Source organism: Stigmatopora argus, chromosome 14 (genome assembly GCF_051989625.1).
Source record: "Stigmatopora argus isolate UIUO_Sarg chromosome 14, RoL_Sarg_1.0, whole genome shotgun sequence".
NCBI classification, from domain to species: domain Eukaryota; kingdom Metazoa; phylum Chordata; class Actinopteri; order Syngnathiformes; family Syngnathidae; genus Stigmatopora; species Stigmatopora argus.
The window spans coordinates 5,882,630-6,004,525 of record NC_135400.1 but is presented as its reverse complement, the minus strand read 5'-3'; the positions used below and the strand labels follow the sequence as shown (position 1 = coordinate 6,004,525).

General features: G+C 39.5%; 12 protein-coding genes across 22 annotated transcripts in view; 7 read left to right on the top strand and 5 right to left on the bottom strand.

The window, feature by feature from the left end:
• Positions 1-3,871: 3,871 nt before the first annotated feature.
• LOC144088174 (complement C1q tumor necrosis factor-related protein 1-like) lies at positions 3,872-18,918 on the bottom strand. Of its 8 annotated transcripts, XM_077618455.1 has the most exons (11): positions 18,736-18,918; positions 17,807-17,899; positions 17,516-17,651; positions 17,391-17,451; positions 17,207-17,300; positions 15,509-15,654; positions 14,610-14,790; positions 14,387-14,465; positions 14,214-14,283; positions 5,821-5,968; positions 3,872-4,982 (listed from the first exon to the last, which is right to left on the bottom strand). In XM_077618455.1, the coding sequence occupies exons 2-11, from the start codon at positions 17,874-17,876 to the stop codon at positions 4,435-4,437; spliced, it is 1,533 nt and encodes a 510-aa protein (XP_077474581.1). In that variant the 5' UTR covers positions 17,877-17,899; positions 18,736-18,918; the 3' UTR covers positions 3,872-4,434. The 8 variants fall into 8 exon arrangements, with proteins under 8 accessions (XP_077474581.1, XP_077474584.1, XP_077474583.1 ...); XM_077618453.1 differs by lacking the exons at positions 3,872-4,982; positions 5,821-5,968 and adding an exon at positions 10,848-12,052; XM_077618454.1 differs by lacking the exons at positions 3,872-4,982; positions 5,821-5,968 and adding an exon at positions 10,848-12,052 and having other exon boundaries at positions 14,387-14,462.
• A 1,451-nt stretch (positions 18,919-20,369) lies between these two features.
• LOC144088580 (SUMO-conjugating enzyme UBC9-like) lies at positions 20,370-23,627 on the bottom strand. Of its 2 annotated transcripts, none has more exons than XM_077619082.1 (7): positions 23,347-23,627; positions 22,952-23,037; positions 22,797-22,880; positions 21,829-21,901; positions 21,638-21,747; positions 21,326-21,405; positions 20,370-20,866 (listed from the first exon to the last, which is right to left on the bottom strand). In XM_077619082.1, exons 2-7 carry the CDS (start codon positions 23,015-23,017, stop codon positions 20,803-20,805), a joined length of 477 nt encoding a protein of 158 aa, XP_077475208.1. In that variant the 5' UTR covers positions 23,018-23,037; positions 23,347-23,627; the 3' UTR covers positions 20,370-20,802. The 2 variants fall into 2 exon arrangements, with proteins under 2 accessions (XP_077475208.1, XP_077475207.1); XM_077619081.1 differs by having other exon boundaries at positions 23,220-23,626.
• Positions 23,628-24,215: 588 nt separating this feature from the next.
• LOC144088579 (thiosulfate sulfurtransferase-like) lies at positions 24,216-27,583 on the bottom strand. The gene is made up of 2 exons (XM_077619080.1): positions 26,834-27,583; positions 24,216-25,373 (listed from the first exon to the last, which is right to left on the bottom strand). The coding sequence occupies exons 1-2, from the start codon at positions 27,420-27,422 to the stop codon at positions 25,075-25,077; spliced, it is 888 nt and encodes a 295-aa protein (XP_077475206.1). The 5' UTR covers positions 27,423-27,583; the 3' UTR covers positions 24,216-25,074.
• Positions 27,584-28,747: 1,164 nt separating this feature from the next.
• LOC144089085 (3-mercaptopyruvate sulfurtransferase-like) lies at positions 28,748-31,314 on the bottom strand. Its single transcript, XM_077619952.1, has 2 exons — positions 30,682-31,314; positions 28,748-29,924 (listed from the first exon to the last, which is right to left on the bottom strand). The coding sequence occupies exons 1-2, from the start codon at positions 31,268-31,270 to the stop codon at positions 29,626-29,628; spliced, it is 888 nt and encodes a 295-aa protein (XP_077476078.1). The 5' UTR covers positions 31,271-31,314; the 3' UTR covers positions 28,748-29,625.
• A 671-nt stretch (positions 31,315-31,985) lies between these two features.
• Positions 31,986-40,563, top strand: LOC144089108 (uncharacterized). The gene is made up of 4 exons (XM_077619983.1): positions 31,986-32,094; positions 34,252-34,714; positions 34,791-35,186; positions 36,028-40,563. Exons 2-4 carry the CDS (start codon positions 34,271-34,273, stop codon positions 39,925-39,927), a joined length of 4,740 nt encoding a protein of 1,579 aa, XP_077476109.1. The 5' UTR covers positions 31,986-32,094; positions 34,252-34,270; the 3' UTR covers positions 39,928-40,563.
• A 1,236-nt stretch (positions 40,564-41,799) lies between these two features.
• LOC144088785 (mitochondrial ribosome and complex I assembly factor AltMIEF1-like) lies at positions 41,800-43,757 on the top strand. Of its 2 annotated transcripts, none has more exons than XM_077619444.1 (2): positions 41,800-41,951; positions 43,516-43,757. In XM_077619444.1, the coding sequence occupies exon 2, from the start codon at positions 43,545-43,547 to the stop codon at positions 43,755-43,757; it is 213 nt and encodes a 70-aa protein (XP_077475570.1). In that variant the 5' UTR covers positions 41,800-41,951; positions 43,516-43,544. The 2 variants fall into 2 exon arrangements, with proteins under 2 accessions (XP_077475570.1, XP_077475571.1); XM_077619445.1 differs by having other exon boundaries at positions 41,934-42,082.
• Positions 43,758-44,772: 1,015 nt separating this feature from the next.
• On the top strand, positions 44,773-47,180 carry mief1 (mitochondrial elongation factor 1). Its single transcript, XM_077619443.1, has 4 exons — positions 44,773-44,919; positions 45,009-45,189; positions 45,510-45,781; positions 45,865-47,180. Exons 1-4 carry the CDS (start codon positions 44,773-44,775, stop codon positions 46,702-46,704), a joined length of 1,440 nt encoding a protein of 479 aa, XP_077475569.1. The 3' UTR covers positions 46,705-47,180.
• A 6,609-nt stretch (positions 47,181-53,789) lies between these two features.
• LOC144089137 (uncharacterized) lies at positions 53,790-61,141 on the top strand. The gene is made up of 8 exons (XM_077620037.1): positions 53,790-53,810; positions 54,732-54,846; positions 54,917-54,991; positions 56,514-56,639; positions 56,725-56,805; positions 57,441-57,480; positions 58,387-58,441; positions 58,966-61,141. The coding sequence occupies exons 2-8, from the start codon at positions 54,844-54,846 to the stop codon at positions 59,696-59,698; spliced, it is 1,113 nt and encodes a 370-aa protein (XP_077476163.1). The 5' UTR covers positions 53,790-53,810; positions 54,732-54,843; the 3' UTR covers positions 59,699-61,141.
• A 182-nt stretch (positions 61,142-61,323) lies between these two features.
• Positions 61,324-64,374, top strand: atf4b (activating transcription factor 4b). The gene is made up of 3 exons (XM_077618238.1): positions 61,324-61,519; positions 62,610-63,065; positions 63,154-64,374. Exons 2-3 carry the CDS (start codon positions 62,711-62,713, stop codon positions 64,110-64,112), a joined length of 1,314 nt encoding a protein of 437 aa, XP_077474364.1. The 5' UTR covers positions 61,324-61,519; positions 62,610-62,710; the 3' UTR covers positions 64,113-64,374.
• A 526-nt stretch (positions 64,375-64,900) lies between these two features.
• On the bottom strand, positions 64,901-79,571 carry LOC144088044 (GTPase IMAP family member 8). Of its 2 annotated transcripts, XM_077618236.1 has the most exons (8): positions 79,491-79,571; positions 79,343-79,405; positions 78,740-79,245; positions 76,685-77,249; positions 74,667-74,764; positions 73,473-73,604; positions 71,553-72,143; positions 64,901-70,146 (listed from the first exon to the last, which is right to left on the bottom strand). In XM_077618236.1, exons 3-8 carry the CDS (start codon positions 78,768-78,770, stop codon positions 70,073-70,075), a joined length of 1,491 nt encoding a protein of 496 aa, XP_077474362.1. In that variant the 5' UTR covers positions 78,771-79,245; positions 79,343-79,405; positions 79,491-79,571; the 3' UTR covers positions 64,901-70,072. The 2 variants fall into 2 exon arrangements, with proteins under 2 accessions (XP_077474362.1, XP_077474361.1); XM_077618235.1 differs by having other exon boundaries at positions 78,740-79,265; positions 79,343-79,539.
• A 390-nt stretch (positions 79,572-79,961) lies between these two features.
• adsl (adenylosuccinate lyase) lies at positions 79,962-88,489 on the top strand. Its single transcript, XM_077618237.1, has 12 exons — positions 79,962-80,241; positions 82,883-83,086; positions 83,202-83,246; positions 83,398-83,477; positions 83,546-83,717; positions 83,801-83,847; positions 84,742-84,832; positions 86,133-86,202; positions 86,277-86,424; positions 86,643-86,823; positions 86,908-87,084; positions 87,194-88,489. The coding sequence occupies exons 1-12, from the start codon at positions 80,098-80,100 to the stop codon at positions 87,278-87,280; spliced, it is 1,446 nt and encodes a 481-aa protein (XP_077474363.1). The 5' UTR covers positions 79,962-80,097; the 3' UTR covers positions 87,281-88,489.
• Positions 88,490-116,839: 28,350 nt separating this feature from the next.
• Positions 116,840-121,896, top strand: part of pdgfbb (platelet-derived growth factor beta polypeptide b) — an 18,669-nt gene continuing 13,612 nt past the window's right edge. The window contains exon 1 of the mRNA XM_077619143.1: positions 116,840-117,513. Within this exon, the coding sequence (XP_077475269.1) occupies positions 117,448-117,513 (66 nt within the window). The 5' untranslated portion in view covers positions 116,840-117,447. The remainder of the gene's footprint in view (positions 117,514-121,896) is intronic.

Genomic DNA, 121,896 nt, shown 5'->3' with positions numbered 1-121,896 from the left:
CTCACTTTATAGTCTCATTAACAGACATTCCTTCGGTTGCAATCTGAATTAGTATAATATTTAGAAAGTGCACAAATCTGACAAACTGAAGCATATGTAAAAGAGCAAGTTATTGGGAAAATTTGCAAAGCACAAATTCAGAACAGCACACAAGTGGATGTGTGGTAGTGAAGCTTATCAGAAGATATCTTTTGTCATTTTGCACCTCAAGTGAACTCCCACATTAAATGTGGTACACTCAACTCTTGCGTCGGATTGGCCACTCGCATTTAACATGTGACTTACCCATGCAGGCTTTGTAGCAGGAATGAGCTAGTCAGACATTTTTAATGCTGCTGCACTACAGTGGTAGTTCTACACGTATTTATTTCATATTGTGCAATGTATTTTCTGCAATGCATGAACGGCTTTAAGTTGGTAATTGAACAATCAATCAATCTGAACTCATTGGCTGCCATTGACGGTAATGTACGTCCAATTGTGTGGCTTTTTTTTCATCCTTGAAATTAGTTTCTTAATTGCAGATGTCCAATCTCTTTAAAGTGGTTGGCATTGAGGTGAACATTCGCTGCCAGCCCTTTTCCCCACTTCAAATGGATTGGACATCTAGTGCTATCAATTACAACCAATGAGTTAAAGTAGGGCAAACTTAGAGACCTTATTTAAGAGTAGCATAGTGCGATATAGTGCTGTACGATATGAATATATAGATCGGCAAAACGTTATAAAACTTTAGATCGACATGTTACTTGTCTATTGTCATCACCAAAAATATAGTAGATCAATTCCTACTATTCACTTCTTTGCTACCAGGTGGTGGCTATTTTTTTTTTACTGACTTTCTCCAACAACCCCCGCAACCCTTTCAACAAGGGTGTCAAACTCGGGTTGATTTCATGTGGGCCAGATATAATGTTTATATATTTTTAAAACAAATCAGATAAAAAGAAATGGAACAAAATCCCTAGATATTACGTTTTTTATAGACCTAAAACAATGTTTATTTGAGCTTTTTTCTTAGTAAGGCAAAACATCTTTTAATCATTTGTTTTTCATTTCAAAAGAAACATTTTTTTTAAATTATGTCCAATGTTAAAGTGGAAAACAGAAAATACTTTATATATTTATTTTTAGATTTTACAAAATGCTTTTTGAACTAAAAACACAAAAAGAAAAAAATGGATTAAAAAAATTGCACCTAAAAAAGGTGAAAATCCGGAAATATAATTTACATCTATAATCTTCATTTGAATTTGATCCTAAAACAGAAATTCGGCACTCATGATTTACTTTTTCGGGCCGCACAAAATGATGCAGCGGGCCAGACTTGGCCCCCGGCCCGCCACTTTGACACCTGTGCTTTACACAGATGCGCGATACGGAAGGTGATAATGATGATACCGATTCAGCAATATAAAATTGCCCATATCGTGATAGGTGACATTTTTCCATATCGCACAGCACTAGTGCCATCAAATAATTTCCGGAATTTAGCAGCTTGTTTAGTTTGTTATGAACTGCATTGTAGCATTTTGTCAAAAAAAAAAACTGCCTAGATGACTTGTAAAATCTGTCATTGATTATTTTAGGGGCTTAGACTGGAATTTCAATATTCTTTCAAAATTATTGGATGCAACAGCAGGTAGCACATTAAGACTATTTTTTCCAAAGGGAACATTTTATGTTGATAGCGATCACCTCTGCCCTGTTTTTGCCATATTTGTGTATTTACAATTGGTTCTAAAAGCTTGAACATGAATAGGTATCAGCCCAAATGATACGAGTGGGAAAAAAGAGTGCCTTTGGTTGCAAATGTTTACACAGCAAAATAAACTATTTTTATAGTGGGAATTCTTACCTTGAACAGCATACAGTTGCAGCTTTGTGATGTCACATGTCTATTTGATATGCTGAGCCTTGTCTTTCTTTTGGTGGCCTCAATCTAAATGAGAAGAATCCTTCATCTGTGATGTCTAACTGTCTTGAACCTTATTTGAAAATTCCTTCTGCTCCTTCAAAGTGGATGGTCATTGTAACAAATTATCTGTATGCAGTGTAACTGTGTATTTTGTGCTGTGATCACTGTTTTCCTCTTGATCATCAGAAATATTGAACATTCCTCACCTACCAACTTTTGTTTCTTTTTAAAAAAAATGCATTGATTGCTATGGACGGCAATCTATTTGAACTTTGAGGGTGGCAGCTAACGAATGTTCGTTCACAGGCCTCCAACTTCAAATGTATTGGACGTCTAAAAGTGATAAACTCAATGACCGTTCATTCCCAGTCACCCTCCCAGTTCAAATGAATTGGATCTCTACTTGTGATAAAGCCATTTAATGAATGAAAAGAGCAACATGATTGGACGATTGGTCACTCACCATCAATGGCAGCCAACGAGGCAATTTCATGGTATGTTGCATCACTCTTCTGTCTTTAACAGTGCACAATTTCTTGTTATCCCAAATGCATTATTGAAAATGACATAAAAATAAAATGAAGGCAGTATCTTGTCATGTGCCTTTAAAATGTCGGTTTATCCATTATTTTACAACACTTATTAACCCGCAGAGAACCAACTCTTAGTTTGCAATATAGACCGGCTGATTATCATCACGGCTATTTGGCACTTTTATCTATATCACGTGTCGAAGTGGCGGCCCGGGGGCCAAATCTGGCCCGCCGCATCATTTTGTGTGGCCTGGGAAAGTAAATCATGAGTGCCGACTTTCTGTTTTAGGATCAAATTAAAATGAAGAGTATAGACGTATATTAAATTTTCTGATTTTCCCCGTTTTAAATCAATAATTGTAATTTTTTAATCATTTTTTTCTGTTTTTAGTTCAAAAATCATTTTATAAAATCTAAAAATATATTTAAAAAAAGCTAAAATAAACATTGTTTTAGATCTATAAAAACTGAATGTTCAGGGCTTTTAATCCAGTTCTTTTAATCCATTTATAAAAAATAAATCTAAATATTATATCTAAAATGGTCCGGCCCGCGTGAAATTAAGTTGACGTTAAAGCGGCCCGCGAACCAACTCGAGTCTGACACCCTTGATCTATATCATTGCAGACTTTTTTTAACCGACCGGCCAGATAAAGTCAAATTAAAACTCAAAATTAAAACTAAAACTCAAATCAATTTGCTGCTTTCTCGTACTCAATTCACAGCCACGCCTATCATAAACGACCTGTCACAGTTGCTGGCTAACGGATCTTTTATTTTGAACATATCAAAAGACTTACGCCAAGGGTGTCAGACTCAGGTTGGTTCGCGGGCCGCTTTAACGTCAACTTGATTTCACGTGGGCCGGACCATTTTAAATATAATATTTAGATTTTTTTAAATAAAAATGGATTAAAAGAACTGGATTAAAAGCCCTGAATATTTATTTTTTATAGATCTAAAACAATGTTTATTTTAGCTTTTTTTAAATATATTTTTAGATTTTACAAAATGATTTTTGAACTAAAGTTAAAAAAAAAATATTAAAAAATTACAATTATTGATTTAAAAGGGGGAAAATCAGGAAATTTAATATACATCTATACTCTTCATTTTAATTTGATCCTAAAACAAAGTCGGCACTCATGATTTACTTTCCCGGGCCACACAAAATGATGCGGCGGGCCAGATTTGGCCCCCGGGCCGCCACTTTGACACTTGTGATTTACGCCAACTATGGTTCAATCCGGTGCCCTTGTGTCTCAGCTGCCCTCCCTCCGTTAACGCACAATCATGCATATATAAATGCAACGCTATATAAATAAAGTTGAATCGTACATGGGTGGTTATCCAACATACTACATCAACATAAGTTGCAAGAATCCTTAATATATTTCTTAATAAATGAGTAGAATAGATCTTTTGACTTTTCATTTCTTTAATATATCAACACATGTTTTTCTGTGATTTAATAAAGTTGAGTGCTTGCATTTTTCAATTGTTTTAATTTTTACCACAGAATATCAGCTCCTAACTACTATTAATCGATATCGGCCCTGAAAAAAACATATCGGTCGATCTCTAGTTTACAACAACTAGTGATCTGAAATGAATTTTCAGTACATTCTTCTTCAATGCATCTAAACAAACCAAGCTGAAAGCGCATGGTACTACAATGGCTGTCAAATTCCCATCCCGAAAGAGGTTTTGCACGGCTAGGATATTTTAACAGAAGCTTTTGCATCTGAGAAAACAATGACATCACACATTTGTCCCTACATTAAGAAATCATTGCCCTCTAGTGACGATATTGACCAAATACATGAAATCTGTGCCTCAATAGTGTTGCATTAATACATTTAATTATAGTACACACTTTTTATAGGAAGCCCAGTGAACATATTGCCAGCATAAACTGCAGATGGTTAAGGTAAAAAGCAATTATATCTGGATACAATGTTGTTTGTTGCTCATACCATGTGTTTACTCTGTGCTTGCTCTGATGAGGTATCCATTAAAAGTGATATAAATATCCACATCGTCGCTATAAATTGCATTCTCCCGTTCCCGCTTGTACAGACGGACCCACACCTCATCATTGAGGACCAAGTCCAGCATAAGACTCTGGCTCTGCATGATGGAGCGGTCGCTGGGTTGGGCGTACACGATCGCCTGCTCAGCTTCGTTGCGCATGATGTGCAGGTAGGTCTCCTTGAAATTCCATGTGTGAATGTTGAGGTTGAAGAAATAGATCCCAGGTGTGTGGCAGATGAATTTCCCACCGAACATGTTGAAGTCGTCATCGAGGTTTACGAAAACGGTGTCGAATATCAGTGGCTGGTAGGCCTCCAGGCTGTGCAGGGATTTGCGACGACCGACGGAAAAAGCGGCATACTGCACTTTACAAGGGTCTCCTGGGAGACCCGCTTGGCCCTTTGAGCCTTTTGGGCCCATGGGCCCGATTGATCCCGGGGGGCCTTCCTGTCCAGATTTACCTGGCGTCCCTCTTTCACCGCGGTCTCCTTTGTCACCTGAGTGAAAGCAAAGCAAACAAATTGATGTAGAAAGTAATAATAAGATAGCATACAGGATGTAGGACGAGTTGAAGTGACGACGGGTGATTGTAGTACCGTATTTTCACGACTATACAGCGCATCGTATTTTTAGCCACAGTGTCAGTAACGAGTGCTATTTCTGTATTTTACACACACAAAGGACGCACTGTTTTTATAGACGCAGCCAGGCACGGCAAAACATAGCCAACATAACCAGCTTAAACATACACGGTACACCCACACGCTAAAAACACGTTTTTAAAAAGGCAACGGAAGCAAAACTGAGTTCGGTTGTACTTTATTTAGCCATTTTACAATGTACTCACGTCATCATCACCCACAAATCCATCAAAGTCCTCATTTTCTGTGTCCGAATTGAACAAATGTCCAAATGAGTCATTGAAAACGCTGAGTTTTATACGTTCGTCCAGGCGGCCACAATCCATTCGCAAATAGTAGCTAGCTAGTACCTAGCGTAACTATTTCAGCGCTGCCTTCCACGCTTCGTAAAGCTGTGTTGATGTCGATGTCCAGGCCACAAACCATTGGGTTTATTGACAAAGAACTATATATCCCAGCAGTCACTGCGCAGTACTTTTTCTATGGGGAAAATAGTAGAGTCGGGGGCTGCTTGCCGAAGTTGTGAGAGCTGTAGAGCACGGTGTACCCTATCGAATGATTTATTTTATTTTATCGTGATAACAACTTTAGTATTGGTCCATATATAAAGCGCACTGGATTATAAAGCGCCCTGTCTATTTTGGAGAAAATTTAAGACTTTTATGTGTGCCTTATAGTCGTGAAAATACGGTACCTTTAAGAATGGTCATGTTGATGTAGGTACGGACTTCTGGGACCTGATTGTATACTCCGGTCAAGGGCTCGGCACCGCTCCCCTCTGATAGTTGCATGTCATCACAGCAGTGTCTGCAGGGGGCAGGTGGGGTCTTGGGAGGGGCTGCCTGTGTCACCAGGTAAACAAAAGATAGGCTAAAGAAAATACCAAACATCGTGCGTGCTGTACCTAGGAGCAGACAAACAGGGAGAATTACACTCCAAGAAGAATCATATTAATGAATGAACGTGAACAGTAGGGTTAATGCATCTTTCTCACAATTCTGAGTTTAGGACTTTCAAGGTGACCTCAGGTCTTCCTGTGTAGAGTGCTAAATAAAACAATCTATTGTTATGAAAATGTATAAGTTGTTATATACTCGTATTGTCATCTAATGCAGTATATACAACTGATAACAATGTCGTCCACGCTATCAACGAAATCGTCCAATCAGGGTTTTGTGTATAACTGAGGTAAGTACTTGTGAAAACGGTATTTTGCGCTCACCTTTGGCTGCGGAGACCTCAACTTTTTGTGATTTGAAACCCGCTGGCCCATTTGTGGCATGTTTTGGACCAAAGCTCACAAAGTTGTTGTGTCAAATGTCATGTACATAAAGTTCATGTCATAAAGATTATATACTGAATGCTCATTTTATGCATTCATTTTCTGTACGGCTTATCCATAAAATAGTCGCGGGGGTGCTGTAGCCTATCCCAGCCCAACTCTAAGTTGGTGGCTAGCCAACCGCAGGGCACAAGGAGTCAGACAACCACAGACTCAAACCTAAGAAAAATTTAGTGTTCAAACAGCTTACATGCATGTTTTTCTGCACCCAGAGAAAACCCACGCAAGCCCGGGGAGAGCATGCAAACTCCATGCAGGGAGGTACAAGCCTAAGATTTAACCCTCAATCTCACAACTGTGAGGTCGACGCACTAATCACTCGGCCTTTAGGCTGCCTAAAAAAATGTATTAAAAAAATTGGCTCGGATGTGGGTAAAACATTTAGAATCCACTATGAATGATCAGATATCTAATCCGAAAAAAACAATGGGTGTTATCATTGTGTCATTGGGCCAAATAATCTTTCACATTTTCCCCTTGTACTTAGTTACTTCATTTATTTTGCCTACCAGATGCCTACTTTACGTTTTTTCAGAATGTTCCCACGATTCCCAAATAGATTTTGCAAACAAATCCAGTAAAAGATGGGAATTCCCCAAGAATAGGCAGTTACAGAATTCTGACACAGTGGTGGACTAACATGAGAAATCCTTGCAGCATATTTGTCGGTCAGCTGTCCATGTAATCACTGTGGAATTTTTACTGCTTTGTTAAAAAAAAAGTGCACAAAGGAGAAAGATGTCCTTGCAGCTGTGCGGGGTCACGTGGTTCAGGGACACACACACACACTCTTTAAATTTGTTCTCAAACAAATCACCGGAGGAATGATAAAAAACAAAAAATCCCACCATAGGATAATTAAAAGCCTGTTCTCTGCTAGCAGACTGTAATAGACATCACTTGTTAGTTTGGTTAATTAACTAAAGTATTTATTTTATCCAGAGCAGGAGGCCAAACATGAAAAAAAGTTGTAGTGCTAAGCTTGCTTGTGAGTGATGAGCCAAGACTCTGTTTTTCATTATATCGAGCTTTAATTAAAAGCAAATGTGGCAGCAAGGAAACAACAGGCGTTATATATAAAATCAAGTAAATGCTCGTAATTTGGATTGTTATTTGCAAAGTGTAAAAACAATAATAATGTTTTATTTGATGTGTGTCATGATGCAAAAGTTCTCACCTTGATCAAATTGTAGCTGCGTTAGTCCTCTATAGAGAAAAAATTGTCAAGCCAATCCTTCCTTCTTTGTGTACATATATATATACGTATGTTTCCTTTTTGCTTATCCCTGCAGCCTACTTCCCCAGACTCTATCTGTTTATTTAGAAGGGAAAGTTAAGGCCTGCCCCCCTTCTCATCAAAGTATATGATGCACAACATGTACTGAAGAGTCTAGTGGGGACAAAGAAAATTGCAAGCTAAGGTTTGCTGACCAACAAAAAAATATAGCTTGCTTCATAAATTAATATAAACTGAATGTTGCAAGGTTTCCAATTACAGTGTTACTTCTACTTACGAAATTAATTGGTTCCAGAGGTGACTTGGTAGCTTGGACTTTTCCTTTGAAGCATGGTAATTAATTGCAATGCTTCCAAGGTGCCCAACCCTACCCCAAAAATGATAACAGTATACCAATTTGTATGAAATATGTGTAAAACTAAAAAAACAGAAAAAACATGAGAAAATTATTTATTTAGCCATTAAAATTAAGAAAGCATGCAAAGACATTTTCCATTGGGGTGATGGGGCGCAACCGTTTGGTAGCTGAGTAAAGATACATACACACATGTAAATACACAACTTAACAATTAAAATGATGTTACATTTGGTGAAATATCAATCCAATAAAGGTTGTCCTTGCAAACTGGGCAATAGCAAGATTTGTTGACACTTTGATGACAGCACACTTTCTTGGATTTGGAGTGAAAAGCAAAGAATAAAGCTACATCGAGGAAAAAGTCTTGAAACAACTCTATGAGAATCAGGAACTTACCGCTGGCCAGAGCAACTCCACCATGTTACCGGAAAAAGTACCCGGAAAGTGATCTTTTGGTCAAACGGTCGTGCTCATACTCCAACGGTAATCGTGACCGGACGTTTGGTCGCCCGGACCCAAACGTCCGGCGAACAAACGTCCGGCGCCCAAACGTCCGAGTACCAAACAAGGTAAAACAACACGGTCTATGCATCAATCAAAGCCAACAATGTCCCTGAGCAGTTTCACTGAGCGGACGTGTGTGTATAAGAGTGTGTGTGTACATGAGTTGTCCCCTTAGGAAGGGACGTCAGGTTCTCCAACAAAACACAATAAAAGTACGGTAAATTTGGAGCTTTTCTTTAGCCTAATAATTGATAGGGCATTAAGTATGACAAAATAATAATTCACAGTTTGTATTTAGGGAATTTGAGCAATAATTTTAAATGGTAATTATCAATAACCTTCTGGGCGACCAAACGTCCGAGTACCACCGGTAATAATCGATCACCATAGCGATTACTTTATGATTGACTTTAATTTTTTTTTTTACCAAAAATGGGTCAGAAAATCAATCTACAATATTATATGATACAACTATCAAAGAGAAAAACAAGGTATTTCTAAATTGGGCAAAAAATATAACAATGTTTATTTTTCTAATGTTTGTGAACAATCCATTAAAAACTATGTATGGAATTTCGGTTCAACAGTTCAGTAAATAAATACAGCGAGACTAAATGATTGCGACATTCTCGTAAAAAAATAGTCTTTCCAGAATTGTTAAGTCATTGGCTGCCATTGACAGTCAATTCATTTAAACTGGGAATACTGGCTTTGAAAGCTTCCAATTCCTCGCCAGCCATAGCAATTTCAATGCCAGTTAAAGAGTCAAATGATTATATTTTGATGGAAATATTTGGTAGCAACCCAACATATTGATAAATCGATTCTTGGATAACACTGCAATACAAAGTACCTATATTGATATAGTATTCCCATTTTGATATATTGTCACACCCTTATTCCCACCCATTTTCATTTTAGGCTAGGATCTGATGAGATTGTTAAACCCATCGGGACATCGCTAGCGTAAACCAATGCATCTGTGCTCCTCTTTGCTTTCTTAAGGGGTTCCACAGGGCTCGATTCTAGAGCCAATGTTTATCTTCTCATGTGCTCTCCATGGGTTATTGCTGAAGAATGATTGTACTTTTATATGCTGAAAACAGATTTAAATTTAAAAAGAAAAATACATATTTAAAGGTGCCACTGTCTACCTCTCAAAGTTTGTTTTATTCAACAAAAATGTAAATTGATACAGACTTGTTCACATAATGTTCCATTCATGTCATCAATCTGGTTTCACTGTGGTTTTCTCACTCACCCTAATAGTAGTTGTATGTTTTGTGTGAGCTTGCCCAATGTCTGCTAAAAGTGAACACAGCCAAATGTCAAACCACTCACAAATACACACTCTCACACCGCTGGGACCACCTGACAGGACATGCGAACGTACAACACAAATGCTCACGTGAACTCATGTATTGTTCAGCGCCTTTCTCAGGCCACACAGGAAGTTTCAGGGTGACCCATTTTTGTGTGTGTTTGGTCACAGCACACTGAGAACACAGGAAATTTAGTACTTCATTTTCTCAGACAAGAATTATAAATGACCTCATTGATGCTCACACGCAAACAAAGATAACAAAATGAAAAGCGTATTATTGCTGGTGATGTCGTCAATGAATGACACCAGTAACTGGTTACATTAGAAAATCAAAAGTACATAATTTACAGTTTTTTACATTCACAACAGTTTCTTAATCTCCCTTGCCTTAAACACTGGTTAACATTAGATAAATGATTGACTTCACTCAATGCAGAGTTCCAATATTGTAACCATTGAAATTCACAAATCAACAGCTAGATGGTTGAACTATCATTCAATTATTATCAATTACATTTTGCATATTTATTTTATATGTACACATGCACACACACATGCACACACACACACGCACACACACACACACGCACACACACAGATACACACACACATTTTTATATAGTAAACCGGTAGCCTGGTGGCTGAGTGGTTAGCGCATTGGCCTCAGTTCTGGGGTCCTGGGTTCAAATCCAGGTTGGATTTTGTGGAGTTTGCATCTTCTACCTGTGTGGGTTTCCTCCGGGTATTCCGATTTGCTCCCAGATTCCAAAGACATGGATAGTAGGTTGGTTGGACACTCTAAATTGGCCCTAGGTATGAGTGTGAATGGTTGTCTGTCTCCTTGTGCCCTGCGATTGGCTGGCCAATTCCGGGTTTCCCCCGCCTCGTGCCCAAAATTCAGCTGGGATAGGCTCCAGCACTCCCCGCAACCCTTGTGAGGATAAAACGGTTCAGAAAATGAACGAATGAATATACTATAGTAAACTATGGGCACCTAGCGGACACCCTGAATTGGTGGCTAGTCAATCACAGGGCACAAGAAGACAGACCACCATTCATGCTCACACTCATACTTAGGGGCAATTTAGAGTGTTCAACCAGCCTACCAAGCATGTTTTTGGGATGTGAGAGGAAACCGAAGCACCCGGAGAAAACCCACCCCAGAACTTAGAGGCCGAGGTGCTTACCACTCGTCCACCAGGCTCCTCCTCAACATCCAATCAATAAAAGTTTAATCAAAAACAGGATGACAATAAAAGTCAAAATATTCAGAGATTTTCTATATATTACGCTCAATCTTACACTGATACCCTGCCAGTATTGATGCAAGACTAAGCATCATTTTCAGCAGCAATGAATGAAAGAAATTGTGTTTGCAAAGCAGAGATTCACCTCAGATTGATGCATTCCTGGAAGTAGTTTTTATCTCCTGCAGGATGAAATAACCTGTTTTTTCGGACTCTTCTGGCATAGAAGAAGGCCTATCCATTGTACAAGCAAGGGGCCAGCCTGTGGCACTTACATTGGCTGTTACTGTAGAAGCATGCATCTTAATGCTATCCGATGGTATATGTGTCAGGCAAAGCGGAGTTGAGGGGCTACAGATCTGCGTAGGAAGATGGAGGGGTAGGCTTAGATGTGAGGAGCTACGGTGACCTGAAATCTGGTCTTCTTCCCTATTTACACCTAAAATATCTTCTTTGACCTCCTCATCTTCATCTTCCTTTTCATTACAAATGCCCGAATCGGGGCTTTGCACCCCTCTCTTCAAGCTCTCGCAGCTGGGAGAGTTGGCCAAAACAGGGCAAAGATGGAAAGGAAGGCAGAGATTAGCATCACGTGCCTTGTGAAGAACGTGGAATTCATTTTTATATGCAAAGTAGACATGATTGCTCTTATTTTGAACAGAGCTTCCAGAGGACCCGTTCACAAAGTAGCCCAAGTTCGAGAAACAAGACGAAGATGAGGAATTGTCTACGAGCCCGCTCGCATCAGAACCCGACGATGCTTCCAGGTAGTTAGGAGGGACATGATTGGCGCTGGGGGAGGGGTATCTGGAAGTAACCTCTTCACAGCTTTCACATACCTCCACTGGGGAGATGTGGTCAGGAGGTTGAGCGGTGTGCAAGGATACTCCAGCACAATTTGGACTCAGCAATGTCTGTACAAAAAGAAACAGAATCATTACAGAAGCCTATATGAGAAGTTTTTGGCTGATCTGAAGGGCCATTTATTTTTTTTAAGTAGAATCGGAATCATCTTCACTAGCCAAGGAACACACGTGGAATTCATCTTGATCTGTTAGGACACTTCCCAGAAACCTAATCAAGTAACTGGCTGCTTAGATAAAAAAAAGGGAAAACAAAAGGAATGACTCCCAAATGTTCTCCTATGGTTATGGAGTAGTGTGAGATTAGGGAACAAAACACCTCAGCTGCAGATAATAAGACAGTACAACAAAACTCAAAGATTTCCACATGTAGGAAGGAAAGGAATTGGGGAATGCATAATATCAAGTCGCAAAAAAAAGGAATGCACCAATTTACAGCTCATAACAATTTGCTTCACACCTTTCCAACTTCAAATGTTGCAAAGATTCACATAACAAAGGCTCTCCTTGGATTTCGATGTTGACAAATATGAGCCAACTTCCCATGGGATTTTTAACACAAAAGATGTTTCCCTGTTAAATGGCAACATGACAAACATAAAGATCCATTTATCTTCCATACCGTGCATCCTCGAAAGGGTTACGTGGTTGCTGGAGCCGAACGCAGCTGACTTCAGGCGAAAGGCAGACTACACTCTAGACTGGTCGCCAGTCAGCCATGAGGCACACAGAGACAAACAACTATCCGCAATCACAATCATACCGCTACCAGCGGGAATCGAGCCCACATCTGCCCACACTGAAGCCAGGTGAGGGAACATCTACACCAGGGGTGTCAGACTCGGGTTGGTTCGCGGGCCGCTTTAACGTCAACTTGATTTCACGTGGGCCGGACCATTTTATATATAATATTTAGATTTTTTTTTATTATAAATGGATTAAAAGAACTGGATTAAAAGCCCTGAATATTCAGTTTTTATAGATCTAAAACAATGTTTATTTTAGCTTTTTTATATTTTTAGATTTTACAAAATGATTTTTTAACTAAAAACACTGAAAAAATGGATTAAAAAATTACTATTATTGATTTAAAAGGTGGAAAATCATGGAATTTAATATACATCTATACTCTTCATTTTAATTTGATCCTAAAACAGAAAGTTGGCACTCATGATTTACTTTCCCGGGCCACACAAAATGATGCGGCAGGCCAGATTTGGCCCCCGGGCCGCCACTTTGACACTTGTGCTCTACACCATGAGATGGAAAAATAACAATACATCTCCCTTATTTTTTCAGTTCACATAATTCACACTCACTAAATCAAGGTGCAAGTTATGAGCCCATTTTTGGCAAAAATTCCGCCAAAATTGGACAAACATTCCCAATACATTTTTAATGAACATATTTGTTTCCAATGGTACAATGAACTCCCTAAAAAATGCTTCTATTCACTTTGATCGATTTTCAACTCATACGCAAAAAATCTCAAATCTCAATGGTCGTCATCTCATCTCATCTCATTTTCTGAACCACATTATCCTCATTAGGGTCGCAGGGGGGGGGGGGGGGGGTGCTGGTGCCAATCCCAGCTGACTTCGGGCCAGAGCCGGGGGACACCCTGAATCCGTGGCCAGCCAATAGCAGGGCACAAGGAGACAAACAACCATGCACACTCACACCCATACCTAGGGGCAATTTAGAGTGTCCAATTAGCCTATCATGCATGTTTTGGGGATGTGGGAGGAAACCGGAGTACCCGGAGGAAACCCACGCAGGCCCGGGGAGAACATGCATACCGACTTGGACTTGAATCCAGGACCCCGGAGCTGTGAGGCCCGACATGCTAACCACTCCACCACCGGGCCACCCATGGTCATCATTACTATTATTATTATTTTCTAAATGACCTGACATCAACAGGAGGTGACTCATAATCAACAAGTGCCTGAAAATTAACAAGGAAATGAAGTGACCCACAATTAAATCATTGCCTGCCATTAACTACAATGGATATTTAATTTATTTAACCTAAAAGAACTGTTTCATGTTTCATTGCCATTGACTGCCCTTAGATGTAAACCTATTTTGACCGTAAGGTAGGTATGAGCAATGAGTTAAGAAAGAAGTGACCGGAAAATGCCCGAAAAAAATTAATCAGAATTAACCAAAAATTTACAGGATTCTGCAGAAATTTCATTTTCTTATTCACCTTTGGATTTCCTCCCTGGGGAGTTTTGAAGTATTTTGATGGATTTGGAACTGGCTTCACTTGAAAGAATCTGAAATCGTAAAAAAGATATATATTGTAATTTAATGTTACTGTTTTTCCAATAGTATCACAATAATGTGCTCAAAAGTTTTATTTTAGTCCACTTTTTTTACCTCTTTCTGATCCCACTTTTGTAAAAGATAACCATCGTGACAATCGAGAAGAACAAAGCAGCATATACTATGAAGGCTTCTGAAATAAAAATTCAAAATGTCAGAAATACTTGATAAAGGCTGTGTGCATTGCTAAAACAAATTAAAAGCGTTTCATTCAAATTTGCACCGAACAAACAATGTACCCGTTAAAACCTCAGCCATCGCTCTCTCTCATCCTTACCACGTTTTGATGATTTTGGCTTGGCGCTTGGTGCCACCCAGGATACAGATGGACTCCAGTCACTCCACTGGCTGTTTTCTCTGTCTGCCGGCTTGACTTTCACACGAATATAGTGCTCACCTTCCAGCCCCAAAGCAGTGGTATTCAATTGTGGTGTGTCGGTGGGAAATGTATGAACCTCCTGGTGGCCAACGTTAACATATTTATAATATCAATATATAAAGGTGTTTTATCTAGTATAGGTTTTATACATTAGAGCAGGGGTGGGAAAACTATTCCACAAAGGGCGGCAATGGATGGTGGTTTTCATTCCAATCCATAAAGAAGACACCTTTTCACCAATCTGGTGTCCGACAAGTGCAATCAGTGGATTGCAGTCAGGTGCTTCTTGTTTTCTGCAGAAATCTTATTGGTCAAAGTGTCTGTGCTGGATCGGTTGGAACAAAAACCTGCACCCACAGCGGCCCTCGAGGACCGATTTGCCCACCCCTGCAATAGAGTCAACCCTGGCCAATTGAGAGTCAGTACATGAATTGGACAAGAAGATGCCATTTCAAAGCCACCGAGACCAGCATATGGAAAAAAATCCTATATAAATTTAGGCCAAATTATATCGTGATATTGATATGCGACAATAACAAAAAAAATACAATAATCAACAATTCTCACAGTGCAGCAGTAAGCTGAATTGCCACAAATGTTACATGCAACAAGTAGTAGTAGTATAGTTATATATATATATATATATATATATATATATATATATATATATATATATATATATATATATATATATATATATATATATATATATATATATATATATATATAAAAACATACATAGTAGGGTAGAAAATGAAAAAAAAACATGCCCTAAGGCAGAAATGACAGATACTTGCCTTTATCATCGGGTCACGCTTTTGGATCTGAACTTTGTATTCAAACACTGTAAGGAATACAGAGCGAGGGCTACCTGGACCCCAATATATCATGGGGTCATTGTCAGTGTGGTTGACAAATGGGCGATCTGGGGGGTGTATTTTAACTGCAAATAGACACAGACATCAGAGTCTTCTGTTAACTTTTTAAGTATCAGTGACAATAACACCCATGTGGTGTCCAATCATCCTTCTGCTGTAAATTTACAAACTATGAACTAACCCTTATATCAAATAAATCTGACGTCTTCTTGTGATAAACTAAATGAACTTTTGATCATTAGCTGTCAGCCCAGACTTTTTATTGTTAAAAGGCCAGTAAATATGCCAATGCCATAATAAATTCTACACTTGAATTAAAACCTGGATGCATATATATCAGCATACATCATGCATATAACAGTCTTGTTATGACAGAAACCATTCCATTCTGATCAGTGGCAGAACAAGTGAACCGGGCCCAGGTATGCAATGTCATTCCGCCCCTTGAATGCTGCGGGGGTTTCAGGGGTGAGTTATCACTCTGTTTGAGCAGGCAGGGGTGGGTGAATTATCACTCGGTGGGATGCTGTCAGACATATTTTAACACTGAAACACTATTATAACGCTCTGCACATTGTCGTACGTTTGTTTTATAGTACTCTTCTCACCCAGCCACGCCCCCTAACACCTTAAAACTCCTAAGGAAGGGGTGTCAGACTCGGGTTGGGTCGGGGGCCGCGTTAACGTCAACTCGATTTCATGTGGGCCGGACCATTTTAGATAAACTTAGATAAACTTTTTATGGTACTCGGACGTTTGGTCGCCGGACGTTTGGTCGCCCGGACGTTTGGTCACCGGACGTTTGGTCGCCGGACGTTTGACAACATGACAGAGAGTTTACTGTTGAAACCAGCTCTCAAAATTATATTCATATGAGAGAGAGTTTAATATCTAAATATCTACTGTTGAAACCAGCTCTCAAAATTATATTTACCCGGGCGACCAAATGTCCGGCGACCAAACGTCCGGGGACCAAACGTCTGGCGACCAAACGTCCCATCACGCTTTTTATAAATGGATTAAAAGAACTGGATTAAAAGCCCTGAATATTCAGTTTTTTTATCGATCTAAAACAATGTTTATTTTAGCTTTTTTAAATATATTTTTAGATTTTACAAAATGATTTTTGAACTAAAAACACAGAAAAAAATGATTAAAAAATTACAATTATTCATTTAAAAGGAGGAAAATCAGGAAATTTAATACACATCTATACTCTTCATTTTAATTTGATTCTAAAACAGAAAGTTGGCATTCATGATTTACTTTCCCGGGCCACACAAAATGATGAGGCGGGCCAGATTTGGCCCCCGGGCCGCCACTTTGACACGTGTCCTAAGGGCTGGGGCCAAGGAGCGGGTGCGCGCCTGATTGCGACTATATTTTTTTTAGGCGGTAATAGTCAGATTTTGTGATAAATTTTAGATGGCTGTGTAAGTTCAGGACTGACAAAAAATTTGCACCAATATTTCTGGCTGTTAATGACATTACGCTAATCTTTGACCTGTCCTTATTTTGGGTCAAAAAAGATCATCTCTGTCCTCCCTCCATTTAGCTGCAGAAAATTCCAGTCCATGAGTTAGTAACACAAAAAAAGAGGATAATTTCATCACGTACTGTGACTTGCGACATTGTAGTCTTTAAGCTTTTCCACCAGTACATTGTTACATTCCATGCTGATGTTTGGCATTGTCTCAAAAAGGGAGAATTTCTGGATAAAGCAAAAGAGATGTAAAAGAGAGAGGGTGAAAATTATAAGCCCCATGCAGTGTCATCATATTTTTTGGGGGGTAACACTCACTTTTTCAAATACAAAACTGCATCCTGGAAGTGCGTTACAGCATTGTTTCACCTTGCAGCTCCTAAATTGATAGCATAAAGATTATTACATAGTACATTCATATTGTAACAATCTGTATGTCTTACTGTATTGAAATATCGCGTATCCGCTTTTTCCAGATTTTCTTGTAGCCAAAAATCATGCAGTTCTGGCCAGACTCTTTTGGAAAACTGTTTAGTGTACATGTCACATTGTTGATGAAGTCATTCACACAGGTCAGTCCTGAAATGCAAACTCTGATGAAATAATGGTTTGCACACATGGAGCAAACTCATATTTAATCATAATTTTAGTTTGCTCTGTGCAATGGTAGCAATTGCACATGTGATAACGGATGTCATGAAAATGCTCAGGAAAAATTACACAATGGACCATACCTTGCAAGTTTGACTCACAGAAAAGGGAAAATAGAACCGCTGAAATGAAATAGATCTGGATGAGCCCCATCGTTACATAATCAGGGAGTTAATCTATAAAATAAGAAGAAGAAAAAAAGAGTTTCATCACAAGTGGAGTTGAAATCTACTACACAGTGTTGCTATAGTTTTTTTTTATCATGGTATTATATTTACAGACCCTAATTTACTGGGTGTCTGCTTAAAAAACTAAAAAGACCCAAGCTTGTGAGGTTTTTATTTATTAATAAGTCATGGGAACTATACCTGCAGGTAAATGAGTTCACACAGAGAAAACAAAACTAGCCAAAAGCAGTGAAATGACTCACATTCTATTAAAAATAAATTATATGTATTTATATATATATATATATATATATATATATATATATATATATATATATATATATATATATATATATATACGTCTTCCACCGTGCATTAACAGCCAGTCCCCCCAGCATAAATGGACTTTTATCTCCATCAATAGCATGCGAAGTGTTGAAAAAACGTTTTAAAAATTGCTTAAAAAATGTACTTGAGTCTGTAACTTTGTGCATTTCTTTTTTTTTTACACATTTCAATGTAATCAATTTTGCTTTATTCTTAACATTGAATTGAAATTTACAATAATGATCATTAATAAAAAAAAATGTAATAGTAATTGATAATATTTCTTTTTGTTAAATCATGTAAAATAGTCACTTGTCCTATAAATAGTTAAGTCTTAAATATAAAAAAAATATAAAAAATAAATATATATATATATATATTCTATTTTAGTTGGATAAAATTTCAAGCATGAACACATGGATTTAGGCACTTTTCACTGCCCAGTACCCATAAAAAAATAAAAAAATAAATCTTATGAATAGAAAAAACTCCTTGTCATTAAAAGGCTGATACCATACCTGACTTTCTTGGTTTTGTAAAGGCAGCAGTGTGTGACATCGTCATCCCTTCTGCTACACTAAAGATTTCAGATGAAGCTTTCCTTTTTGGGGGGGGGTCTTACTGTCCTCCTTGCATTCTGCTTGCTCTCCTTTTCTCCTTTCTCTCTTTTTGTCACTCTACCTTTGGCCCCCTTATTGCCACTGTTCTTTTTGGGCTGGCCACTGACATTTTCAGTCACCAACCACAGCTTCTGCCTGGGCCTTTACAGGAAGCTTTGTGACGCATTGAGTGGAACTGAAAGAGTGACGGGCCAGGGTGGGGGGGTTAGGTGAGTGCAAACACGCAACACCTCCCTTGGCCCTACCGCCACCTGTCACAAACCCAATCACAACTAACTATAGTGCCGTTAAAGTACAAAATGCACTGGAAAGACGGCGAACACCACATCCTGTTACAATCGCTATGTCAAGAGAGATGTTCACCAAGTCCTCTGAAGTGGTTCAAGTCAAAGAAATTCGGTTAAAAAATGTTCCAGGCTTTAAATTCTTGACTATGTTCCAAATTTAGAAGCACGGTATACTATACATAAAATTCACATGGCCCAGTGGACGAGTGGTTAGCCCGTTGGCCTCAAAGTTCTGAGATCGAGGATTCAATCCCAGGTTCAGACCTTGCGGTGGGGAGTTTCCATTTTCTCCCCAGGCTTGCGTGGGTTTTCTCCGGTGCTCCGCTTTCCTCTCACGTTCCAAAAACATGCATGGTAGGTTAGTTGAACACTCTAAATTGCCCCTCGGTATGAGTGTGAGTGGTTGTCCATCTCCTTGTGCCCCGCGATTGGCTGGCCACCAATTCAGGATGTCCCACGCCTGGTGCCCATAGTTGGCTGGGATCGGCTTCAGCACCCCCGCAATGCTTGTTAGGATAAGCGGTGTGGGAAATGGATGAATATGTATTATAAAAGACAATACGCTACAGCAGGGGTCAGGAACCTTTTTGATGAAGAGAGCCATAAACAATTCATATTTTGTAATGTTATTCCTTGAGAGCCATACTCCGAATTTAAAAGACCTGGATTTGAACCCCGGACCCCCACTGTGAGGCCAGCGCGCTAACCACTCATCCACCAAGCTCATTGTGAAGCAGAAATACATACCAATATGAAATGTGCATTTGATACACTGCAATATCATGCACCGTTTTAACTGTGCTAAAATTTAAGAAAATAAACTGCTCAATTTAATAATGGAAATTAAACATTTTGGAAAGAGAAATGCAAATGCGTTCCAAAAAGGTGACAATTTATAGCTGAAACATGAGTGGTGGCAATGCGGGTTTTTCAACTGGCCTCGTCGTGTACATAACAGGAAAAACACATTCTATAACCACGACCCACTTACACTTTTTTTGTTTTCTTACCATTTTTTCTTTAATTTTTAGCCCAGTAAGCTCATACTAAACCACACAAGAAGTGAGGTGAAGAAAAAGGTGTTAATTTTCCTACAAATGTCACACACTTGACACCTGAGAACATTGCAACAGGTTTCACCTTTGGACCAAAATAAGAAAAATAATAATAATAATTTTCATAAAGATCATCACAGATGGATTTATGGATAAATACTTATGTACTAAGAAGAAAATACCATAGGCACTCTTTTAATCAAATTTATTTCACAATAATACAGAATTGATTGTTTTATTTTTTGTCATTACCACGCACAAATGTCAACTGGCTAAAACAATATAAAACATAACTTTCACAATTTTGTATTTATAATATGTACATGCGCTCATTTATCTCTTGGCAAAACTCTCCAGCCTTTTGCTTCATCCCCCAAAAATGTGTCGCGAGTATTTACAGAAAAAACAAAAGCGTTTGAATAAAGTAAAGCGGTGACCTCATTGCGGCTGGACCTGGCTTGCGTCCTTCTTACGAGCAACTCTTGCGTTTATACAAGTGCTGGGATTAGTTTTTACAAGCCACCTACAAAATGGCAAAACTGTACAGAAAAGTTGATCCATGCCGAAGTGGTCCTTCACCTTCTGCCCTGTAACTTCTGCTAAATCAGACGACTCTACCGGATTTATGTGGGTGCGAACTTCTTGGCCTGGGCCCTGACCCGTTTCTCGTAGTCCATTCGGTTCTGACTGGAATGCAAAAACAGTGGCTTTTAGTGCACGATATCACAATAAAGCACATTACTATTTGGTGAAAATGTATATAAAAAATTATCAAACTCACTTAAAAAAAAAATTGGCAATAAACTGACCTGTTACAAATTTTAAATCTATAGTAACATTGAGCATTTAAATAGTGCTGCAACCTAAAACCATACAGCACATGTGTCAAACCGATTCTGCAGTGGGTCCTGGTCTTTGTTCCAACCGATCCAGTGCCGACATTTTAACCAATCGGGTGTCTTCTAAAATAAGTAGCACCTGACTTTAATTAACTGATTACACTTGCAAAAGGTATCCTCTTGTTGAGTTGGAATGAAAACCTGCACCCACTGCGGCCCTTTGAGGACCGTTGACACCCCTGCCATACAGTGTAAATAATTTCAATTTCATTACAAAAAAATTGAGTAATACATTGTTTCAGCATACCAGTAAATTGTGTAAGCCTCTGCTTGCGCTGGGTCTTGAATGTTGGGTTCATTCAGCAGTTCCTGGATCCCCAAAAGAATCTGAAATCACAGTGTTTCAAAGTATACTTAAAGACTGGACATTTGAAATCCTTTTGCATCATTATCAATGCCTTCCATACTGCGCAGAGGGAAAAAAAACGAATTTCTGTCCTTGAAAAACCCGAAGTGAATAAAGCTTCTCATTTATTAGGATTTCCCCGAATCTAGAGAGTACCCACAAAATGTGACAAAACAGAAAATCTTAACTGAGGCGTATAATGAACAAGATAACCTGTTTGATAGTGATGGCGGGCCTCCAATCTTTGTCCTCCTCCAAGATAGACAGACAAACAGTGCCAGATGGGTAGACGTTTGGATGGAATATTGGTGGCTCAAACTTGCCTGATGGGTAATGGTTTAAAAAAACAGGGTTTAAGTCTGATTATTATGAACCCTTTTCCAATTTAGTTTCAAAGGACTCACATTTGGGTGGCGAGGATGGATAGTCGTCCTTGAAGAGCATCCTGAGTTTATACAGTCCTCCCTCCCAGAGGGTCTAACAATCAAAACGGTAAGAATTATTTTACATTGAAAACAGACAAAACACACCCCATAAAATGGCACAGACACGTTTTTACTTTAACTAACCCATCCTCTTAATGTTGGGGCAGATTAGCAATTGCCAATAGTGCTGAAATATTAATCGATTTCACATAGAAATCATGAATTTAGACGTCGCAATTTTGAAATGGCCAAGGCTACGATTTATTTCACCTGTGCCCACTTGACCCAAGATCTGGTATACTAAGAAATTTGTCAATTTTTCCTTGTTAAAATATCTTCTTTAAAAACAACCTGAAGGAAAGTAACATTTAACAGGTAGAAGTAACAGTCAAATAACAAACATTAAAGTTGTTAACTTCCAAAAGAGCGATGTCTGTTTTCTTAAGCAGGCCAAATCACTGATGCGTGAAGGGGTAGCCATGAAAAAGGAGGCAGGACACCCCTTTCTTTCTCAGAGGAATGCACAATCGGGGAGACCAGGCCCCCTACACCCCAGGGACGAGGGACGCGAGATGATGGACGGCTGACAGGACGGAAGAGGATGGGCCTTTCCTTTGTCCTCAAGTTGTATAACTGCACTTTCAGGAGACTTCAGCATTCTATCAAATCTCTGCTAGGACTAAGATTGGATACAATTGCTCCAAAGACAGAGGAATATTTGACTCCTCTGTCTTTGACAATAAATTATTTAGATTAGATTGTGTTGTATTTGGAGTCCTTTTTGAAAACGAATATGCATAGACTAAGAATTGCAGGGTCAAAAGGTGAATAAAAAAACAAAGTTCCTTTAAACCACAATAAATATAAATACATATAAGCAATTTCTTTTTTCCAATGCTATTTAGAGCACATAGATTAGGGTTGTGCGTGCAAACAGGCAAACTTACGCCCTTCTTTCCAGGAATGGCACATTCCCAGTTCATCAGATTCATGGTTCCATCTGGATTTTTGGTAGGCACAGCAACAAAACCCTGCAAGGAGTGAAAGCATTTGAAGGATTGTGGCAGATTGGAAATAACATGCAGTGGAAGCAACGACATACAAACGGGTGATCCTTTCTCCAGGCTTTTCGCTCCTGGGACAATCTGCTAAGCGCGATGCCAGACATTGCTGCTCATGAACCCCTCCCTGTGGTGGCGAAAAAAAAATAACTCATTCAATACTCAAATTAATCCCAAATGGATTGACATACTATTGAAATATGAATCATGATCAATGTAACTGCTACATCCAAAGCATAATTAGAATTAACTGGTCCACGACAATAGATGAATCCTGAATCGGATATTATTCCACACAAACCTCCTTACCAGTTCAAATTAAAATGAAGACTATCTTGAAACGAACCTCACAAATGATGTTCGTGTTAAACAAAAAAGGGAAGTTAACTGATTTGATGACCGTTCGGCTATGTTAGCGCGTCCGAAGAAAACCCACCCTTCGTCGTTGGAAAACACAAATAATGGCCAGCTAGGAGCGTTAGTGACCAAACTAAAAGAACGGCACGTTGCTGAACATTGCTTTAACAATCTAAAATCCAAGATATTGATATTATTTTATAAGCGCTTTTCGAATGCGCAAAGGAATGCCTTGTAACCCCGTCTCGCCAACTAGCATTCAGCTAAAAAGGACCCCAATTTGTTTATTTCAGGAGGACCTTCAGGCAATTCTATGGACAGCCAAGGGACCCCTGTCAGATCCGACGGCCATCTTTGTTGTGGCGCCGAATGCAACCGCGTATGTGAACACACTTCTTTTTTTATGCACGTTTGTCCATTCGTTTGTTATAATGTCACAGTCCCAATAGATTTTAGTCATATCGACTTAAATGTTCCAAACTCGTTTGCAGAAAAAAACAGGACACGAACAATAGTAATCAATCCCTTTATTAAAGTCATCAGGCTGATGCATCAATCAATTCTTTTTCAATAGTATGAATAATATGGGGAAGGGCCTGACGGATGAGTGGTTAGCGCGTCAGCCTCACAGCTCTGGGATCCTGGGTTCAAATCCAGGTCGGTCCAACTGTGTGGATTTTGCATGTTCTCCTCGGGCCTTTGGGGGTTTCCTCACGGTACTCTGGTTTCCTCCCACATTCCTAAAATATGCTTGGTAGGCTGACTGGACACTCTAAATTGACCGTAGGTATGGGTGTCAGTGTGCGTGGCTGCCCACCTCCTCGTGCCCTGGGATCGGCTAGCCACTGATTCAAGGTGTCCCCCACCTCTGGCCCGGAGTCAGCTGGGATAGGCTCCAGCACCACCCGCGACCCTAATGAGGATAAAGCGGTTTAGAAAATGAATGAATATGGGGAAGTGGGGGATTTTTTATTTTTATTTTTTGAAGACCAGCATGGTTCCAAGTCTGTTGTTACATTATTATACGCTAGAATAGACAGTAGTTATGTGGGAACATTGCGTTGTGCTGTCTGCTGCCTCTGTAAGTGTTGATAACACGTGTTGTGATGTTCCAGAGAGGGCATCAGATAAAGACAGCATTGAATGCTCAGTGGGAACATATTTTTAAAACACTATGGGGGTAGGGTACATTTCCTTTTGAACCAAGGTGTGGACAACTTGTTTGTCATATAGCTAGTAATAGGACGTTTGAAAAGGTTAAATAGGCTATTAAATCTAGGCTATGTAACACCAAAATCAGCAAACGGTCTTACTGTACTCTTTAGTAGAAATAGAGACCTGTAAAACTGAAAAAACAAAACAAAAAAACACTATGGTAACAGGACAGTGGTGATTCAACACAAATGTAAAGCCTCTAATCTACAATGCACTTAAAATCATGAAAATAAAATGCCAATGTACTCATTAAATATTTGTTGGAGTAGAAAACAGCAGAATTAGATATCAACATGTTTTTGTATGTTTGTTTTTATTCTATAACAAATGGCAGTTGTGCAATCAGGTTCATTCCAGCTATCTTAATAGAAAAAAGGAATGTTTACTTTGCTTGACTGATTAAAGAATAATAATGACAAATACCTTAAATTGTTTTTTAAAAATTCCTCTCAATATATTTTAAACATTTACCGTATGTTTGCGATCAATTATTTGCAAAAAGAGGCACTGTTGACCATCACACTGTTGAAAAAATAGATTCAACTAGCAAATGTTTAACTTGCTTGTAACATATTGCTTTCCATGTCAACTTTCACATCGTCTTTCTGTCTCCCTCTGAGATAATGTTCTCAGAAGATGCTCTATTAAACCACTCAGACCAGGAGCCGTCATAAAGGCACACATCCGGATGCCCAAGAAGGTGGGCAACCAGAATAGCAAAGCACGCTGTTACGCCACAAGAGCAGGTGGCCCACAGCGGCTGATCCAACTTGAATCCAGCTTCTCTGAACCGTCTGGACAGGTCCTCTTTTGCTAGCAACTTTCCAGAGGCTTGCAGGAAAGAAGTAAACGGCAAGTTGACTGCACCGGGGAAGTGGCCTGGCAGTGTGCCTATCACAAAAAAAAAATCATAAAATAAAGATTTCAGCATGTAAGGCAAAGTAAATGTATTTGCAATGTCTGATTAAGGAGATTTTCTTCAGGTGAAAATGAACAATGCAGATGAGGGTAACCAATTTTGGCTAATCGTCATCCATTTTCAACGCAACTTATTCTTGACAGGGTTGCAGGATTATAACTATAACTATAACAGCCGACTAGAGGCGTAAAATGGACTACACCCTAAACTGGTCGCCAATTAGTCATATACAAAATAGGCACAAAATAGTACCACTGCTCTATCAGGGATTTACTACTAGTACAGGGTTGGGCAAACTTTTCGGCCCGGGGGCCACATTGGTTTTAAAAAATTGACAGGCGGGCCGGGTCAGCACAAAATACGATACATATAAAAAACTGCATCCGTTAACAGTACATATGAAACATAAATAGAAAAAAGGACTAAAGTATGAACATACTCTTCACTCATCTGGGATTTATGGGGTGCTTTCTTGGTTTTCATCAGACTAAAGGTCTGTTCACACATATGTAGAGCCAAATAACACCAGAATCCTCTGTGCCATCATCTTCTGGATGTTTGGAAATTTGGCTGCACTTAATGAAGCCTAAAACTCAGAGACTTTCAGGGAGTTGAACTTGTCACATTGGAGATCAATCCGTTGCAACTGCAACTCCTGTGGAACCGTTTCCGGGTCTTGTGAGAAAGGACATGACACCAGCTGTCAATTTTTCCTAAATCACAAAACCGACGGCAGAATTGCTCATGCAGGTATCCAATGATTTCCTGTATTTTGACCGCATAAAATATATATATATAATAATTTGGACAACGTCGGCGGGCCGTATATGGCCCGCGGGCCGTAGTTTGCCCATGTCGGTACTAGTACTTCGTTTTTTGTAGGTTTCATTCATCCATTCATCTCCCGTACCATGCATCCTTGTAAGGGTTGCCAGAGCCTATCCCAGCTGACTATGGGCGAAAGGCAGACGAGAACCTAGACTGGTCGCCAGTCAGCATTATGGCACACCGAGAGACAAACGAACATTCGCACTCACAATCATATTGGCACCAATGGGAATTGAACCCGCACCTGCTATCAAGCGGTTCAGAAACTGAATGAATGAAAAAAAAAATGAAAAAAAAGGCCAGAACACTGCATACACTTTTTGGTTACTTTGTATATCATTGTAAATTAAATAAAATACAAAAAATAACTTAAGAAATTAAATAAAAGATTGTAACAACTTAAAAAAATGATGAATAAAGAGATGCATTTACAAAAAAATGTGTGGCCTGAGTACTTTGCAGTTTTTTTTTTACAAAAAATTATTGTGACCTTCCATCGCTTAAGCTCATACTATTTTTTGAATAAATGTCCATAATAGTAGTGACCACTGTCACCGAAAGAGTCATAATAAGAGTGGAACAAATTTATTGAGAAGCCTGCTACCTTCTATTGGCTCCGGTTCGATCCCTCTGTACCGTCCCGCAGGTCTGGTATCCACCACCTGGCACCTCTTGGTACCGATGTTCTCCAGAACCTCCTCATAAGTCTTGACCCACGCAGGGTTCGGGATCGCTTGAAAGTCTCTCCGCTCCGGCTTCACATGTTCCGATGTCACCGGGTGGCCTTGTTCCAACCAATTTTTCAAACCACCGTCCAGGACCGACACCGAGGTGTGACCAAACTGCCGGAACATCCACCAGACTCGGGGCGCGGTATACAAGCCAAACTCGTGCACGTCGTACACCACCACATGCGTGTCGTTGCCGATGCCCAGGTCGCCCACGAAGCGTGAAAAGTGGCTGCTTGTGGGAAGTGTGAAGCAGTAAGGAGAGCTCTTATCACTGCACTCATCGAGGTCGAAGAACAATGAGCCCGGAATGTGTTTCTCTGCAAATTCTTTTCCCGCGTCCCGTTTCGTTAGCGGGAGATGCCACGATGCGTCCAGGACTCGTATCTTGGAACCGATAAGTCCGTTTTTGATTGCGTCCGCTAGCCACTGGGCTGAGACCACGGCTTGAAGTTGCGCTTCCATGATTTGGGGTCAACACTCGAAGGGATTTTTCGTTGGAATGTTGCGTGAGGCGGGGCTACCAGCTGATAAAATTTCAGAGGCAGCATGATCATGCTCTAAAAATGAATGAATTGAATGCTTTTGTTGCCATTATACAAGTAGTATAATGATCTTTAAAGCTTCACCACAATGTGCACAAATAACGACAAACAGACAAATAAATTATCAGTAAGTAATGAATAAATAAGCAGTCAACAACATAAATAAGTTGGGAAGTTCACAATTAACAACAATAAACAAACAAACAGATAAATCATCAATAAATAAATAATATAATAAATAAAGTAATACAAGGGCGGCCCGGCGGATGAGTGGTTAGCGCGTCGGCCTCACAGTGGGGGTCCTGGGTTCAAATCTGGGTCGGTCCACCTCTGTGGTGTTTGTATGTTCTCCCCGGGCCTGTGTGGGTTTTCTCTGGGTACTCAGGTTTCTTCCCACATTCCATACAATACAGCAAGGGTGTCAGACTCGGGTTGGTTCGCGGGCCGCTTTAACGTCAACTTGATTTCACGTGGGCCGGACCATTTTAGATATAATATTTAGATTTTTTTAAAATAAATGGATTAAAAGAACTGGATTAAAATCCCTGAATATTCATTTTTTTATAGATCTAAAAAAAAATTTATTTTAGCTTTTTTAAATATATTTTTAGATTTTACAAAATGACTTTTGAACTAAAAACACAGAAAAAAAATGATTAAAAAATTACAATTATTGATTTAAAAGGGGGAAAATCAGGAAATTTAATATACATCTATACTCTTCATTTTAATTTGATCCTAAAACAGAAAGTCGGCACTCATGATTTACTTTCCCGGCCACACAAAATGATGCAATGGGCCAGATTTGGCCCCCGGGCCACCACTTTGACACATGTGCAATACAGGGTGCCCCCAGCCTCTGGCCTGACGTCCGCTGGGATAGGCTCCAGCACCCCTGCGACCCTAGTGAGGAAAAAGCGGTTCAGAAAATGAGATGAGATGCATTGTATTTTTCAATTGAATTTTTTTCCCCCATTGCTTTTTACTGTAGTTGTTAGCTCGGTTACTGTCAGCCCAGGTACTATAAGTATATAGTATTAAGTATATGTATTGTGGTTCTTTTTTGTAAACAGATACATTAAAAGCATTCACTAACGGATCCACGGCCAAATTTTAGTTGTATATTTCAGTTTAAATATATCTTCGCCATTGCTTTTGTAAATTTTTTTTAGCTCGGTTACTGTCAGTCCAGATATACTATGTATATTAGTATTCACTACTAAAAAAGACGAGAGAAAAAACTCCTTGTTTTGCACAACAGAAAAATCAAATTTAATCAATTACAATAATTTGCACTTTAGGCTCCAGTAAAGAAAACCGTAATATTTTATATTCTAATGTAACAATAAGAAAGACCCATGGGCGTGACAAAGTTTAAATGATTAATTTAAATTATTAAATAAGCAAAATGTTTGGGAAAGGACCACTCATGATCAAAAAGTGCATGTTTTGGAAACTCCAATGAAGTTCGTATAAAAAAATTATCACTTAAACATGACTTTATATGGTGTGTCATTGCATATATCTGTAGGCTATTGCAACGTTCAATCATTAACTACTGGAGCAAACACTGAAATGGTTGAACACTGCTACAAAGCTCTATAGCAATTTAAAATGTGCAAATTAGTTACCTGCAGACTAGTATTGCACCGATACTTAACCTGGTATCGGTATTGATACGGTAAGAAAATTGACATCATAAGTAGGGGGGAGGAATAATAATTAATTTGTGATTCTGTCTGTAAAATATGTACTTATGGAGATCTAGTTTCCAATAGCTGATGATTACGTTAGAAGTCATTTGCGTGGCGATTACCACTACTATACGTCTAATCTATTTGAAATGGGAGAGTGGCAACGATCAGTAACTGCCAACCTCCCCACTTCAAATGGATTGGACGCCTAGAGCCGTCACTGGCAGACAATGAAGTAAGTCATCATATCAATTACATTTCTGTCAGGTCACTATACAGTTCTTAGTAGCGAAAGAAAAATGGTTTATATTTTTTCCCAAAAAACATCAGTATCGGACGATAACACTGGTTGAGTCAAGAAATGGTGTTGGTGCAACACTGCAATTCAGCTGAGATAAACATTGATTTCAGAGCTATTACTGGCTTCTTTCAAACCTTCTTTCCCACTCCCTCTGAGATGACATTCTCAGGAGATGCTCTTTTAAACCACTCAGCCCACGAGCCGTCATAAACGCACACCCCGGGGTGCTGGAGCAAGTGAGCAGCCAAAACGACAAGACACGCCGTGACGCCAGAACCGCACGTAACCCACAGCGGCTGGTCCAATTTCACCCCAGCTTCCTTGAACAGGCTGGACAAGTCCTCATTGCACCGATACTTTCCGGATGCTTCCAGGAAGGAAGTGAATGGCATGTTGATCGCACCAGGAAAATGGCCTGGTAACGTGTCTGTTAAAAAACATCAAATGTAGGGTAAAGATTAAACAGTGTTAGCAGTGAGTGTTTTTGTAGGAATGTCAAAGTTATCAAAAAGTATTAATACTGAAATGAGGAATCCTGATATGATCATCTATTTAATTGCAAATTATTGGATTGGATAACTTTATTCATCCCGTATTCGGGAAATTTCGTTGTCACAGTAGCAAGAGGGTGAGGATGCAGGAATAGGAAAGGCATTTTAGACATAAATAGATAGGTAATAAGTAAGTTAATAAATAAATACATGAATAAATATATAAATAAATAAGTGTGTTGCTTAGCACATATATACATACATACACATAAATATACATGCATGCATACGGTATTGAGACCCATATTGTTCTAATTAAGGATTTGCTTAATTTGTTAATTTTTTTTTCCAGCTGGGATCGGCTCCAGCACCCCCCGCGACCCTAATGAGGATAAAGCGGTTCAGAAAATTAGATTAGATGAGAATAATTACATTTATATATTAGGAGTGTATATACTGTGGCTCTTTGCCTCATTTCATGTTTGTCTTATTTTTATTCTTACTTAAAACACTCAAATTCATCAAGGCACATTAAAAAAATAATAAATTATATTTCAAAAATAACTTGGCTGATCAGATTTTTTTCTAATGCAGCTTCTGTCATAAGGTTTGGTTGGCTCTTTGACTCTCACAGTTTAAAATTTTGGTCTCTTTGTGTCTAAATTGTTCGCCACCTCGGGTGTAGTGCCTCACCCTCTCTGGGCTCCGGTTCGATCCCCCTGTACCTCCCCGCAGACCTGGCGTCCACCACCTGAATCTTCTTGGTGCTGATGTTGTCCAACACGTCTTCATAAGTCTTCACCCACGCAAGGTTTGGACTTGCCTGGTAGTCTCTTCGCTCCGGTTTTACTTGTTCTGACGTCGTCGGGCGTCCTTCGGCCAACCAGTTCTTCATGCCCCCGTCCAAAACCGACACCGAATTGTGTCCGAACAGTCGGAACATCCACCAGACGCGGGGGGCGCTGTACGAGCCGAAGCCGTTCGTGTCGTACACGACCACGTGCGTGTCATTGCCGATGCCTAGGTCACCCACGTACCGTGAAAAGTGACTGCTTTGGGGCAACATGTGGCCGTAAGGTGAACTCTGGTCGCTGCACTCGTCTATGTCGAAGAACAAGGACCCCGGGATATGCTTCTCCGAAAACTCCGCTTTGGGGTCCCGCTTAGTTATCGGGAGGTACCATGAAGAGTCCAGAACCCGAATCTTGGAGCCAACGAGGCCGTTTCTTATTGCGTCCGCTAGCCACTGAGCTGAGACCACAGTGCGAGTCAATGCCGCCATGATGGTACTGACAGTAGTGTTTCTTAGATCCGACAGTAGAGGGCGCTGGAGAAAACCTAATGAAATTATCAACACTTAACAATGTAAGGTTTCATCAGCACACACTTGAGAGATCTCATCTCATTTTCTGAACCGCTTTATCCCCACTGGGGCCGCGGGGGGTGCTTTAGCCTATTCCAGCTGACTTCGGGCCAGAGGCGGGGGACACCCTGAATTGGTTGCCAGCCAATCGCAGGGCACAAGGAGACAAACAACCATTAAGCTCACACTCATAACCAGGGCAATTTAGAGTGTCCAATCAGCCTACCATGCATATTTTTGGGGGGAATGTGGGCGGAAACCGGAGTACCCGGAGGAAACCCACACAGGCCCGGGGAGAACATGCAAACTCCACACAGGTGGACCAACCTGGATTTGAACCCAGGACCCCAGAGCTGTGAGGTCGACTCGCTAACAACTCATCCACTGGGCCGCATTAAAAAAAATGAAGTAATATACTCCTATTTATAATTTTTGCCTCATAGAAAAAAGCAAATTCAGCAGAAATTCTAGGTGAAACACATGTTGTGTAATTAAGGACATTTTTTACAGTATATCGGGCTTTTGATTTACGAAATATGGAAAGAGGAAGCTTAAAGAAGAAGAAGAAAAGTGAGGCAGTAAGATGGTGATGAGAGGGGGGGGGGGGTTGTCGTGGGGGAAAAGAATTTAAATTGCTTAATAGGAGTCACTGCATTCCCATTAGAGACAAACCCAGATTTCCTCCATTGACTGTTCTTCTATCATTCTGACTGGCCCGATCTGGGAGAAATTTCGACATTGAGGTGAGCAGCTCTTCATGTTTGCTAAATTATTCATTTATCTTGATGAGTTATGTGTTTGTAATTGTTTCTCATCTTTACTTAAATTGTCATGAGAAGAAAATATTTATGCGCTAAACATTTTGTTTTCACCTCAAACAATAACATTTTAGTCCTTGGGCAATTTTTGTGATTAATACAATTTTTTTTTAATATTTTTAACATCACGATTAATCATGATCCTTTTCAATCATTTATCACAATTAAATTGTGTACTGTTTTACTTAGTTTTTTTTGTGACGCACATTTTCCAATGACATTAGTGTAAATATATCTCCTAAAAGTTAATAAATTGTTAGTATTAACTATATATAGTTATTATTAAATAAAGTGTAGAAACGTATATCTCCAGGATTTTTTTAAACAGCTAGTATATTTATGACTGGGATATTCTCTGTCCTAAAGCTGGGACTCAAATAATTTTGGAAAATAATAATATTTTGAAATTGAAGAAATTTCTGATATCAAACAATTGAAGCAACAATCTGATATAATAAAATAAATAACGCTCTTTCATTCGCTGCTCGCGCTCCCAATTCAAATGGTTTGGACGTCTTGTGCTGTCGATGGCAGATAATGATTTAAGAGTCGTCTGACCAAGTCATGATAACAATGACTTTACATTCAAGTGATTATTCAGTAATTTGTAATCTATATATGTATATACATATAAAAATATATAATATATACATTATATCAGCTGACACCACACAGCCAGGTGTCAGATTTGGTATTTGGGGCAAAAAAAAAAGGTACGAGACTGAGTAAAGACTTTGGTGTCTTGAAAGGGGATTTTTGGCAAATCCTTGTTCACATGCTTCCTCGATGTTGTCGCAATTTCTGAGTTGAGAAGTTTGTGAGTGGAAAAGAGGTAGTGAAAATGAAAGTTTTCTTAGAGTTTAACCTCCAAGAAGAAGTTGGGGTACACCATAGTCTAGACACCTTGGGTACAGGGAGCCACAAATTGTTAAAAAACTGGTAACACCAATGGGCAAACAGCAAATCTTCAGAAGCAATAATTTTTTTTTATTACCACAGTTTCTTCTACTGATCTAGTTATTGATGTATTGAAGTCACAAGTATCATCATTCTCAGAATGTTCTGAGAAAAGCATATCGCCTGCATTGTCTGAATGATCAGAACTCGTGGTTTAATCAGAAGAAATCCAATTAATAAACACCACCAACAATGTAAAGTTCAACTATTTGCATGGAAGTCGGTGAGCTTTATAACCAATTTTTTTTACTCTAAGAATTACATAAATTGGATAAGGTACAGACTGACTAAGATTTTCAATTAGGCTGTCTTGTGATAGTAACGTGAGGACAGATTAGAAACAGCAAGACCAAGGTCATATAGAATATCACCACACATAGATTGAAGGCAAATAGAAGCCCCTTAAAAATGTTTTTGAATAAACAGAATCACATTGTAGGACAAAAATAATTAGAATATGAGATAAAGGTTTCTTCATGTTTCTTCAAAATGACATTCAGACTTTGATTTTTTTTATTGTTCAATTCAAAAGATACACAGTTCCACATTCTGGGACATAAAAATAATTGGAATATGAGATAAATGTTTCTTCATGTTTCTTCAAAATCACATTCAGACTTTGATTTTTTTTATTGGTTTTGAAAAGTCATCGGGAATATGGTAACAAATTATGACAAAATTGTATTTGTTGTTATTATTCACAATTTTCTTTGGTGGTGTTGGATAAGCATTTTCTAAAGTAAAAGGATGGATCCAAGATGGCGGCGCGCACGGACGCAGTGGCTCTATGCTCTCCAGTTTGGTGTCGTTCGTTAGGATCTTTGTTGTTCTGTCTAATCACCCTCTGCTACTGTCACAATGAAATTTCCCGAATACGGGATGAATAAAGTTATCCAATCCAATCCAATCCAATCCAATTACTCTCGGAAGGAGATGCGATATATCCGAATTCACTACCAATTTCGTCATACGCAGTTTCTGGGTATGATGACAATTAGGCTTTTTCTCGAGTCAATGATGATGACAAAGCCTAACACAGGGGTCTAATTAGCATTATTCATTGTCACATAATTATTTCGTTTACATTTTTTGTCCTAAATCAACGTGTGCACACTTTCTCCCCAGCTTCCTAAACGTCAAAAGAATGTCTCTTCTCGACTACCCTGTTCCAGAGTTGGATGTGACCTTGCAGGAGGTTTGTCGTGTTTTACAGCTCACTTTGAGTCCTGATCAGTATGCCGACTTCAAAAGCACACTGGAGAAGCAGAAGCCCCTTCTTGAAGTGACCCACCAAAAGTTAGCATCTAATGCTGTAGGCCAAGAGAACTGGGTAACTGAGCAGTTCAAGCAAAGTCTGCTATCTTGTGCGGACCCCCTGTCAACCGCCACAGCCCTCCCAGTTGTTCTTCTACCATCCAAATCAGAGGGATGCACCCAATTAACGAGAGCAGCTTCTTTGCTTTGGGCAGCAGCAACGTTGTACAGCGAGCCAAAGATGCTGGAAGGGGATGTGCCAATGGAACAAACTCAACAATCAGAAGTCTTTGCGGCCACGCGAATTCCTGGCAAGAGTCGAGATGAAATTAAGGTACAGAAAAATCTGAATATGTCCAAAGTGTGGAGTTTTTTAATCCTTAGTCAAACTATAATTTTCCCTTCCCAAGGTCTACCCGGAAAGTATTCACGCTATTATCACTTGTGTTGGCGGAGTCTTCCCGGTTGACATACTACAGCGTTCTAGCACTGGTGGGCCATTATTTGCTCGATCCTTTACTGATATCCGCAAGCAGCTGGCAAAAGTGGTGAATCAGGCCAGCACAGAAGAGCAGAATAGCGCTTTGGGTATTTGTAGCCTCTCTGCTTTGGAGCGCAAGGCCTGGGCTGACATCAGGGAAGAGATCATGGAGAAAGGAGGAGTTTCTGCAGCATCGCTGGAAATTATGGAGAGTGCTGTCCTGGCATTAAGTCTGGAGGACTGCAGCGCACCTTCTGAATTGGCTGACATCCTCAATGTAGTGAGGTTGGGAGAAGATGGTCCCGGTTTAAGATATTATGACAAGGTAGGACTGGTTACAGAATTCACTTAGAAATGTTATATAGAAATTCTATAATTAATGTATTCTTAATTTTAATGATATAAGGCAAGGGTTTCAGACTCGGGTTGGTTCGCGGGCCGCTTTAACGTCAACTTGATTTCACGTGGGCCAGACCATTTTAGATATAATATTTAGATTTTTTTTAAATAAATGGATTAAAAGAACTGGATTAAAAGCCCTGAATATTCAGTTTTTTTATAGATCTTAAACAATGTTTATTTTAGCTTTTTATATATTTTTTTAGATTTTACAAAATGATTTTTGAACTAAAAACACGGAAACAAAATGATTAAAAAATTACAATTATTGATTTAAAAGGGGGAAAATCAGGGAATTTAATATACATGTATACTCTTCATTTTAATTTGATCCTAAAACAAAGTCGGCACTGATGATTTACTTTCCCGGGCCACACAAAATGATGCGGCGGGCCAGATTTGGGCCCCGGGCCGCCACTTTGACACATGTGGTATAACACTATAGTACATCCAGTTTTGAAAAAAAATTATGGTGAACCATTTCCTTTTAAATATTACAAATAGCCTTAAAGCGTAAATATTGAATGAAACAATTGGTTCTATTTAACTGTGAAGAAAAAAAATAAGATTGAAAATTTAACATTTACTAATCTCAGGGTACATTAGGACAGGAACAGCAAACATGCTTTTAACTTTAAAAGCCAAGTTGCCAAATTGCGAGGTGTCATTACCATCATGTTAAAGTGGTGCAAATTGTTATCAGAAATGTCCTGCAAATTCATTCGCATAGCAAGTACACTGACAAGGTTTCTCTTTCTTTTCGGCAGGTGGTGAATATGGTGGTGTTCAAAGACGCCACTGCCGGGATTGTCTTTGAGCACTGTGCTGTGGATGGGATGGTAGCTGGCCTTGTAACTGAGCATGTTTACCAATTGGCAGAGAAAGCTAATTTAAGCCTTGTGCACGGCAATGAAGTCAATGGGGCTGCCAATGTGGACAACATCAATCCTACAGACCCAACAGCCTTGATATTTACGTTTCACGGCAAGCATAACACCAAAACATGCCCAGGTTTAAAATCCAAAAATCCACTTCTCACTTTTGATGTTTCTTCCTATCCTGATGTATTCTCAACTTTGAGAAGCCAAAGAGGTCTTTATGATGCTTGGATAAACTTCTCTTTACAACTTTCCCTGATGCAGACTCTTGGGGAATGTGCCGCTACTCACGTGCTCGTCACGCCTACGCATATGCGCCACTTTAAACATGGCCGCTGCGATCCCACCTACTCGGTCAGCACGAAGTCTCGGAACTTAATAGGTGTTTTGGCATCAAGTATTCAGCCAGATGAAACAATCCAATACACAGATGCCCTTTTAAATTTATTCCATCTTGCATATTTAGAACATAAGACACTCATAAAAAACACCAAAAGTGGACATGGTGTAGGTCCCCATTTAGCTGTTCTTCGCCGAGCTTTACCAAAAGGCAATCCATTGAAAAGGTTCCTGGATCCCTTTGGATGTCCTTCTGTGTACCTCACCGGTACTGACCTGATGGAAGGAGTGGAGTGTGGTGTTGGAAATGCTTATGCCCAAGACCAGCTTGCTGTAACCTACCTTGGGAAAAATGGGAAACTTCGAGTTGTGCTTAATGCAAAAGGCAGCTTTGCTCTGATGTTAGACAAGCTTCAGGAAAGCCTGAAGATCAATTTGAAGTTAGTGATGCTATTGGCACTCAGATATGCAATTGTACATCAAATGGGAGCTCTGGAGTGTCTCCTCAAACAAACTCAAACAAATGACATGAATGGCGACTTAATTCACTTCCCGATGGGCAGTGAGAGTAGCATAACGACAAATGATTCAACCACAGATGAGAGTGCCGACTATACTTTGGTGATACATGGTGGTGCTGGAGAGGGAATGATGCTGAACACACAAGTGATGAATGTAATTGAGTTTGCAATGAAAACAGCGTTAACCCTGGGAGCGCAAGTGCTTAGAGGTGGCGGCAAAAGTTTAGATGCAGTTCAAAGTTCAGTTCAAGCAATGGAAGATTGCTTTCTTTTCAATGCGGGTAAAGGCTCAGTATTCAACAAAGAGGGCAAAAATGAATTGGAGGCCACCATTGTAGATGGAAATCAATTGAGGTCCGGAGCTGTTGCCTGTTTGAAAAGTGTAAAGAACCCAATCAAAGCAGCTCGAAGTGTCATGGAAAAAAGCTCACATTCTTTAATTGTGGGAGATGGCGCTGAGGAATTCCTAGAAGGATTGAAAGAGGAGGCAAAACCTGTCAAACCCGACTATTTCTACACTGATCTCCGACATAAAGAGTTAGCTGTGAAGCTCAGTGGTGGAAATCATCCAAAAAACAATCATCCTCAAACAGTTGGCGCCGTGGCATTGGATTGTCATCATGGGTTGGCCGCTGCGTCATCCACTGGTGGGTTAGTGGGGAAGTTGAAAGGCCGAGTTGGTGATACAGCAGTAGTCGGAGCAGGAATTTATGCTGATGACATTCTCGCTATTAGCTGCTCTGGAGATGGAGATGTGTTCTTAAGACATACAGTTGCACAAAAAATTGCCAGCCTATATCATCACAAAGGCTATAATCTGAGGACGGCATGTAAAGAGGTGATGGCAGAAAATCTGAAAGATGTGTGTGCGGGAGTCATTGCAGTTGACTCGAAAGGAGATTCTGTTATTGAAACAAACGCTGGTGTTATGTTTGTGGCCTCGATGAGAGGAGGAATATCAAGAGTGGAGGTGCTTCGACCCCTAAAGAATGCTTCCAATGTGATCTGGGAAACAGATGAACTGGTTGCATACTTGAATCCCAATCCTTGGACTCCTGGATCAACTATTTTGACCAGAAAAACACTAAGTGGGGCCACCAGCATCTTCCATTTGGCTGAACCTGATTATTTGTGTCTGCTGCAGGAAGCAAAATCCATTTCAAGTATTTTATGTGAGAAACTGGGAGTGCAACGTTGTGCTTTGGTTTCCTATCCTAACGCCAATCAATCAGCGCAGATTGGACTACTACCACTTCATGGCGTATGGGAAAAGTGGCAACCCCATCTTGCCCAGCAGGAGGAATTTCACTCTTTCAACCCAGGATACTGTACCTCTAAACATGGCCCACGTTGGGATGATGAAGCATTGAACAAGGTGCGAGATCAAATTAGGAACGGGTTACCAACGACCAATGCACCCTCAAGTTTTGAATTTCTGGGGTCTCACTCTGATAATAACTTGTTCAGTCGGATTGTACGGGGAGAGGAGAAACACTGGAGGATATGGGATGACAGTCAACATGTTGCCTTTCTTACACCGTATCCAAATACTCCTGGAATAACAGTTGTGGTGCCACGCAAACCACTGCCCAGTGACATCTTGAAACTGGAAGAAACTGAGTACAAAGCTTTGATCTTGGCAACTTATAAAGTTGCCCAACTGCTAGAGGAGTGTATGAGAGCTCAAGGTGTTGCATTAATCTTTGAGGGCTTTGAGATCAACTATGCTCATACTAAACTAATACCCCTGCTAACGTCCCCGCAAGGCCCTAAAATTGCTAGGCCACGGGCAGAATTCTTCCTTAAATACCCTGGATATGTGTCCTCACTTGATGGTCCAGCAGCTGACCCAGATGACCTCAAAGCATTTTATTCCAAAATCACTCAGTGCCAGCCTCCACAATCATGGGAAGACCCCAAGTCCCACTCCATACTCGCTATCACAAGTGAGTGGTATCGCAACCTGTTCCAGATACAGAACACTCTTTTCCACAGCACGGTGGAATATTTTAGCAATTGCTGTCATTACTCCTATGCATTGACACCTCTCACAACAGACACCATCTCCTCTCCAATGGGTCTGGGGTCTGATTCAGAGCCAGTTTCTGTTCAACTTTTGGGTCAAGACATCTACCTTGCCGACTCTATGCAATTTGTGCTTGAATATTTCCTCCGTTTCCAGGATAACCTTCAGGGTACCTATTATATATCTCCTAGCTTTCGGGGAGAAGATCCTGATGCCACACACTTGAACCAATTCTACCATGTGGAGTGTGAATTGTTGGGTGACATGGACCGTGCCATTTCTATAGCTGAGGGATATTTATCTCATCTCACTAGGTCCATGTTGAAGAGACACTCTGATATAATTCTCAACACTGCTGGGTCCCTAACACATACCAAACTCATGCTGAGTAAGTTGGATGGAAAAAAAACACTACCGCGAGTCTCTCTAGACCAAGCTATTCCAATGATGCCTTCAGCAGATTGCGTGGAGTGGGTACAAGATGGTCAACCCCAGTTTGGAAGAAAGCTTACACGCAAAGGTGAGCGTGTCTTGATAGAAAAATACGGCGGTGTCGTTTGGCTGACTGAGATGGACCATCTAGCGGTACCCTTCTACCAGGCGTACGTGGAGGGCAGTGGGCGGTGCAAAGCCAAGGCTGCAGACCTTCTGCTAGGCCTGGGAGAAACTGTGGGTCTGGGTGAACGTCATTCCACCCCTGCTTTGGTACAGGAGGCTCTCAGACACCATGCGGTTCCAGAGCAGACCTACAAGTGGTACACTGATATGCGTGAGGTGAAACCACTTCTTACGAGTGGGTGGGGAATGGGGACAGAGCGATACTTGTGTTGGCTGCTTCAGCACAATGATGTAAGAGATATCCAGATTATTCCAAGACTCAAAGGAACTAAGTATATGCCATGATCATTGTTACTATGACCAGACATTCCTTTCTCAATATAATATACAGCATGAACTGGAATTCAAATCACGACCCAATGTTGCAAATTTTGGAATTTCCTACATTTTGGGACATATTTCTTTCCAAATCTGTTTATTATGTTTCAATGGCAACAAAAAATGAAACCCTTGATGTCTTCAGGTTTTGCGCAAAAAGTATTAATTTGTACATTATTAGTCATCAGGTTTTTAAAAACAAATGTTTTTATCAATTGATTTGTCTCCTATTCTGCATTAATAATTGACAAGGAGTGTGCTAATGGATGTGATATAACTGATGTTGCAAAGTTGACAAAGTATTTAATAACAGCATTTTCAGGATACAGTGTAAAGATTAATATACATGGAAGAAGTAGAGTTTTTGTTTGTCTTGCTCAATTGTTTTTTTCTTTCTTTCATGAAGTGCTTGAATTTGAGTTGTCTTTGAGCACTGTGCTGTAATCCTCAGGCGCCTGGGTGACCTAACAACAACAACAACAGCAGCACATCTTTAGAAAAGCAACAATCTCACCAAATGATTACTAACAACAACACATTTTTCTTCTGTCTGCTATTTTTTTTTTGAAAAACCACAATAAAAAAAAACAATCTTTTAACTTACTTTTTTGTCGTTTGTACGCTGGTATTATACAGAATCAAACCCAGACACCTTGTATTGTGTGGCGGAGATGTTAACCAAACACAATCCTGATATCGGCTGAAAATTGTTTTTATCGTGATTACAATTGTCATATCGCCCAGGCCTAAGTGTATGCATTACAAGTTGATATAATATAAAATTGACAATTGTTTTTTGTCGTGATTACAATTTTTGTCATATTGCCCAGGCCTGTGAATGCATTACAAATTGATATAATCTAAAGTTGACAATTTAAAAGAGATAGCGAACTAATTAAACTATCCCTAGCCATAACTTCCCAGTTTGAAGTTAGCAAAAATAAATAAATAAATAAATAAGAGGCGAAATTCATGCATAAATCCAAATAAAGATTTTTTTAAATCTTCATAATTACGCCATGCACATACAAATAATGCTCACCATGTACATCATAAAGAGCCTCTTATAAAATATAGACAGTTCAACGTTGAATTGAGGTAGCTGTTTAATCAAATTATGTCCAATTATATTTGACAATTGGCCTTTCAAATGAATGGTGCCCGTCCTCGTTAAAAACTATGTATGTAACAAAGTCCCCAGAAGTCTCATCTCATCTCATTTTCTGAACCACTTTATCCTGATTAGGGTCATTGGGGGTGCTGGAGCCAATCCCAGCTGTTTCCGAGCCAGAGGCAGGGGACACCCTGAATTGGTAGCCAGCCGTTCACAGAGCACGAGGAGACGGACAACCATGCACACTCACACCCATACCTAGGGGCAATTTAGAGTGTCCAAACAGCCTACCATGCATGTTTTCGGAATGTGGGAGGAAACCAGAGTACCCGAAGGAAACCCACGCAGCCCTGGGGAGAACATGCAAACTCCACACAGGTGGACCGACCTGGACTTGAACCCAGGACCCCAGAGCTGTGAGGCCAACGCGCTAAACACCCTGTCCCCAGAAGTAAGTTCCTATCGGGGTGTCGCAACTCTCTTTCTACATATCTTTGTGGTTGTCCTTTGAGCCTCGTGAGTGAATTCAACAGCTGGAGTTTGTGAGCGCATGCGCAGTAGCTCTCCACGGTGTGTTAAAACCATTTGCTTTTGGCTGTTTAGCGTGAAGAGTGAATAACTTAAAGTGCAATGGCGATTGTGGTTGTCTTTGTCCACAGCAAGCTCGCTTCTGGAGCAGCTTTAGAAACTAGCACAACAAACTACGTACACTAAGGCAACATTTTATCACACGCCCCCTGTGATTTTTCCCCCCGTAGAAATAACTCACCCGGAAATAAAACGCCCATTTGTTTCCGGTTGTGACTTTAGTAGCTTGACCCCTGCCATTGGGGAGGACTAGTGATCTTTCTGAAAATCCTCAGTTTGTTTTTAACACGTAAGTGCTCGGCGTTTGTTTGACGTGTGTCGTATTTGCCATTTTATATATTATCACCCGCCGTGTCTTGTGCGAGTATTACGTGTAGGTCAGCGCTTGGCTAACGTCAGTGGGTGTGATAAGGCTAACAAGTAAGTCAAAAGAGTGACTTTCCTTGCAGTCAGCCATTTTCTCTTGTCAAAACAACATATCATGCTATATATGCCTGGCTGATGTTGCAATTTTTCACGACATTGATCGGAATCTGGATAGGTGAACACATAAATGCTTAATTTGCGGGGTTGCTAATGTTAGCTTCAGACACTGACTAGGTGCAGGAAACTCATCTTGATAGTAGCAACGCGTGTCAGACTACCTGCAAATCTCTCATGGTGTGCTTCTTTTCTTGAACGTGTGGCCTATTTAACATATCACACTAGAAGTTATTTTAATGTGTTGTCAAAAAAACAATCAGTTTACGAGTAGAGATCTTGTAGTATTCAAGGTCTGCCTCTCAAGCTTGAATGAAATGGGGTCCACAATTGATATTATTGCTAACACCTGCAATGTTTTATGAACGTCTAAAGCCAGGGTTGAATTGTTTTAGAAATGTAAATAAGTAGAATGCCACTTAAGTTTAAAATATGATTCTGTTTTAAATATAATTTATCATTATGCTACTCTGGTTTGTGGACTGAGAACGTTTTCTTGGTAATATTCGCTGCTGTTATAAAAAGGTAAAACAAAACAACCAAACATTTCCATTGTGACCTAAGACTAAGAACCGGGTGACCTTAATTAGAGATGCAGCAATTAATGGCTGCTCATTAAACCATGTAAATTGATGCTCCAACAAAATACACAATGCCATTTTCAATACTACATAAATTAAAAAAAGAATTCTTTTTCAATGAACTCTTTCAGTCAGGGCGGCCCAGTGGATCAGTGGTTAGCGCGTCGACCTCACAGGTTCAAATCCTGGTCGCTCCACCTGTGTGGAGTTTGCATGTCCTCCCCAGCCTGCGTGGGCTTTCTCTGGGAATTCTGTTTTCCTCCCACATTCCAAAGACATGCATGGTAGGCTGATTGGACACTCTACATTGCCCTTAGGTATGAGTGTGAGCGTGAATGGTTGTTTGTTTCCTTGTGCCTTGCGATTTGGTGGCCACCAATTCAGGGTGTCTTCCGCCTCTGGCCCGAAGTCTGCTGGGATAGGCTCCAGCACCCCTTAGTAAGGATAAAGCTTTTCAGAAAATGAAATGAGAATTCTTTCAGTGACATTGACGATGATAGTTGTCCAAATCATGTGGCTCTTCAAAAACTAACTAGTAGATGTCCAATCCATTTGAACTTGGGCAGAAAGAACATTTGTTCATTCACTGCAAACCTGCTGATTTGAAATGGATTAGACATTTAACAATGCAAAAATATCCTCAATTTCTTTCAAGAGCAGCACAAAATCAAATTTATCACATCGGGACACATACTGACTATAAAGTTACATTATTTCAATATAGAACCCTACAACCCTACTTTTTGGGTAAGGAGGTCACTCCATAATGCTGTTTTTTTATTTTATTTTTAGGGTGCCGCCCCCTCCAAGTGTGATCCCTCATGGGCGGCTGGTCTAGCAGTGCTGTGCTGGAGCTGTACCGGGCGCTGCTCCGTGCAGGGCGTCACCTTCAGTACACTGACCGCAACTACTATCGGCGCACTGTGGCACGTGAGTTTCGGCGCTGCAAAACTCTGACTACACCAGAAGACAAGGAGGAAGCGCTGAAGAGGGGCCAGTTCTTCCTCAGTAGCCGATTGGGTGGGCTAATGTAGGGGAATTTTAAGGGGGTAAAGGTCATCTGGAAATTCTCCCCAGGTATGTTTTTATTTATTTATTACGGTCAGTTATTTGTAAAACCTAAGCATATTTTCTTATGATTCCAGCTTTGTTTATATTAACTCATTGGCTGCCATTGTTTGCACTAGACATCCAATCTAATTTGAATAGCTAATTATTTTTTTGGCAGAGAAAAGAACAGAATTAATAGTGTTCCAAAAAAGAATAATTAAACCTGTATTTCACAGGTGTCAAATTGATTCCAGAAAGAGCCAAGTAGGTTCAGGTTTTCGTTCCAACCCACCAATCTGTTGCTTACAACTGTAATCAGCTGAAAATTCATTGGTTGAAATGTCTGCGCAGTACTGGTTGGAACAAAAACCAGGACCCCCTTGGCCCTTTGTGGAATTGGTTTGAAACCCCTGTTCTATGCTACCTAATACAAGTAGCAATGCTGTCGTCTAAAAATGTCTCAAACCTTGCCCCATTTAAACACAATTTAATAAATTCCAAAAATTGGCTGCCTTTGACAGTGCGAGACAGCAATCTAATTTGACGATAAGGAGCGAATGAACATATATTCAAACATGAGCATTCACAGCATTTCCTCCCATTTTAAATGAATTGGAAGACTATCATTTTCAATGGGAGGGAAAATTAAAAAAGACAGTAAATATGACTAGCAAGGAAAAAAACAATGACATTGATTTGGCTACCTCAATATGTATCAGTTTAATATTGCACCGCATGCCACCACTTTTTGAATAACCCAAATAATTTAAAAAAATCAGTGTGCCATTTCTGAAGAGAGATGCTTCTATTTAGAGTTTACCAGGCATATCTATAAGCAATATTAGGAATATGAACAAGAGATGCTAAGCGGCATGTTTATTATTATTATTAAACAATATTTTGTGTTCTGAGATATCGCTTTACAAGGTGGTTGTTGGCGTATATAGTCAATTACACAACATTAAATTGTGCACATTTTTTCCTCATTTCAGCCACAGTATGGCCGGAGTGAATGGGGACCGTAAAGGGAAAAAAGATGACAATGGCATCGGCACAGCCATCGACTTCGTGCTTTCCAATGCTAAACTTGTTTTGGGAGTCGGTGGAGCAGCCATGCTTGGCATTGCAACGCTTGCCGTCAAAAGAGTACACATTTTGCTATTATATTTCTATATTGGTTCCATTGTGTGTAAGGCTTCAGATTTAATGTGAAACTCTTTCTTTTTGCTGCTCAGATGTACGATCGTGCAATCAGTGCTCCAACCAGTCCCACCAAGTCAGAGGAGAAAGGGAAACAAAGCTGGGAAGAACCCGCCTGGCTGGGTTCATCACCTCGGGTTCTAAACCACAACATGAAGGCCACTATTAGCAGGTCACTTCAATCCCTGCCCACTGCCTCAAATTCCTTCGAACCAGGTGTGTACAACAAACTTGTCTTAGTATGTTTGTTCTCCAAACTGTTGTGAATTTTTGTCAACCAGGCTCTATTTCTGTATCTGGTACCAGTCATCCAATTCGGAGGATTCTTTCCATATTTTCACAGTGGGTGTACTTGCTAGAGTCAGCCAGATAGAGGTGTTAGATTAGAAATGGTCTTTTGCAATAACTTCCTCATTGTTTTGGATATGCAGCCAACTTGCGTCATAGTGCGTTTTGTAGTGCAATACCATTCAAATGACATTTCAACCACCTGAGTTCTTTTGCGCTTCTTATTTAGCCACTCTATTTTCTCCCAGACTATCTGCGGAGAACTGTGGGTCGAGCTGCAATGAAAGGAAGCAACCCGACTCAGTCCGACCTGCTCCGCGCTCGGATGCGTCTCTCCCTGCAGCAGCGTCTGTGGGATTTCTACCAGAATAATGTGGACATTCCCACTCAGGAGCAAGCTTTGGCCAGGAGGGCTGCATTGGACATCTGTGCTGAATTGCGAGTATTTCTCCATGCAAAACTTCCAGACATGCCCCTCCGTGAGATGTACCTGAGCGGTAGCCTCTACGATGACTTGCAGGTGAGATGCAAGGTTTTTTTGTCTGTCTTTCACATTGGTCCGCCCCAATTTTTTTATTTAAATGGAACTCCTCCATCCCCAAGGTGGTGACGGCGGACCACGCCCAGCTCATGGTGCCCCTAATTCTGGAGAAGAACCTGTGGTCGTTCATTCCTGGCGAGGAAACAATCATGAATGTTCCAGGTTTCTGGCTCGTCCGCAGAGAAAATTTAGAATATTTCCCACGGAACAACAGCTACTGGGACCGATGCATGGTGGGAGGTTACCTCTCCCCTAAATCAGTCCTGGAGGTGTTTGATAAACTTGTGGGCACCATCAACTGGCCTGCTATTGGCAGCGTCCTGGACTATGTGATTCGTCCCGTGGTCCCCTCCGAAACACTGACCCTGGAGGTACAATACGAGACGGACCGAAAGCTATACGTGGACTTTTTGCCATTGCTCGTGATGGAAGACGGTACTTCTCTTATAGCCAAACCGCATCGGCTTGCGGCTGAGCGCCACCAAAACTTGTGGAGGCAGAGCTTCCGAGTGGCTGAGACTGCGCGGGTAAGGGCTTTGGATCAAGAAGATGGAGGCTACCGATGCGCTTGCCTCAAAGTAGCTAAGGCTGTATGCAAGCTTAACCCTGCCCTCAACCGGCTTAATGCCAGCCAGCTCACCAACGCGATCTTGCTGCTAAGTGAAAAACAAGGTGTTTGGACCCATGAGGTACTGGCTGATAACTTTCTACAGCTGCTTAAGGAACTTGTGGGTTACCTAGAGGCGGGCCAACTGCCTTGTGCCCTTAACCCCAAAGTTAACTTGTTCTGTGAATTGACTGAGCAAGAAGTGGATGAGCTAGGCTACACTCTCTATTGTGCGCTTTCAGAACCAGAGTCACTTTTGGTGACTGCAGCGACACGACTTCCGGATCCTTCTTAAAATTCGGGACATGTGTGTCACTCACTCAGTAGCTCTTCAGGCAATGATGGCCCGCAGGCTTTCTGGTGTCAGGAGAAATGCGAAAATATTTCCCCGACTTCTGAGAAAATTGGCATTCACTCGGTGTAGAGATCACTTGTTTCTCGTGTGTTAAACTGAATATATTTTTAATCACAGATGCCAATGTCTAAACCCCAAATACAAAGGTGTTTCGCAGTGTTGCGATTGTATTAATGAAGTTGGTGTATGTTTCACACATCGTCTTGGAAAAGGTAATCATTGTAAAACACACTCTGCATCAGGCTGTGGCGCTTTTAAACTGATTGGACTGTTTTAGGTTATCAGACAGGTCTCGTGCATTTTACGCTAGCTATAGTAATGGAGATTAAGGATCTGTGACGTCGTGTCAGGACAAAATGCAAATTTGATTGTCTGTATGTCAACATATAAAAGCTAATAAATCGCTGATGAACTGATTTCGCCAAAGCCTCAAGGTTCCTTTAGAGTAAAACTAGTTCTGAATGTCATACTAAAAATTAGACAATCTTTTTGAACAATACTTCCTGAGCGTGGCAGCCTCTTCAAAAACAAATTCACAATGTGTCTGAATTAATGTAAAAACAGCCGTGTCTTGCCAGTAAGCGAGTAAGATAATTTTGCATTGTGGATCTGAAAATGTCAGCCCCCAACCACTTACTACGTTTGACATCATTGCGCTACTTTGCCATGAGCAGAAACCATTCCCTCGTGACTGCCCGTGCTTATATACAAAGCCGCCGTTTGTTTCACTCTTATGAAGAACCACCTTATTTTCCACTTCCACATTAGCTTATTGGTGCCTGCATGTATCTTTTCACTAATTTATCATGTAGGATAAAATTCATCTTCTGGGTAAGGGTTCCAAGGTCACAGTTTGTCAAAGCCAGTCTTCTGAATTTTTTTCTTTTTTCATGTTAATCAGAACTTTTTTAATCACGGGCATTATTTTCAATGTATAGGTTTTTTTTCTTTACCCAGCTGCTAAGGCTGAAAGATAAATTGATTTTACATTGAAATTGTGAAATTAGACATTGCAATTTTAAAAACGGCAAAAATTTGTTTTTTGGCAGATCCTGGGTCTGTTGAGGTAAGCAATTTGCTTTCAGAAACACAAGAAAAAATTGTATAATATCAAATTTATCACAATATATAGTATACATTTCTCACATGATGTGACTTTCTCTGTCATTGGTCAGGCGTCATTCGCTTTTCGATGATATAACGTCATTCATTTTCAACACAACTTATTCTTGTCAGATTTACAGGGTGCTGGAGCCTATCCAGTCCTATCCCAAGGTAAAAGGCGCACTATACACCCAAGACTGGTCGCCAGTCAGACGTAGGGAACACGGGGAGAGATAACCATTTCCACGTTAAATCATATTGCCACAGAGTGGGAATCGATCCCACGCTGTCGACACCAAAGTCAGATGAAAGAACCCCTCTCAACATATTCAATTATATACGGCACCAATAAATATAACTCATTCAGTGCCATTGACAGACATAAATTAATTTCAACTAGGCTGGCAATAGACTTCTAATCCAATTTGATGTCCTGTCATCGCCAATGCCAGCCAATGAATTAAAAGCACTAGTTAACATTTGATAATACTTGCATTATTAGTCAGACGTGTTTTGAAAGAAAGCTTTAATTCCATGCCACATTTACTTTAAAGAGTCAGTTGACAAAAATTGTGAATTGAATTGAAGTGTCATGAAAAATTGCAATTAAAATTTTCTGAAATCAGTCAGCCCTACCTGCTGTCATCTTGCAGTGTTAAAAATGTCATAATTGCGACAATACTATTGTCAATGAGTTGCTCATCTGTGTTGAACATGTTCAAAGTTAAAGCCTAATGAACTTACAGTCCAAGTTTATCCCAGCTCACGGGGTGAGTAACAACTGTCACCTGACTAATAAATACATTGTGGTTTAAGTACTTTATTCCAAAACTTGAGACTAGTGCATGATTCTGATTTTGCCATCACGTGTAGCCTTAGGAAAAATGTGTACAGCACGTGTATGGTGGCATTTAGTTCCATGACACTATTTACAATATATGATAATGGGGGAAAATGTTTTTCTGTTGCACTTTTGTAACAAAAAGATTACGTACTAGCAATGACTCAATAGTTATCTATCATGAAGTGCTTTGTTTTGGACTTACTAAGTCTTTCTGTGGACATCTTCCTTTGTCAACCGAGGTATGTTGGGAAAAAAAGTACTTAGAGAGTATACTGGACTATATTTTGTTTGAAAAAGAAAAACCAAAACAAAGTACAGTAGATTTCTACCTCTAGTTTGTATGGTTCACGCTATTCATATGCTGTGTTGCATGCTGTGCTTTATCCCCAGCTTTATTTCTTTTTTTAGTACGGCTCTCTCTTGAGTACTGCGTTGCTATGGACATACAAAATAAATGAGATATATATGGATTCTTAAAATGCTTTGTTGTGTTGATCTCTTTCAATAAAAATGCATATTCCGTTTGAAACGATTAAACGTAGTATTAGTCTTTACCAGCCAGTACCGTATAGGCCCGTATATAAGATGAACCTGATTATAAGACGACCCCCTCTTTTTCAAAACCCAAGTTTGAAAAAGACTTTTTTTGAACACTAAATTCAATTTTTTTATACAGAAGATAATTACAGTACATCTGAAACAAATGATTAGAACAATATATTTCAGAGAAAAAAACATGTTTTTGCCTCATTCAAATCATGCAAAAACCTATCACATTTTAATAACTGAACATTTAAATATGTAAACTAAAGTGCAATACCATTTGGCTTCTGTTTTTTTAAAAATGTAAATTAACCAATCTGCTGTGATAAAACAAAATTGTAATAACTGCATTAACCATCAGTGTTCAGCATAAGATACCTGGCGCCATCTAGCGTTGTGAATGGGTATAATGTCTAGACCCTGAATTTAACACAATTGACAACTTTTAAGTCTTCTTTCAATGCAAAAAAACATGCTATATTTGGGCCAATATGATGCTTGAATGGACAACTGCATAGTAAATATTTCACTGTAAATTACTATGGCTGACTTGATAGTACTAACCTTTTGGACTCTATCGATACACAAAAGTACTTGATGCTCCATCTTGTTTTTTATTATAAACTAAGTGCCATTGATGTTGATGACTTAAACTATAATGAAACTATTTAAATTTAATTATCGCGCATAGACACCCAAGCCATTTGATTAGGGAGGGCAGTAGTGAATTAATGTTTGTTCAGTTGCCCTCCAACTTAAAATACATTGAATGTCCAGTGCCATTAATGGCAGCCAATGAGTTATGATAAAGATACCTAGGGAAATACTACCCAAAAAATAAATCCACCATTACTATTGCCAGCTTCATTTATTTTGGCATGAATGTCTAAACAACTATAAGAAGTACTAGTCTAAAGTAAAATTTAAGCCCTTAATAACAAATACTGACCTTGGAGAAAATCCCCCAAAGTATTGAAAACCATATTTGAGGACATGATTGGACATTGATTATCACTAATGATTGTGAATGGATTCAGAAGATATTTGTTTATTATTGAACTATCAAAATGGGTTGATAATGATTTTAATATCGTGACAGCAGTAGATTACCATTTAAACATAGAACAGGTTGTTGTTCATTCTGAAACCAGAGCAAACCTGAAACAGTTCTTTGCCAACTCCATTGGCTTGTTTCCCAAATTCATTAATGCCATTTCACAAAACCTCAACATTATAAGGATTGCCCGGTGGATGAGTGGTTAGTGCGTCGGCCTCGCAGTTCTAGGATCCCCGGATTGAATCCAGGTCACTCCACCTGTGTGGTGTTTGCATCTTCTACCTGGTCCTGTGTGGGTTTTCTCTGGGTTTCCCCCCCCCCCCCCCCAACATGCATTTTAGGCTGATTGGCCACTCTAAATTGCCCCTAGGTATGAGTGTGAGCGTGAATGGTTAGTGTCCAATCAGCCTACCATGCATGTTTTTGGAATGTGGGAGGAAACCGGAGAACCCGTAGAAAAGCCACGCAGGCCGAGGGAGAACATGCAAACTCCACACAGGTGAACTGACCTGGACTTGAACCCAGGACCCCAGAGCTGTGAGGCTGACATGCTAACCACTTGGGACATCTGGTTTGAACCTCTATTACATAAACTTATTCAAGAATTTTAATTTAGCCACATTCGACCCATATCGTCATGTCAATGACACTTACAATTCATTCAAAAAACATTCCATTATGCTTATTGTTTTCTATACAAGTAGTATCGAAACCTATAATCAGCATGTAATAGAGATAGTGTGAGTTATCAAATTGAGGAATCTAGTTAAACAAAGGAGTTATACAAGAGCTTAGATACTCAGTGACCGTGTCTTCACTGATGAACTCAGACAGGCTACCTCTCCCATAACGGATGAATGGTCAGTACCATTTTGAACATGCGTGCTCGACTTCTTTGAATTGTAGCGATGATGAAGCCCTAGAGCAAGGATGTCAGACTCGAATTGGTTCGCGGGCCCCTTTAACGTCAACTTGATTTCACGTGGGCCAGACCATTGTAGATATAATATTTAGATTTTGTTTTTTGTATAAATGGATTAAAAGAACTGGATTAAAAGCCCTGAATATTCAGTTTTTTATAGATCTAAAACAATGTTTATTTTAGCTTTTTAAAATATATTTTTAGATTTTACAAAATGATTTTTGAACTAAAAAAGAAAAAAAATGATTAAAAAATTACAATTATTGATTTATAAGGGGGGGAAATCAGGAAATTTAATATACATCTATACTCTTCATTTTAATTTGATCCTAAAACACAAAGTCGGCACTCATGATTTACTTTCCCGGGCCACACAAAATGACGCGGCGGGCCAGATTTGGCCCCCGGGCTGCCACTTTGACACATGTGCCCTAGAGAGAGAGCAGGTCAAACATTTTGCGGGAAACCTTTTCATAAATTTAAACAGGAAAGAACCTTAGTGTAGCTGTTTACAGCCTTTCAAATGGCATTGACTGTAGAAACGATGGTTCTTGCCAATCCCAGGGAATTTAGTCACCAGCTACTTTAAATGGCAGGGCATCACCACAGTGTTAAATCTATGCCACAGCCCACAAAGGGTTAAGGAAAAATGGGATTCAACCTAGTACGGCAAGATGTACCTAATAAAGTGGCCGGCGAGTGTAAATGGACAAACTAAACCTGCACTAAATCTAAATCTTGATAAGTGTTGTTCACACAGAATCAATTGGGCTGGATTTCCCCTAAAATTTACACATTTCTACAGTTTGTTGGCAGTTTGTTGCATAATGTTACACACAATCCAGTTAAACTGGATTTACATGGCATGGTCCAAGTGGCACTACTTCTATATGAGTCATACTAGGGTAAATAAAGAGAAAAAAACATTTCATGAGACAAACAACCATTCAAGCTCACACTGATATCTAGGGGCAATTTAGAGTGTTCAACCAGCCTACCCTGGATGTTTTTGGGAGGAAACCGAAATACCCCGAGAAAACCCATGCAAGCTCAGGGAGAACATGCAAACTCCACACAGTGAGGACCAATCTCGGATGGAACCCAGAGGTTGGAGGAGCCAGTGTCAAACAGCACAGTAAAGTCCTGAGGTGGTGAACTAATACTGATGGACCCAAAGTACTGGACCTATAGACACAAAATAAATTCAGAATAATGCCAATCTTGAGTTTTTACAAAAGTCATAGTAGCCCTTTGAATTTTTGGCATGTCAAACATGAAGACAGAAAAGTACTAAATCTGTGGGTGTGCTTCATTACTTTTTGTAGCTGTTGTAGGCTGCAAAAAAATGACAAAACTATTTCCCCTAAAATGAATACTATATATATATATATATATATATATATATATATATATATATATATATATATATATATATACATACACACACATATATACATATATATATATAGTATTCATTTTAGGGGAAATAGTTTTGTCATTCTTTTGCATCTAACAATATGAGAATACTCTGAATTCTGAAGTGTGTAACTTAACATGAGAAGGAAATGTTTGTGTTTTATTTTAAGGTTCATTTCCTTGGACCAATGCCAAGTTATCTTTCTGTCAGGATTTATTTCATACTATTATACATTTGCTTGCAACGAAAACTACACTTTGCTTAACTATTTAACTTCCTTTGTTCATCATTATTAGTATCATACTTGCTTGCAACGAAGTAAATGCTTTGCTCATGATAAACTTAGTAAGTCTAAATAAAAGAGGAGCCAGAATGGACTGGACTCCTAAAGTTTGCCTTTTGCTAATAAAGTTTACTCCTGGAAGTCTAAACAAAGAGCTGACTTTCTGTGTTAGGATCAAATTAAAATGAAGAGGACCAGATGTATATTAAATTTCCTGATTTTCCCTTTTTAAAATCAATAATTGTAATTTTTTAATCATTTTTTCTGTGTTTTTAGTTCAAAAATCATTTTGTAAAATCTAAAAATATATTTTAAAAAAGCTAAAATAAACATTGTTTCAGATCTATAAAAAAAAACTGAATATTCAGGGCTTTTAATCCAGTTCTTTTAATCCATTTATTAAAAAAAATCTAAATATTATATCTAAAATGGTCCGGCCCACGTGAAATCAAGTTGACCTTAAAGCGGCCCGCGAACCAACCCGAGTCTGACACCCCTGGTTTAAGGTAAGGGAATTGGGCATGGTTTAAGTGGAACCTAACAAAAACATAATTGAAATTTTAAAATAACAATTATTTTTTACAATAAAGTTGTAATTAAATATAAGGTAGGGCATAAGCAACCACTATTTACTGCTGAATGTGAACAAGACATTCCTCACCCTGTCTGGCTTTGATCAATATTCTGAAAGATAATAATATTGCGGTTGGAATGTTGAAATTCAAGTCCTTTAGTCTCAACTGTTTTTGTGTTTATCAACATCTGTTGCAGAGATCCACCCACCCATGACGTGGGAGGTAAAAATAATTTAGACAAAATAAAAGGGACGAAAACCCAATAGCGCATTCGGGTTTCCAGCGTGAAAGCTACTGAGAGGTATGTAATTTTTTTGTGTGTTTAAGGAACATAAATTAAGATGCCATCTATTTAAAATGTGTGCACACATCTGTATATTTCCTTTGTGCGAAAGTCCAATTGCACATTAAAAAGCTAAATGGTGTCAAAACTTAAAGTTCAACTGTTGTTTCAATAATAAAAAAAACACGCTAGATCTTAGATGTAAACCTTGGTCTTAATTTATACAGCTTAGTTTTTTAATGATCAAAAGTTTACTGGATTCATAAATTATCACAATCTCACTTTGTTTCCATCTATTTTATGAAAATGTGTAAATTCAGAGTGATAAACTATGTTTGGGCTATCTTTGGTTTTCCAGCAGCATCATAATGAATGAAACTATAGTGTTTAATTGTGACTGTTATCATTGAGGATTCATGACAAAATAATTGCACGTTTACATGTGAAGACATTAATAAGATGATCCATAGCTCCAGGCAAAATAAAATATTTTCAAAATGATATTTTGAAAAACCATCATAAAAACAAGAGTCTTTCCTAATGATATGTTATGAAGTGTTTGCTCAGTAAAAATGTCAAAGAATGGTGAAGAAAAAAAACGTTGAAAAGTATGTGCTGCTGACAAAATTACGCAATCGTCTTGGAATTCTTTGAAAATACTTCCATCATGCGACTGTGAATGACGCAAAAAAATTAGTTGAAGATCGCAGGTATTAAAAACATACAACACATTAAAATGAAATCAAAAGATTCATCATAATGCAAATAATGACTCGTAAACAAATAGCATAGCTAAGTAGCAATATTATTCTCCATATTTTCAACCTCAGTCTCAGTCTGCAGAAGCTCTTACTCGTTAATACATCTTATAATATCATCACACAGTATCCCTGACATCGAGTCCAGGCATCCATTTTTAACACCACTGGTCCTCTTCAGGGTCACAGGGTGCTGGAGCCTAACGCTGTTGGTTTCAGCAAAACGTGGAATACACCCTAAACTGGGCGCCAGTCAGTCATAGACTTCAACCACCCCAGGAAGCTGCATAGGAATGGTATAGAATGCAGTTTTGTCAACTTTGTTCACTTTGCATTTCAGTTTAATAACTTTTCTTTTTGCTCCAGGCTCCATTAATGAATGAAGGTCCCCCCCTCCCCCCACCCCGAAGGACAAAAAGTTCACTTCAGCGCAACTCAGAGGTGAGTCACAGACTGTATTTAAATTGTACGTACTATAAATGGTACAGAGCCTGTATCGTTTGCAAAATAAATCAATTCGTGCACAAAATTTGATTTTTTTTTTTTACCCATAAAGAGCTATTATTTATTTCATTGGCTGCTATGAACGGTACCAGATGTCCAATCCATTTTGATTGGGCAGAGGCGAATTAACGAACGTTTATGCTGTGCATATTCACCTTTCACTGCCATTGACAGTGTTAGATGTCCAATATCTTTTGAATGTGAGTCTGAATGGATTGAAATGAAATCTCTATTGGATGAAAAAAGTTAAATACTATAGAAAAAAAATGTTACATGGGCTGTAACTTGTATTTCTGTTTGTATTGATTTTGACGAAATTAATTTATTTTTTATTAACATTGTATTAATATATGAATTTATTTATAATTATATAAAAATAATATTTAAGTACAATGATGATGAATAATCATAAATATAACAATAACTGGATATCTCTTTTTGTGACCACAAATGCCACCTGCTCTATAAATGATAAAGAATTTTGAATAGTTGTCCACTACACATGAAAGGGTTTTTTATGTTCCACCCAGTAAACAAGTTACAAAACTCTTTATGAATATAAGGTTACTAAATAATGCAGTAAAGTAGACACAAATACATGTACTGATGAAACTGAGGAAAAGTTCCACCTCCCTTCTATGTTACGTAAAACTTCTTCATTTATCAGTCACATCTATTCTTCAGTTGACGCCTTCACAATAGATGTCAAGTAACAGGTAAAATTCTGATGGGAAAAAAACGTCAGGAAATAACTCATCTTTTGTCAGAATGCTCTATTGTTGAGTTTCAGTCAACTGCAACAAGTTATGTTAAGATCAACCTCATTTTTTTCCGACACATCTGACGTCCTTCAACAGAATTGTTTTTATGTTCAGGGTGGATAATCTGATGATCTTTGTTGTTATGCAGTACAGCAGACAGATGGGAATATGGAATATTCATAAATTCACTGAAAGGATGTGCTGGAAAATTGTAAGGAAAAAAACTAGCGCAGTGGTTCTCAAAAGATTTTTGTCCGGAAGTCTCCCTTTAAAAAAAAAACGGCCAACAATTTTATGTGTAAAGTGGCTAATGCAATGATGAAAGCAGGGGTCCGTCAAAAGCTATAGTGAATCCTGCTGGAGCCTATCCCACCTAACCAGGGCACCAGGCGGGGGACACCCTGAATTGGTGGGCAGCCAATCCAAAGAGACGGCCAACCAATCTCATAATCATACTTAAGGTCAATTTAGAGTGTTCAACTGCATTTTTGGGGATTTGGGAGGAAATCGGAGTACCCGGAGAAAACCCACGCAAGCCCTGGGCCTGGGAGAACATGCAATCTGCACACAGTGCGGACCGTATGACCAGTGCATTATCAGTACCAATACTAGTATAAGTAACCGTTCTATATTACAAATGACTATACTAAAAATACCATACATTAAAGACATACATGGTTTTCTTTTTATTCCCACAGATAAGAAGAGAGACCCCAGCAATGATTGGCGTTACTCCTCTTTCTTCTTCTCAAGGGGATCCCCTCTACATTGATCTGGATGCGGAGCCGTTCTACTTGGAAGTTCTTCCAGCAAGAAATGACATGGTGATAAAAATGTGCACATGTACAAACACATGCACTGGCACTCACATACCCGTCTAAATATATGTGGGTGATTTAACACTGACAGGCTCAGGAGGCCTCAAGACGCCAGACCGGAATGGATGACCAACATTTACATAGGTCGTGGGACTCCATTGAAAGTGAACAGGTACGATTAATGCAAAGTTCACAGAATGCATGTAGGCCGATAGTAAAGCAAGAGGTTTTTTTTCTCCCTTTTCCTCCAAGATTTTAATTTCAACTCTAAAATCCCTGTGCATGCATGAACATAGCAAATTAATGGTAAAAAGTCAACACACAAAACAACCCAATATGGCTTCCTATTTAACTCATTCACACTCCCATTGACACTGAATCAATTTGAATAAAGATGGTTGAATTGAATAAGCATGTAGAAAAAAAACCTTTAGTTTTATTGGAGGCCACTACCAAAGTGCATTAGCAATTATTAGGGTTGGGCAATTTAATTAATTCAATAAAAACATATTTTTTAATTATTATTACACATTTATATGCAAACCAACAAAGAAAAAAGGTATAGGCCTTTTTCAGGCTCACTTAATGTGTACTACTAGTATGTACGACTATTTTTATACTTTTGTTAATTGTATACTATATACTGTATGCAATAATATATAATAAGGTAAATAATTAGTATTTGCCTTTTATGTGAGTTGGTGTGCCCCACTCATTTTAAAATATAAAACCACCACTCCATCTTATTCATACATTTTCTACACTCAATTAAAAAAGTGTTTTTATTCAATTCTTTCTCCCCCACAGGATACGCAGAAACTTGTTAAGTGGCTGCGACACATTTCAGGTATGTATACAGTGAAATTCCTATGGATACAATCCATAAACATTTTTTTTATATGTATCCAATGAGGCAGGGGCTAATTAGCATGTCTGAGATCGAGGGTTCAATCCCCGGTGTGGGGTCTCATGTTCTCCCTATGCCAGCGTGGATTTTCTCTGGGTACTCCAGTTTCCTCCCACGTGCCAAAAACATGACGCTGATTGACCACTCCAAATTGTTATTAGATATGAGTGTGACCATGAATTGTTGTCCATCTCCTTGTCCCCCGCAATTGGCTGGCAACCAATTCAGTGATGCCTCGCCTACATAGTTGGTTGGGATAGGCTCTAGAGCCCCTGTGACCCTTGTGAGGATAAGGGGAAAGTAAAATGAATGAATGAACGAACATATCTAATGACCAGGATATGAATTATTTGGGATTTATCTAGTTGTTTAACTGCTTGTATGATGATTACTTAAAACAGTTTTAAAATGGGCCGACCCGGCGGATGAGTGGTTAGCGCGTCTGCCTCACAATGGGGGACCTGGGTTCAAATCCATGTCGGTCCACCTGTGTGGAGTTTGCATGTTCTCCCGGGCCTGCGTGGGTTTTTTCCGGGTACTCCAGTTTCCTCCCACATTCCAAAGACATGCATGGTAGGCTGATTGAACACTCTAAATGGCTCCTATAGGTATGAATGTGAGTGTGAATGGTCTCCTTGTGCCCTGCGATTGGCTGGCCACCAATTCAGGGTGTCCCTCGCCTTTGGCCAGAAGTCAGTTGGGATAGACTCCAGCAGCTCCCGGGACCCTAGTAAGGATAAACGAGTTCAGAAAATGAGATGAGATGAGATTTTTAAAATGTACAGCAATACAAACAGTCTAACTATGTAAAGGATCTAATTTATCAATTTGCTCAATTTTTTACAGAAGCGGCTCATGTCAGTCCATCTTTGTACGGACTCAGCGTTGAGGAAGAGAAAAGGTAATCACAGGACTTGTTCTGATCAATCAATATTAGAGAACAGGGGGGGGCACCTTGGGTCACCTTAGATTTTTTAAACACAATTACTGGCCTGGTCATAGGTAAATTATTGTATATTGGGAGAAAAGGTAATTACCTTAAATGACTCTAAGTGCCTTAAAATGTTTTAAATCTCATCAATTTATACTATAATAAATGTACAATTTTGAATGAACTTAGTAACAAATATAAAATTATCTACGTACTCTTAGTTTTTGTGCACTTTGATTTCCTGATTTTTTTGTGTCACTTATGTGAATGAATTAGGTCAAACATGTATAAGTGGAGATCCATTTTGGCATGTAAAATTTGAAATATTTTTGCCGTTGAAAATGAATGGGGCTTTTTTTGTCGCCACGGTTACACGATTTTGTTCAACAAACAAACACATTTTACTGTACAGTAGATATAAAATGAAGCAATACTTTGCTTATTCGTGATTTACGAACACCATCTGAAATATTTCTGTCTTTTACCCATTTCAGGGTTTTTCTGCAAAAAAATGTTATTGCGAAAGTGGCTCTTCGGGTTTTCCATTCCCGGATGATGGCGCGCAGTCAACGCCTGCAAGACTCCATAAGAAATCTCCGCTCCATGGTGGAACTTTTGGAGAAAGATAAAAAGAAGATGAAAAGCATCGAGATTGCTGGTGGGACCACGGGTGCACTAGGAGGGGTCACTGCATTGGTGGGGGTAGCGTTAGCACCTGTCACAATGGGTTGCTCGTTGGTCATGACAGCAGTTGGTGTTGGAATGGGCGTAGCCGCAGGGGGAATGGGTGCACGTGTTTCTAAATCAAACAAGAAGCTTGGAGACCGACAAATTCTTGAGAAGATTGTCTGCGATTACCTCTATGATTTGGCTGATATTGAACTGTGCTTGAAAATGATCATTTCTCAGTCAAATGAGTTGCAAAAGCATGATCTAGAGAAGTTACAGCTGGCTGGAATGCTTCCCTGCGATTTGACAGTGGCACAGAAGTTGCGGTCAATAATGCATCATGTTAAAAACGTGAATAGAAGTGAGCTGTCTTCGGTGAGGCTGCTTAATGAGTTCGCTAAAGAAAGTGATGAGTATTATAAAGAAAAGGGCAGTAAGAAAACATTGAGGAAGTCAACAAAGAGTAGGTTCGCAAGCAGAATTCATTTTCTTGCTCGAAATCTCCAGGAAGACCTTGACTATTTGCATTTAGTATGGAAATACCTTGGAGAGTACTAGTCTTTAAAACAGGGGTCGGGAACCTTTTTGATGGAAAGAGCCATAAACAGTTCATATTTTTTAAATGTTAATCCTTGAGAGCCATGCTCCGAATTTAAAAGTCAACATACATGAAAATGTGTGCCTTTTTTAGTCACTTCACCACTTTTAAAGTACAAAAAGTTTCTGAATTCTTTTGACAACATTGTTATGTTGTTGCTAAACAATGAGTATCAATGAGAAAATCCATGCAAAAAAGTGTAATGAAAAAAAAATGATTATAAGGCGCTGGGGTAGTGTCAATGCCATAATACCAACGTAACGCTCCTATTCCTGCGCTTTCTCACCAGCAGTTTCCATAGTTTACCTCACAGGTTAGTGGAGAGCCATATGCACCCATCAAAAGAGCCATATGTGGCTCCCGAGCCATAGGTTCCCTACCCCTGCTTTAAAACAAATAATAAACGGACTCGGACTGGTCTGGTGTATGTGAGGTGTGGATCACTGTCCTAAACTGTGAAAAGAGAAAAATCTTGGACAAACCCATGACGACTTAAGCAATAACGTTAAAAAGCCCCCATAAGTTCTGACCTAACTATTCAGTGCGGTAACAACCCTGCTTAAGTTGATCAAGTTTTGTCATTTGTATAACTAAACTCATGGTGACCTGGCGGATGAGTGGTTAGCGGTTAGCGTGTCAGCCTCACAGCTCTGGGGTCCTGGGTTCAAATCCAGGTTGGTCCACCTGTGTGGAGTTTGCATGTCCTCCCCTGGGCCTGTGTGGGTTTCCTCTGGGTATACCGGTTTCCTCCTACATTGCAAAAACAAGCATTGTAGGCTGATTGGACACACTAAATCAGCGGTCCCCAACCTTTTTCTCACCGCGGACCAGTAAAGCTCTTTCTATTTTCTCGTGATCCGGCTAAAGGACAGGGCGACAATTTAAGACAAAATTATGTGGGGTCGGTGCACGAACGACACCCACGACGGCAAAAAAAAGTCCCAAGCATAATAGCAATTATTTATTATTATTATTATAACAACTTTTCTCATTTCAAGTAGGAGAGCCAGATTGAAAACGTTAATACTTTTTACTCGGACGGAACCGGTCCACGGACTGGTGGTTGGGGACCACTGTTCTAAATTGTCCCTAGGTATGGGTGTGAGTGTGCATGGTTGTCCGTCTCCTTGTGCCCTGCGATTGGCTGGCCACCGATTCAGGGTGTCCCCTGCCTCTGGCCCACAGTCTGCAGGGACAGGCTCCAGCACCCCTGCGACCCTAATGAGGATAAAGCGGTTCAGAAATGAATGAATAAGTGAATATAACTAAACTCCCATATGGTTTATTTCTTTTTCATAATCTAAGACATTATCATGTCTCGAAATGCAAGAGAATGTATAAAATGTGTAAATCTGATGTTAATATGAAAAAAATAATAAATGTTATATACACAGCAAATATTTTATTTTTGTGTACGTGTTTCCCTGTGTATGTTAAATTGTGTAACATAGTTCATATTCAAGTTTTACTTTACTACCATAACTCCGCAACAAGTTATGAACACCATTAGGCATTATAGTCCTTAGCGGAGTGATCCCCAACACACGTATTGCGGAAGGATACAGGGCGGAAAAGTGTCGCGCTGCAGCCATTCACTCAATGCGTCTATACGCCATTTTGTCTAGCAAACAGCCGACAGTTAAGCAGCATTCTGACATTCCCGGACATCGGCCTATTTTTGCCGAAATGGCAGTCTGAAAGTGTGCAGCGATTCAGCAGCAGCCAGCAAAACAGTGCATCCAGCCAGTGCACTGAATTACTTCAAATTCAGCGAAAATGCCGTAAGTATTTTTAAAAAGAAATCTAGATACCGTGTGTTCAACCTAGCTTGACTGCCCTTCCGGGCAAGGTCGTGGTAATATAGACTGTAGTACAGCTATAATAAACACTCTTATTTAGTGTGAGAATTCTTGATATGAATATCGTTACAAATTAAAAAATAAACGGATTCATAATGGCTGACGCAACATCAGACATTGGGAAGCAATGGTTTGATATTATTTACCACTTGGCTTCAGCACAATTAGCTGTAGTTCTTATTAGCCACAGTTTGGAAATTTTATTCTTTTTGTTATAAATATATACGTGTATATTTTTGCCTACGTGAATGTCGAATAAGATATTTTCTTCGTGTTAAAATGGCGGCTTTGTGTGGGTGGGGGAGGGGAATTCTCTGTCCCTATGTTGCCGATGTGTGACGTCCAAATTAAGATCACGCGTGATTTTCAGCTATTTCGCCCGCAGCGTAGGTGGGAGCGTAATGAGGAAAATGTCCACGATAAAACTTAAAACGGCGTACCAAAATTCTCGTCATATTTGCCAAAAATAATAGTTAGGCATGGACTCCTTAACTCCTAATCACTTATTTCCAAACAAGATTTTAAAATCAATATAAGGAAAATAAGGTCAGTATTTTCCCCCCACATGCGATTGTCTCATTTATTAAGCTGTTATTTTTCTGTTTCCGTCTTAAACAGGTCATGAGTTTTACACTTGACACGTCCTGACCTTCATGATTTCCAACATTAACATCTAATTCTTGTACTTTAAAACGGGAAATGAAAGATGAAAGCAACAAAGGGCAAATCCTAGTACTTCGTTTACCAGCATGAACTGATGGATTAAAGTTTGAAAAAACCTGCATTCTTATACTTTAAAGTGGCGTATGAAAGCAAAAAATGTCAAAATCTTTATTTTGATTGTGAAGAAAGAGCATGGACTGATAGTTTGAAGTTAACTGCCGCCCTCTAGTGGCAGAGCGCGAGAAGAGCTCAACTCCCCCAAACTATTTGACCTAGCGATGAGTTATACATGAAATTATCACTCAAGGCAAAATGTATTTTTACCCAAATGCAACCTCTCTTTTTCCAGGTTCCACGTGGAAACCCTCAGCACTGCTGCACGCGACAGCAAAGATTTTGGCACCCTCCGAATACTGTCACGCACTCCTTTTGTGACCAACAACAGCCACTATGACCATGATGATGACAAACTCACTGTTTGGCCTGGAAGACATGGAGGCCCTTCTATGGGAGCCTTCCTTTCCCATGGCTGATGCTGCGGGCTCCGTTTCAGTTCACCCTAATCAAGAGGACCATCGCGAAGGAGGACGGACCTCGATGGATGGAGCCGCGGCACCACTGTCACCATTCAGCTCCTCATTTGTTTCTTCCTCCTCCTCTCCCCCTCCTTTCTATTCACCCCCTCACTCACCACAGAACGTCCTCCAGGGGAAAACTGGAACCTCATCCCACCCACTCCCGTTCCCCTTTTTGGTCCGATCTGGGCAGTCGAGAGAGAGCGAACTGGTCTCGACTGACAGCAAAGGTAGTCGTCTTGATATGTTCTAACCTGCTTGTTTGTGTGACTCCTGTCTTAGCGCCACATTTCTAATTTTGCCCATGTTACCCCTCAGATGACATGTTTGGGACCTTGGACTGGATGGCTGAAAGGGTGGACCTGAGTGACCTCGACCTGGAATCTCTGATAGGCGATTGCAGTCCTAATGAAGAGTCTTCCAGTGATCCAAATGACATCCTGGCCTCCCTCGATTTCCCCAACGAGCTCGACACGCTCCCCATCGCTTCTCTGTCGAGTCTTGCTCCTCCATCGGATATTCCCCACCCCCCTTCATTTGCTACTGATCCAGACATCTCGGTAAAACCGGAATCATCCCACAGCGACGCAGGCGATGTTCCCTCCCCTGCTGCCTCCATCCCAGAACCCGAAGAGGAGATGGAGATAAAATGGGAATCCACCTCTGACCTCCCAAGCCCTTGCTCCCCCCCGTGCGACAACACTCCCTCCTCTTCCCCCGCATACACCCTGGACCTAGGTAGTGAGGTGGATGTTCCTATGAATGAGGTGAAGCCAGAAGCTACCGTGGTCCCCCAGGTCCAAAGAATTGTGCTTTCTCTTTCACCAACGCGAATTGTCCTTCTGCTTGCTCCTAAAGATGACGTTATGGTCACCGGTGCCGTATCCACGCGGTCCATTGTTAGCCATTCTTCTTCCCCAGCAAAGTCCTCCAGGGCCCGACCATACCCCGATCCCAAACAAAAAGAAACTCCACCCTCCCCCACTCTTCAAGTAAAGTCTTCCCCCGCAAATGAAAGAGAAACCCCGAAGGCGCCAAGGAACCGAAAATTTAAGAAAATGGAGCAGAATAAGACGGCGGCCACTCGTTACCGGCAGAAAAAAAGGGCAGAGCAGGACGCCCTGCTGACTGAGCACTCCGTGCTGGAGAGGAAGAACGTGGCGCTACAGGAGAAGGCCGAATCTATGGCGAGAGAGATCGAGTACCTTAAAGAGCTCATGGAAGAAGTCCGCGTAGCAAAATTGAAAAGTGGACAGGATGTGGAATCGTGTGTTTGAGAAATCATACGCTCATTGTTTTTTTGTCTCTTGCTAAATTAATATTTTATGTGATCAACGCACATTCTGTATTCCACATATAGCACATACTGAGTATCTCCTAACATTTATTGTTCTAATGTATTCCAAGAGTAGCTCCTGGTAAATTCTGCTACATATTCAGTTTTGATTGTTTCTCTGGGCCTCAGTTTCTTTATAGTTGGTCCTTTTTAAAATGTGTATTCCTAAATAAAACCACATGTATTATGACTAAAGATGCCAATTAAGTAGTACTTGATTTTTGGGAGTCACACCCACTAGATTTGCACATACCATGGAAACAAGTACATTTTTGGCAAGTGTGGTCATATAATGGCCTATACAAAGCCCAAATAATAAAATAAAAACCTAACACATCAAATTTTGATTGATGCCAGCCATATTCAATAATCCTTTGAATATCACTGTTAATATAGACCAAACATGGCCATGATAATTGAAAAATCACTAAGTAGGGACTCCCCTGTTATAAGTAGTATATATATATATATAATTTAAGTTTTTTTTTCCAGTGCCGAGTCCTAATAGCAAGAGTGGCTTCTGCTTGGGAATTTCAGTGTGTATTTTCACATTCTTATGAACTTTAAAATATATATATTTTATAATCTAGTGGGAAAAAATTGCGAATTTGTCACAATGATGTCATAATCAAAGGATTACTGTATGGCACATGATTAAAATTAAATATACATGACAAAGAAGATCAAAAAGCTGCAACCAATATGAAGGAAAACAGGCAATATTTTATCATTAGTATAGTTTATTGTATGGCTGACAAAGCGCTGATGATGTCACCACCCTTAAGAGGAACACAAAGGGGAACAAGTAACATCACTGACCTAAGAAGTGGCATAATTTACATAGTGCAAATGCTTCACTATATAGCGACAGTGGAACATAGTTTACACTGTAAATATTACAATGCGTGTACAATAAAGCCGCAGAGGAGCACTCCCGAATGAACCATTGAAACATCACCACCAATCAAACTGTTGAGTCATGCTTATAAATGCTGCAGTGGGGTACGCAATCACATGAAGCACAGTCACTAAAGCATTGACAGAAGCATAGTCAGGGTGTTCTATCTCGACACCCCCCTAAAATATTTTACTGCGCGCCTGAGGAAATAGGTCACATAAACACCTCTAACCCTTTATAGGGCAAGTGACTCTTTTTGATTTAATCTCATTTCTGAACCGCTTTATCCTCACTAGGGTCGTGGGGGGTGCTGGAGCCTATTCCAGCTGATTTCGGGCCAGAGCTGAGGGACACCCTGAATTGGTGGCCAGCCAATCGCACGGCACAAGGAGACAAACAACCATTCATGCTCACATTCATACCTAGGGGCAATTTAGAGTGTCCAATTAGCCTACCATGCATTTTTTTGGAATGTGGGAGGAAACCGGAGTACCGGGAGAAAACCCATGCAGGCCTAGGGAGAACATGCAAACTCCACACAGGTGGACAGACCTGGATTTGAACCCGGGTCCCCCACTGTGAGGGCGACGCGCTAACCACACAGCTGCCCCATTCTTTTAAAAATGTAATTAAACTTATATTGCAAACATTGGTTGGGTACTTACTCGTACACACACTTATCTACCCTATCTTCCTCTTTTTTTATAAATATATTTTAGCTTCCTACATATCCCAACATGATGTTCCTTCAGTAAGAGTTGACAGCAATGCTACTTTAAGTGTTGTATTAGGTAGCCAATACTGTTTATTTAATGTTTTTTTTTCTCATCAATATCTTCTGTTCTTTCTTAATCTTAAAACCACTTTCTGACCAGCTGCTTTTTCTGAATAAAGCAGACATAAACGATCACACTGGAAATACACCCAACTCCCATTTGGCACACCTGCATAGAAAGATCCCCATTTTCCAGAACAGGACATGTTAAAATAAAAATATATGTTTTAATATTATTTATACTGTATACATATTTTTATTAACAAATAAAATGGTGAATTAATAAAATGTTAAGAAAAACAGAAATACACTCGTTATCCCCCAATAATACTGAAGTTGATTCTTTATTTTTTAAATTCCATAACAGTATTTAACAAATTGCCTGCAGTTGACGGGGATAGATGTCGAATTCATTTTGACTGGGAACAAATGTTCTTTTGCCTTTCCCTGTCAAAATGGAATGGATGTCTAGCCCTATCAAGGGCAGAAATGGGGTCCAATGAGTGCCATACAAAGGGTTAACCTATTTATGTAATAATATTTTTTTTACTTTTGCTTGCAGGTGTACAAAAAGTATAGAGATGTGATGTCAGACAAGACATTTATACATGGCTTTGTCATCAAATCTCTGGAAACTCATGCAGTATTTTAACATGCCTCAGACTGCTGGATATATATATATATCTTGTATTTTCATAGTGCTGATTTATTCTAGGCGTAAAAAAAAGTTGCTTGGTAGCCCTATTTTGTAGCTCCGGTGATTCATGAGGTTATGTGGTTTTAGTAGCATGCGAAAGCTTGACATATTCTATAGGAAACAGCCCCGCAAAAAAGACTGTACTTCCACAATCACGCTTTGATGCTGAGGCACGAGCGTAGTTGAACTAGTCAATAAGTATAGCACAAACGTTGTATCCAGGCATGGATTTGATTTAAAAGTATTGACCTATTTGTTTTTGCACAAACACAGGTCACCGGAAATCTGTTGTCATTGGCTAAATGGGATTATGCACTCTTTGTGATAGCAATGTTAATGGAAGATATTTTTGCGTTATATTTCAGTCTTATGGGTGAATCAATGAACTGGATGTCAACCGCTTTCAATGGCAGGCAATGAGTTAATTTTGGGTCACTTCCTTGTTATTATTTTTAGAGTACTTTTGAGTCACTTCCTGTTGATTTTAGGTCACTTCGCATACGTTTTGGGTCGCTTTCTGTATATTTGGGATCATTTACTATTGATTTTAGGGCATTTTCTGGTCACCTTCCAATTTATTAGACACTTGCTGTTGATTTTGGGCCATTTACTATTGATTTTTGGGCATTTTCTGGTCACCTTCCAACTTATTAGTCACTTGCTGTTGATTTTGGGCCATTTACTGATGATTTTGGAGCATTACTTCCTGTTAATTTTAGGGTAATTAGAGGATTTTTTCAAAAATCTTCTGTTCTTTCTTAATCTTATAACCAAAATTTGACCCATTAGTGCTTGTGCCCATCTTGACTTGGGCATGGAAATCACTGCAGACACGACTTGTATTTATGACACAATTCCTTTAAAGGACTATTTTGATGTATACTAACACAAAACGATCAAAGAAACTAAAACCAAAGCGCAAAGACTTTCTATTTAGTTGCTTCAAACCAGCATTTTTTTTATTTACGCGATCCATGTCTACAGTATTTCAATCAGCGTTACAAAGGTGACTTTTCTGTAGAGGTGCCAGATTTTACCCAAGAGAAATTTCCACAAATTTTAACCATCCAGGATTTGTAGTTCTCGTAAAATGATCTGCTTTCATGTGCAAAGTCGCACTCACTCAACCATGAGTCAGTCCCTGTGTTTTGATATCATCTTCAAAAAGTTGTTTTCCCTATGAGGCCTTTGATTCGAAGGAGTCAAAGAGCAGGCAATAAAAAATTGACGCTCTTTCCGAAAATGAAAGCAATAATTGAAGGAAACGTTCCTCAAGTTAGTCCTTGTGCACACGTAGCAGGGCTTTTCCAAAACAAGTATACTTTGCCCCCTCTATCAAGAAAAAAAACGTACAAAATACATGATCATCCACACACAAGCACATTAATATAATATTATGCATTCGGCGTTGGTCCTGAAAAGGCTGGCGATAATGACTACCGTATTTTCACGACTATAAGGCGCACATAAAAGTCTTAAATTTTCTCCAAAATAGACAGGGTGCCTTATAATCCAGTGCGCTTTATATATGGACCAATACTAAAATTGTTATCACGATAAAATAAAATAAATCAGTCGATAGGGTACACCATCCTCTACAGCTCTCACAACTACGGCAAGCAGCCCCCGACTTTACTATTTTCCCCGTAGAAAAAGTACTGTGCAGTGACTGCTGGGATATGTAGTTCTTTTGTCAATACACCCAATGGATTGTGGCCTGTATACATCGACATCAATACAGCTTGACGAAGATTGGAAAGCAGCGTTGGAAAAGTTACGCTAGCTACTAGCTAGCTACTATTTGCGAATGGATTGTGGCCTGTATACATCGACATCAACACAGCTTGACAAAGCATGGAAAACAGCATTGGAATAGTTACGCTAGCTACTAGCTAGCTACTATTTGCGAATGGATTGTGGCCACCTGGACGAACGTATAAAACTCAGCGTTTTCAATGACTCATTTGGACAATTGTTCAATTCGGACTCAGAAAATGAGGACTTTGATGGATTTGTGGGTGATGATGACGTGAGTACATTGTAAAATGGCTGAATAATGTACAACCGAACTCAGTTTTGCTTCCGTTGCCTTTTTAAAAACTTGTTTTTATCGTCTGGGTGTAGTGTGTATGTTTAAGATGGTGTATGTTTTGCCATGCCTGGCTGCGTCTATAAAAACGGTGCGTCCTTTGTGTGTGTAAAATACAGAAATAGCACTCATTATTGACACTGCAGCTAAAAATACGATGCGCCGTATAGTCGTGAAAATACGGTATATGGCAATATGACAATTATTGATATATGGGTAAAGAAAACAGTTTATGATATTCAGTGAAACAACCATTAGAAAGAAAAACTTTCCAAATAGAAAGACTTTTTGGCACTCTTGCGTGAAATCCATCAAAAAGTTTGTCTCTCTCACAGACTAAAAATATTTAAGTTCAACAGTCAAAATGATGAGTTAACATAAGACATTATTCTAGAAGAACATTTTTGATCTAATGGAAAATTCTGGTAGCAACCTTTTGGTTGCATTAACAAACAGTGACATCTTAAAACGAGATATCAATTTTATAGCATATCGATAACCAGTTTTATAAGATAATAACATATCAACATATGGATATATTTAATGTTAAGGCTTGACTTGTTAAACCATTTATTTTAAAACCAAGTCACAATTTATTGCAGCTCCCGATAAACAAGCAGGCAAGCTCTTGTGTTTCATCTCATTATTCAAAAATTCAGTTGAAACACAATAAAGCAGTGACGAATGATGAAAACAATAAAGATATAAAATAAAATAAAATATGTCTGTGTTCTTGAGAAGGGAGCAGCATCTTAGCTTTTTAAAACAATCAACAAAAAGAGCACCTGATCTAGAAGTAGCATCAAAACCTTTAAGCGCACTGTCACGGAACCAAAACACAAGTCGCATAATTGACATATCAGAGTATTTCATTTAAAAAAATGCAAATCTCTGATTATTAAATGTACACACGCAGAATTCAAAATCTTGACTTTGGTCGTAGGCTTTTCCTAACCATAATAAGCAAAACATGACTTTACGTGTGGATAAGTCAAACAGTAGAAATTATTATTTTTTCTTTTTTTTGCGAAATGCCCTGCTATGTATGGACAAGGCTTTATTCCTTTTGCAGATGTGAGAGACAACAAGCTGCCTTGTCCAGATAATGTCATTTTAGACAGATCCTTTCATGAGTGAAGGGATTAGACATAAAATGCGCTAGATGGCTTCATCTTTCCTCACATTTTCAACTGTAAATCTTGACAGTGTGTGGATGCAACATGAGGTTATAAGTTAAATATATTCATGGAACATTTCCTTCACAAGAGTGCTCAAATGTGATCCTCATCCAATGTGTTTTTCCTCAGAGCTACTCACGATCAACCCTTTTTTTTTCTTCTAGTATTAGCTAGGCGAGGCGGAAGGTACATGAGGTTAGTTTTTGTCCTGTTGGACGCAGAAAAAGAGTAAACACGCACATGACCTCTTTGCTTTTGTCTTCTTCACTGCAGTTGGCACCCTCGACAGTCGTCCTCCGGCTCGGTGTTGTCCGATGAGTAAGAGCTCTCCTCGCTCACTGTCAAATACGAGCCAATTAGATTATACAAGGCATCAAATCACACTGTAATAAACATCATCAAGCTTTTTTTCATGGCATGTCATGACACTATTCACATGCAAGAATTTTTTTAAATCCTGTTAAACTATCAGTGTCAATCCGTGTCAAACAAACCAGAATAAAAGAGAAAATACATTGAAAATGAAAATAAACTGCTTTTAAAAGGTGTCATTTAGCCAACAGTCAAAGACAAATATATTTGATTTGTACCATTAAATTTTTCAGTGCCATTCCAATGGTAGACATTCAATCATTTGGCATCCAATCAGCTTTCTGCTGTGAATTGAAATGAGTTTATCACGAGTAGTGCTGGCCTAAGAAATATCTGAATCACAGACTGATGTTAATTATATTTTGTCCATTAATACTCATTAAATAATTCCAAATTGTCTGTTAGCTTCCTTTCCCCCTGGTTGTACTGCATCCAGATGTGTGTTTTCATATTGAAGCATTTAACCAATCACATTTCAGCCATCATTTGTTGCCAGGGTGAGAAATCGGCCTCAAGGCCTTCACAATCAGTTCTGCAGGCTCTGCTGCATTAAACAAGCGTCGATAAGACTGTTACTTTAACCAATCAGAATTCGATTTGGTGACACCAAGGCCTTCTCGCAGGCGTAGGGATACGTCATCGCTTTCACCAACTATGATTGGCTAGTGATAGAGTGGACTAGCCAGAGCTACCAAACTGTATCTGGAGCGAGCTACACAAGCAAATATATTGTTATGTTGATTTAACAGCGGTTTTGTCAACCCGCAATGGCTGAAAGAGGAGAAGAAATTGATTTGTTTGCAGATGTACTGTTAGCTTCGATGGCGATAGAAAAGAAGGAGGAAAGAAAAGAGGATTGATATTGTGTACAGGTAAAAATGATTTTTGGTGAGTAAAATATGGCTATATTCCTAAATAATATTTCAATTGTATGAGGTTATTATTGATGATGCAGTAGAGGTTGTATAGCCATAAAATAGTTTTTGAGGTTTGGATTGATTCCGAGAGCTGAAGGTGTCGCTAGGAAATTCACGGACCGCCACTGACTTTGATTGTGGTTGCCTATGTTGTGTTGTGTATTTTGAGAAAACACTTGGATAGAAAAGGTTTGTAGGGACAGAGAGAAACCAAGACTATGTTCTTTTTTGAATACAGTCTGAGCTAAACATTTGGGACAAAATCGACTTATCAGTTCTCTACCACTCAAGACTACAAACATTATCTAAATTGACACCTTACACATTTCAACTCCACATTATTATCCTTCTAAAGGCATGCTTAATTGAGTTTTTGTATCGGATGTGATAATACATGTGCTCCTGTAGGATTGACTGTCATAAATTTATAGTAAAGATAAAATTGCAAGACTTACACCACTCGGTTTGGACAGGGAGGAAGGCTTTGTCCCCGTTCTCCCTGATCATCTCCTCAATCCTATCCAGGAGATTTGAGACACTCTTATCCTTGCCAGGGGTCTTACTGTCCAAGACATGGTAGTAGTTACCACAGTACTCCAGCAATCTTTGTAGTTCCCGTCCACCTCTGAGTATGTGCTCCTCGATGGGGGTGCGGCCTAGCCAGTCGCCACAACTAAACAGCACCATGGTGTGGAGGCAGGCGCTGTCGCCGAAAAGATTCTCAATGTGAGCCAAAAGTGTTCTTCTTTTCCTGGCGGTGAGGGAGGAGACGACCGGGAGGACCAGCAGCAGCGTGTGGGGTCCTGGTCGCAGAAGGGCTGCACCACGCTGCGACTCTTGACGGATGCGCTTGGGTGTGCGGCGTACTGAAAACCAGTCCCAACCCGGGGTGTCGACGATGGTGACTCGCCGACCGGACACGAGTGCCTGCCTGCGGAGACAGAGGTCTGTCTCCTGTCCCGACTCAAAAAAACGACGGCCCAAGATGGTGTTCCCAACGGAGCTCTTTCCAACACCTTTCCAGCCTAACAACAGCAACCTCAGTTCTGCCAAAAGAGGTATGGGAGCAAAAATAAGTAAATAAAATTGAGTTACCCACGCACACCGTGATGAATCAAGGACCATCCTCCTGGATGTTAATTGCTTAAATAAGTCAAAGCGGCATGGTGTAAGAGTGGTTAGCGTGCCTTGCTGTTCTGAGATCAAGGGTTCAACCCCAGGCTCTGGTCTTGTGTGGAGTTTGAATGGTCTCCTTTTATTTGGATGTTCTTCTCTTCTCAAAACCTGCAAAGTAGGCTGATTGACCTCTAAATTCTCCATAGGTGTGCGTGTGAATCGTCGTTTGTCTATGTGTGCCCTCCGATTGGCTGGCACCTAATTCAGTGCTTCTTCCTCATTATAGTGACATGGAATGGGCTCTAGCACCCCCATGACCCTTGTGGGGTTAATTGGCATAGAAGATGAATGAATGTCAAAACATGATAAAGGAAAAATACAACAGAAATACTTTATGATCTAAAATGTAATTACCTTCAATTTAACAATATACGCCACCATTTGGTTACAAATTGGAAAATTATACATTAATTTGATGTCACAAAACAAGTTATTTAGTATCTATTCTAAATACTGTGGCATGTTGTTAATTTAACTATTAATGCTTTAGGGCACATGTGTCAAAGTGGCAGCCCGGGGGCCAAATCTGGCCCGCCGCATCATTTTGTGTGGCCCAGGAAAGTAAATCATGAGTGCCGACTTTCTGTTTTAGGATCAAATTAAAATGAAGAGTATAGACGTATATTAAATTTCCTGATTTCCCTCTTTTAAATCAATAATTGTAATTTTTTAATCCATTTTTCTGTGTTTTTAGTTCAAAAATCATTTTGTAAAATCTAAATATATATAAAAAAAAGCTAAAATAAACATTGTTTTAGATCTATTAAAAAACTGAATATTACGGGCTTTTAATCCAGTTCTTTTAATCCAAAAAAGAAAAGAATATAAAATAATGGGAAAAATTTAGGTTGTAAAAATAAGTTCAGTCCTCATCAGTGCCCTTGTTTGCCCATCACACAACAACGGATTAGACTACTATAATGAATGAAATATGGGATATAATAATTGTGACATGCACAGCGACATTTAATCATTGCATTTATCTCATCCCTACGAATTGTTTTATCCATGCTGGAAGGAAACCAGGAAACCATAGTCCTCCTTGGTGTGAGCCAGCAACGGCTGGCACTTTTCACCTTCCTATGATTGAGTGCTAACAATTTTCCTCTCCACGGGCAGCACTGAAATGCAGGCGTGTGCATTTTCTCACTTATTCATGGTCATCGCACACAATAAAACACACAAACAGATCCTCATACCTCTGGGAGGACCTCCAATCATCTGCTCTCTCTGTCGAGCATGCTCCTCCATCCTCATCCTCTCTTCATCCAGTGCTCTCCTGGCCTGCTCCTCCTCCAGCAAAATCAACTCATTCACCTCAAAGTACCAGCCTGTACAAAAGCAGCCGGGATTCAAATTACAATGACCACATCAGTGGTGTGCCGTCAGGGCCTTTAAGGCCTTCTCTGCTGGCCTAAGAAATATCTGAATCATATATTATATTTTGTCAATCAATACTTATTAAATAATTCCAAATTTTCTGTTAGCTTCCTTTCATTGCTTTCCCCCTGGTTGCACTGCTTCCAGATGTGTGTTTTCATATTGAAGCATTTACCCAATCACATTTCAGCCATTATTTTTTGCCAGGGTCAGAAATCTGCCTCAAGGCCTTCACAATCAGTTCTGCAGGCTCTGCTGCATTAAACAAGCGTTGATAAGACTGTTGCTTTAACCAATCAGAACTCGATTTGGTGACACCAAGGCCTTCTCGCAGGCGTAGGTATACGTCATCGCTTTCACCAACTATGACTGGCTAATGATAGAGTGGACGAGCCAGAGCTTCCAAACTCTATCTGGAGCGAGCTGCACAAGCAAATATATTGTTGTGTTGGTTTATTAGCGGTTTTGTCAACCCGCAAAGGCTGAAGGAGGAGAATAAATGGATTTGTTTGCAGATTTACTGTCAAAGCCATTTTCAAGACGGACTTCAAGAAAAAAAAGTTGGACATCATTAAGAAAGGTTGGACAACTCCAAAGCAAGCAAGCTTGTCACGACCGGGAAGGAACATTTTCAGCACTAAATTGAATAAAAACGTATGCCAGAAATATGACAGGACAGGCTCGACTTTCAACATTAGCTTCGATGGCCATAGAAAAGAAGGAGGAAAGAAAGGAGGATGGATATTGTGTACAGGTAAAAATGATTTTTGGTGAGTAAAATATGGCTATATTCCTAAATAATATTTCAATTGTATGAGGTTATTATTGATGATTTTTATGTGTCGCAGCTGTAGCTGCAGTATAGGTTTTATAGCCATAAAATAGTTTTTGAGGGTTGGACTGATTCCTACAGCTGAAGGCGTCGCTAGGAAATTCACGGACCGCCACTGGACCACGTACATAGTGGGACACAGAAAGAAATTAGACAAATATAGCTGGTGCTATCAACAAACCTTGGTTGTCAGTGATCATTTCTTCCACCTTTTCCATCAGCTCAGGTACCTGAGTATTTTCCTCTGTATCTTTCCAGCTGTTATCAAAAGCATGGTACCTGCAGGTAGAACACAAGAGTTGGAGCTCAACCAAAAGCCACATTTGCTGGTAGTAATAGAATTTTCCTGTTAGCGTTTGACTGAATTTAACTCAGGCATCTGAGTAAACAATTTCTTGTCTTCAGTAGTGAAATCCACATGGAATTCATTGTTTTCGGAACAGTTTTTTCTACAAGCTGTGAAATCGTTTTTTTTTATTACTCAGCTGATTTAAGCACACACACAAAAAGCATCTCAAACCAGCTTGAGGGATTGTTTACTCTGAAGGAGAATCTTGTTCGTGTGAGCTACTCTGAAGAGAAAGCTTAACTGCCATTGACAGCGCTAGACGTCATATCCATTTGAAGTGAGCGGGCTTCAAATTGATTAAAAAAAAACTCAAGAGTCATGGATGTCTATTGTCTATTTTCTGAGTAAACCATTTGTCTATGTATAATTTATACTAAGGTTGTCTCGATCACATAATTTAACATCTGAGTCTGAGTCATCTGATCTTGAGGATCTGCCGACACTAGTAGGTATTGATGAGATACTGAGGGGAAAAAAGTACATTCAAATCTAAAATATTTCCATATACTATAGACCAGGGGTGTCAGACTCGGGTTGGTTCGCGGGCCGCGTTAAAATTAACTCGATTTCATGTGGGCCGGACCATTTTAGATATGATATTTAGATTTTTTTAAATAAATGGATTAAAAGAACTGGATTAAAAGCCCTGAATACTCAGATTTTTTTTATAGATCTAAAACAATGTTTATTTTAGCTTATTTAAAATATATTTTTAGATTTTACTAATTGATTTTTGAACTAAAAACACAGAAAAAAATGATTGAAAAATTACAATTATTGATTTAAAAGGGGGAAAATCAGGAAATTTAATATACATCTATACTCTTCATTTTAATTTGATCCAAAAACAGAAAGTCGGCACTCATGATTTACTTTCCCGGGCCACACAAAATGATGCGGCGGGCCAGATTTGGCCCCCGGGCCGCCACTTTGACACATGTGCATTAGACATTATAGTCCCTGCATGAAGACTGTTAACTTCCCACAAGAATTAGCATAACACTCTTATTAGTGGTATTTACCTCTGCCAGTTTGGAGCCCATAAAAACACCAAACAATAAATAACTATACATCTTAAACCTCAATCCTTTTCAGCCGATTCCAAATGTCTGAAAATGACGTGATCGCCTCTTATTCCCTCAGCAGTATCATATTGCGTTTATCTAAATAGGCCCATGCTTTACAGTGAGTACTTTGGGAATCATCTACATTTTAACAGTCTTCTAAGGATAATGCTACTGACCAAATAAACAATTGAAAAAAATCTGCATAGAGTATTAATTTACAAGCAGAGCATTATTAAAAAGGCTAGACAGTGACTTTTCACTAACTCGGGCTCAGCAGAAAATATATATATATTCCAAGAAAACTGCGATTATGACAAAGTCTGATTCCAGTCACAAGCCGTGAAAAGAGGAAACATTAAACCATCGCTGTCTAGAGCTATATCACTTGATCAAAGAGGCCAGCTCCATTAGTAAAAAGAACATTCCAAGATATCCGATAGCCACGCCTGTGCTATATAAACACATCATACTGGTTGAGGGATGGTACTGATACTTCCTTTAAATATTCACTTGCTACGGCCGAGGAATATCAGCCAGCATCCTGGATTGTGTTCTCAATATCTCCGGAATATCAATAAAAACTGAAAAAATTGCCATTGGTGTGTTAATTTCCTTAATCTCTGTTCTTCCTAGAGTACATTCATAAATATGAATACTACTTGTAAGTAAATTAGCATGAAACTTTTTGCTATGTTTTAGGTGGGATGTATTGATTACTAATATAAAATATGTACTGCTTGTGCCTGGTACACTGGTTTTACAGGAAGAAGGCCAATAATGTACCTGCTTCCGCATCTTTCCACAAGCCATTGCAGGGCGTCTCCTGTGTTTGCGATGTGCTCTTCAATGAAGACCCCTTTCTGTAACTTGTCAATTCCAGTGAAGAGCACCATGGAGTATCTCCATGTACCTCCCCCTAAGGCCCCGAGTTGCTCTTCCGCGGCTCTCCTCTCGGTGTCAGTGAAAGGCTGCGTGACGGACACCGCCAGCAAAATTGCGTGAGGTCCAGGTGGGCAGAGGATGGCCCCCATGCAGGGTCCCTCACTGTCAAGGCTTGGAGGAGGTCTCGGAAGGGTCTCTGACTCTGCGCCAGTGTTTCCATTATCATCTGTTTCGGCGTCATCCTCAGGGTCGCTGGGGATTAGCCACGGAGGCGTATCTACCACTGTGACTCGACGTCCGAAGATCTCCGTCTGACCCACATTGCTATGAGTCGTCTCTGTCCCAGCGTCAAAGACTTCTTCTCCCAGAATAGTGTTGGCTGAGGAGGTCTTACCAGATTTATGGCCCCCAAGGATCAGCAGCCGGCGTTCAGGAGGGTGACGACCCCTGCCGTCCCCTGCAGAAACTAAACGACACCAATAAGAGAGAGAGTCAAACTCGCTTCCTTTAATTAATACCAATAAATACCCTTAAGTACTTTCTGATTTTATTCATTCATTCATTTTCCAGATGGGACCCAGGTGGGAGACACCCTGAATTAGTGGCTAGCCAATCGCAGAGCACAAGGAGACAGACAATCATTCACGCTCACACTCATACGTTGGTGCAATTTAGGTTGCCCCCGACCTGGGATCGAACCCTCGATCCTAGAACTGTGAGGCCGAAACGCTAACCACTTTCTCACTAGGTTGCCCTGTTTGATTTTATTCCTTTTTATTATATTTTTTTTAATTGTTTTTAACTAAATTATAATTTATGGGCATTCCTTACATTAATTGTGTTAATGTAAACTAAGTGGTTGGCATTGACAGCGCTAGATGTCTAATCCGTTTTGACTAGGAGGGATGGCAGCTTTTGTTTAATTTGGTGTAATCGTTTACATTTGATTTTGCACTCTTGGTAGTCCTGGTGATGGAAAATATTTTTGCATTTTTCTTGTCAACTCATTAGTAGTCATTGACGTCCAATTAGTTTTGACTTAAAGGGCTGAATGAGAAACACGAAAAGAGTTTTGAATCCAGTATTGAGTATTTTTTTTGTAATAATATAAAGCTGTGAATCAGTATAGCAACAAAAATGAAGTAAATTTGTTTTTTGCTTTACTCTCGGTGGTAATGGAGGATATTTTTTTAATTTACCCTGTTAACTTAATGGATGCCAGTGGCGGTGTTAGACTTCCAATTTATTTTTACATTTGTTCACCCCCAAATCGGACGTCTAGCGCTGTCAAATGCAGTGAAAGATGAGCTTTCACAGCCAGTCTTCCTAGTTTCAAAGAACTGAATTTCTAATGTTGTCACTGGGTTAAGTGACATGCAGCTATCCAATATTTCAAAATCGAATTTTAGGATGAATTCTAGGCATAATAGTACACTACTCTCTCTTAAAGTTGGTTATGTTGGCACTGAATTGAGAGCCAAATATTTCTATTTCTCGTAGTTTTGTTTCCTGGATCTAAACTTTTCTCTAATTTTGTTCTCACCCTTCCCTCTGTATCAATGTTTTTTTTCTTATCGTCTCATAAGGAATTTGGGTCACAGAGGAGGAACCTTGAACGCCTTCCAGGGAGTGCGTCATATGAACAAATGTGAATTTTCCAATTAAAAGTTGCAAGAGAAAGCTACACATCGACATGAGTTGTCAACGCTGAAAAAAATATATATACACACTCCCTCTGCAGGGGTGATAAAACGGAGGGGTGCTTACAGAAAGGAGAAGGAGGTATATATTGACCCGTCCGGCACTCTCCTTGTGCACTGCTGGACGCATGAGGACTAAAGCAACAGTTTTTCAGAATAAACGATGACAGGCAATTGTGTTGATAATTTCAAACCTAAATTCATTGACCGGATAAGAAGATCTGAGGTATGGGATGAAGGATGAAAGCACACCTACCAGTGTCAGAGGCAGAGGACACAGCAGCCATTTTGTGTGTAGAACCTCTGGCTTCTTCCTCCTCAGCCCCCCGCCGACGTCTCCTTCTTGCCTCCACCGTGGATTCCTCTTGTAGCCCCTTCAGAGAGAGGCGTGGGTTGCGATGGTTCCTGAGCAGGGTGGAGAGGGCTGGCAACTCAAGCGCTTTTCCGCTCTGACCCTCATTCTACCGCAGCGTAGTCCTCTCTGGTCTTCCCCCCCTCTCTACGCCCGCTGCCATTCAAACTCTCCCCCCACTTTTTTTTGGGTAATCTTTTAACCCTTTGTCCAAATGTTTTCTGTCATCGCGTCCGTTTCTTATCCCACTTTTTCGGCGGTTTCAGCACTCCTTTTGCCTCAGGAATCTATCGGAGTAGATTGAGCAAGGCTTTTGTAACAGTGTAGTCCTTCTTTGTAGCAGAAATTATAGCATGCCTCATCATATCGTAGAAGGGAACGCTGTTGCTGAGCAGCAGCATCATCAGCATCTGTGAGCAAGGGATGCAGACTGCAGTCAGGACGATAGAAAGATGGATAGACAGAGGGAGAGAAAAAGCGGGTGTGAGTTAAAAGAAGCGAGAATACCTTTTTCCCGCAGATGAGTGCATCCTACAGCTGCTGCATCAAACGCAACTATTTATATGAAGCCTGCAGACAGATGACGTACATCACATGAATTAATTCTGACGATCATGTAAAATGCATACACGGTTACGTTACATAATATACGCACACACATAAACTATGTCAGCTCCATTGAACGCAGTGTCCCTTAGCATGCGTTGTTGTATGAAAACCATATAAAAAGACTCAAATGATCTACTTGCTGATTAAAATATGGGCTGTGACGTCAGATAGCGTACCGTGGATTTGTTTTGATTCTATCCTTTATCTAAGTGTTAGCCTATCAGCATAACATACTTTCTTTGGACATTAAAAATACTTTTTCCAGAAAAAAAACATACATGCCACACAGAAAAATAAAAAAAGTACACAAGAAAGAAGAATTCACTTGCCTAGATTTTACCTTTCCAAATGATCTATTTATCATGCCAGTATAGATGAAAATCTAAAAGGACCGATTTATGTATTTTACCAAACATAACGTTAATTTATTTATTTCGCTAATTTAATGCGCGTGATTTATTGTCATCAACATTTTATTTTTCACCACACCCCTTTGCCGTATTCTCCTACACTTGTCACAAAGCACGTGCCGTAGGGCGGCGGATAGTGTCGTAAAACCTCGTGCAACTAGTGAAAGCGGCTAAATCAGCTACTCTCTTCGTGTTAAGAAGTCTATCAAACTTCTTAACCCAGCATAACTTCAGTTGAGAATCATGGCTGACGCTGACGAATTCATGAAATACCGTTCTCCACTGGTGTCAAGATATGCCAGCAAGGAAATGGCTTACAACTTCAGCGATAGGAAAAAATTCACAACCTGGAGAAAGCTGTGGATCTTCCTTGCTAAGGCTGAGAAGGTTTGAGACTTTTGTCGTCGTACTTAACTTTGACATAATTGCCATAATAGCTTATAAATGCATGAACTTTTTGTGTCCTAATGTATCGACCTTCACGTTGCAGTACCCTATTCTAAAAATAATTTTAAAGAGCCCCACACCATATATATGCTTCCACTGACAACAACCCTCACCTGCCATTGCGCTTTATTCTTAAAATTACAAAATCACTCTATTGATGAGCTTAGTATTTAATCATTATATGAAAGCACTTAGATTTCATATGAAATAAATTTCATCTGATTAAAATTAGGGTTTTTGATTCCAATCAATGCTCCGTTATAATTATTATTATTTTTCGGGTCATCAGAAATGTATTGAAAATTTCGCTACTTTTGATAGGAATGGATTTTGTGTGTGTGCATTTTTCTTGTTAATGCATTGACTGGGAGTCCAAGTCTTTTCAGTCAAAATAAATTGGACGTCTAACGCCGTCAATGGCAATGAATTATGAGCCTACATCGTTTTCTCAGTTTAAATGAATTTAATGTTTGTTCTTGTCAATGGCAGGCAATTGGTTAATTTTGCATCACTGGTATCTAGCAAACAACATACTCAATATCGAGTTGAAAATGTCACTTCTTTGACAACAGTACATATTGTAAAAAATCAATTGGCGCATACCAAATTAAGCCCACACAAATCTATTTCTATGGGCTTTAAAAAAATAATATGAAAGAACACTTACTAATTAGCTCTTTGGTGAGTGCACCTACATGTTTTGATGTAGTCTGTTCATTCCTGTCTGTGTTCTCCAATAAAATTATTGTAATTATACATACATGATGCATAGCATGACTGGATTGATCATCTTGAAGACATGTTAACTGGTGGCAGACACAGACTTGCATGCCTTCTCTCACATGACCACTCACATTTTGCACATGCTAATCAGATCAAGTCCACAGATACAGTTCACATTTCCAACTTGAGAAATTCTTCCTCTTCAGCTTTATTGACGTTTGCCATTGGGCCTGAAAGAATAATCAATTTTCTGTTCATTTCTTCCGATCACATTTTCAGAGGATTGGAATCTGATGAAAAATATTCTTTTTTTTTTTAAACTCGTAGGGCACACACAGAGAGACCTACGATCATTCACACTCACAATCAATCTATGCTGCCCGGACCGAAATCAGGTGGAAGATCCACAGCACCATTGGGTGTTGAATTTTTAATACGTATTTATATATATTTTTTTGCTAAATTATATGGGCTACAAAGCAAGCAAATATTCCAAAATAACAATATCAGCCAGAAAATCGCAATTGTTTTTTCCCCCTTACAAACTCCCCTTATTTCAAACGGTCAGTTAACAAATTTTGATCTGGCCGTTATTTGTTTGCCTCTAAAAATTGGGTTTACAGAATGTGCTGGTAATAGGAGATATGAATGTACTTCATGGGAACTAACTTTGTTGACCTATTTGAGATTAATAAAGCTTTGCGTGCTCGACGTATTGACCTTTACCAAGACGAGGCTTGAAGTAGTGAATGTTTTTTTTAATGTATAGCGCCATGTACCCACTTAATCTATTTTATAGTTCCATCACATGGCCGCTGTAATCTAACAAAAAAAGCACTAATCCAATCAGGATAATAAATCATGTCACAAAGACGTCACATGCCCCTCAACACTGACACAGCAGTAATCAAATCCAGGAGCACAGAGCTTATTTTAACACTCCTTAACAAAGGTTCACACCATCCTATAGTTAGATCCGCATTGCCTTCTCCCATTAGGCAGATAAAAAATCGTGAGGAATAAATATTTATCCCCCGAACAAATGCATTTTGAAAAGAACAGAAGGCCCAAGTCTCAAGAGCACGTTCACATTTAAATGTGTGTAAGTTCTAAAAGCATGTATTTATGTAAAACTTCGTGAAAAACTATATAAACTTTTCTATTCTGTTGCACCTCACTGTTTTACCACCCCTTTGTGATTTTGCCCATATATAGTAAAAAGCAATTTAAAAAGAAGCCGCTTAAAAATATGCAAAATGACAAGACGCAAACAATAACCGCAGTCTAGCTGAGGTTCGCCAGCTGTTCGACAAAGTCCACTTTGCTAGCAATGCATCGCTAGTAGGCCTACCGTATTTACTCGCGTATAAGCCGCAGCCTTAAAACAGTTGAATTTTACAATTTCTCGCATATAAGCTGCCCCCGATTCACAATTTTCACCTACATATTCACGGTTTTAATAGGGAGTAAAAATGTGTTACTTTGAAGGGATAATCTTAACAAAAATCATCGCATGTGGTATTTCTGAGATACTGTTTGAATCAAAAGCACATTATTAGGGTCAATATAATAAGGAATTAATTCATCCAGTAATGATTGTTTTCTTACTGCAAAACAAAAAAAACCAAAAAACAAATAGTAAATGTTACTTTGCCGACATCTACTGGTAAAAAAGAGTACAGCAAGTCATGTGCACATATAGGGCCGTACCCCTGATTCAGTCATTTTTAGTTACAAATACGGCCTATATGCGAGAAAATATGGTACATATTACATTAACTGTTTCAATACCCTGTTTGTAGATCTTATTACAAAGTAATGAATCAATTCAACATTTTGTGGTCTTTATCCTACTCAGAATTTGGGTCTGTCAATAACGGACGAACAAATTACAGAGATGGAAAGCCATGTGGAGGACATCGACTTCAGCATGGCAGCGGAAGAGGAGCGTAAACTCCGGCATGACGTGATGGCTCACGTGCACACCTTCGCACACTGCTGCCCCACTGCAGCGGCCATTATCCACCTGGGAGCTACTTCCTGCTACGTTGGAGACAACACTGTAATAGCCATGGAGCTCAAATTCCTAAAACATCACGTGCATATTTAAAATCAAAGACATGGACACCCCTGTTTCATTGGTGTGAATCTAACTGTGTTTTGCTCTTTCTCTTCAGGACCTGATAATGCTGCGTGATGGCTTCGACATCCTCTTACCAAAGGTGAGGCCTAGCTGTGTAGCTGCCAAGGTCCATCCATCCAGTAAATTAGTTCAACTAAGCAAAGTTAGCTATTTGGGAAGTATAATCAGCCAGGTTTTAAATCAGAACATTAATAAATGTATGTTTTGGATTGTTTTTCTTTTATTGAAAGTTGGCAAGAGTCATCGATAGACTGTCGAACTTTGCAGAGAAATATTCTGACCTCCCAACGCTTGGCTTCACTCACTACCAGTATGTCCCTTCACTTTCCTCAATGCATACACACGCCACCACCTTAATGCAATCTTTCGCACCCGCAGGCCAGCACAGTTGACCACTGTGGGAAAGAGAGCGTGTCTGTGGCTGCAGGACTTGGCCATGGACATGCGAAACCTGCAGCGAGCCCGCGATGACCTGCGTTTCCGTGGGGTCAAGGGAACCACTGGCACACAGGCTAGTTTCCTCCAACTCTTTCAGGGAGACCACAGCAAGGTAAAATTTGTCCATTTAAACAACTTAGCATATTCATTTAGAACACATTTTTGTAGTGACTTCATTGTTGTATGTTTCATTAGGTTGAGGAGCTGGACAGTTTGGTGACGGAGATGGCTGGCTTCAAGAGGTAATTTGAGGATGCTTTCATTTAATATCAAACATCTCTCGTTTGGATCAGCACCGAATGACAAGCATTTATAGATACACAACTGAATATGACTACAGTAATCCCTCGATTATTGCGAATTCACTACTTCACAATTTTGTTCTGCTATTAATTATTCACTATTATTATTATTTTTTAAGTTCATAAAAATGTGAAAATCCATGCTGAAACTCATCAGCGGAAGCCACTTTTGCTACTAGGACTCACCACTGAAGAAAAAATATGCATTTATTTAATTTTTAAACTTTCATAAAAATGTGAAAATCCACACTGAAACTCGCAAGCGGAAGCCACTCTTGCTTCTAGGACTCAGCACTGAAGTAACAAAAAATTTAATAGGGATTGGATAACTTTATTCATCCCGTATTCGGGAAATTTCATTGTGACAGTAGCAGAGGGTGATTAGACAGAACAACAAAGCAAAAGCACAAAGTACAAAGCAAATCAAAGTAAACAGGATCGTTAAGAATCACCTAATCAAATCATTATGACAAAAAAGCAGCAAAAACACAAAACGAGCAAGAGTGGCTGGAGCTACCGCCGCCGGCTGCCACTTGAACGGCGCCATCTTGGTTGCGGTAGCTAAAACGAATAGAGACTCAAAAAGAAGTTGTAAAGTTGGACAAAATGACCCAACTTTGCGATTTTTCGATTATGGTGCCCATGTCTGGTCTACATTAATTGCGATACTCGAGGGATTACTGTATATGAGTTTCTCTGTTTGTAAATTTTTAAGAAATGCAACATCTGAACTTACAATACATAGAAAAAATATGTCAAATGAATAGCAGGCATAAATGGAGAGAATTTAAATTTCTTAGCTGTTAAGAGCTTGTACCTACCTGCGCTACTCAGAGCTTACCTGGTGACTGGACAGACATACAGCCGTAAAGTGGATGTTGACTGTTTAGCCAGCCTTGCCAGTCTAGGAGCCACTGTTCATAAGGTAATATGCATTCTTAGATTGATATCTTCCTCTAGTGCTGTACAAAATGGAAACTCATCTCTTTATGGACCATTTTAGATCACAATATTGATACACCGCAATGTGATACACTTATTTATGATGTACTACAAGGGTGTCAGACTCGGGTTGCTTCGCGGGCCGCTTTAACGTCAACTTGATTTCACGTGGGCCGGACCATGTTAGATATAATATTTAGATTTTTTTAAAAATAAATTGATTAAAAGAACTGGATTAAAAGCCACTAATATTCAGTTTTTTTATAGATCTAAAACAATGTTTATTTTAGCTTTTTTAAATATATTTTTAGATTTTACAAAAGGATTTTTGAACTAAAAACAGAAAAAAATGATTAAAAAAATTACAATTATTGATTTAAAAGGGGGGAAATCAGGAAATTTAATATACATCTATATTTATTCCATTTTAATTTGATCCTAAAACAGAAAGTCGGCACTCATGATTTACTATCCCGGGCCACACAAAATGATGCGGTGGGCCAGATTTGGCCCCCGGGCCGCCACTTTCACACAAGTGATGTAGTACATACAAATATTATGGCAACCCCCCATTCACTTTATTTTTGAATTAACATTAACATAACTTGGCACAAGTGTTAAATGTATCAATATGTAATTGTCTACAAACACTTGTGACTAGTTTTTCTGACTTTTAGGACTCCTTTATATTGATTTGATATAATATATAATAACTAACACCTTAATATTGTTGGTGGAACGAATTTTGCTGTCTTTGTGGATTACATGTGTTGCTATTTTTGCCTTGCATGCATTAATCATGTATGGTTGGTTCGCAGGGAGGAGGCAATTGGCCAACTATTGAGTGGATATAGGGACATCTTGAAGAAATTGGTGGTACTACTATTGCATATGGAATTCCATTAATATAGCAAGTCCGCCCAAATTGGGCGCCATCTGCCAACCAAGTTGTGCATTGCAGGAGCAGTTCTGTTGATGAGAATAATGATAGATAGAAATTTCCCCCTAAAAGTTTTATATCGTTATTTAGTACAGCATTCCTATGGAAGCGTATTGCATACACTTAAAAAGCCCTGACCCTTTAATTTTTGGGTTGTGTTTTTTGAATTATTTTTTTAAAACTGTTTTTCAAAATAATTTATTTTACCGCTGATGGTAAAAGGAAACTGGTCAGTTTTTTTTTAAAGTGAATGCAATACTCTTCTGTTCATTTCCTCCTTTTAGTGGTGTTTATTTTTTACCACTGTAAATTTGGTTTATTAGAGTGATTTATCTTTCCATAGATTTGCACTGACATCCGCCTACTAGCCAACCTGAAGGAGATCGAAGAGCCTTTTGAGAAAGAACAGATTGGTAAAAGCCATTCACTAATGAATTGAATTGCCCAGGATCACAGACATCTAATTAAATCGCCAATGTTCCCGCAGGTTCTAGTGCCATGCCCTACAAAAGGAACCCCATGCGTGCTGAGCGTTGCTGTAGTTTGGCCCGACATTTGGTGGCACTGATGGCTGACCCGTTACAGACAGCATCTGTGCAGTGGTTGGAGCGCACGCTGGATGATAGTGCAAATAGGTCAGCCTTACCTCATTGGCAGTCATTGACGGCCATGGACATCCATTCTTGTGGCTCTTCTGTGAATTTAAATGGGTTCATTATGAGTTAACATCCAGTCCACTTGAAGTGGAAGGATGACAGTGAATGAACCTTCTCCACTCTATTGTTCAGATTGGGCAGCAACAAGTGATAATCTCATTTTCATCTGTCACTAATCGCTGTCCTATTTCATGTAGGAGGATCTCTCTGCCAGAGTCCTTCCTCACTGCTGACATCATCCTAAGCACTCTGCAGAACATCACAGAGGGCCTGGTGGTCTACCCTAAAGTCATTGAAAGACACATCCGCCATGAGCTGCCCTTTATGGCAACGGAGAACATCATCATGGCCATGGTGAAGGCTGGAGGCAACAGACAGGTACGCCAATAAGATCACTTAATGTGTATGGAAGGAACCATTGTTTTTTTAATAACAATTATGTTTACTGCATCATCTTCTTAGGATTGCCATGAAAAGATACGCGTCTTGTCCCAGGAGGCTGCAGCTGTAGTTAAACAGGAGGGTGGTGATAATGACTTGCTTGCCAGAGTGCAGGCGGACCCTTACTTTAGTCCCATTTTGGGACAACTGGACGCCATACTAGACCCCAAGACATTTATTGGACGTGCTCCCCAGCAGGTTAATTGCAGATTTCACTATATTATTCATTAGCCTCCTGGTTTTATCAAGTCTGTGCACTAAATATGTTGGGCACCATTTTTATATATACTCTGTGCTCCTCTTCCAGGTGTCCAGATTCCTGTCGGAAGAGGTCCGCCCTCTACTAGAACCGTATAACACCAAAATGGATGTCAAGATTGAGCTTGAGCTTTAACGAATCAACGCATTTTACAAGTGTCATCTTAATCAAGACAACACTGTAACTTCAGTAAGATTTTGACTAATTGCTTGATGATGGCTGTAAGTTCTCTTTAAAGGCCCCATATAATCACATCAATTTTAGACACCAATTCAATTATAGAATCATTACTATTTAATCATTATTAAGCTCCTCCCTTGGAAAACAATAGAGGCTCATATCGGCGGTGTTTGTTCCAATTTTCTACACAAGACATATGAACCATTCCCCGATGAAATGATTAAATTTCTTAGGGGATCAACACACTAAAATGCTAGCCGTCAGAGTAATAAAACTAAACAGAATAGTGCATGAAGGCGCCATACATTTGTGACGTCACTCTGCAGTAGTAACTTTAGTATTCATGGCCAACAGTGAAATTGGATCAACACTTTTTTCCCTGCTTTTTGGGGTATTTTGTAAGGAAAAGGAATATGGGTTATGACTCAGCCAAGTTCCATCTACCAAATTCAGTGAAGTACCATCCCATGTGATTTGGGGCCTTTAAAAAATACATAAATTCAGGGTTCTACCACAACTTTTTAAGCCACCTAATTTATAACGGAATAGCAAACACAGATATTGATGACATTTTATGAGTACTGGATACAAAGACGATGAGCAGACGAAATCCTAAACGAAACATGATTGATGTGCACCGGCCTGCATAAAAAATTGTGATTGTGATTTTCCTCACTCTTTACATCACATTATCAAAACCTTACCTTTCGGGCAGCTGTCAAAATGTAATTAACTGCCCGAAAAGAGTACTTTGCTGCCCCAGGTATTCGGGCAGTCATTAATGTCGAGCCCTGAAATTAGGAAATTATTGTGATGATTTTTTTAACAGTAAAACATCATTAATGCAAACCACGAGAAATATGCCATATACTGTAACTTCTGTTATTTGTGAACTGGAGCTAAATTCATTTGATACTCCAAAGCAGGGGTCTGCAACCTGCTTCTCCAGAGTCACATGTGGTTCTTTGAAAGTTAACTCTTTTAGCGCCATTGACTATGCTCAAAGGTTAGTCATGATGATGCACATCTGTCAACAGGGGTGCTATAAAGCTACAAAAAATACAAAGAAAAAGTCATTATTTCTACATGGCCCCCAAACTAATAGATGAATCAAAGAATTTGGTATTCTCTGTGGCAGTTGAATAAATGTTAAATATCAATTGACTTTTTTCAGGCTCTTTTGTGTGGGAGACGCCCAAAAGCGCTCTGTGTATTTTGTGTTGCTGACCCCAACATTTTTCATAATATCAATTAGTGCTTTGCAGCATTAAAATGATATTAAATGATACCAGCCATATTGAATCAGGGTCTTGATTTACAATTGTATATTACATTTTATTTATAATATTATGAAGAATGGTTAGTGCGTCAGCTTCAAAGTTCTGGAGTCGAGGATTTGATCCCTGGTTTGTCCTGGCTGTGGGGAGTTTGCATGTTCTGCCCTGATTTGTGGGGGGTTCACATCCTGTTAACTATTTCCAACTTTCCCTTTAATGTATGAAATATGACCCCTCACCGATTATCTGAACTCATTTATCTAATTGGCTGTCATTTATGGCACTAGATGTCCAATCCATTATGACCCCATACAAAATGGTTCATCTAGCAATGGTACTGAACGATAAGCATTCATGTTCAGTCCTCCTAATCTAAATTAACTGGATGTCTATTCCTGTCAATGGCATATTGATTACTCGTCTTCATGTATTCGTTTTCAATTCTGCCTATTCTCACAAGGGAAATGGGGGTGCCGGAGCCTATCCCAGCCAGCTACGAGCAGGAGCCAAACAACCATTCTAACTTGCAACCAGCCTAGCATACATATTTTGCATATGTGGGAAGAAACCGGAGTACCTGCTGAAAATCTACTCAGGCACGATAAAACATGCTAGCTCCACACAGGAAGGTCAGAACCCACGGGGGTTTAAACCCTCGATCTCACAACTGTAAGGCAAGCGTGCGAACCTAACTTTACACTAGGCTGCCACAGTTGTTTTAATAATTTGTTTTTTTAAATGACCAAAATCAATTTAATGTAATACTGCGTATTAACACATAGTGGCACTGTTTAACTGTTAGTGACGATGAACTGTTTTAGTTCCTATATGTAGTAATAATACATTTGATTGAAACTAAGTAATTCATATCCAACAGTATTCTTTTTTTTAAATAAGTTACTAGCGACGAGCTTTTATTTAGGTATATAAACTCTCTTTCATTTTTATTTTTTAATACTATACATTTTCTTTGGAATATGAAATCATGATTGGAGCATATGCTAAAAGAATACCAGGAAATGTCTGCCCTTGGTCTTCCACCCCTCCATCTGTCAGCTGGCTGGACAATAGATGAAGGGGATCAGCAGAGGAAAAATGTTTCCGTCTCACGTAATGAGAACAACTACCTACATAATCTACATAATAGAAATACTGGTCCAATTGGTAATTGATTTTCCCAGTGGTTTTCTTAAAATAATACAACAATAATAGGAACAACAATGCTGAACAATTTCAGTATCAACCAGTCAAGGTATTGTTTTCAGAAGATTTAGTGGGGGGAAAAACAGTGCTCCCATAGCCACACCTTAATCAACTGCTGTTTATTTTGACACTATAACCAAATTCTATTTGTACTTTGTATTTACATGTATTTTATTGCTTCATTTTGAAATTCACTCGGGGCCTCCGCACAGGCCTGTCTTAAAAAGAGGCCCCCAGTGTGCCACTATATCCTGAGAGCATTCTTTCACATACTCCGTGCTGCGTGATAACCAGAGGGGCTTTGATGAGTGGGCACCGCTTGGGATTCTATGGGAATTTCTCAAGCATTGTCAGTTGCCTGTATTCTGCTGCAGTCTGAGAGCTGATTTTCCCCTTGCACAATGTATCTGTTTCATTTTCAACATGATCAAAATTTGGTTTTAAAGCGCAACTAAAGGAGACAATATAAATATTTCACAATGAACCTAATTTCAGTGACCTGTATTTCACCTCTGATGACAACAATAGTAAAGGGGAAAAGTTTTCTCTATTGCTGAGGGCTGTTAAAATGACAAAATGTACTTAAATTATACTGCTACTCATACACAGGAATTCAGAGGGAGTTCACTTGTGCCAAAACACCCCCGATCCTGCTGTTTTCATTATTAAGAATAAAAGGTCCCTGATAAAGTAGAGAACCTCATAAAATCACCAGTAGCGTTGAGCAAAGTCTTGGAGGCCCTTGATGTAAATGTCAGCAAAAGGTCTGGTGGGCGAACTTGCCTTATTTGAAGCCTGGCTTGTTGCTTCTATCTTGGTTTTTGAAGGAAGTAGTGGTCTACTTGCCATTTTGCCTCCACTCTAAGGCTTTGTTCAGAGTGGAAGCACAAATCAGATTTTAGCCCAAACAGATGGAAAATGGCTGGTCCTTTTTTCGTCTGAATAATCACAAAGCACAGAAATCTGAGACCAATTGAAATCACATACGGGAGGTAGTTTTATATCTGAAAAGAGCAAGATGCTTTTTAGTCTGAACAGCTGAAATGCGTTCGTTCCAATCCATCAAGAGGAAAACCTTTCACCAATCTGGTGTCCTACAAGTGGAATCGGTGGATTGTAGTCAAGTGCTTCTTGTTTTCACAGAAACCTTATTGGTTAAACTGTCTGTGCTAGATCGCTGCCCTACGCCATGGTTATGCAAACTGGTCCTCAAGGGCCACAGTGGGTGCGAGGGGGGATACATATGAGGCCACTGAACGCAGTGCGGGTGCTCCAAGCGCATGAAGAGGTCAAGCGCAAGATTCTCGCGCGCACTACCACCAACTCCACGACAGGATTCTGGACAATATTATTTGCCAGACGTGGACCAGATTTCAAGAACACGAAAGACTGATGTTTCTCTCCCTCCTCGACCCACAGAAGTTTCGGGAATACCAGAAAACGTTCCCACATGCAGCCTTCTCCAGCTTAACGCAGAGCCACAGAGCACTTTTCGATCTGCCTCGGCTAAGAACAGAACTGATTGTAATGTATGGCACGGATGATTTTACAGGAAAATCTCCCACTGATCTCCTTGACTTCCTTCAGCAGAAAAATCTGAGTGAGAGCATGGGGCGGCTGTACACATTAGTGGGTTTGACAGTGACCATCTCTGTGTCCACTGTTTCTGTTGAACGGACATTTTCAGCCCGAAACAGAATCTTGAGGAAAGAAAGGAGGATGGATAAAAATAATTTTTGGTGAGGAAAATGTCTATTTTCCTAAATAATATTTCAATTTGTAGGTTATTATTGATTATTTTTTATGTGTCGCAGCTGTAGCTGCATTAAAGGTTTTATAGCCATAAAATACTTATTGAGGGTTGGATTGATTCACCCACAGCACTACTGAAGGCCTAGGTGTGAAATGCACGGTCCGCCACTGCATTTTATAGAGGGTAAATTTTCACCAATCTGGTGTCTTAAGTGTAATCAGTTGTTTGCAGTCAGGTGATACTTGTTTCAGGAGAAATTTCATTGGCTAAACTGCCCTTTGTGGGAAAGTTTGGACACCCCTGCCCTATGCTCTGACACCTTTGTTGCCATAGCAATCTTTCAGATGGGTCAATAATGTGGCCAAGTCTGTATAGGCCCAGATCCGATTTGGTCACTTGCAAAAATAGTCTGACCAGTCAGCCTTAAAAAAAAATTGAGGATAATCTGATTTCAATCAGATATGCCGGCAGTCTGAATGCAGCCTTAGTTGTGTTGCATCGATAACGATACTATTATCGGTACCGATAGGGCAATAAAATGACGTCATTGGTATTGGCAAGTCCTAAAAAATGATATACTTTAGTTGCCTTGCCTGAAATGCATTCCGCTGTAAAAAATTGAACGCTTATTGCCTTTCCCAAGATGATGATACATATCCAAATTTTCTTCCATTACTAGTGGACATCCAATCCATTTGAACATAAGCTGGTAGCATTTGTTCATTTGCTGTCAGTACTCCCAATGTAGGGTCATTACTTTTTTTCTGTAAAGCAAGGTGTAAAAAGATATTTGCCTTATTTCCCCATAGATCCTTCTCCATCAGTGTAGATTCGATAAAAAAGAGACATTAGTTCCCTTCAAATTCATAGCCAATCAGAGACAAGCTATGCCGCCTAGGCAGAGCACAGTGCCTGAGGTTGTTGCTTGCCCTTCAGTCCCGCGCTGTTTGATTCCAATCCAAAGGCGATGACTTTCACATTTTGCTATCACACATTGCCTCCTGTGTGTTTTGCCCATAAGGTACTATTGCAGTAATATAGTAAATTCCCTAATGCTGCCTAATTTATCAGGATCCAAAAACATGGTATCGATGCAAGACTAACTCTTATCTCACCTAACACCTGGATTCAAAAACAAGAGGAACGATGGTGGACTTGCTTCCAAGTCCACTTAGCCAACTCTGTTTCAGATCTCCCCCGTTACTTTTCTACACTGCAACCTGTCGTCTCTTATCACCGAAGAGCCAAATCCTGCACATTCCACCTGGAAAGGCCACTTTAGTTGCAAGAAAGCTGCCTCTGCCAAATTTCCAAGGCTTAGAGAGGATGAGGAGGTCAGAGTTGGGAACATGATTAGGAGGTTGTGTTGTGGAGGAGGCGGTAGAGGAAGGGGCTGGAGGGGCTTTTGGAATAAGGATTGAATTGTCCAGAAGTGAAAGCATTAGATGGAGGGCCGGATAGAGAGGCCTATAGAAGTAGCTGACATATTAAGCAAGTCTTAGGGTGATGATGGACTGAGCGGGGCTCAGACGAGAGAAAAGAAGAAGAGTGGGCATTAGTAGCCGTGATCTCACCCTACGGTCCTTTTGGCGGCGACTTTCAGAAAGATGGCCTTTTGCTGAAAAATGCCAAATGCATTGCATTCCATCAAGCCACACAAAGGGCCTCCCTCGTATAGGCTTCCTCGCCGCAATCAGACAAGGCATAATTATATAATTAGGCAGTAAGGGACTGTCAGATGTTATGTTATGAGACAATGAAGTCAGTTTGGCCTTTTAGACGTGCACACGTGTGCAAGTGTGTGTATGTTGGTAGCTCCCTATGTGGCACTTATAGCTAACAGATTGTCATGATAGTGACTAACAGCTACAGGTCGACCTTTTAGCCTTTGGCGATAAGAGCGTGTATTGTAGTAGTGTAGATGCATGTGTGTTTGTTGGCTTTGTGAAAAGGTGGGGAGTTTGACGTGGATGTACGAAACAAAGTGGGCTAGTTTTTACTCTTAAACTCTTTAACCTGTTTGTGGATCTTGGAGGCTCAGATTTAATATTAATTAATATCTCATTAGAGCAGGGGTGTCAGACTCGTGTTGGTTTGCGGGACGCTTTAACGTCAACTTGATTTCACGTGAGCCGGACCATTTTAGATATAATATTTTGATTTTTTTAAAATAAATTGATTAAAAGAACTAGATTAAAAGCCCTGAATATTCAGTTTTTTATAGATCTAAAACAATGTTTATTTTAGCTTTTTTAAATATATTTTTAGATTTTACAAAATGATTTTTGAACTAAAAACACAGAAAAAAATGATTAAAAAATTACAATTATTGATTTAAAAGGGGGAAAATCATGAAATGTAATATCCATATTTACGCTTCATTTTAATTTTATCCTAAAACAGAAAGTCGGCTTCATGATTTACTTTCCCGGGCCACACAAAATGATGCGGCGGGCCAGATTTGGCCCCCGGGCCGCCACTTTGACACATGTGCATTAAAGTAAGGTTGGCTGAGTTTCAAAATGTGAAAATAGACATACTACATTGTGTTTCTGCCTTTGCCTGTAACTCCTGCGCCAAAGACTGTGAAAGAGATGGATTAATTAGCTTTACGAGGGGGACAGGAAGATTTAACAGCAAACATCTATACTTGTGACTGGAGCTATATCTATTATTTGTCAAATAAGTTATGAAAAGACAGAAGAATGTTTTGTTTCTTTGATAAAAGCAATGTTTCAGTGCGTATAAGGTATGAATCTGGTGTTCTACGGCCAAGTTATCTTGTGATTGGTTGGCCTGGTATGACAATCTTTGATTGAGTTTGATTTAGCCTTGTGAATTAGACTATATCTGATGGTGTCGACTTTCATCCGCTTGACTTCGGTGTGGGCTGTCATGGGCTCGATTCCCGTTGGTGGCAGTATGATTGTGAGTGCGAATGGTCTTTCTGTGTATCCTTCGCCTGACTGACAGCCAGTCTAGGGTGTAGTCTGTCTTTCACCCAGGTCAGCTGGGATAGGCTGCAGCAACCCCCACAACCCTTACAAAGATGCGCTTTACGGTAGATCAATGAACGAATGAATGAATGAATGGATGGATGAATTATATAATACCACACAAGTGCATGTATTTTAAGTCTTTTAGGTTTTGGGAACATACTCAGGTTTACATAGCAACCTTATATGATGGATAGCCATTATAATTTAAACAAAATGGTCGCATCAAAAATGGTCCTTGAAACATTATTATTTTATTACTTTGACTACATGATGTGTCTTGTCCCGCAAAGCTTGAGACCACATTAATTTTTAATTCCTCAATTGCCTACTCCAAGTTGTTTTTACAATAGAACCCACTCAAAATGGCATTCAGTACTCTGAAATCAATATGGCAGCAAGATTTTCTCACAGGTACTGCAAATGAATGTCCGGCAAAGTATGTTTCAGGGCCATTGACGGAACTAGAGTAATTTGTTTTCACCAACATAAAAAACTTCCTCGGAATTTCCCAAATATTAATAGGAGGTGACCGGAAATGCCAGGGGAAATGCCCTAAAATCATCAGAAAGTGACTCATAAGTGCCCAGAACCAACAAAAAGTGACCCTAAGTGCTTAGAACCAAAAGAAAGTGAGCTAAAGTCAGAAAGAACTGACCTGAAAATGCCCTTAAATCAATAAAGGGTGAGTAATAAACAGGAAGTGACCTCAAAATGCCCTAAACTCAACAGTAATGTCTCTAAAATGTACACACAAAAATGACCTTGAAATGTCCCAAAATGCACTTAGAATGACCCAAATATAACGGATTGACCCATAAATACCCCAAATTAATAAGACCCAAAATAGACTGACATTTCCTGCCAATCAGGAGGACTGGCTATGATTGCTCACCTTTATTCGCACATTTGCCCTTTCCAGTCACATAGAAATGGACGTCTAGATTACACTTTGATTAACACCTAGACATTTGATTTGTTTGGATATATGCAGGATCACCAAACATAGTATGCGCCCCCTTGCCCTTAATGTGAAGGCGGGATTCAGGTTCCCAGACAAAAATGGAGAGCTTGCGTCCCACCCGGTTGGCCAGCACCCAACAATCTCCCATCGCATCATGGCCTTGGCTCTGGGTGTGACTCCACTTAAATGGGACACTGCAGAATACTCCATTGTTGATGGTGTAAAGAAGGGGAGACAGAGGAATAGAGGTGGTGGGAGACTGGCGATTTTGCTGGGAGGGAAATAAGTTTTAACGAGCTTTTCAAAAAGGGAACGAACAATGAAGTGTGGATGTCCTTCCCACTGCCAACTCACTGTGCGTGTATCCACTCATTCCCCTGATTACTAGCTGTGGTTTTGTTTTTGTCGTTATCATTTACAGTAATTTTTCCAGTTAAAATAATTCTCAAAGCAATAAAAAAAAATCAAGAGTCCAATTACAGATAAACATGAAACCTCTCACTGCAAAATTATATTCGGACATTAGATGCATTTGAAATGGTGAGAAATGTCTATCTAAATAGGAATGGGTCCCATTACCAATGATTTCCGTTTATACTTGTACTGTTTTTAGAGCCTGGCAACATGTTCTCAAGTTAGGTTTACACCCCCAAGAGATTTGGATTGCTTGGAGCCCTTTCAGAAAGTGAAAATAGTTGGCAGGGCCGAGGTTTACTAGCACGGAACATTCATTGAAAATAAACTAAAGCTGCCTTTTGAAGTTGTGCCATCTTTTTAAATTCATGCCAATGCAATCGGAATGCTGTGTTCAATAATCTTTCACCAGAAATTTCCAAATAGCAAATGAGGCCAATAATGGATACTTTAATCTTTTCTTAATATGACGCACAGTTGCTGATGTGTCTTGTCCTAATCTGTTTTACAGCAATAAAGAAGACGAAAGGGTTTGAAATAATGGACTGAAATCTTGATCGCGCAGATGATGGGAACATTAGTTTCCACTCTCCTAAAATGGCCACAAAATTGAGTTAAGTAATGTGAATTGAGTTAAGAACATTGTATTGGTATTTTGTTGAAGCGTTATTGACGTGTCATTTTACTTAACCCTAACCCTAATAGAAAAGAATATATAAAATTGAAAGAATGCTGTCACTACTCTGAAAAGTAAATGTTTATATTTATTCAATTTGAGTTAAAAATGAGGCCCCTGATTGGTGATTCCACACTTTTGGTCCAGAAATGTATATTTTGCGATTAAAAGCTAAATTTCAACTCTAATGGCTACTTAAGGGTATATAGCCTGCTGGGAAAAAATGATTTATAAAGACTATGCAAACATTAGGATTAAGAAATACCAAAAAAGAAACATTCAAATCCTGAATTAAGAATGTATAAAAAAAAGGAATTAGGACCATCCAAAAAAACACTAACAGTACACCCCCCTCCACAGAAAAATGCAATATTTGCAAATTCTAACATTCCTCAGGAAAAGGATATTTGATAAATAAAAAAAACAGGAAGAATATAGAACTATAAGGAAGAAATCATGATTTATGGACACATTAAAACACTAACATTTTCTTTTACAAACTACATACTATATATACACATACATATTGTTTTTTATTTTAGTGTATTCTTATATACTTGTCTTGCTCATCTTAGACATGGAGAACAGGAATCTGAATGTCTTTATAGTCGTAAGAGAGAAAGGAAGAACAAACAATCAATAAATATGTAATTAAGTACACATTCTACCTATTGTACATAGTTTTTATGCACCACCTGGGTAATGTTTATTTCTCTGGAGGACTTTCTATTCATAAATATTTATATATAAATAAATATATATTTTATTTTGAACATTATTTACAACCACTGCATTACTTTTGCCGTGATGCCAAGTTTAGTCGTGATACATTTAACAATTCATCAAATGTTCATCACAATGGATCACAGGTTATTCTGCAGGTCCTCTCCAAGTATGGGCTTGTTCGTGTGACTCTTGACGTCAAAGAAATTCCCTCCAAAACAGTAACTAACTTTTTCCCTGTCCTCACCTTGCTGGCCTGCATTTTCATATTTCATCGGTATTTCCGGATGTCTCCTACAGATGCAAAATACAGGCCATCAGAGTAATCATTATAATGTGGAACAATAATAACTGGGGGAACCGAATGAATGCCTGGAGAGGCTTGTTGACCTTTTAGAGCTAAACTGGTCCTGGCTTCTGTCTGTAGGCTGCCGAGTCCATTGTGTTCTCAGACCTTATCATTGTGTTGCAGTTTCCTCTCCCTGCTGTGTGAGAACACGTGTGAGAGAGAGCGAATGATTTGATGCATGTACTAGTGTCCTGTCCTCTTGTCCATAACTATGAAGATGAATTGCAAATCTAGTTTGAGAGTTTCACTCATACAGTCCCGGTGTGTTTATGTTTTTTAAAATTCTTACTATGATTGTCAAAGTATGGAAGGATCAGTACTGAAATGTTGTATCCAGATACAGTATTTGACTGCTAAAGTATCCATTGTCAGGGACCCATACCACCCTAGTCACAACCTGTTCCAGCTGCTGCCCTCTGGCAGATGCTACAGGTCTGACAAAGCACGAACAAATAGACTTAAGGACAGTTTTTTTTCTCCCACAGCCATCTGGACTCTGAACTTGCGTTAGCACGACACACAATCCCTTCTGTGCAATAACTTCGGGGTGTGCAATAACAATGTGCAACATCCAGGATGTGACTTTTTATACTTTTATATTACTATTTATGTTTTTTTTTACTGGGAAAACGCACTTTGTGGAGTAGCACCACCAATTTCGTTATACGCAGCTGTGTATGATGACAATAAATTCTTTTGATTGGATTTGATTTGTTAATTATTAATTCTCCTTATTCGCCATTCTCCATAACTCATTGGCTGTCCTTGAGGGCGCTAGATGTCCAATCCGTATGAAATGTGAGGGCTGAAATTGAATGAATGAATGTTCCACTCTCGTTAAAAGAAGTTTACATTTTTATTCGCCACATGATTGGATTTCTATTATCAATTTTAGGAAATGGGCGGCCCGGCAGTTGAGTGGTTAGCACGTCGGCCTCACAGTGGGGGACCTGGATTCAAATCCAGGTCAGTCCACCTGTGTGGAGTTTGCATGTTCTCCCCAGGCCTGCGTGGGTTTTCTCCGGGTACTCCGGTTTCCTTCCACATTCCAAAGACATGCATGGTAGGCTGATTGGACACTACAAATTGCCCCTAGGTATGAGCGTGAGCGTGAATGGTTGTTTTTCTCCTTGTGCCCTGCGATTGACTGGCCACCAATTCAGGTGTCCCCATGTCCCCCGCCTCTGGCCCGAAGTCAGCTGGGATAGGCTCCAGCACCCCCCCCCCCCCCCCCCCCCGTGACCCTAGTAAGGATAAACCAGTTCAGAAAATTAGATGAGATGAGATTTTAGGAAATAGGTAGAGTCGATTGGCTTGTCAAAAGTATGGTGTTGTATCAGGATACAATATTTTACTGCAAAAGTATGGATAATTAGTATTTATCTGTTTTTGGACAGGTCACCAGAAATGTGTTGTTTGTGGTTAATTCAATTTTTACACAGCTGATAATACTAATGCAGGGTAATTTAGCATTTCCTTGTTAAGTCACTGGCACTGATGGCGCTAGATGCCCAATTAATTTGAAGTGGGAGTGTTGCCAGTCAATGAATTAATAAATGTTAATTTCCTGCCATCCACTTCAAATGGATTGGACTCTACTAGTGATGAACTTATTTAAGAAGCTTTTGTTTACCTTTTAATTGCCAGGATTGAAGGTCTATCGCCCATATTATGAAATAAGTATAGGCAATTGGGTTGTCAAAAGTATCAAATTATCGATACTAAAATGTTGCTAAAATATCAATACTACTAGTTATTTGTTGTTTCTTGTCATGGGGTAAATTAGATTGAGTTCTCTTGATAGTAATGGTATTTTTGCATCTTTCTCTATCTCATCCGCTCACATTGATCAAACTAGATGTCCAATCGATTTGAAGTGGGAGGTCGGCAGTGTGAACGAATGGGCGAGGCATGATTTCCAATGATTTTGCAGGATGTCGCGGGTCATTTGAGGGACGCTAACTTCTAAAAGTCATCATTCTACTACGCACCCAGTGATTGGCTGGGGACGGGTCCAGCCCTCTTGTGTTGACCCCCATTTAATGAGGACAAAGATGAAATTAAATTAAAATGGGTGGATGGATTCCGACAATGGTGTTCATACATTAGATTTTGTCTTCCCAATTTGGGAGAGATAATAGTTGAAACGCAAGCTTGAAATGAAGCGAAAACTTATACAAATTGTCTGTTCCAAAATTAGTCATGTGTTAGTTTGGGCCGTATTATGAATTAGAGAAATTACACTATCGTGTATACTTATTTGAACTGAAATTGATCTTTTTCTGTATTAGGCTCCAGCAACCCCCGCAACCCTTTCGAAGATGAATGAATGTAGTCAGTTAGGAAAGCAGCTGATATTAACTTCTGTCCTTAAAAGTTGAATCACAACTGTCCAGTAGCAAAATACAGACGTAATTCCTTACAGCACGTATCAAAGTGGCGGCCCGGGGGCCAAATCTGGCCCACCGCATCATTTTGTGTGGCCTGGGAAAGTAAATCATGAGTGCCAACTTTCTGTTTTAGGATCAAATTAAAATGAAGAGTATAGATGTATATTAAATTTCCTGATTTTCCCCTTTTAAATCAATAATTGTAATTTTTTAATAAAAAAAAATGTGTTTTTTATTTCAAAAATCATTTTGTAAAATCTAAAAATATATTTAAAAAAGCTAAATTAAACATTGTTTTAGATCTATAAAAAACTGAATATTCAGGGCTTTTAATCCAGTTCTTTTAATCCATTTATTTAAAAAAAATCTAAATATTATATCTAAAATGGTCCGGCCCACGTGAAATCAAGTTGACGTTAAAGCGGCCCGCGAACGAACCCGAGTCTGACACCCCTGCCTTACAGGATATGAAAAAGACAGAAGTGAGTAAGTGAAAAAAAAGTAGCCATTTTCTTCTTTAAATATCTGCCCTGTCTAACTCTCATGACTGGTGTTGGAGAAACACGTCCTGTGATGTCACCGTCACCTTTGTTCTTGCAGACAATACACCCACACGGCTGGGCTTCCCCTGCCCTGACAACAGGGGGTGCTCTTGTGTCCTGGTGGTATTTGTGCCATGACTCATCACCTCCTTTCTCCCACGCAGGACACACACAGACATGCACGTTTAAACAGTCATCCTGTCCGCCCAAGTGTGACACTCACATACATCCAGTACATTACTTGGTACAGTCATGTATAGAAACAATGAGGACATGGGCTCCATGTTAGGATGTGGGGGAGGACTGTTGTCCTGGGCAACTGATATTCCAACACAGCGCCTCTGACCCTGGCACCGTAAAGCATGCTCCTTATTGAATCAATGGCTGTATTGATGCTCATGGAGAGAATGAGACAACAGAGAGAAATGAGAGAAGGGCAAGGAACAACTGTGTGTACGTATGTGTCTGTGCTGGTGTTGCGTGCATCTTTTACTTATTGCAATATCTCATCTCATCTCATTTTCTGAACCGCTTTATCCTCATTAGGTTCACATATTTTTTCTTTTTGACACATAACCGCTTTATAGAGCAAATGATTTTTTTTTGTCTTTTGGAAGAACTTAGTAAATATCAGCAGTTAATGTTACCTACATATTTTACTGTTTATCATTGTTTTCTTTGTAATATTTTTTGTAATTATATATGCATATTCCGGCCAGCCGATGGGGTATTGGTTCCTCTTCCTGACTTCGGGGCAAGCAGTCTGGGTTTGATACCCAACTTGTGGAAGTGTGATTGTGATCGTGAGTGGTTGTCTTTTTCATTGTGTGTTTTGCGATTGGTGGGCAACCCATTCGGGGTGTCTCCCACCTGCTGGGATAGGCTCCAGTGCCCCCCTCAACCCTTGTGTGGATAAGCGTTACAGAATATTAACGAATACATATGATCAGAAATGAATACAATATAAATAGGGAACCAGGCAGCCCAGTGAAAGAGTGGTTAGCAGGTCCGCCTCACAGTTCTGAGATCGAGGGTTTAATCCTTAGGTGGCTTTCAACCTTCCTGCATTGGGTTTCTGCAGGTAGTTTCGATTTTCTCCCACCCCCCCCCCCCCAAAGCATGCATACTAGTTTGTTGAATACTCTAAACTCCCCCTAGGTATGGGTGTGAGTGTGAAAGGTTGTCTGTTTCCTTCTGCCTTCTGATTGGCTGGCAACTAATTCTGGGTGTCGCCCGACTGCTGCCCGTAGTTGGCTGGTATTGGCTACAGCATCCCCAAAAATGAATGAGTTATTGGAATATCTAACTGTAATCATCTATTTACATGAACAACTACAGTAGATACACGCTTCAAGTCCTCATAAGAAAATAAATTTTCCGGTGCTGTTCACTCATGCAAATACACTTCCATGCTAACATCCTGACAGTAGGTGAGGATAAACGTCTTGGTTTGACGGCCAGGATCTGTCGCTGATCTGGTGATGTCGGAACTGATAAGAGAATAACTACAAAAAAAACTACTGTTGGCCATCAAAGCTATCCTACCATTGTTCCTCTGTGCTCAGGAAGAAAGGTTTGTTGTTATTGTTGGATGAGGGAGAATGAGTTAAGAAGCAGGACGAAGTGTGTGCGTCTATTCAGGGGTGGGTGGATAAGGACTTAGGTCCGTTTAGTTCTGAAATATGCATAGTGTGTAATAGTTATGTAGATTGTTCCAACATACATTACACGTGGTGACAGGAAGCTTTGGCTCTGTACCTGAGTCAGAGCGGAAGAGAAGCTTGCCGTGCAGGAAAACACCTGGGAGCTGAAGGAGAACAAACAAATCTAGAGGAAGAAGAGGGAGAGGAGAGGCAGGATGGGGAGGGGATTGAGTGAGAACGAAGGCGAGGGAGAGCAGCTGCTGTTGAAGCCATTGCCAGAGTGCAGGAAGAAGGCCGGGGAAGAGAAAGTTCCGGTTTCCATGTCCGTGAAGCATCATTGTACTGTTTTGTGAGTCCAGTGGATGCAAATCACATCTGTTTGAAGAAACTGGCATCTGTTTGCAGTATTCGGTTACAAGCTACCACTGCTTAAGTGGATAATGGTCATTCATTATTATTACTACTACTATTACTGCCCTTGACTTTTTCAGTTGTTTATTTAAATGAATTAAGTGGCGGGCCCGTACTTTTATTTACAAATCACGTAAAATTGTACACCGTTTTTAAAATACATCTTTTCATTTCAGAGCACAACTCTATCTTGTCTGCTGACCTTCAAATCGTGTATATTTTTTTGTCTAATCAGGCATGTGTCGCCGTGTAAACCTAAGTAATGACTTTGACATTTTATGTACTTAAAACAATCAGATGGCTGTCATTTAGGAAGGTTAACTTAGCTTAATGCTAACAAAGAATGCAAATAGCCCTACAAGGGCTAACAACTATCAATGGTGTTGCTGTATTGTAACCCAATTTAAAAGCAACAGATATTTAAACACATAGAACAATGTATAGCGAGAGATAACGACACTAAAAAACATACATGTATTCTTTATCCTCTGCAAAAAATGACCTGGGAAAACTCCATCATACTGAAAAGTTATGAGTGCCATATTAGGTGTGCACTTCAGAAATAACAACTAAACAACACTTTTTAAATAACATGCAGAACTGATTAATGCCATTTAATCAGTTCCAAAATTTTAACTAAATCTGTTTAGGAAGGTTCACTTAGCTTAATGCTAACAAACAATGCAAATAGCCCTACATGGGCTAACAACTATCAATGGTGTTGCTGTATTATAACCCAATTTATAAGCAACAGATATTTTAACACATAGAACAATGTACAGCGAGAGATAACGACACTAACAAACATACATGTATTCTTTATCCTCTGCAAAAAATGACCTGGGAAAACTCCATCATACTGAAAAGTTCTGAGTGCCATATTAGGTGTGCACTTCAGAAGTAACAACAAAACAACTTTTTAAATAACATGCGGAACTGATTAATGCCATTAAATCAGTTCCAAAATTTTAACTAAATCTATTCCTATGAAAATGGTAAATAAATAATAATGAAAATAATTGGCTGTATTGATATTATTATGGTTTACTGCTATTATTTAACATGCATCCTGTAAGGATATTTGTATCAAAACCAGTATTTATTGATTATTTTTTATATACACCTGAGTTCCATGTGTGCTGTCAAAAATAAGGAACCTCATTCTCTAATCGGCCCGAGGTTTTTGGCATATTTGCCCAGTGGCCGATGTTTTTATGGAGGATTACTCTTACAAAGACATTATTGTTGCTGAGCACAAACACACCCAAAAAGTTTTTGCAAGTCATCTTCACAATGTCTCACTATTACACTGAGAAACAGGCAAACCCTCTCAAAGCAGCACGCATGGAAAGTCTGCTGTTATAGTTGTCCAGACATCATATCCTTGCCATGCTTCCCCACTCAGCTGCCATATTGCCTTCCCACTCTGTCTCAGCGCATGGCATTGTTTTCGGACACAATTTTCATTGTATGTGCTGTAGGAGGGGGAAATCACTGCCGCAGTAGACGCCAAGCAGGCTCACACTCGGCGACCTTCATCAGCAGTCAACCAGTGGCATCTTTATTGCTTACTCCCCCTTCCCCTCCTCCACATCACACACGCCCATCCTTGCCCCAATAATGCCTTCTGGGAGGTAAAACTTGGATTTCCCCCTTTCCACTCTTGCTATCTCGTAAGCACATTTTGCTAACCCTCTCATTTGTAGAATCCCTCTCATTTCCTCTCCTCCCTACAAAACCATTACGGCATTTATTCTTCAACCTTTATGCCCATTTTTCTGTGCTAAGACAAATGCATGTATGCCAGCATGTCAACTCAGGTACATCAATTCAAAATATATGGCTAATGCTTTCATGCATTGATGATGAGTTTATTGATACCTTTACTCTTATATACTCTTACTCCTTACAGAGCACTCATTGCACTTATTAGTGCAACACATCCAATCCAAATAGATTGGACTTCAAGCACCATCAATGGTATGAAATGAGTTTATTATTAAAACGTTTTAGTGTGTTACATGAGGCCATACGTAGTGAAGTTCTGTTTTAATTCATTCATCCATTTGTTGTACCGCTTCTCCTGCTGACAAGGATCGCAAGGGGTGCTGGAGCCCTGCGGCTGAGTGGTTAGCAGGTCGGCCTCACAGTGGGACCTGGGTTCAAATCCCAGAAAGTAAGCAACATTAAAGCCACAGGAAGAAAAAAATGGAAATATTAGATGTGTTTGCAAACATTTTTCGGTCTCCATCCACATGGGGCTACAGCACGCGATCAAAGCATCAAAAGCACTCTTAAAATGAGAATCCCCAAATAACAACGTACCGAATGCACTGCATTGTTCTGTAAGAGCGTTATCAGATCTTTCTTCGGTAAATCGTCACTTCTGAGCTGCTCTGCAGTCTACTCCCGAACAGGGCTCCTGGCTCATCTGCCATTTTAAAAATGGCGGCGGGCATTTGAACTCTGACCTTGGTCATGCATATTAAAAATAGACTCAAAAATACATTGTTTTTCATGATAACGTGTATTTAAATCTTCAGGCATTGTGGGTTGACAAAAGCGCTATTAAATCAACACAACAATATATTTGCTTGTGCAGCTCGCTACAGATAATTTGTTAGCTCTGGCTAGTCAACTCTATCACTAACCAATCATAGTTTGTGAAAGCGATGACGTATGAGATGGCATTGGTCTCGCCAACTCGAAATCTCATTGGTTAAAGCAACAGTTTTAACCATGCTTATTTTATGCTGCAGGGCCTGCAGAACTGAATGTGAAGGCTTTGAGGCAGATTTCTGACCCTGGCAACAAATAATGGCTGAAATGTGATTGGTTAAATGCTTCAATATGAAAACACACATCTGGAAACAGTGCAACCAGGGGAAAAGCAATGAAATGAATCTGACAGACAATTTGGAATTATTTAATAAGTATTTTTGGCCAAAATATAATTGACATCAGTCTGTGATTCAGATATTTTTTAGGCCTGCAGAGAAGGCCTTGCAAAAGTGAAAATGAATAGTTAATTTGTGGGCATGGGTGTCTTTGCATTTGTTTTGAGATATAACTTGGTTATTATGTATGTGCATGTTTGTGCAGAGCTTGTGTAAATGCAGGTGTGCACGTTCTCGCTGCGTAGAAAAGCCTTCCAAGATTCTGCAGGGGAGGACTTGACAACTTTGTAATTTATGGCATGTGGAGGTGTTTCAACTTTTAGTTCACTCACAGCTGCACAGGAGAGTGCCAAAAAAAGCTTAAGGCAGTCACATTAATTTCTTTTGAAGTTGCATTTCATAACTTTTTACTAGATCTTTATCAGCTTTATTTTCATTTTGACAGAGGCAACAAAGTCTGTGGAGCACAGAAGTGATAAAAAGTGATGGGTACGGATAAATGTGACTTCAATAGTGGGCAAACAGGTGCTTAATAGTGAGGCACTACACCATTAAGATGAGTTACTAATAGCAATATTTCCTTCTGCAGTTATAAGAGGCAAATAAAAAGAAAAAAGTACATGCTCTACGAATAACTTAAAATACTTCAGATGCCCCGTCATTCCCGGTAGATGTATCACTGTAAGCATTAGAGGCATACAGGTGTGATATAGTGTATGAAGTTGAAGAAGGTAAACCAACTTACCCATATATAACTTTTGCTTGACACTGGACATTGGAAAATATACTGTCCCATTTATCCCCCAGCAGCAAATACAAACAAAGTTGAGTATAAATAGAATGGGAATAGAAAACAGACTTTAACATGCAACCAAGCAGTGACTCAGATGTACAGTATTTGCTGATCAAAAATAACTAGCTTAGCCAGAGTGGCACCATGAAGCAATCAAAGCCAAACCCTAAATTTAGTTGAGATAGTGTGCTTCTGTCTGGATAGAATATAACCATCTTTCTACTCTTCCAGCAGTTTCCTCCCCTCTGAAACTAAACTGAGTTTAGATGTTCTATTCAAACACTTACTGTATATGTGAGGTAAACTATCCAGTCTAATCTACCTAACAGCTCATGTATTCTATTTAGTTTTATCTGAAACTGTTGGCATTTAGAGCTGTTTCTTTCTTTTCTTCCTTTAATTTTTTCTTTAGAAAATATAGGCAGTTGTAGTTGAAGTGTAAGAGCTTAGAATAAGCATTAAACATGAATGATTTCAGGGAAAGTGATCATTACACTGGACATATTAAATAGCAGGCACCCAAGACGTTCGACCCTTTAATGAGCAACTTGTCGTGGGGGTGCTGGAGCCTATTACAGCTAACTGTGTGCAGTAAGCGGGGGACACCATGTCACTCCAGCCTGTTGGTTGCCAGGCAATCGCAGGGCCAACTGAGAAAAACAACCATTCACTCTCAAATTCATGCCTAGAGGCAATTTAGAGTCTTCAACCAGCCTACCGTGCATGCTTTTGAATGTGATAGGAAGCTGGAGCAATCTGGAGAAAACTCATGCAGGCTTGGGGGAGAACGTGCAAACCCCCCAAAGGAAGGTTGGAACCCACTGTGTAGATTGGTGGAAAAGGTGTTCTCTTTAGGGTGGCTCAGTGGCGAGAGTGGTTAGCACGTCGGTCTCACAGCTCTGAGGTCCTGGGTTCAAATACAGGTTGGTCCACCTGTGTGGAAATTGCATGTTCTACCCGGGCCTGCGTGGGTTTCCTATGGGTACTCCTGTTTCCTCCCACATTCCAAAATCATGCATGGTAGGCTGATTGGACACTCTAAATTGCCCCTAGGTATGAGTGTGAGCATGAATGGTTGTTTGTCTCCTTGTGCCCTGTGGTCAGCTGGCCACCGATTTGGGTCTCCCCCGCCTTTGCTGGGAGAGGCTTCAGCACCCCCGTGACACTAATGAGGATAAAGCGGTCGGTTCAGCAAAATGAATGAAAGGAGCTCAACTGAAATATAAGCACAATAGAAAATGTTTAAAAACAACAACAACGTGATGATTCCCAAGATCAAAAATGCGTACAAACACGTCTATAGTATACAATGAGAAATACTGGTTGATGAGATAACATTGATTTTTAGGGCGAACCACATTCCAGTCGGCAGCATAAGAAACATTCACAGTATTTATTGGAATGGATTCATACCCGAGACGGCAAGTCATTTCAAACGTGCTGAGCGTATTCTGCATTCTAATCACTGTGTAAATGGGGCTAATAAATTAAAGTCATGAATGGAGGGGGAATTTACAAAGTCACTCAAGTGTCCACATGCCTCAGTATTTGTTCTCAGTTGTGTGTCCCAACTTGTCAAGTAGAATCAAATAAGGATACTGTAAATGTGCTCACTACAATTCAGCTTTAGCGACTTCAGTGAAATATGTACTATGAGTCTATGTTGGGGAGGTGTTTGCATTTTTTAAGCAAAATCTAGGGCTTTGGGACATACCGTCATTAGGTGAGGGACCATGCTGACGAAGAATTGGGATGTTACGTTCATGCTGAGAGTTTGCACAGTCAAACAGCATTACAGGTGTAGTATTTATAAATATTGAGCTAAAAATGTTTCTGTCTTGGCTAAGCCTCCTCCCTGTTATTCCTGTTTACAATGTCGCTTCCTGATAACGTTGTCCTTAGTGTGACATGACCATCATCTGGTATTCCTCTCAAAATATTCTCTACAAATTGCTCATGATAGTTGTACCTATAATACATCCAAAGTTTTACTTTGTTTAATACATATACAGATTGAGTGACTTGTCGGCTTATCCCCTCAGGGGTCATCACAGCGAAACAATCAATCCGCATGATAGATTTGGCACAAGTTTTACACCGGATGACCTTCCTGACGCAACCCACACAAAACGGAATCAAACCCGGGCCACCACAACAGCAGTGGGTTGCTCAGATCACGGACATACCACTTTAATACATATTCAAAGTAAAAAGCATGAAAAGCAACCTGTAAATCACAGGTTTTTTAAATTTTATTTTTTATTTTTTAATCCATCAGTTTTAATTTAAGATGGACCGGAAATCCAATGTACAGATGACTGCTGTTTTATGTTTTCAATTGTTAACGAAACAAACGAGGAAACTGTAAAAATAATATCTGGAGACAGCTATAGTTGATTTCACTGTGTATATGTGTGTATATAAATATTTATATATATATATATATATATATATATATATATATATATATATATATATATATATATATATATATATATATATATATATATATATATATATATATACATATACACATACGACAAAAGAAATAGAAATAGCTTGTTGTACCATAGAGCAATGTAGATTAATTTCTTGACCCATGTATGTATTAGTAATTGTTGTAGTATTGCCATTATGTGAGATAATGAGTATCGTGAGCCATGTATTGCAAATTTATTTAAAGGTACCCAGAGGTTCCCACGGCCGTTTTTCCCAGTCATCTATTCCTTATCCTTGTCAAGGTCAGTCATATAAACTGTACAGTACAGATGTTCAAGTACAGTATATCCGACTGTCCCCAGGTGGCCAAGGTGGGCAGCAGTACATTAACCATTTAGATAATGTAAAATGTGAAAACATTGAATTATTTTTTTAAAAGATATACTTTATTACAACATTTATTCAGGGTGTTGTTTTTTTGGGGGGGAAGCTGGAATAAGTGATGGCATTTTTGCATTCATTTAAATGAAAAAAAGCAAGTATAAGTCAAGAGCATGATAACCCCATATCACAAAGAATCTCTTCATCCTTGTTAATTTCCTTTCTCTGTTAGATAAAACTATATGGATGAATACTGACGGCTTTTGCCTCAACATATATTTTTCCATTGCAAACGCCACATTGCATTCCTTCCCACCATTTTTTTATTTGTCCCTTTTGAATTGTATTTCTTCACTTGACATCCCTATGAACACCTTGGTATCCCTCTCTGTCTGTCTTTCTTTCCGTTTCTGAATGTCGCTCTCGAGAGAGCATTCCAATAATTCCTCACCGTCAGTCTCTCACGGTCTCGTTTGGACTCATCTGTTAGCCAATGTTGACAGATCCCATGCATCGGTGCTCTGTCACATGATTTTCTATTTCCAGTTTGCTTCACTAGATTAGGACTATGGTGAATAATTATGAATAATAATTGTCTTATATCTACACAACACTACACCGTAGGGAGCAATTGATTGAACCTTTCATGTATTAAAACTAGTGTTGCACTGATACCATTTTTTGGATCCTGTACAGATTCTGACAACTGGCTGAATGTGATTGGCTGAGTACCCATACTGTTTAAATATAAAAAGGAAATTAGAAACTAGGCCAAATTTTTTTCCTCCAGAATTGTGCTCGGGTTAACCCATTGGCTGCCATTGACGGCAATCGATATCTACGGCAAAAGATTGGATCATTTTAGGGAGGCTGACTTAAGGTGCTGTGCATATCTGGCAACCATCTTGTGTACGATGACGACTAGTAAGAAATTAGATCTCGAAAAGTACATATTTCGCAGTAAAGATGTTTTTCAAAATCTATTCTGCAATATATCGCATTATTACATGGCATGATTCTCGTATCAAAATCCGTCTGAATATCCTTAAACGTATGTTTTTGATGAATATAAACAGTACTTGCACTAACATTTGCGCCCACTAGTCATTCGAAGTCAAACAACGTGCCCTGAGATATAGTAATCATGCTTGGACGCACGAGGACATTGTTTCCCAGCTCAAGTTCCATATTTAATTTAAACAAAGTATTGCATTTACTCAATAAGTGAAAAGTAATTTCTAGGCCAAAACAAGTGTTCTACCTCACGTGAATAAGTTTTTTTGCCCTTTTGATCTGTGGTGACTAGTATACAGCAGTGGCGGGCCGTCAAGGCCTTCAAGGCCTTCTCTGCTGGCCTAAGAAATATCTGAATCATATATTGTATTTTGTCCATCAATACTTATTAAATAATTCCAAATTGTCTGTTAACTTCCTTTCATTGCTTTCCCCCCTGGTTGCACTGCTTCCAAATGTGTGTTTTCATATTGAAGCATTTAACCAATCACATTTCAGCCATTATTTGTTGCCAGGGTCAGAAATCTGCCTCAAAGCCTTCACAATCAGTTCTGCGGGCTCTGCTGCATTAAACAAGCGCCGATAAGACTGTTGCTTTAACCAATCAGATTTCGAGTTGGCAACACCACAATGTATTGTCGCAGGCATAGGGATACGTCATTGCCTTGTTGCAGGCGTAGGGATACATCATCGCTTTCACCAACTATGTTTAGCTACCAAACTGTATCTGGAGCTAGATGCACAAGCAAATATATTGTTGTGTTGATTTAAAGCCATTTTCAAGACGGACTATGCCAGAAATACGACAGGACAGGCTCGACTTTCAGCGTTAGCTTTGATGGCGATAGAAAAGAAGGAAGAAAGAAAGGAGGATGGATATTGTGTATAGTTAAAAAGGATTTTTGGTGTGTAAAATATGGCTATATATTCCTAAATAATATTTCAATTATGGGCCAAGTACTGATATCTGAAAAGCAGTGTTTGTATTTAAGCTCCAATCACTAAATGCTGCTAGGAAGTGGATTTTATCCCATTTTAGTGCATTTTTTGCCGTTTCGCCATTGACGTCCATCGCTGTCTTTTCCCGGGGAAATCACCCCCCTGGCATGGTTGTAATGTTTGAAAAGCTCCAGTATTTGTATTTAATCATTAAATGCTGCTAGGAAGTGGATTTTACCCGTTGAAGGCGCTACGAGAAAATGCACGGACCGCCACTGGTATACAGTATACAGTAAGTAGTATGTTTTCCAAATTGATATACAAATATTGCACTAATCGCCTTAAAGCATAGTATCGGGATTAATCAGAATCGAATCAAATCATGACCTGTGTATCGTGACAGAAATTGTATCGCCAGATATGAGTCAGTACACACACTTATTGTGCAGCATCACCTGTATCCATCACTGTTATTTTCTTTTGATCTCTTCTCGGATTAAGAAAGCTGAGTGGTGGTGAGTGAATTTGAGCATGGCTATAGGGGGCCAGGTAACGACTTGAGACACTCTATTTGACAGTTTCTAATCCAGCTCACATCCATGAGCAGCAATTTGCACGCAAACAGATGATCATGGACCAACACATACACATTGACACACTTAACCCATAATCTTTTGTATAATACAAATACAGTAGATTTCTGTTTTTCATCTGTAACATCTGACCGAGGAGAGGGAACTCTGCTCTCTCCAATTAACTACTGAATCCTCGCTGCCATCACTGGGGGAAAAAACACATGAAATCAAATGCCATCATTGTTCAATTGACGATTGCCTCACGGAGCTGTGACCTTCTCCGGATCCTCTGAGAGCTCTTAAATATTTGGGCGAGTACTGTCATTTTTCACTAACTCGCTAAACATAGAGGATCTTCTGTCCTCAACCCTTGGCAAAAATGATTGTCAGCTTGGGACAGTGTGTGTGTTAGCCAATATGAAAGGGGTGTGGGGATGTTGGGGGGTTAGCCAGATGATCTTCCTGTCCAGTTTCATTCATTCTTTGTCTGAACACATTCATGTACATACAGTCCATCGTGTACAGTAGATGAAGTTAAGCATGTACATAGAATTAAGGATGATGTGTGAATTGGATTCTGTTTACTAAGGTACAATTCAAATCTAAAATCTTATATGACGTTTAAATTCATCATTAATCAAATGTATATATCACAGGACTGAAGTTTTGTTGATATCTGGATAAACTATTCTTATTTTTTTTATTTTGAATAATAGTCAATGCGGAAGAAAGTTCCATTAGAGCACATGTGTCAAAGTGGCGGCCCGGGGGCCAAATCTGGCCCGCCGCATCATTTTGTGTAGCCCGGGAAAGTAAATCATGAATGCCGACTTTCTTTTTTAGGATCAAATTAAAAGGAAGAGTATAGATGTATATTAAATTTCCTGATTTTCCCCCTTTTAAATCAATAATTGTAATTTTTTAATCCTTTTTTCTTTGTTTTTAGTTCAAAAATCATTTTGTAAAATCTAAAAATATATTAAAAAGCTAAAATAAACATTGTTTTAGATCTATAAAAAACTGAATATTCAGGGCTTTTAATCCAGTTCTTTTAATCCAGTTCTTTTAATCCATTTATAAAAAGTCTCTCTAAGTTTATCTAAAATGGTCCGGCCCACATGAAATCAAGTTGACGTTAACGCGGCCCGTGAACCAACCCGAGTCTGACACCCCTGATTAGAGTACCATTAAACAAAGTTTATTGGCATCATTCACAAACATATTTTTATAAAGAACAAACAACTCAATAGTTTATCTGATGTAATTTTGAAAGGGTTACAACCATTAACTAACATAATTACAAATAACTGGTGCAAAGGAGTTTAAAAATGGTGACTGAATTCTTTTTTAAACTATACCTATGACTTTCTTAATCCATCTGACTCACTTTGCTTTAAAAAAATTCTCAGACTGTGTCTTGGTTGTTTTTCCTACAGTACCTTGGGATTTGCTCAAAACCTAAAGGTTAAGACTCGAACTTCCTTCCTTACGAGTTGCACATATGTGACTAACTCCCACTTCTGGTATTTAGCATGGTTGCCTGTTACCTCACATTAAAAAGGCTCCGGGATCACTTTTGTCTTACTACTACAGTTCGTAAACATCTATGGCAAAATGACCCTTTTACTTTTGTCCAATAAATACAAATCCTATTCTTTTTTACCAAGTTTATGCAGAAGTTTTCTTGTAAGTTTTGGTATTATTGTATGGGTGGCTTTGGTCCTAGCTTGTAGAAGTACTGTATGGCTCAGTGTAAATTTAGCCCTATAGCTCATTTTGTTTCCCCTGTTGGCTCAAGTTAGATAAACAATGGCATCCTATTATTCAGCTGAACATGATTTGACTTGAAGAAAATTTGGTGAGTTCACCATTTAAGGAAGTCTAATGATATTTTTTCTGTAATTTTGTACTATACCACTATGAAAATGTCTGCAGTTCTATTTGTGGTACAAGTAGCTCGGCTGAAATCAAATTGCAGCGTGAACTTCATTGTTTGCGAAATGTTCCCCAAACACAAGTGGCCATCAAAAGGTCGTGACTCCTAGAATAACTCCTGTGATATTTACAGACAACCTCATGTTCCTGATAACTTGGCTGCTGCCTGTTCTGAGGTAATAAGAGAAGTCAGTATACTATATCCACCAATAGAAATTTTATCAAATGCCTATTATGCAACAGACTGAAGGCTGGATTTTATGTGAATTTAAGCTTTACTCGAGACACATTGGAAATACAGAATCTCCCTAAACTAAAACACGGCACAGTGATAGAGTGATTAACACCTCCACCTCGCAGGTTGGAGATCAAGGTTTCAATCCCAGGCTCTGGCCTTTCCGTGTGGAGTCTGCCTGTTCTCCTTTTATTAAGTCATTAAATTGAATAAGAATTGCAAACACTTTTCCAATGGGGCGGAATTGCGAGTGGCAGCTGAGTAAACATACACACACACACACAACCATGAACACACAATTTAACAATTTAAAATTATGTTACGCACACTCACAATCAAGAAATCCAGAAAAAACTGAGTGAAGAATGAAGGTTGAAGGCACACGAATCAGAAACTTTCAAATTTCAATTCACTGCAGAATTAAGATTGGCTGCCACATGATTGGACAGCTGTCATAGTCAACGTCACTGAGAAGTAAATGTAGGGGCTTTCTCCGGTCGGGTCTTTCCATATTTCACAAACATGCACGTTAGCTTAATTGACTGAGATAGTCTCCAGCTCACCTCTGACCCTGAACAGGATAAGTGGTAGAAAATGAATGGGCGGATTCTTCAAAATCTTGCCAAGTATCAAGATGATAATCAGCATTCAATGAGGAAGTAAAAGCTGCAACAAATACCAGCCTGTTAACAATGGCAGTCCCCAAAGAGCTTAGTGTGCATGTATGCTAGTTCTAAATTTCATATAACCTCAGTTCTAATCTGCTTTAGCGGTTCCTGCATGAGACATCGATAAAAAGCCAAGTCCAGATGCCACATTTTGTTACATTTTTAATTAAAACTTAGCATTATATTAAAAAATATCAAGAAAATTTTGGGTCTAATTTATTATCTGATTCAGGCAAACCTGCTAGGAGGCGAGGGACACCCTGAATCGGTGGCCAGCAGATCGCAGGGCATAAGGGACCACGCCTAGGGGCAATTTAAAGTGTCCAATCAGCCTGCCATGCGTGTTTTTGGAATGTGGGAGGAAACTAGAGCACCCAGAAGAAACCCATGCAGGCCAAGGGAGAGCATGCAAACTCCACACAGGTGAATTGACCTGGATTTGAACCCAGAGCCCCAGAATTGTAAGGCTGACACACTAACCACTCATTCACCGGGCCACTTTATTGATTTCAGTCAGTGTAAATATTATGTCTTTAAGACGGATCAATTTTCAATGGAGCTTTTCAGAGAACTACCAATTGTCATCCATATAAAGTGACATCTGAAGTTATTCTCAATCTTCACAGGCCAAGTGTCTTGGGGCGAGAATGTTATGAACGTTCTTGAGGCACACAACCAGGAATTCCCCAGCTTCAAATTTTAAACTCTAAAACAGAATTTTATTGCTACATTCAATCAATTTCCTCAATCTTTGGCTATGGTTGAATATGACTCAACTGGCGAATGACATTTGAATGGGAAGTCTTATTTTAGTTTCCAAGGTCACATTACCTCTCAACTTAGTGGTACTTTAATGTTTGTCTTACTTCCTTATCTGCGTTATACATTAAATAGACAACAGTGATTTATTTGCAAATTTAATATGCATTCTGTAGTGGTTCAAGTGCTTTCTATTCTGTATGAAATACAGAGACAAGTGATTGGTAGTCGTGCTGAAACCCAATAAACCCTCAGTTGTTGCCTCCACTGATTAATGATGAAGTTGTGTCATGAATCATAATTAGACAACCTTCTTGTGCTACATTCAATATTGCCTTTGAAGGAGAGGTTTGAAAAATATTAGGAATACCATAAGAGTTCTCTTGTAAGACTTACCCAAAGTATCATTTCTATTAATATATTCCTACTCATTGAATTTAATTCAATGAGATGTGTATACATCTATATAGAACAACCTACTTTAACTATTTTTCTTTCATTACATTAAAACAAATCTGCATATAGATAATAAAAATAAATCTTTTTTTTTAAATTTCATTTGAAATAATTCAACTTATGCAGATGAATGATTACCGTATTTTCCGAACTACAAAAGTCACATTTTTTTCATTGTTTGGCTGGGAGTGCGACTTATATATGTTTTTTTCATGGCCTGATATTTTTTAGGCTATAGTGTTCTGAAAAACTGAAAAGCAGGTGCCTATTTAACCTGTTCTCTATTTTACTATTGTTACTTTAACATATGCTTGTTCTTGGTTTATGATAAATTGGTTGTTTTTTTTAAACTGGTGGGACTTATAGTCAAAAAATACACTAAGACATCATTCTAAAATGCACAATAGACACAAATAGCAAAAAAAATCAACTGTGAGAGTCAAAGAGCCACCCCTTACGACAGAAGCAGCATATAAAAAATCTGCCAAATTATTTTTAAAATATAATTTATTTATTTTGAATGGGCCCTGATGAATTGGAGTGTGTTTCAAGAGAGAATTAAAATAAGAGAAACATGAAACTAGGCAAAGAGCCACAGTATATACAAAATATGATAAGAAGCAAAGACCTGCATTCATTTTGGCCAGGAGCCGCATGCGGCTCTTGAGCCGCATGTTCGCCACCCCTGCTATACAACAATAAAAACAATAGAAAATGACTCGGTGTCAATATGTTCAAAACTTTCCCTGACCAGATAATTTTCATACACTTAAACAAATACACAAGTACATTTACTTTACTTCTTAGTCCCTACTACTTATGCTGTGTTTCTTTTTGAAGTTATTCACCTATCCAACTATTATATCTTGTTCCATTTGATCACTAGAACCTATTGTCATTTTTAATTATACATACATTCCTTCACATCACAATGCCTAAAAGAGAATGTGAGTCTAAAGGATTCAGTGGAATATCATGATCATGATTTGGGGAAATATTGGAGCAAGTATTTAGTGTTTCTTTTGTGCTATTATGCAGATGATGAGGCATTCCCGAGACAGGGGGCGGGAGAGTATAGCGTTAAGGAGACCAACAGTAGAATCTTGGAAGTGTGCTTTAGCCCTCACACCGCCACCTCTTCTGCTGCCTCATCAGGCCTATCTTCGCACACGATTTAGAAACCTCCTGGGAAACAGAACCAAGTCCCAAAGGACTGCCACCTGCAAGCAGTGGACGCCTCATGGATCAAAGTTAAAGAATAACAAGACTTTTCGGGGAGAAACCATTGGAGCACTTTCAATGTCTGTCCGAATTAATACTTTTTAAAGATTTGATCACATTGGATCGTTGCGGTGTTTTGAAGTTCTTTTTTTGGGAATAACGCTGCTTCGCATCAGTCCGACGCTCCGAGCAAACTCGATCTGATCTTCTAATGCGGATTAAAAATCACATTTTCGGACAAAAAAGCAACCGCTGATTTGGACACTGCCTCGTTTTTCATCTTCTGGATAGCTGCAATCAGCGTGCGACGACCACCAGGGCTCAATCCGAGCCGGGGCGAGAGAGCCACTGTCCCCACCGGGAGAGCCGGCGTCCCCCGCCGCGCGCACCCTGCCGGCCGAGGACCGCGGGCCTCCGGAGCCTCCATAAATGCTCGGTCCGTCGCAGAGGCTCCAGGCTGGGCAGCAAGATGAGCTCCACCGTGCTGCTGCTTCTGGCGTTGCTGGCGACGTGCGTGCGACTCGGCGCGTCCGAGGTGAGTGCCCCCCCGCAGTTCCATCAACTTTTACACTCGATCCTAGGACACCCCAAATGACAAAAAACCTACACTTGTCACTAGTGATGGTGATAGTGCGAAAATGTTCCACAATTTGACCTCAGAGGTGTTCTATAACTCTTTGCCTGCCATTGACGTACACACACGTCCAATTCTTCTAAACTGGGAGAAGTGGTTGCTCATCTTTCACTGCCATTCAAGGCGCTGGACGTCCAAACCACCACCGGATGATGTTCCACAGAAAGTCATTGTGGTCACTCGGGTAAACTTTGCATTTTATGGTCTGGTAGGCGTAATATTTGTATTTGTGTGCTAATTATTTGATTTGCTGCCAGTGACAACAATAGAGGTCCAATTAATTTACAATGGGATAATTGGCTGGGATTGTTTATCTTTTAGCACCATTGATGAGGCTAGGCAGCCAATCCACTTTGATTGGGAATGGCGAATGGACAAATGTAAAGTATGAAGCAACAATTAAATTCCTCAACCGTAATGTGTGGATCACAATTACATATCAATAACACATTTTGTTAGTTAGATATCACATTTGTTCATTAGCCCTTTCCAGTCAAAACCGCCTCCCTTGCACCTCCCAGTCAAATTGGATTAGACGTCTATTGCTGTCAATGGCCTCTAATGAGTTAAAAGATTGTGTTGTGTTATTATCAGCCGCTTTGAAGACAGGTCTGTTTAGAGGAAATAGGGTTCTATGAGGAAAACGGTATTCCTTTTGGGATAATGTGGTCAATGAGGTGGACACCACTATTTGCTTGTCATGTACGTATATAGTATCTGGCGGTTGTGGTATTTATTTGATAATATGTCTGTAAAAAAGCTCCCAATGACTTGAACCTTTATCGGACTCAAAAGGAGTAACAATAAGTACATTTATACAGATAGCATGTTTTAGTACATTTTGCATGTGTTTTAAAAAAAAAAAATATTGGTTAGAATGGCCTGGCGGCTGAGTGGTAAGCGTGTCGGCCTCACAGTTCTGGGGTCCTGGGTTCAAATCCAGGTGTGGAGGTCACATGTTTTCCTCAGGCCTGCGTGGGTTTTCTCCAGGTACTCCGGTTTCCTCCCAAATTCCAAAGACATGCGGGGTAGGTTGATTGGATACTCAAAATTGCCCATAGGTAGTGAGTTTGAGCGTTAATGGTTGTCCGTCTCCTCGTGCCCTGCGATTTGTGGCTACCAATTCAGGGTGTCCCCCGTCTCGTGCCCGAAGATGGCTAGGATAGGCTCCAGCACCCCCCGCGACCCGTGTGAGGATAAGCAGTTCAGAAAATGAATAAATGAATCATGGGTTAGACATAAAGTGGCAAATTTTTTGCCAACCTCAATCAGTAATGGATTGGATATTTAGAAAACAATATGATATAAAAGCAGGTGTTTCTGCATGTATTGGTTGTGAAGTTTTCTTTGCATAACAATAATCCATTATTTATATATATTAGTAAATAAAAATTATGGCTGCCTGGCGGATGAGTGCTTAGCGCTTCGGCCTCACAGATCTGGGGTCCTGGGTTTGAATCCAGTTCAGTCCACCTGTGTGGAGTTCGCATGTTCTCCTCGGGCCTGCGTGGGTTTTCTCCGGGTTCTCCGGTTTCCTCCCACATTCCAAAAAACATGCACACAGTGAATTTGCTCTATGTTTTTCATTTTCGATTGTTAGTTGCTTAGGGGAGTTCAAAATAAGCATTATCAAAGCAATGAGCAGTGAGAGCTTATTCAATGAATTGGCTGCCATTGTTGATAATAGATGTCCAATCATTTTGTTCTTTTCATCTTTCTGCTGTGAATTTACATTAGTTCATCATTAATAGTTAGTTCAAATGGATTGGACGTCTAACACTGTCAATAAGTTAATAATTTTGTCCTACAAGAAAGGCTAAATCATGGGCTTAGCATTATCTTGCACCACCATGTTGTGTTCAGTAATTTAACAGTTAAAACTATAAATATGATATTGTGACAGTGAAAGCTATAAATTGTATTACTGCATTGACATCCTCTAAACTAATTGTTTGGTGTGGAGGTTGTTTCTTTAAAAAGTGTAAGGGTGCTTCCGAGGTGAGCTTGGTATTCGTGCTATTAAGTGTCTATAAGTGGACTGCCCAGGGGCAGGCACGTGCACGTACATCGTCCTCTGCAGCTTGTGAACGTACCACATGGTGTGCTGCTGATACTCCAGATGTATAACTACCATTTAAATCAGTGACCTTGATCTCTCTCACTTACACACTTCATTATAAAACAAACATGGTCAGTTTGCAGCCAAGTCCATTATGCAATTTTTTTAACATGAAATATAAATTGTATGTTTTAAAATGATACTTTGGGATTTATGAGATACATTCTTTAGTCAAAAGAAGCAATCAAAAAAGACTTACGTCATGGTTAAATAGAAATGCTTAGTTTGGGGTTGGTGAACTCTATTAAAGAGGACATTTTCAGACGAATGACATTCATTTTGAAACGCTTTATCCTCACTTGGGTCGCAGGGGGTGCTGGAGCCGATCCTAGCTGACTTCAGGCCAGAGGCGAGGGACACCCTGAATGGGTGGCCAGCCAATTGCAGGGCACGAGGAGACGGACAACCATTCACGCTCACACTCATACCTAGGGGCAATTTAGAGTGTCCAATCAGCCTACCATGCATGTTTTTGGAATGAGGGAGGAAACCGGAGCACCCGGGAAAAACCCTCGCAGGCCCGGGAAGAACAAGCAAACTCCACACAGGTGGACCGACCTGGATTTGAACCCAGGAGTCCAGAGCTGTGAGGCTGACCTGCTAACCACTGAAGCCGTGGGGCTGCCTATGTTACCGTACAATGGTAACAGAAACTAAAAAAAATGTGTGCGCCCCAATTTCCTGATGTGTTTTATATATAAATCATTCATTTATTTTCTGAACTGCTTATCCTTACAAGGATCGCGTGGGGTGCTGGAGCCTGTCCCAGCTAACTACGGGCAACAGGCGGGAAACACCTCACACTCACACTCATGCCTAGGGGCAATTTCAAGTGTTCAAACAGTATACTCTGCATGTTTTTGGGATGTGGGAGGAAACTTGGAGTACCTGAAGAAAACCTACGTAAACCTGGGGAGAACATGCAATCACCACACAGTGAGGACCGACCTGGGATCGAACCCTCAACCCCAGAACTTTGAGACCGACGCGCTAACCAATCGGCAGCCTGGCCCCCTGTACAAATAATATCAATTGGAAATAATTTAGGAGATACATATTGAAATTGACAATGATTTTTTTTTTTGCCATTTGAAATGAATGGAGATTTTTTTCTTAGTGGTGAAATTGAAAAAAAAAAACCTGAAATTTTGCAATGTTTCAAAGTAGGAATCGTTAAAGTGCATGTGTGTCGCAACAAAAAAGCGCTAAGGAAAAAAATGCCTAGATTATATGTAAGGAGATTTGCCTTGTAAAAATACCTTTAGTTAGAAGTCTTCAGGGCTAAAATATATGATTCTTTATATAGCACGTAAGAACAAATAGGTCAATTAATTGTATTCTTCAAGAGTACGTGATGTAAAGGTTCATCCCACTTTATGATGGATGACTTGCAACCTCTACAATCGCACCATTTTATGGCTTCTGTAGGGAACACATTTAATTGAAAACTCCATTTTGACAGTGATGCTCACGGGTGAAAGTTAAAAGGACTTTGATGTATACAAGGGGGAATTCCCAGAGTTGAACTTTGAAAGTGGGAATAAGGCATACATGCAAACTTCAAACATTCCTATTATCATAAAATGGCTTTGAGCCACACTGCCAGTGGCTCAAAGTCTTTGAATTCTGAATTTAATGTTAAGGGATTTATATTTTTTCCTCCCAATCCAATCTTTCGGCAATTTGCAAATTTGCAAAGTTAAAATAAAAGATTTCTCAACAAAAAATAACTTATTCATTTCCAAAACCATTGAAAATTTTTGATTTCAAAATATATAAATAAAGCTGCAGTTTGTTTTAGCATGAAAATTTAACAATCATCCACATTTATTTTTAACGCCCTAATCCAATCCAAATGTGAAAAATTTGAGCAAATATTAACGGCATGTCAACAAAAAATCTAAAAAAATCTACAGGAAGTGAGCAATGAACAATAAGAGATGTGAAACACCCTCAAGTAAATGGGAAATGATCAAATATGTAATGGAAATACCGTATTTTTCGGACTACAAGTTACACCTGAATATAAGTCGCACCTGAATATAAGGCGCACCTGAATATGGCATGTCAACAAAAAAGCTAAAAATCTACAGGAAGTGAGCAATGAACAATAAGAGATGTGAAACACCCTTAAGTCAATGGGAAATGATCAAATATGTAATGGA

Coding starts and splice junctions, on each gene's coding strand:
- mief1 (XM_077619443.1), top strand. CDS start 44,773: ATGGCCGGAGTGAATGGGGACCGTAAAGGGAAAAAAGATGACAATGGC. Junction 45,190..45,509: donor CTCAAATTCCTTCGAACCAG/GTGTGTACAACA, acceptor ATTTTCTCCCAG/ACTATCTGCGGAGAACTGTG. Junction 45,782..45,864: donor GCCTCTACGATGACTTGCAG/GTGAGATGCAAG, acceptor TCCATCCCCAAG/GTGGTGACGGCGGACCACGC.
- LOC144088579 (XM_077619080.1), bottom strand. CDS start 27,422: ATGGAAGCGCAACTTCAAGCCGTGGTCTCAGCCCAGTGGCTAGCGGAC. Junction 25,374..26,833: donor CGAACCGGAGCCAATAGAAG/GTAGCAGGCTTC, acceptor TTTTTGTGATAG/GCACACTGCCAGGCCACTTC.
- adsl (XM_077618237.1), top strand. CDS start 80,098: ATGGCTGACGCTGACGAATTCATGAAATACCGTTCTCCACTGGTGTCA. Junction 83,478..83,545: donor CTTGGCTTCACTCACTACCA/GTATGTCCCTTC, acceptor TCGCACCCGCAG/GCCAGCACAGTTGACCACTG. Junction 86,824..86,907: donor AGGCTGGAGGCAACAGACAG/GTACGCCAATAA, acceptor TCATCTTCTTAG/GATTGCCATGAAAAGATACG.
- LOC144088785 (XM_077619444.1), top strand. CDS start 43,545: ATGGGCGGCTGGTCTAGCAGTGCTGTGCTGGAGCTGTACCGGGCGCTG.
- LOC144089085 (XM_077619952.1), bottom strand. CDS start 31,270: ATGGCGGCATTGACTCGCACTGTGGTCTCAGCTCAGTGGCTAGCGGAC. Junction 29,925..30,681: donor CGAACCGGAGCCCAGAGAGG/GTGAGGCACTAC, acceptor GTTTTTTAACAG/ACACGTTACCAGGCCATTTT.
- atf4b (XM_077618238.1), top strand. CDS start 62,711: ATGACCATGATGATGACAAACTCACTGTTTGGCCTGGAAGACATGGAG. Junction 63,066..63,153: donor GGTCTCGACTGACAGCAAAG/GTAGTCGTCTTG, acceptor GTTACCCCTCAG/ATGACATGTTTGGGACCTTG.
- LOC144088044 (XM_077618236.1), bottom strand. CDS start 78,770: ATGGCTGCTGTGTCCTCTGCCTCTGACACTG. Junction 74,765..76,684: donor GTGGAAAGATGCGGAAGCAG/GTACATTATTGG, acceptor TTCTACCTGCAG/GTACCATGCTTTTGATAACA. Junction 72,144..73,472: donor GATTGGAGGTCCTCCCAGAG/GTATGAGGATCT, acceptor CTCTTTTGGCAG/AACTGAGGTTGCTGTTGTTA.
- LOC144089137 (XM_077620037.1), top strand. Junction 57,481..58,386: donor GTGGCTGCGACACATTTCAG/GTATGTATACAG, acceptor AATTTTTTACAG/AAGCGGCTCATGTCAGTCCA. Junction 58,442..58,965: donor AGCGTTGAGGAAGAGAAAAG/GTAATCACAGGA, acceptor TACCCATTTCAG/GGTTTTTCTGCAAAAAAATG.
- LOC144088580 (XM_077619082.1), bottom strand. CDS start 23,017: ATGTCTGGCATCGCGCTTAGCAGATTGTCCCAGGAGCGAAAAGCCTGG. Junction 22,881..22,951: donor GGAGAAAGGATCACCCGTTT/GTATGTCGTTGC, acceptor CACTCCTTGCAG/GGTTTTGTTGCTGTGCCTAC. Junction 21,748..21,828: donor TCCATCCTCGCCACCCAAAT/GTGAGTCCTTTG, acceptor ATTACCCATCAG/GCAAGTTTGAGCCACCAATA.
- LOC144088174 (XM_077618453.1), bottom strand. CDS start 17,876: ATGGGGCTCATCCAGATCTATTTCATTTCAGCGGTTCTATTTTCCCTT. Junction 17,652..17,806: donor CTGTGAGTCAAACTTGCAAG/GTATGGTCCATT, acceptor TTTGCATTTCAG/GACTGACCTGTGTGAATGAC. Junction 17,301..17,390: donor GCAGTTTTGTATTTGAAAAA/GTGAGTGTTACC, acceptor TGCTTTATCCAG/AAATTCTCCCTTTTTGAGAC.
- LOC144089108 (XM_077619983.1), top strand. CDS start 34,271: ATGTCTCTTCTCGACTACCCTGTTCCAGAGTTGGATGTGACCTTGCAG. Junction 34,715..34,790: donor AGAGTCGAGATGAAATTAAG/GTACAGAAAAAT, acceptor TCCCTTCCCAAG/GTCTACCCGGAAAGTATTCA. Junction 35,187..36,027: donor GTTTAAGATATTATGACAAG/GTAGGACTGGTT, acceptor TCTTTTCGGCAG/GTGGTGAATATGGTGGTGTT.